The 144,179-nt window shown below is 41.2% G+C and overlaps 1 protein-coding gene across 5 annotated transcripts; it reads right to left on the reverse strand.

The window, feature by feature from the left end:
* Positions 1-4,063: 4,063 nt before the first annotated feature.
* On the reverse strand, positions 4,064-89,694 carry Tnpo1 (transportin 1). Of its 5 annotated transcripts, none has more exons than XM_021653129.2 (25): positions 89,549-89,694; positions 60,528-60,641; positions 58,371-58,446; positions 53,130-53,279; positions 47,464-47,570; positions 44,370-44,503; positions 35,229-35,310; positions 32,442-32,564; positions 30,124-30,242; positions 29,403-29,463; positions 28,630-28,798; positions 25,067-25,219; positions 23,975-24,200; positions 22,373-22,544; positions 21,062-21,148; positions 20,177-20,284; positions 19,874-20,032; positions 19,711-19,798; positions 17,996-18,094; positions 17,696-17,791; positions 14,985-15,060; positions 14,022-14,121; positions 12,440-12,514; positions 11,574-11,716; positions 4,064-9,656 (listed from the first exon to the last, which is right to left on the reverse strand). In XM_021653129.2, the coding sequence occupies exons 1-24, from the start codon at positions 89,561-89,563 to the stop codon at positions 11,609-11,611; spliced, it is 2,697 nt and encodes an 898-aa protein (XP_021508804.1). In that variant the 5' UTR covers positions 89,564-89,694; the 3' UTR covers positions 4,064-9,656; positions 11,574-11,608. The 5 variants fall into 5 exon arrangements, 4 of the variants coding, with proteins under 4 accessions (XP_021508804.1, XP_060241601.1, XP_021508806.1 ...); XM_060385618.1 differs by lacking the exon at positions 89,549-89,694 and adding an exon at positions 83,998-84,684; XM_021653131.2 differs by lacking the exon at positions 89,549-89,694 and adding an exon at positions 60,749-61,043.
* Positions 89,695-144,179: the final 54,485 nt, after the last annotated feature.

Raw genomic sequence — 144,179 nt, forward strand, 5'->3', positions numbered from 1 at the left:
AAAGAAAACATTTCAAGAAAAATAGAGAAACTAGAAAATAATATATCATGAGGTAATCCTGGCTCAGAAAGACAAATACTGCATCATTTCTCTATGTGGACCCCAGCCTCTGATGTCAAGTATGTAGTAATTAGTGGGTGAAACTGGAAAAATGGTCCATGAGATGGAAGAAGGGGCTTTAAGGCAGGTGAGGTGGATACCAGAACAAGAGGTATGTCCTGGGGAAGGGGAATTACTCTAGAAAGGTAGGGTAAGGTCAAGGTGGTCATTGTATCTGAATTCAGCATCTGCTGACACATTTATTCCTCAACACCACCACACACACACAGCATTTACAGTTAATTAGAAGAATCTGGAGTCCTCCTTGGCTAGTCTCTGTCCAGCTGTCTCACTTGGCTTGCTGAGCTTTTCACCTTGAGGAAGATGACTAGCCTCTGTGAAAGCCACTTCTCAGATTCCTCAGGGTTGTCCCAGTGCCACATCATCATTACATTTTAAAGAAACACAGGGGACTGACAAGACAGTTCAGTGGTTAGGAGCACTCACTGGTTGTTCTTTGCAGACGACCAAGGGCTCAGTTCCCAGCACTGCCATGGTGGCTCACAGTCAGCCATAACTCCCATTCCAGGGGATCTGATGCCCCCTTCTAGCCTCAGAGGGCACTTCCCCAACATGGTGTACTTGCATACATACAGGCAAAACTCATAGTATGAAAATACATCTTTAAAGTCTTCTGAGGGTGATATTAAAGTTATCTTGGATTACTTCAACCTGCTTTTCACAAGCTTCTAAAATTTTAAATTTATTTAAAAAAAAAATCAAAGACTTCATATTCCAATTTGACCATGAGAAATAGAAATCCAACTTCTCTAGAAATCACTTGGGAGACAGTTAACATCTTTTTCTACAGTGATTAAAAACCTGCTAAAACTAATGCTTTTCTCATGAGTGTAAACTGTTCTTTAGTGCACTTAGTTCATACATGCATTCTTTTTTTTCCTTTCCAAGACAGGGGTTATGTGTGTAGCCCTGGCTGTCCCGAACTCACTCTGTAGATCATGTATGTAGCCTAAGACTCACAGAGATCCACCTGCCTCTGCCTCCTGAGTGCTGGGATTAAAGGTATGTGCCAACACTGCCTGGCTTGTTTTCTTTATTAAATATTTGTTTATTTGCACATTTGACGTAGGCAGCTTTGTCTACATGTACATCTGCACACCAGAAGCTGGTATAGTACTCTATTACAGACAGTTGTGAGCTGCTATGTGGTTACTGGGAATTGAACCCATGATCCAAGAGCAGCAAGTGCTCTTGATTGTTGAGCCATCTCTCCATTCAACTCTCAGGTTTTCTTTACTCACCTTTGAGCTCCAATGTTGGAATGCTTCAAAAGTCTGGTTCCTGACTTTTCTTTCCTTTTCCTTTGCCACTCTCAGGCACTTTTCATCTTCGGCCAGGCATCCCCCCATTATTAAAATGCCTTCTCTAGTTCTCATGGACACTTCAGACCTGTTCCAGTTGTTAATGCAATTCTATCCTTTCCGGTCCTTGTCATGCCCAAGGTTTGAAGGGCCATTTGTGATACTTTTCCCTCCACAACACATCCAGTACACTGTCAAATCCAGACTACTCCGTAAGACGTATCTGCATATTCCCTCACTTTCCACCTTTCCCCACTACTACCCTGATTCATCACACTCTCCCCTGACCACAACAGCCATCTCCAAAAGCTGCTTCCACTATAGTGCCATACTGCACTTTCAATCATCTGTACACATTTTCACTCTTAGGTCCTATAAGAGCCCTTTCCACTGGTTTTTAGAATGAATCTCTCTTCTTCCTTAAAGTGACAGCCAAACACATAATGGTCCAGGCCACGTATCTTTGTTCCCTCACCTGAAATAATCTCCCCAATAACCAACAGCCTCACTCCTTCAGACTTTTGCTCAAATGACATCATCTCAGGGCTACTTTGATCTTCCATCGTGTTCTCTTCACATCAGCACTCTCTATCATGCAACACACTATTTTACATGCTTTCTGAATATAACAGACTACGAGTAGAAGCAGAAGCAGTGCCTGCAACAGTGGAGTCAGGGAGCTGTTAACCCTGCGAGTCTGCAGGTTAGAACCCCATGCCACTAGACTACAACTTACAGTACACAAGGAGCTCACTGCTTATGAAGCTCCATGGACCATAACTGAAGAGTAACTTGTAAACTCTTTGGCCTAACCACTCCACCAAAAAGATGACTGTGAATGAATGCTGTGTTTCAGCATCCATGCCCCCATCACTATATTTCACTCAGAAGTTCAGGGGTAATACATGAGTGAGCAACAATAGGACAGCTGTAGGAACTGTAAAATAAGTCAAGTATTATGTAGCTATATCTATGTGCATTCAATAATTGACACATCTGAATGTAACACTGCCTACAAACAATGCAGAAACAACACATTACTGATTAAAATTGCTATCTAGACCAGGCTGGCCTTGAACTCACAGAGATCCTCCTGCCTTTGTCTCCTGAGTGCAGTTGTTTATTTCTTACTCATTTAATGAACTTCTTAAAAAACCAATATAAAGACTGACTGGGCACAGTAACCTTTACAGCATGAGTGTTTGGGACAAACTTTTAAGGTGGCAATGTAACACTCTTCATATCACTGCCAGTGGATTAAAAGTCTTATTAAACTTCCAAACTGTCACCTGCAAACTGTAATAAGTAAGAGACATTTCAGGAAGTCATTACAGTTTTATGAAAACAAGACTCAGAGAAAAGGACCACAAGTGACATTCACAGTGTGAGTATCTCCCACTGTCACCTGCACAATAAAGAAAATCCAAGATCTGTATGGTTTCCACTACCACTTTAACTATGACCCTTAAATAATCACATAAAATGTAAAACTGTTTATGTCAGATTATGAACTCATTACAAAAACGTCAGTTTAGAAATGAACAGACCCAGCTGGGTTCAGTGGTGCATGCCTATAATCCCAGCACTGGGAGGCAGAGGCAGACAAATCACTGTGAGTTCCAGGATAGCCTGGTCCAGGATAGCCAAGGTTACACAGAGAAACCCTGTCTCGAAAAGCCAAAAATAAAACCAAACAACAAACAAACAAATGAAAAAAAACAATATGGCTGTTATAAGAACTGAGAAAAAAAAATCATTTGAATAAAACTAGTAAGACTGTAGTTTCACTAAAATACCAATATTTCATTTTCAGGAACAATTACTTTAGGAAGCAAATTAGAATCCTGAACTAATGATCAGGCATATTTAAATAAACTTCCCCTACAACTTAATCCCACACCCTGGAAACTTAAATTCCCTCTCCAAGGTGTTTTAGGGAACATAATATCTCAGTTCCAAATCACTCTCATCAACACAACTGTGTTACCACAAATGTTTTTAACAAAAGCAAAAAAACTCAAGCTTCACTTCTTAAGTTTCTGGGCTACAATGAAAGACCCTTTCTTGTTCTAAAATGCTCTATAGCTTGAGTGAAAAAGACCACTTTACAGCTCTGGATATACACACTCTGGAATGTAGCAATATCTTAATTTTAATGGCAACATGTAATCACATTGGTTGATTACAACCTGAAGAGGAAATGACTCCAAGTGCTAATTTCTAATCTCACAAGCCCTACTTTTCTGAAGGACAAAGCCTCAACAGGACAGTCTCACACACTCAGCCTTGCTCGATCATCAACTCTATGGTCACAGCTTCCCCTTCACTCCTTTCCTCTGGTACAGCAGTTACTCACCCCATCCTACTCAGCTTGAGTTGAAAAGCACTAATAGTAGTTAAGTTAAAATGTAGTCAAAGGTTTCTTTTTACTGTAGTACATAAATAAGAAGAAGAAGAAAAAAAAAAAAAGAGTCGCTTGGATAGCAACAGGACACTTATGTGTAAGCTAAGGGAAACCAAGAGATAGAAACATGACAAAAAACACCCCTGCCCTCCCAAACCCACCAAACCTATTAGGACACAAAATGGAGGAGGACAAAGATAATGTAATTTCTTTCCATTAAAAATCAGAGTGCAACGACTATAGTTAAACAACTTTATTAACATAGTCAAGCAGTGATTAACATTCACATCTATTATGTCACATCATACAAATGTAAATACAAAATTACTACAGTACAATATATATTCTCTGCATGATCCAAAATATTTGGTGGCCCCAAAAAACTCTCTTTAAAATTCAGCAGCTTATCAAAAATTAAAACCGTATTCTATTTAAAATGAAGATCTGTTAGCACAGAGTTAGACTTCAAGAAATATCAATTTAGTACAGTTTGAGAAGTTGCAGGAGGATATGTTTGAAGGACACATTCTAACATAGTGTGGCAGGTACAGGAAACATCAGATTTAAAGCTTTTAAGCATAACTCATACAACCTAAGTTGTCAGCAGAAAGATCCAGTTATTTATAACTAAGCAAGTACTACTAAGTTATTGCACCCAATGTTAACATGAATACTAAGTGTAAAACTTTCATAATATGAAGTGATTTACCACGGTTAAGCATCTCTTAAGATGATAATCTACTGAGTAAAATTAATTACATAGTATTATCTAATTATTATCTCCATAAAAAAATCAATGAAGCTCAGTTTGGTTATATATCCACATAGGAAAGCAGTGACAAAAAGATGAGGAAAATATAGTGGAACCCCTTTCTGAGGTGGACGTTAGGAGGGAAACAACACTGCCTTACAGGCTAACCATGTTATAGCAGGCATTGAACAAGATGACTAGACCTATGAAATAGATAATTCTGCACAATACCAAGCCACAGTAAAAGTGATGGATGGCAAACAAAAACTCTTACTAAAAGGAAAGCTACTGGCTTTGTAATTAGTGATCTACTATTGGCAAATAGATTTGGCTTGGTTTTTAATGTACAGAGGTGGGGAAAAGAAAACCAGTTTTAACTTCCCTCAAAGTCATGCGTACATTCAGCTGCTATGCATCTTTTTATTTCAACACAATATACTCTGGGATACAAACCACAAAAACAGTTGCTGTAATTAAGCTTATACCTTACAACTGTGTAAGTATAACAATTAGGCATACACATAATACCAACAGGGAGAAGATCTGTATCAAGCCTGAAGTTAGTTTCCACCTACCCAGAAAGCATACAGGTAAGAGAAAATAACTTTCACGTGAAAGTTAACTTTAAAGAGGCTTAGAAGCATTGCCATATTTAACACAGTATGAAGTGCACTAGTTGATATACAAGGCTACTGCACTGCACTGATGCTAGGTGACATCGTTACCGACACAGGCCACTACTGCTCACCTTCCCATCTCAGTTATCCCAGGGTGTTAAGCACAGACCCTAGTTCTCTTATAGATTCCAATGCCCACCGTATTAAACAGTACTAGCAGCAACAATTAGTGTCCTCCGCCTTGTAATATTTGCAAAAGTAACACCATAAGCAAAGCCGTGTGTACCTGAAGTACTAACAGAGAAAGGACTTAGGGCTGTAGCTATGCATGACACACTCTTCTCTTGGGAAGAATGTTTTTGCACTGGTATCTGTTAATACATTCAATATGAATATAATTAACTATATGAAGCAAAAAAATTTCTTCACTACAAAGGTGTTAAATTGAGACAAGAGTTTAATACGTAATTTATTTCTGGCACCTCAACTATGCAGAGTTTTATGTAGGATAAAAGGTTCCACTTTCATATTTTGAGGGTTTAGAAAAGGGGAGGACCAAACTCAACTCATTTTCAGTTAAATCTCCATACCAAATGTGAGGAGAGCTTTTTATATCTCTCCAGTCTGATAGAACAAGTGGAGGGGAAAAACATCAGACTAACTGGGAAGATAATCAGTAAAATACATTAAAACAAAACAAAAAATACCTCACAAACCTCCAAAGGCTATTAAGTATGATGATCTTTCTTTATAAACATGTCACCAAAGCAAAATGATACAAGGATATTCACCTGAGATAAAACTTGTATCTGAATATTTCATAACTGAGTAGACAAAGCAGTAAGGAGAAAGTCAGCTGAAATTATTTTAAAATATACATCTGACTCTATTTTACAATATATGCAATTTAAGCAATTCAGATCAATGAAAAAGTCTTAACCAAAAAAATCACAGTGTTTGTCAATGTTAATTACAAACTGTATGCTACTTGTCTTGCTAAGATGTAATGGCTTGGCTGAGTGTTGGGATCTGAAGTCTAAGTTGCATAACAAACTCAAGTAGCAGTACTGTAAAGCATCAGAGCTGGCTCTAAGGATATTTACATGTCGATTATTTTGGAAATAACCAACAAACAATACAAAAGTGATTTTCCTTACACAGTATGAAGTCATTAAGAGATCAGACAATACAAAAAGCAAAACCATTTCCTGAATAAATGAACACCTGTGGCACTAATAAGTTCGCTTGCTAATGGGCTGTAACATGGAACTGCCAAGTACGCATTTAAATTACACTAGACATACTTTCTGTTTCCAACTTAGGTTGATCAGCAGCTTTTGTTCTGTTAGAATCCTTCAGAGAGAGAAGCTCAAACAGGAAAAAGAAGGCATATATAAAACAGTAAACACTGACCTCCTGAGGTTCCTACAACATAAAAATATTCAAGTAGAAAATCTACATCACTCAGCAGCGGCTATCTCTGTAGTTGAGCACACTAACAGCATTTTAGTGTGTAAGGAGCAGATGAAGTAAGCCGTGCTTTAAGCAGAAACACTGGAATGTAACAATGACAAACTTACAACCTCACATTCAGTCAACATTCAAAACTATCAAGACTGCACCACAAGAATTAAGTTGCTTTATATATATATATATATCCCATGATGTGTTATGTTTTATCAAAACAATAAATGCTAACTCAGCGCTTACCTCAAGAAATGTAAATGGCTTCTGCAAATTCCTGTGCTATACTATGTTGTCTGAAATATAACATAAATTAAGAAGAAACAATAGTCTCAAGAGGAAAAACTACATTAGAAAAGAAGATCATCCTAATCTTAGCTCGTCAGTCATATTAATTTTCTATTATAAAGTTATTAAATTAAGAAACAAACTAACTTACTACAAAACCAAATATTGTTTTGTGCTGCATAACTGCCAAATTGGAAATATATTCTTAATCAGACAGGTGACAATACTGCTTTTACTTAGTAGAGAATTATTTACCATAGGCCCAGAGAACTTTACTGAAGGTTTTTATGTATTTGGTTCATTACATTAAGGGATGAATCTGGCTGTTTTGTATTTTTATTTACTACTTATGCAAGACTATTATAATATCTCCTATATTAAGTTTTCCAAAGTATCAGAAGCACTACAGGTTATATACTACAACCTAAGGATAAAATAGCTATTCTGCTCCATCTCAAAAGCAAACTTTGAGCTCCCAGGAAGGTAACTGAACTTTAAAGTGAAATACCACACACTCTAGAATATAGTTCGAAAAGAAAACAGAAAAGATTGGGCACTGTATAGTTTTATTTCAGGCCCCACAGACTGAAATTTGCAAAGCCAAAATAAAAGGTAAAAGAACATGTTAAAACAAACATATACACAACAAAAACCTGTTTGCATGCTACCATGCATGTGAAATGTTTTGAAACTGTACTGCTAAGTCACAGGCACACAGCTCACACTTCAGTGCAATGGCCGTATCAGTCAACACTTTAGAGACCAGAACCATGCAAAGAGGAGCAACTGCTTATAAAAATGGTTATTCGGTATTTATTCTGCAATGCAAAGGTGACAAATTAAAATATAAAAAGGTTGTTATGGCTTAACATTTTGTTGCAGATTAAATATGCAGCATTGAAAAATGGAAAGGTGTGGCTTCATCTCTGACCAGCAGAGCTAAAAAGAAAAATCTCTCCATTTTCCTTTATCATCATGGGATACACACTGCTCAGGCAATCCAAATTAATAAAGATTTGCACTTTCATATGGACATAAGATCAAGTGTACCAGTTAGGGTCTTCACATTCACAGTATATAAGAAAATACACATGGAAGGAAAAGTAAAGGGTTAACTTAACAAGGATTTATTCACAGAAATACATGTGAGTAGAGAAAAAAAACAACAGAAAAGTCAAACAAATGAAATGAAGAGGATCCAAACCAACTCTCACTCTGTAGCTTTGTACATGCCCTATGTGCATATACTTAGGGCACAAAGGGCCACCAACATGCGCCAATACAGTGTAGGAACCCTGCATTACATCCATTAACTTAAACCTATCTTTAAGATCATGCTTCGAACAACAACAAAAAACAAACAAAACAACAACAAAAAAAACAAAGGAAAGGAAAGCTTAGAGGCAATATGTTGAGTGGGAATAAACATTGAAATATAGCAATCATGTTTCAACCTCTACAATTGTGTTTATGTGCCAACTAACATTTATGCAGCCTTTTACAGATCTTTTACCATGTAATTTGAAATTTGATAAAATCACTAGTAGTATATAACCATGCAGAAAGCACACCACACTGACAGCACAGAGGCAAAGATTTTGCACAGGTATATCAGCTTTCCACATTGTGCAGGTTACACACAATACAATATCAACCTTATTCCTAACAGATCCTAAAAAGGTATTTCAAGGCCTAGCTGTAAACTACAGTACTTTATATATCTATATTCTTAATAAAAATAAAACCCACCAATCTTAAAGGAATTTTAAATGCAGGGCTATGTTGAGTTGGTAAACTGCAACCCAAACTGGCGCAACACAGGTAAATGAATACCAACCGCACTCTATGTGATGCCAGCATGCTACGGTCCCACTAATTTACACCACTTTCAATCACTATGAGCCAGAGCGCATGCCTGAACCTTAAACTGCACCTTAAGATAACGTGTTGGCCTAGAAATTAAATCTAAGAAGTACAACCATGAAATTATATCCACTAACGTTTTAATGTAAAATTAGATGTCACCTTTAGTTTGATACCCCGATCCCATTATTCCTCCCTCCCTGCCCAGCCCGCAAAGGTAAAAGGAGTGACTCGTTGGCATCTCACAGGGTGCTTCATTGTTCAAATTTGTTTCGTTTTATTTCCAACTTTTTGGGGGTACCTTAAATTGTAACTTCCAAGAACCTGCTTCTACTAGGGGAGGCAAGCTGATTTTAACTGTTAGTTTTATGTAGTTCTTTATCAGCATGCAAAACAAGGCCCCCGTAATGTGGGAAAATTTATATAAAAACCTTTAATGAAAAAAAGCTTCCTTACTGTTGTAGCTTCCCACTCTTAAGTTTCCTTTGTTGTGGACCACGGGATTTTCCTCCTCCTTATCCCCGCGCATTGTTTATGTGGTTCTTGTTTTGGTACATTTCCCCATGATATTCCAGAAAGTACTGTTGTGTGAGTAGACTGAATAGTCTTTGCTTCTTCACATCCAGTGCAGAGTTGTAATTGGAGACAGATTTCCACCCACAAAGGCTCCAGATGTTAAAACATTTCCCAACATCGACTTAATACAGTGACGGCAACACCTCCCTCCCGCCCCTCCCAGTAGGGTTGGGACTGTACTGTATTCCCTACTGGTTTACCCTTCCCCCCTGTAAAGGGTAACATTTTCCCTGGGTGCAGAGGCTCCCATATAGTCTCCAAGACTGACGAACCTGCAAAACAGAACAAAACAAAACACCAATTTTATCTTCAATATCTGCCTCTCTTTCAGGGCCAATGGAGCAAAACACCAGTCAAAAAAATGTCTCTATTTAGGTATTAAAAAAGTAAGAAATTGGACAAATTGCCTAAGCTTGTGTTCAGCTAGAAAAGTGAGCCCACGCTGGGGACATGCAGTGTAGTGTCTCATATAATGAGGCCTGCACACTGCTACTGAGCTTTACCTCTGTTAGCAGAGTGGGCCACAATGCAAACTGAACACCTCCTCATGTTACTTTACTCTCTTAGTCATTTTCCTTATACAAGATTAAACAGACATCAAATGTTTAAAGAAAAAAACTCTAATTTTACTCTAGAGTCAGAATATTTGGTAATGTCCAAAAATAAAATGTAATAGCTATGTTCTTGATGTTCTTAATTATCCTTCCAACTCTATTTCATTTGGTTATTTCCTATATTTTCAGGTGATTCATGTTGCCGATGTGAACCTTTAATTTATTTTATTCATTTTTATTTTTTGGTTTTTTGAGACAGGGTTTCTCTGTTAGCCTTGGCTGTCCTGGACTTGCTTTGTAAACCAGGCTGGCCTCCATCTCACAGAGATCTGCCTGCCTCTGCCTATCAGAGTGCTGGGATTACAGGTGTGTGAGCCCCTGCGCCTGGCTAATGTGAACTTTTTAAATTGTTAATACAATTTAGTGTTAAGATAGACTTAAGAAATCAAATGAGTTTACTGAGCTAGTTAAAGCAATGTCTGATAGTGGTCCTTTTACAAAAACACTATTAACCACTCACATCAAACTTTGGATGCTTGTAAATGTTCATATGGATTCACAGCAGTTAATTAATCCACCAGTGAAGTACACCAAACCCTTTCTTCCTGCTTCTGCATGGGCACAAAGAAGCAAGAATAAAAGGCTCTGCCTAACTTTTAAATCTAATGAGGAAATCATTATTTCCTACCTCATCCCAGAAGCAGGATCATTAGTTAACTGCTTCTTGGTTATGAAACCAAAAGACAAACTACTTAAGACTACTAGCTCAAAGCTGAATCTTCAGAGTAAAGTCATTTCCCTCTTTTACATTCTTATAATTTAAGAGAGTAAATCAAACACTTTTCAAAATGCTGAAGCTGAGGATTCAAAACTAAAGTGGAAAAATGCATACAGGGCCTACAGCCTCTTGAGGCTATAAATTTATTTTTACTCCCTTCTAGATCAGATCACTTTGATAAGAAAATCTTTCTAGTTCAGATTAAGCAAGCAACTAAAAAGTAAAGGATACTTCAATTTAGTACAGTACACATTTCTACACACTTAGTGTGTCCTATGGCTTCCAGGCATCTGGGTAGGTCTCGCACTGTACTGGTGCAAACAGTGAGGCAGCCTTGTGTGCAAGTTCTGTTACTAAGTACCCCACACAGGTCAATCCTCAGCATAACTCAATGGATTTAAAAAACACAGCTGCTAATCCCAAGTTGAGAACAGAGACTATCAAGACAGAGAAAAACCCAAAGCACTTAGCCATCTACCTCCACAAACCAAGACAGACCCTTCCATGAAAAACTGAGAGAACACTGGGTGCTCAACGATGGGATGTTAAACATCATCTATTTCCGGAATTCAGTTTCAACTCTAAATTTGTTTCCTTACAGGTCACAACATAAAGCCTCCTGTCCTGTCACAGATAAGATTATAAAGTAAGGCTTCCAAACAGAGCCACCTTTGCCCAGTCACTGTGAACACTGCCCTTGTAGGGGAAAAAAAGAAAGGCGAAGGATGAAATAATGTATAGAAATCACAGTAGTGTACCAATCAGGATTTCTATTTACCTAAGATTTGAAGGGGGAACCATTATTTGACTGTAGTAATAGTGTTTTATTCTAAAAATTTCTAAAACTTGTAACTTACCCCTAATTTTGGGACTGCAGCTTCAGTGATCTAAGTTAAACACCATAAAAAGCTGCAAGACGTTCTTTTAAGGGAAGAGGAAACTGGTCAGAGAATCGCCTCCAATTTTCATCCCCAACTTGGTTTTTAAATCCATGAAGGATCTGCAAAAAGTGAAAAAATGTTAACTCATCAATAAAGACAAAAACTCAGATCTATACTGCTTTAGAAATCAAACATTATGGATATTAATTCCAAAGTATTAATTCTCAAACTTTGTTAAGTAAGTTCTCTACAGCCTCTGACTTGACCAAAACTTCCTTCATACTTTAAATTTAAAATCCGGGAAATGTCCTTAGCAACATGATGTACTTGAGAAATGTGGTATCAAACTGAAAAAGCAAAACAGTCAAACCATACAAGCACAAAACATATTTTTTTTTTAAATGTTGGTTATTGCAAGTTAGAAATAAACAAGTTTTGGGATCCTGATGGTAAATATAGTCACTATTTTCAATATGACGTAACTCAAGTAAGTAACAGCATTGCAGTTCTTACTGGTACAGCTGAGTTCAGAAATAACAACTCAGAAGCGAGTACTAACAAAACAGGAACTTAAGTCAATTCTTCAGAAGGGCACCTGTATTTTCCACTGGCATTCCAAATTCAACTTGAGAACTTCAAGCCATTGTTCACAATTGCAACAGTAACAACATGAATTAGCATTATTAATTGGGAAAATACTGCGAAGAGTCAATTCCACCAGGCCAGGTTCTTTGCTAAGAATTTAGGTCACAAAATCACTCAATATCACTCTGAGGAAGCTGAGTTTAAATAAAGAGGAACTCAAGTGTTTCAACTCGGATATAACAATCATAAATGCTTACCTTACAGAACATGTCTCTGAGATCATCTTTTGGGTTAATCCACGATGCAACAGCATCACAAAAAAATATAAAATCCTGTAAGAACAAAGACGCATTTTAGGTTGCTACTATATTTACAACATTCAGTAAAACACAAGCAATCTTCAGAGTCTGTCATAACAAACTTAGCTAAAACAAAAACTTCTAAAATTAACTAGTACCATTAAGGAATTAGAAGTGATTGCTTAGCATTGCTTTAACTCATTATCTTCTAGTAATTTATATGACATCAGAACTTAATGCTCTACTGTATTCCACACTACAAAAAAGACGGAAGAAATGCAAAAATCAAACAAAGTCTGGAAAATATTTAACATTAGAAATGCTCTGAAAGTACCAGATAAAGTCAATAATAACAGAGTTCTGACTGGATTGTAAACAACCTGAAATCACCTGAATTTAAACTACATGTGTCTAGTCTGAAACCAAGGAAGGAGATTAAATATAAAAACCATCTTGAGCTACTTAACAACAACAAAAACTGCCCTCTGTGTGAAGCTCTCTCTTCATGTCATGACGTTAAGACTTTCAATGCAGGGCTAGAGGTGGCCCAGCAGCTGTGAGCACTAGCCACCTTTGCAAAGGACCTCAATCCAGATCTCAGCATCACAGACCACTCCTGGTGAGACCCTCTATCAAAAGAGCCAACCAGAGTCTTGAGAGATGGCTTAGGGTTAAGTAAGAACATAGTTGCTCTTGGAGAGGACCAACTAATTAACTAAAACCCCAACCAATCAACCAAACAAATGAATGTTAAGTATTTAATTTAGGGTTCCATACAGATGTTTTGTATTTTGAGCATGTAGTGTAAAATTCAACGGTTTCTTCTGTGTTTATAGCTGGCAAACTGGCAGTTGGAATGATTGATCAAGCTGCCATATATAAAACCTGGCACTAAATAATTAACTGTCTAGAGAGAGGCTAAAAAGACGGCTCAGCACTTAGGAGAGCACTGGCTGCTCTCCCAGAGGACCTAGGTTTGATTCCAGCCAATGGCAGCTCAGAACCATATGTAACTCTAGTTCCAGAGGAGCTGACGCCCACTTCTGACCTATAAGGATAGCAGGCACAAACAAGGTACACAGCAGGCAAAACATTCACACACATTAAAAATAGTAACTATACTATAATTATAAAAATGTTTAAAGACTATGCATTTAGGAAATAAAATATAGAATGAATAGATAAGCTTTTAAAACAATTCCAAGGAATAACTCAATATTCTATTTTATTTGAGATTTTTAAGTTCAAACTCAGTAAAGTGATATGCATGGATAGAAAACATGCACAAAATAAATAAATGGGGTCTAAATGTACGTGGAAGGCCTGAACCAGCAGAAGACATCAACATAACCTTCCTCTCCCAATCTGCTATTACTGTTTTACTTAATGAAGTAAGACTTGAGAAATGAAGACCTCAGCCAGCCAGCCAGCAGTCCCTAGAAACCCCCTTGTTAGAAGGTGGGAACTATAGGATGTCCCCTGACCTTCCCCATGTGTGTGTACATGGAACACTGAAAACAAAGTCCTGTGAACACCTTACTTGGATTACGCCACTGGGATTCACACTGATCATGGTACAAATCCCACGGAATGCTGAATCTTTTTCTTCATTGTCTCTTATGTTTCTCAGAGAGGTACACCTATTGAATTACAGAACCGAGTTTAGTATTTAAAGTAAAAAGCAGATTCAACACATTGCTAATAGACAGTATTTAATGGAATAGGCACCACAATAGAGATAATGGTTATACTACATTTTTAGAAAGCTTGACTTTGTTTCTCATATTCCTGTAGTCTGACCCATCTCATCTTCAAGTGTTAACAGTGAAATTCACATTGTCTTAATATACTGAATCTATAAAAATAGACAACTGCTCTTTCTTACTTAAACTATTAATTAGCCTGAGCCAGAGTATATTAGCAAATTAATTTTAAAAATTCTTTTCTAACTTGTATTCCATTAAACACTACTAAAAATTATTTCAGTTGAAAGATTATCAATTGAAAGAAGCAGAACACAGGCTATACTGTCACAATATAAACTATTACTGTACACTTATGGTGTAGATGTTTAACTCTGACATTAACAAGCAAATAAGATTTTATACATACAAATTTAAACATGTATTTAATGCAATCCACGTTTCCAAATTAATTCTAAAAAAGAAATGTAATGCAAGAACCTAAATTTATAAAAATGTGCATGCATCTTAATTTTTCTGGTGGATATTTAAGTGCTTTTACGTATAATCAAGCTTTTAAACACAGCAAGCATGTGACAATCTTATCCATGCGTCAGTTAGTCGTTAGCCACAGCATAAAAGAAATGTACATGACGATGCTACTGGAAACCTCACAAACCTGATAGGACAAGATTAGTCACATGGTTGGCAATGATTAAGGACTGTGATTTTTGTAACCAACTGAAAATATATCTAAAGTGAGATAGAGAAAGAAAGAGTGAAGAAAAATGAATTAAAAAAAAAGATTGAATAATACACACCAGGGTCTTATAAACTGCTGTAGCATGGGGGCCACCTCTTGAGGACAAACGTAACCAAGACGACCAATTGTTATTGCTAAGGTAACGCAATCACGGTTATACACCACCAAACGCCAACCAAGACATGAGCAAATGAGGGGGAAGGAGAAAAATAAAGAAAACAACAAATAACTCAGAAACAGAAACCAACAGAATCTGTGTATGATAATAAACATAAGATCTCACCAGTGCTGCTTATTACCACCCCCTCATGGAAGGGGCAGCAACATACATGGCATACTCTTGGAAAAGGAAAACAAAAGGGATTAAAGTAACTAAACATTGAGAGAACACCAAAAACCATCAAGTGCCAAGTACTGGTAAAAGATGTGGGATTAGAGTGAGTGGATTTACAGTATCTTCTTTCACAGCCACTCAAAACGCCAGCAACTGTTTGTGAATAGTTTATTCAACATCAATCTTTGTAGCTGTATTAATTCAAATTTTCAACTTTTTGTAAGTAATTAAAACCTTTAAAAATCACCGAGGGATATTAACTTAAATTTGCTAGTTTTTAAGTTAATTTTTCTCAATCTAGTGGACTTTGTTGCTTGTATCAAAAGATCATTTGTCAGTCAATTAAGCATCACGGTGTCCACTGAAGGCAAAGACTGAAAAACTGCTCCAGTTTATCAAATTCCATTTTGACAAATCTCTGATAACTCAGGTAACAGCACACTAGTTTCTAACAATATATGAGATAAAATTCAAGTAAAGGAAATTTAGATAGTCCACTGTAATGACAGGCGGTATGGACTATGGAAAAAAAAAATCCTTGCCACTAAAAGGCTTAACACAAAATAGTTAAGAGCATAGTACATTATTTGATTAAGAAAAAATTTTGAGGTAGGCAAACATTCTCCATTAAAATTCAGAAATTCCTGAAATGTACAAAGAGCTGAAACAGCTGCAACTCAGAACTGCATCTTGCAATTCAAAGGTGCAAACATATAAATACACTTATACACAACGGGTAAAAATACAGACAGAAAACAAACCATGAGGTGCTTTAATGGTGTTCTCTCAAAAACTTACAGGTTAACCTTTTATAAAAAAAGGGTGGGTTTGGGGGTAAATAAAAATGTTTAAGGATTACTTGAAGCAAACTACACAGATAATACTAAAATTCAGCAGATTCATATGAAGCAAGAGAAAGAAAACCTATGTTCAAAAGACACAAACTATGCAACATTCTCATTAAACAGGCAAGTATGAACAATCCAATGAAACATGCGAGAAAGCAGATGATGGTCCATTGAGAAAGTTCAGTGTAGGATATACTAGTTGGAAAAAAGCAAATACAACACACTAAGGAATTGACCTCAGGAAATAGTGAGGATATGGTAATTAAGTTGCTAAATATGTATGGTGATTTTAATAGTTTAAATCCCATTCTTTTGGGTAAGGAATGAAGAAGTCAATTATTTATGTAGCCACTTGTGGCAAACCCATCAACTTGTACGGCATTATCAACCATTTTATTATTACTGAGGTTTGATTATGCCAGGAGTACAATCTGATAAAGCCAATTTGTTAAACGAAGTATAAGACATCCACCAGCTGATATCCCACAAGAAACTTCAGTATACATTACACTCAACATTTATTTGCAGTTATGCATTCACATTTAAAGATAAATAGAAACTTTTCTTTAGGTTCAACAATATTTTTATAATAGCCAAGTATCTCCATTCTGAATGTCATATATAGGTACTGCATTCTAGGAAGACAAAAATCTGCCAAGATTTCAAAAACATCCTCAACACATACGGTTACACTTTTGAAAAGGAAAGTCTAATTTACTTTGAACTAAACAGTACCCATACAGATAATCAGCCCAAGATGTTTGATAATTACAAGATTTCCTTCCATACCAATAAACATTATAAACTTTAGTTACTTGAGGAAAAACTGTGTAATTTAAAAACACCGAATTAAAATGTCGGAACTTTTATATTTAGAAAACCTCATTTTAATCTTTATCCGGTTCCAATGGTAGAACTCACATTGACTATAAGAAACTACTGGAACTATTACCTCAACATATAAAGAAAGAGATGTGCCTGAACAAAAACGAAACTTAAATATTACTTAGCAACAGCTGGAAAAGGTGGAAGGACAAGGACATAATCACCCTATGTGTGCTATTGTATGGAAGGCATCTTCAGCACCAGCATGCGCTCTGTAAACGCAGAAGAGAAACAAGCCTCTGGATAAAACCCCCACCGGGAACTGCACTTAAGTTCCCGGTTTAAAAAGAATTTAGGATGATATACAAAATACATGACAGTTTTGGCCAATCAATCTATTTTTGGCCTCATATAAATATATATTTGAAGTCATTACTTTTCGCAGTTACTTTCTAAATTTAAAACACAAAATTCGTATGAATTAATTTTATTTGTTATTTCTTATTTTTGTTATATCTTAACAAGAACACATTTTAGAGTACTAAGCTTGAAATTCATAGAAAACTGTTGTTCCAATGTTTCTGTAAACTGGCTATGGCACATAGCTAAACTAAGACACTATAATCAAGAGTTCAAATACACTGTAATAATAAGCAGCTGAATTTTTAAAGCTAGCTTTGCTTTGCTTTCTCTACACATCCTGACTTGAAGTTAAGAAGTAAATCATTTTCCCTTCACCATAACGTTTCAGTCATATGGTACCTGTGTTCTCTAACAGCGTCTTTGGTGTGTTGGGTCTGTTAATGATCTCTACAAGCTGGTGTAACACCATAGGAATATAAGGCTGCATCTCTATACCTAGGTCATACCACAGGAAGAGAGAACAAGAAGAAAACAGTGTCAAAACACTATTACAAAACATTCTGCTTCCCTTATAACTGTGACACAAGTTAGTCTTCCTCCCTCCCTCCCTCCCTCTACTCTCAGAATCTTAAAAAACAGAAAAAGATAAAATAATTGAGGCACATATAAATGCATAGGTTCAAAGGAAAATAATCTTACCCATTTGAATTGATATTTCCCCAATCGCCCAGGTGGCATTGTTGCAGACTGAAATAAATTCTGGATTTAGATTGGTTCCCAATATTGGCATGAAATCAGCTAGGAAATAAAAAAAACAAAAAACAAAAAACAAAGTGATAAAATAAAGCTATGTAGTAAACTTGTCAACAGCAGATTTCTTACTTTTTCATCATAAAACAAGCATTATGGTATCAATTCTGAAACTGACAAAACATGCAAAGAAGTATTTATAAAGGAGCTGACAATACTTTTCTTAAAACTGCAAGAGGTAACTAGCTACTGAATGTTCCCGAGGCCTAAGGTATTAGCTTCCCATTACAGTTATTTTCATCTTATGTGTGTCGGGGTGTTTTATCTGAATGTATGTATGTATCACCTGTGAATAACAGAACACTAACCTATGTTAAACCAAATGTTTCTAGATACTGTAAACATTCCCTAGACAGCAAACCTGATCCAGGCAGAGAACTATTATCTACCTTATAACCATCATGCTTGGTAACATTACCAAAAACAGGAACAACCAGTCTCCAAATATCTTCCGAAATATACAAAACCGGGGCCGCAGAGATAGCTCACAGTAGTTAAAAAGCACTTGCTACTCTCCCAGGGGATTAAGATTCAGCTCCCAGCAGCCAAATGAGGTGCTTACGCTGTTCTTAACTATCGTGCTCTGGCCTCTCTGGATATGTGTACGCATACAGTGCGTACAATGCATGCTGGCATACACACATGAACAGAAATAGAAAAACCTTTAAGAGCTCCACACCTCCACTCTTTAGTCTGGATCAAACTGGGGCTTAGTGTCTAATCTACGAGCTAATTACGGTGAGAACTGAGAAACAGTGTGTGACCACAGACACTCAAAACAGTACACTCAAAACAGCCGTAAACTCACGACAAAACCTTAGATCTTTTGAGCAGCGAAAAACTATTACAAGAAAGAAATTTTGAGAGAAATCCTGAAATTCTGGGTTTAAAAATACCCATTGTCTTTGTGTCTACGGAAGCAACATGGCTTAATGTGTCTTGACAAAAAAAAAAGGTTTGCTACGTATTTGTATGAGTAGATTCTCATACCAAAAACTTAAAGACTTAACATACCATATATAGTTCATATCACTTTAAGTACAAAAATAATAATGATTCAAAAGTATATTCCTACTGGGTGTGGTGGCTTACACCTTCATCCCAGCACTGGAAAGTAGAGGCAGGTCTATCTTTGTAAATTCTACGCCAGTCAGAGATATATAATAAGAAAAAAATGAAAAATAAAAAACCATATTCCTATCAAATAAAATGCTATCTGGATTGTTATAAATTAATATTACATAAATAAAACAATCATGGAGCTGGAAAGATAGCTCAGTGATTAAGAGTACTATCTGCTCTTCTCGGGTTCAATTCCCAGCACCCACACGGCAGCTCACTGTCTATACTGCCAATTCCAAGAGATCTGACACCTTCACATTAATGCATATAAAATAAAATTAAAAAAAAAAAATCACAACCCCCAACATTCTCTAAACTGGCACTATTTAAACATCCCCAGATACAGTGTTCAATGATGTTAAAGGAAATGACACAATTTCCCCAATTCAGCCTGTTTTAGTAAAATGTACACTTTACTTTTAATAAAATAAAGAATTAAGACAGGTATGATACCCAACACCCAAAGCAGAAAACATTCATACCTATACAAGGCTTGACATGCTGAAAACAAGCTTTAGTCAGATCACCTAGTAACGCAAAAGAACTCTGCCGAACTTCAGGCATTTTATCCTACAAGAAATAAGAAATTAACTTCTTGTAACACAAAGAAGCAGGTTCCAAGTCACTCACTCTTATAAGTCTTACCTGCATACATTGATACATTAGTGTTAGGATGTTACTTCGGGCTACAAGCTGTTCGATGTTGCCTCCCAGTCCTTCAGCCAGGCCACTGAGTAAGTCAAGAGCCACAATCATAAAATCTTTATCTGGAGCTTCATATTGTTCTGGTTGAGCATTGTTCAGCTGAAAATAAACACACAGTTTTGTTGTTACATACTGAAGAAGCATGTACACATTACACGTATCACTAAAAAAAGTTTATGATTGTCAGGAAGGAGAAAATATTAAAAAAAAACAAACAAACAAAAAAACAAAAACACAACATACCATTGCTTGTGCTAGAGTCTTCTGTACTAGGTTTACACAACGCTGATACACAGGTTCACAATATGGAAGGAAGCCAGACTGCAAGGCTGTGGCAACAGATGAGAGGCACTAGAAAGAATCAAGGTACACACTAAGTTTTCAGATGACAGTAGAGAACGTAAGCGCTTTAAATTAAGCAAAAAAAGTCTACATCATTTATGCATCTGTTCTGATGCTGCTGTGGAGGGTTTACCTTCTTCAACCTCAGTCACAGTCAATTTGTCAATCAGAACAAAAGTAAACTTACATTGTATCAGGTCGTATACGTCATCTAGATGTGATTTGAATTACACAGAAGATGCACAGGACATTGTAAGCTATACACAAACATGGCATACACTCGAGCGTGAGAACAGATTCTGGTGGGAGGAACTGAGTCTGCCAGCAGACGACTGAGCCTATGGTACAGCAGTGGCATGACTGTCCTGGAGTAACCAACCACTTTGTAATGTAATCAAGGTCTGTTCCACAGGAGAGAGCCCCTGCTTGGCCCTGGAGGCCACAAACTACTGGAGGGAAGCTGTTTTGCTAGGTGGACATGTTGTAAAACTACCGTCTCAATGTTTATGCTTAGAGCAGTGTATTACTGATGCCTCCAACCTTGGTCAGAGAAGCTGGAGGAGGAGTGCCATAAAAACGCTATCTTCTGGATATGACCAGGCCATTTCATTCATGAACTCACAATGGCACAAGATCAAGCGGGTCAATATTCTAAAATGGATGGAGGAGGGGCTCATGAAGGCCACCCATAGTTGACATTTTATCACATACACACATTTTGGTTTAGAACATGTCTGTGATGAAATTACACTGTTGGAATAACCACACATCAACAGCTTAGCATACCTCAAGTAAAGGGAAAAGATCTTTGTCTTCATCCTTTAACATGTTCCATTTCTGGATCAGAGGAGGCATTAGCATCTGAATATATTCCTGTTTACAGTAATGAAAACAAAAGGCTTCACTATCATCTACAAACAAGTACATTTGATTCTCTAAAAACTAAAGCCCATTTGGAACAACTGTGCTAAATTTTTAAGTGTTTTAAGAATCATTCTTCACTTTACAGTTCTCTTTTAAACTTTTAAGTTTTTCTACTTTATCTCTACTTTCTAATTTCTATGACCCTGATCAAAAGTACCTTATTCCATTAAAATCCACTACTTGAGTTTTCTCCCCATCACCCTTTTTCCCCCCTCATTTTTCAGACAGTCTCACTATACAGCCCTGGCAGACCTGAAATTCACTATGTAGTCAAAGCTGGCACAAAGTCAGAGATCCACTTGCCTCTGCTTCCCAAGAGCTGGGATTAAAAGTCTATGTTACTAAACCCAGCATAATCCATAATTTGTTAAATCATGGGTTTTATTCGTAAGTGACTTTGGGAGTGAGAAGGGCTGGCTGTGGCCTATAACATTAATGACTTACAATACATTTACAATAATTAAACAAAACACAGACAATAAATCACTACCTACTCCTCAATTAACCAAACCAGCCAACACCAAAGCAAACCAAAGCTAACTGTCTTGCTCCAATTTTGAGTGTAATTAAAAACAAACAAACAAAGAAACAAAAAAAGTTAAGGGACAGTGACCACATCTTATCAAATTGTTTTCAGCAGAGACATTTAAGTTATGTTAAAATTTTTAAAGAATTATCTTCAAACCCCCACCTCATATGCCACACCACCACAGGCAAGGCACTGCACTGCTCCATCTATCATTCCTACTATCAAGAGAATAATATCACTTATCATTCTCCATCTATCATTCCTACTCTTAACTTTTACACAGTAGACCCAGAATGCCTGGTACACTCTGAAGAGAAAGTGGTGTCAAGATGGAGAAGCTTTGAAGCCAGTGTTAATAAAATGGTGCTTACGTGGAACCAAGTAAATGTGGAAATGCAGAGTACAAAATCTTTTTTTCCCCTTCCCTCCCTGCATTTAAAGTGCATGCACTAGTTTCCACACTAACCATAAGCTTATTTCAACAGCGGACCTTTCATAATTCTCAAAGGCACAAAACCCAACTGTTCACACCTGTCAATCTTTTCACTTTGAAATATACACTATGTATAAGTGTATATTTATACACTATGTACTTATTGCAGCTTGTTCTAATGTCCCCAGAGCAGTCACTCTCAGGTCCTTACTGGCTTGTTTAAATGATGTCCCACTGAATCTGCTAGTGTCCCTATGGCATCGTACAGAATGAGCAGGTTCTTATGCTGGTATTTACTGAAGGCGAAGACGAGGGTATCGAGTATGTAAGCAAGGTACGGGACGAGCTCTGTACAAGCCTCCTCTTCTAAAGTAGCGAAGGCACTAGAATGAAAAGAAACACATAGGACATGAAGTTTCCTGTTCACAGAAGATTAGACTTCACATCATGCATACCTCTCACTGCCTCATTCAATATGCTTACTTTGGTTTTAAACATTTTTCATTTCTCTTAAAAATTATTTATTTTTTGCCTGAGTCTGTGCATGTGGCACCACATGCATGCAGGAGCCCTCAAAGGTTATAACAAACATCTTATTTCCTAAAATGGAGTTGCAGATGATGGTGAGAATTGAACCCAGGCCCTCTACAAAAGTAGTTTAGTGTTGTTCAGCACTGAGCCATCTCTCCAGTGTGCCCTCTCCCTTTTTAAAAACTTGAAGACAGTGTCTCATTATGTAGCACCTGGCTTTTGTTTTATACTCTCTACAAATGGCATCACATCCTGGCCCACTTTTCCTTCTTTCTTTTTGTGTTTTTGTTGTTGTTTAAACAGGATTTTTATGTATAGCCCTGGCTCTCCTGGAACTTGCTCCATAGACCAGGCTGGCCTTGAACTCAAGAGACCCACTTGCAAAAGTGTGTAACCTCCCACCTGGCTCTTCCTTTCTTAATGCGCTACAGTGGTGAGACCTAAAGCTATTAAGGCTCTGGCCCTTGTATTTACTCAACAAGTTTATTTGGTGCTTACTATTTATGTACTCAAAGTGCTGGGAATGCAGCAATCTGAAGTGTAAACTCTAGATCACAGAGTTAAAAACAAAAACCAGACACATTAGTGACGGCTTCTAATTCCACAACTGGGAAGGCATGTGCTAAGCCAGCCTACCTACGAGGGAAGTCCAGGAATACGCAGTCAATGGTGAGCTGGGAGGGCAGCCAGATGGCCGAGCACTTGCCTGGCATGTGTGAGTATCTGGTATTTGATTCCTAAACCACAAACGGGTCAATGGTAAAAGTAATTTAAAGAATTATAAATGTAATGGCAGGCCCCCTTGCTCGAGGAAACACAAAGTAGTAGTAATAAAAGCATGTAATTTTGATGTGAGAAGAGTGCCCCCAAATCCAACAGCCCGGCTACTGGGACACATTCATCAAGCACACAGCACCACAGTGTGTGCATCAAAAGTCAGCAGGACATTCTATCTTTAAGTGATGGCAGTGGAGCAGCAGACTGAAGAAGTATCCACAATTTGGTTATTCTTTTGTAATACTTTAGTTGACAGAACGAGGAGAAAAGCAAAGGCTTATACTTCTGGCTAAAAGTCACATTTTGTCTAACAAAACTATTACATAAACTATTTCCTTGCCAAACTTAAAATATGGTAATGTGAAAACACCCCAGAGCTACAAATCAGTCCTATTATAACTTAACCAATGAAAACTAAATTTCCCATCATAACCACAACATTCCACTATTGGTTCAAAACCAGGCTCTCACTTTCACAACAGACACTGTCATGAACCTGTCCCACCTGCAAGCGGCTTCTTGTACTCTCTTGTTGCTATCCAGGATACGCTTCAGCAATTCTGTCATTAATGGCTTCAGGTATGTATCTGGTGGTTGGCTGACTACCCAGTGTGCATAGCGGCTAAGAGTCCAGCAGGTGATAGAACGCACAAGAGCCTTTTTATCAGAGAGGCACTGAATAAGGTGAGGAATGAGCTCTGGCAGGTATGGAATCATGCCTTGCATGCATCCTAGGAAAGAACAGCAATCTTTCAAAAGGTGTTAAACCCAACCGTGTACAGAACCAACACAAGCATGCATAAAAACATTTAGCATATAAAAAACATTTCCAGTGCTAGGAACAGAAAACTTGATACCAAATTATTTTAAAATAACAAATCCGAGACAGGCTTGGTGGTGCACGCCTTCAATCTCAGCACTCTGGGAGGCAGAGGGAAGATAGCTGTGAGTTCAAGCTCAGCCTAGTCTACAAAGAAAGTACAGGACAGACAAGGCCACACAGAGAAACCCTGTCTTAAAACAAACAAACAAAAAATCAAACAAACCAAAAAATAAAATTGTTAACAAATCAGAACTAATTGTTCTTAGGTATCTTACAGGAGGTTAAAATTACATTCTCTTTTCTGTTATAAAAATTGTTTTAAAAGCACCTACAAAATGTTTTGAGATAGATGTTTACAATGAAGACAGGACAAAACAAAATCCTTTATAGTTTATGATGACACTCTTATCAAGTTCCCAGATTTACTTGAGGAATAAAGCTATTTCTTGAGCAACAGCCCTTAGATTTCTTTCAGTTTCACTTACTGTAACAAAAACACCCATGATCACATGGCTGGCATAGCTGGCTGGGATCAGAAGTAGACCGTGATTGTTTATAAGGAGAGCGTGGTAACTAGCAGAAGCGTCTGAATTCAGTCATCTCTTTGAACTCGTGTGGATCACAGTCTTGTCTACCACATACATACTGGCATTGCAAACAGTTAGGCAGTATATGAATTCAGGGCCAAGTTTCAGCTTCTTTGGTTAACAATTCCTTATAGCACCTAGCCTTGTTAGAATCTATCAAGAGCTTTGTAATTTAAGCTGGCCTTACCTTCTGCAATTGCTCCTAAAACCAAGATGCCTGATTCTTTAACAACCCATTCATGATGGAAAAGCAATTCTTTCAAAAGTGGCAAAATATGTGGCAAGAGCTCATCACGATAAACGTTTGCCAGAACATCGAGAGCAGCAGCGGAACATTTTCCTGAGGAAATAAGTTTTGTGACAGAGTTAACGAATTTATTAAGATACATTATTCTGTACTTGATCACAGAATTCTTTGTGGAAAAATCAAACATGTTCTACTTAACCCTATGCTTCCAGAAGGCCATGATTATTGTTAAAATTCTATGGTCACTATTGTTAAAAATGTGCTCATTTTAAGCAAACAGACAAAAGGTCACACTGAAAACTGAGTTTCACCCGGGGCTAGGCCTGTTACTGGCACATGTTTTTAATCCCAGCACTCGGGGAAGATCTCTCAAACCCAGCCTGCCTGACACTGGGTTCCAGACTAGTGAAGGTTATATGAGACCCTGTCTCAAACAAACAAAACACCTAAACTTGGTTCTACTTAACATTTTTAGTAGTAGGTAATTTAGAATCAAGTATATCATTTCTTATTTGGACATTAAACAAGTAAACTGGAACAAAAGTCATTATCATATAAAATATGCTACAACAATTTTTTACAAGAGAATTAACTATGGTACTAAGATTTCACTAATATAACAAAGATAAGTATACATTTTTTCCAATGTGAAGTAGAGATAGCAAATAGCTGCTTACAAACTTTAGTCAATGGCAAAAATTTTGTACAACTGTTAGAGAATGTTTTTGTACACTGTGTTTTTAAATGCTTATTTCTGTACCCAGAGATCTTATTGCAGTCTGGATTTTGGCCTTATCATAGATTGGTTAATAAAGAGCTGAACAGCCAATAGTTGGGCATGAGAGATAAGCTGGGACTTCCAATCCCAAGCAGGGGGTCTCTGGATGGGAACTAGAGAGAGGAGTCTTTTGTAAGGACACTTGGCTGAAAAGTAGGCCAAGCCAGTATAGGTGGGTTAGAACAGCTCAGTATCTGCCCAGCTATAGTGCCTCAAGCTCTTAATAACATTAATAGGTCTCCATGCCGTTATTCAGGGGCTAAGATGGGCATAGAAAGCCCATATTTTTATAACAGTAAGAGCTGTTACATTGCCTACAAAAACCACTTCATCCATTAGGTCTATAAATACATATGGTAGATCTGTACAACTGACTAGCACACAGATAAGACAACAAAAGAAAATTTCGATGTGCTGAAGATAAACAGAAGAACAGTAGAGTACATAAAATCTGAGGTCAATTTTAAAAATCTGGCTTTATTCCTAAAAGCCTCAATAGGATTTTCCTTGCAAAGAGCTTCTGGCCAGGTTATAAAGATAAATGGAGTACAAGCACTTGTTGAATGAAACTTGCTGTTAGTACCATCTATGCCAACCTTCAGTAATCCCCTTACACACTCAGAGTTGCTGAAATGACTAAATGTAATATGCACATCAAGTTTTTGGCATAGTGCATAGCAAATTAGATATTTTAAATTATAAAAGTTAGATGTAAGAAACTGAACAGGCAGAATAGGAATTATGACACACATCGTAAGATAACCATAAAAGCTGTTAGAAACACCACCGCTTTGGAAAATACTAAGGGCATGAGTCCTTACCAGGGCACTTTTTTTTTTGCAGGGGGATCTAATGTGTATGCTCATTGTCATCACTTGTATATACAATGTCAGCATATTATAATGTGTAGGGCAATCCTCACAAGAATGAAATTATAATATGCTGCAGGGCAATCCTCACAAGAATGAAATTATGTGATCCCAAATTTTTAGTAATGGGAAAGCCTGGATTAGAGCAGCAGGGTTTTAAAATCCAGCTAGCAAGCAAAAACAAAACAGGAGAGCCATTTGCTGAGGTTCTTGTCATGTGGGAACCACACTGCTGCTAAGGGCATCTTTTAAGCAAGGAAATGGCACCCTGGTATCCTAAGCTGAGGTTAGTTGACCCAATTACTTCGTGAAATCAGAACCACTTTTCAGAAGATATGCCCACTGTCTAGTCTATGGCTGGAGAGGAAATGTGATGTCAGCCTCCAGGGTGATTTCCAAGGCTTCAGTCCAAGCCAGGTAAACAAACAAGCTCCTACTCTTCAGTAAGAGTGTGGGCTGCCTGGCTGGAGAGATGGCTCAACAGTAAGAATGCCGCTCCTGCAGATGACTTGGGTTCAATTCCCAGTACTCACACGATAGCTCACAACCATCTGATTGCAGTTTCAGGGGATCTGATGCCTTCTGGTCTCCTCTGGCACCAGTCACTTGGTGTAGAGACATATATACACAGGCAAACCACCCACACCGAGTAACAACAACAAAAAGAGCTGGACAGTGGTGGCTTACACTTTTAATCTCAGCACTCAGGAGGCAAAGGAGAATCACTGAGTTCCAGGACAGTCAAAACTAACTACACACAGAGAAAGCCTGTCTCAAAAACAAACAAACAAACAAAGAAATGTGAGTTTGAACGCCAGTTCCACAAGTCATGAGTTTCCAGGTTTGGGGTTGAGGGTGGGGGGGGGGGGCAAAAGCCAACAGACTTTAAAAATATGTTTTTTAAAGTTTTGAATATACAAAATGAAGAACCTCCCTATTCTTAACACCAATTATATCAAGCATACAAAAACTTGTTGGGAAAAGAGAAAAAGCCTTTTAAAAAATTTAATGATGTGTAGGGTGTAGTAATGGTGCATGCCCACAATATTTACACCAGGAAGCAGAGGTAGATGGATTGACACAATTTTGAGGTCAGCCTGTTCTAGAGAGTGAGATCCAGACCAGAGAGGGCTACTTAGTAGCCTGGGGACGTTGAGTACGGAAGAGAAATCCAACAAATAAGATGAATATGATGATTAGTGTTACAAGAACATGCTTTAAAAGAAATAAAAACTAAACATTCCTACTCATATTCATTACAGTGGCAATAGGACAAGACACATGAACACTTTGATGCTGGTGGTGGGAAAGTACAATAGTGCAGCCACTATGGCAAACGAGCTGGTGGTTACAGTATCACAACCCAGCAACCTTGCTGGATACATTTGCCAACAGCCCAGAAAACATGTCCACACAAAAACCTGAACATCAATTTTCACGGATCATGACTCCCCACACCAAAATGGAAAACACAATGCCAATAACGAATGGGAAAATATACAGGAAAGAACTATGGATACATGCTATAACACGGATGAGCCCTAAAACATCAAAACCTAGTCAGAAAGGATTATTTATAAGCAGCAAATCCTTAGAGAGACATAGAGATTGATAGCTAGTGGGGATGGAAGTAACAAAAATATCCCACATTTATGATTATGGTGACAGCTGGACAGATTTACAAATAAAACTCATTGTATTACTATTTTTTTTTTCTTGACAAAGGGCCTTTGCTACATAGTTCAGGCTGAAATCAAACTTTTGAACCTCCCCTTCAGCTTCCTAAGAACTAGATCACATGCCAACAACAGAATTACTCCAAGTAAGCAACCGTGCTTTACACCCATCTGACTTACTCAGATTCCAGTCAGAAATTGTATCATCATCATCAATTTCATCATCATCATCATCTTCCTCTTCAATTCCATCCTCTTCATGCTGCTGAGCCACTGTCCTGGAGCGATGAAATCGTGGCCTTATATCCTGTTCACTATCAGGAATTGTTTCGTCTTCTTCAACATCCCCCTGTTATTTCAGACAGAAACCTTCAGTGGCTATTCCACTTTAAGCTATTAATACCAACATGAGTAAAGGAACCAGAATATCATATGGGTCATGCACAGGATGCTGGAATGTTTTTTTTTTTTTTTCTGAGTGAGAACTACTCCCCTCTGCAGTAAACAGGTCCCTGAGGAAGGGACAATAGAGCATATGATACTTGCTAGGCTTTTAGGCCCTTTTAGTTGGTGCTGTAAGAGTAACCTAGATCAAACTCAGATCAGTGTATTTAAAATGAACCCCAGAGAGCATAAGATGGACCTAAATAAAACAAATTACAAACTAAAAACTAAAATAATCTCCAAATAGCTTTGGTGGAAGTAAATTAAGGAAAACCCAGTCATTATCAATTAAGGTATTACTTATTGCCATGAAAATCCATTATACTTGTTCTATCTTTGAACATCTGTAACCTATTAAATATAACAGGGTACCTTTATATAGGGGCTATCCTAAAACAAACAAACAAACAAACAAACAAACAAACAAACAAAACATCCTACTGATCAATTTCAAAGCTGTATTATCAATACAGATATTATCTTCCCTAGTCAGAGAACAGTTTCCTTACCTTAAGCAGAATAATATCTATATCTGAGTACTTCATGCCATTCACTAACACAGGAATCAACCTAAGAGAGAATTCATGAAACAAAGATCAACAGTATTTTTTTAAAAGATTTACTATGTATACATAGTATACTATGTATCCTGCATGTAGGCCTGCAGGCCACAAGAGGGCACCAGATCACTTTATAGGTGGCTGGGAATTCATCTCAGGACCTTTGGAAGGGCAGCCACCTCTCCAGCCCAATTTTAAGTCATCTTAACGACCTTACATACACTAACTAACCCAATGATAACAACAGTAACAATATAGTCTTTGAGCATATCCCGGGCTACATCACTGTCCACATTAACTGAGGAATATGTACAGGCTAGTTTTAAGAAACATGGATCAGCTAATAATGTTACAGAATAAAAGACCAATAGTAATTTTTTTTTTTTTGACCAATAGTAATTAAACAATGCAATTATGCCTATCTGTCTGTCTAGGTAGGGCTTCAGGACACGCTGTCCTCTGGCCTCCACACGCCTATTTTGGCACTTGTGCATCTTCACCCAACACATGAACAAACTATTTTCATGTCATTTTAAAAAGGTAATCCTGAAAAACCTATTCATATCAATAACAAAGTGACCCTTTTGGAGGCCCCATCTATGGTGAGAGGAAAAACTTTATGAAGATGAGTGTGCTTAGGACAAGCAGCACACATAATCACAACACTTACTTAGGTAGATGCCTTACAAGTACATCTTTGCATATTGGCTGTTCAGCCAACGTCAGCCAGAATTCACATGCCTCCAAAGCCACGTTCTCATCTTGGTCTTGGGTCCTCTGCAGCATGTACTGTGAAGAGAGTCCATATTGTTCATCAGCTTAACCCTGATAACAAATGGTATTTTAGTCCTAATCTGCCTATACTGCAAGTCATGGTTTCCAATATGTACTTCTCTCCTTTAAAACAGGCTAGAACTGAAGAACTACTGTTTTTTGTTGTTCCCCCCGTCTCCCAAGACAGGGTCTTGGACTCACTTTGCAGACCAGGCTGGCCTTAAACTCAAAGCGATCTACCTGCCTCTGCCTCCCTGAGAGCTAGGATTACAGGCTTGACCCACTATACCCAACTCAAGAACCACTGTGTAAGAATGAAGTTTTTATGTGTATGTATTATTGATCTACTTCTGTTCAGGGGTGTTTAAGAAACTGTTGGAATTTTCTGACATATCAATGTTAATCAGAAAAAACAAAAATAACTTCATACATGTTCCTTAAAATAAAAAAAAATCTTTTTAAATTAACAAAACAAACTGTCTCTTGCAGACAAACCTTTTTTCCATATTAAAAATGATGTTGAATCAATATTTTTTACTTTAGAAAAAAAACCACATTTCCTTCCTTTTCTGTCTTTGACCTCTGGAGTCAGGGTCTCAGTACAGATCCCAGGTTGGCCCGGATCTCACCCTGTAGCTCATCTGGCCTCACACCTAGGCTCCTGAGTGCTGGGACTACAGGTGTGCACCAGACCTAGCTCTCAATATTTCTTAACTACAATCGGTCATTTCAACAAGTTATTTTATCATGACCTCTGAACACACCAAGCTGAATTCACTCATGTGATTTCCCAGTATACTTGGGATGGAAGTCAAAGTCAGTCCAAACATTTCTAGGGCACCGTTTCTTCTCGACGGAAACATGCCACACATGGTACCTGTCACAGGCCTGTTCTACTGCTCGTCACCTATTATGCTTCAGAGCAGCACGACATCAAGTGCTACATAATATTATAAAGTCAGGCTCCCTAGGTGTGACCTACACCAAGTGATACAATGCTTAACTTTATGATTATCTTCAAACTCAATTTTTCAACCTATTAGAGTTGACTTCATAGACAAAACAGACTCAAAGATACCATTTCTATACTTCTGACAACAGAAGATGCTGCACAAAGTGGATGCCAGTATTTTTTCTAATACACGAAAGACTTTATTTAATATTAATATATATTTTGTGTGCCTGCTCATCTGTGTGTGCACCTTGTATACAAAGTGCCCACTGAAGCCAGAAGAGGGAGTGGATCTCTTTGAATTGGAATTACAAGCAGCTGTGAGCCTCCATGAGCGCTAGGGATAGACCTCCAACTTCTTCAAGAGTATTAAGCACTCTCACCCACTGAGACATCTCTACAGAGTCTAACACACTGTAACTCCATTTCTAAGAGGTCTTATCTCACCACACAATACAAAACTGGAAACACAAGTAAGGCTCTAGAAAACATACAGCTTCAGGTACTTTGGAAGCCATATAAACAAACAGGATTACATTCAGAAATGTAAAATAAAAGCGTGACTCTACTGGCACTGAATACAGCCTAAACCTTTCATCTATCTTATATAGTCCTTCACTTAAACAGTGCAACTGATGAAGTTTTCTAGTACATTTACTTTAACCACACATCTGAAAGAGGACCTTTTAAAATCTACATGGTTTGTACATGAAACTAAGGGTCAATCTCTTCCTCCTCCTTTTCCTGGTTTTTCCACCCAGGGTTTCTCTGTGTAGCCCTGGCTATCACAGAACTCGCTCTGCATACCAGGCTGGCCTGCCTCTGCCTCCCCAGTGCTGGGATTAAAGGCAACTGTTCCACCACCGCCCAGTCAATGGCTTTCTTGCTTAGAAAAGTCACACTTTCTGTAAGTGACAAAATCAGTACAATTTTATTGATAATGGGAAGAAAGCAAACTCAATTTTTAATTCTATTTCTAACAACCCCAGAATGTCACCTAATATCCCCAAAATACCCATAACATGGTATACCATGTTTAATGAGAATTTCCTAGTTACAATGATTAAAACCTTGTATGTTTAAGTAACGCCTCCAATAATATCTTAAATTTCACAAAAGAAAAAAAAAAAAACAAAAAACCAAGAGGATTTACAATTTAAAAACAAACATATTTATGTCCCTCCACTCAAAGGTATTATAGAAAAATCAGGAAACCGTATCTTTACATTATACATTTTGTTCAAATATGCTGCTTCAGTTACCTCAACTATGTTATGCATATGAGGAAGCAGGCGATCCATCCGGACTTCAAGCAGCATCACAAGCGCCCGGCACACGTTTTTCCGCACCTCTGCTTCCTCATCACCAGCCAGTGCAAACAGATTCTGTTGTAGAAGAAACACATTTCCCCCGTCCCAGTTTAAAATTCCCAATGTATTAAAAAGGTTTATACTTAATAGAAATGCTAAGATAACTGAACTGGAAGTTTGACACGCAGCAGCATTTCACAGGTAAAGGCAGAAGGCCTTAACGTTCAAGACCAGAAGACTTTGTTTCAAAAAACTCAAACCAAACAAAGAAATATTGCCCCAACCCCAGAATCACCTTACAGCTAATGATAAAGCAAACAGCTAAGTAACTGTGGAGCCACAACTGCCAAAGACCATGACTATAACATAAAAAGTCACTCTATTTTTCTTTTTTTTTTTTTTTCCCTTTTTGATTTTTCCCCCTTTTGATTTTTTTTAAAGGTCTCTGTGTATTACTGGCTGGCTTGGAACTCAGAGATCCATCTGCCTCTGTGCCCAAGTGCTGGGATTGAAAGTATGCACCATGACAACATATTTTTAAAAACATTTCTTTAAGTACGTGCACGTGCAGGGGTTGTGTATACACACAATGCCTTGGAGCTGCAGTTACAGGTGGTTGTGAGTCATCTGATGTGGGTATTGGGAATTGAATTCAGGTCCTCTAGATGAGTGGCACATGCTCTTAACCACTGAGCCATCTCTCAGTGGCCTAAAATACCATTCTTAATGTTAAGTGGTGTTTTTTGTGTGCAGTGTATATTCGTATGAGTGGTGTAGGTAAACATATATGTGCATTGCAGGCCAGAGGTGTCCCACAGCTGGTCTCTACATTATTATTACGTTTTAGGTAAGATCACTCATTGAACCCAAAGCCTCACCAACTCATTCTTCTAGATATGGAACCTGAGGGATCTCCCTGTCTCTAAGCCACTCCAGTGCTGGGGTTACAGACAAGCAATGCCATGGTTGGCTTTTATGTTGAATGCTAGGATCTGAACTCAAGTCACTTTACAGACTGAACCATCTTCTCAGCTGCTCACTTGTACTTTAAGGTCTTTTTTTTTTTTTTTTTAAAGTTTGTTAAGAATCGATTGTTGGGTGTGCAATCCTAGCACTCTGAAAACTGAGGCAGAAATGCTAGGCTAGCTATGGTTACATAGTGAGTTCCAAGCCAGCCCAAACTGAATCAGACCCTGTTTAAAGAACAACCAACAAATGAATGGAATAAACAACTAATGGAACTGTATCATTGGGCCTTGGCCTTCAACCCCCTCCAAGAGCAGCAGAGGGAGCAGGTTAACAACCTTCACCAAGTCAGCTACAACTAGTAGAGAGGAAAGGGAACAGCAATCAAGGGTTCTAACAAATTCTTCTGAAGGTTAAGGGAGTGGGAGTGTGAGACAACATACTAACATATCCACTCACCATGCCCAAGATACTATTATTCATTTCCCAGATACGTAATTAGTGAATAGGGGCTAAAAATGTGCCAGCCAGTGAAGAGATTTGAAGCTGGCTTGCATGATACTGATTTTATCAACAAGTTTTCACTAAGAGTAAGCCAACCTTATGATGGCCACAGAAACTAGAGTCCTCTAGGGCCTGTAACCCATCACTTGAGATGAAGGTAGGATGATCAGGAGTTCAAGTCATATTAGGCTCCATACACAGTGAACTAGAATTAAGAATACATCTTGAAAAACATCAACTCCGTGAGTAAAAATGCTTGCTTGTGTGAGCAAGTCTACCCACATGAACTTTCTCCCCAGAACTCATATTTTGTTGTTTTTGTTTTTTTTTTTAAAGAAAAAAGAAAAAGAGCCTGGAGTAGTGGTACCCCAGCACTCCTACAGTGAGCTGGGAAGTAGAGACAGGAGAATGGCCAGGAAGCCTGGAATGTGTAGCACAGTAGGGTGGGAGAGAACGGAAAGGCCTGTGATTGAGCATGGGCTGCTTCTTACAAAGTCTTATAGACAGCTGGGAGTGGTGGCCAGAGGCAGGCGGATGCCCTGAGTTCAAGGCCAGCCTGATCTACAGAATTTGGAAAGAAGCTGTTAAGACAAATAAAATGACCCTCCCACCCCCACCTATAATTTCGGCTTTTATAGCTACTGTAATAGGGCAAGCGTTTCTGAAAAGGAATTGTACTGTTTATTCTTTTGCATTTACGCCACAAACATGGAACTTAGTATTTAAGAGCTAGTTAAGTTTTCTTTATACCATTACATTTACTATGAAAGTCAACGGAAAAACAGAAAGCCCAGCCTAAATGGTGTGGCCTATATATGGAGGCCACCTAAGATTTTATGTGCATTGCCACTTTATGCAATGCACAGTGGACAGTAAGGGCTACTGTGAAGAAGTTGTCCTTTCAGGATGTATCTGTGGATTGTTATGAGTCAATGTCATCCAAGTCTATTAAATGTTTTGTGATTGCTTGCTTCACTTTGATTTTCCTATTCATGAGCTAGGAAAATCAATTTTCATGTTAAAATGGAATCGTTTGTAGTCAAGCCAGTAGGCAGAACTATATATATTCACTCTATAGCCAGTATCTGCATCACATCTCCAATGTTCTATCACATAAAGAATGCTTTAATTTTTGGCCAGGAAAAACTAGCCATATCACATCTGATTTTAATACCATCAGCAGTAGTAACTATTTCTACATTGTAAATTACTAGCTATAAACTGAAACCTCAGCACAGGGTGGTCCTCATGGGCAGTGCTGAATCTTACCTCAATGAAAGAATCAATGTGCAGCATAAGTGCTTGAGTCCGACTGATGATGAACTGATTGACACATGCAACAGCATGAGACCTAGAAACCAAATGTACACATTAATATACGCTCACAGCACAAGAACTTCAATGTGCATCTCTACAAATGTTATATGTATCCATTAAAAGTGTAAGTCAAAATCTGTGTATTAACAGAGAATGTTAGTGACACAGTAATCAGAAACTAAAGCTGAAGCAACACCAGCATGATATATATATAACAGAATACTCGTGGCACATAGCCATATACTTTAATTATTTCTGAGTAAGATCTGCTTGATATTATATAAACGGCACCCACCCAAATATATATATATATTTTACAATGCAGTTTCTTTCCCATAAAACCAAATACTTTTAAGCTGAAGGAAAAATAAAAGTGCTTGCTTTAGAAGCATCTGAGTATTAGTAAGAAAACTTAAGCAAAGCAAAATACATTTCAATTCCAATTTCCATTTTGTAATGCCTGTAGATTTTAGGCCAAATAATATTAGTCTATCTTCAATCCATACTTTAACTAGCTAGAACTTTTCAGTTACCACATTCACAAGCTGGGCATCTGGCCTTGCTGCGAACACTCTATTCTCATCAGGATATTCTCTCAGCTGCTACACTATCACAACTTCCTTTTGCACTGGTATCTACCAGAAAATAACTTTTATAGGTTAAAGTCAGCATTCCTAAAACCTTCCATTGTCTAACTCTTTCCTTATTGTGTAGCTCCCAATAATCTTTTATGAGCTATATTTTAAATGACTGCAATTTGCTAAAAACCTCAGAAGTTCAAAATCTTGTTCAAAGAACACACTAGAACCCAGTATGACCCTGTGGTCATTAAATAAGGACCCAGAAGAAACTACATGTACAATGGACAAGTGAGTTTTTTAAACCAAAGTGGGAACTTCATTATTTTCTTTTTTAAAGACATGGTCTTACTATGTAGCCCCAGTTAGCCTTAAACTTGGAGATCTACTTGACTCTTCCTCCCAAGAGCTGGGCTCAAAGGTGTGTGCCATCATGCCTGGCAGGAGAACACATTATTTTAATGAATGTGCTAATGTAGTGGTTTGAATGAGAATTCAACATCGTTGAATGCCTAGTAACCAGGGAGTGGAAATGTTTGAAAAAGTACTGAGTGTGGCCTTGATGGAGAACATTGTGCGATGGGCTCTGAGGTTTCACAAGTCCCAGGTCAACCCAGTTTCTCTCTTTCTGCCTGTGCATCAAGATGTCATTCTCCAAAGTGAATAAATTTTAATAAGAAAATTTTTTAAAGACTTAAAAAATAAAAGGAAAAAAACCTGTAATTCTCTCAGCTGCTGCTCCAGCACCTCCCAGCATGCTGCCATGCTTCTCACTGTGATGAGAAGAACTAACCCTCTGAAACTGTAAGCAAGCCCCCAACTGAATGCTTCTTTTTATGAGAGTTAACTTGATCATGGTGTCTCTTCACGTCAATAGAGCAGTAACTAAGATAGTCAGGGAAAAATATGCTATTCAAAGGAAACCCTGACTTCCACAGCAGCATTTTTCAATCTATGGGTCACAACCCCTTTGGGGGATGAACAACCCTTTCACAGGAATTGCGTATCAGATATTTACATCACGATTCATAACAGCAGCAAAGCTACAGTTATGAAGCAGCAATGAAATGTTATGGCGGGGTCACCGCAGCATGAGGACCTGTATCAAAGGGTCACAGCATTACAAAGGTTTAGTGCCTGTACTAGAGCCACGTGGTGGTTTGCACCCAGAAATCCAGGTTCACAAGAAGGCTGAGATATAGCATGAGCCCAGGAGCTAAAAGACCATACTGAGCACCATCATAAACTAATCTTAAAAAGAGCCAGAAGGAAATAAAGAAATCCTTAAATACCCGCAGATCAAAAAGAAAAAAAGCTCTAATAAAAACATGAACAAAAGTGTAAAGGGCAATGCTTATAATAATACAAAGTCAAGAGCCTTAATGATAAAAAGCACACAATCAATACAGTAACAAAACACTGTATCTACCTGATTAGCAACATTTAAAATGTGATACAAACAGAAGAACAAACCTAAAATTCACATGCAACCACACAAAAAAACCAAAAAACCAAAAAAAAAAAAAAAAAAAAAACCAAAAACAAAAAACCCAGCCAAAACAATCCACAATCCTGAGCAAAAAGAATGCTAGAGCAATCACCATTCCGTATCTTAGAGAACCAGAGTAATAAAGACAACATGAGCTGTATGTAGTGAACACATTAAAGCCCAATGCTTGGGAAGCAGAGGCAGGCAGATCTCTGTGAATTTCAGGCCAGCCTGGCCTAAACAGTGAGTTCCAAAACAGCCAGGGCTACATAGACTGTCTAAAAAAACAAACAAACAAATAAACAACAACAAAAAAAAAAAAGAAAGAAAAAGAGAGAAAACCCAATGTTACTGGTAGAAGATACATGTAGACCATTGGAAAAATAATCAAAGACCCAAATGAGTATGTGTAACTTCAGCTATTTTCGTTGACAAATAGCCTCAAAACAGGCTAAAGAAAGCATCTTCAACAAACGGTGCTGGGAAAACTGGATGTCCACATATAGAAGTTAGAAGCGTTCTATCACCCTGCACAAAAACTAACTCATAAAGCCTGAAACACTGAATCCGCTAAAAGATGACATAGGTAATCCCCCTTAAATTATTTAGCTGTAGGAAAAGACTTCCTGAATAGGATTCTACTTGCCCCCAAATTAAGGATAACAATTACTGGCAGGTAGAACTTAGAAAATAAAAAGCTTCTACCCCACTAAAGAAACAATCATCAATCAGATAAAGAGGCCCACAGAACAGAAGAGAATTTTTGTCAGCTAGACATCTGACAAGAGGGCGAATACCCGGGGGGGTGGAGGGGAGAACACCCAAACCGACAAATAAACCCACCACCAAATAACCCATTCACAAAATGGGTCTAGGACCCAAACAGTTAAGGATTTAAAAAATCTAAACTACGTCCATTGCTTCTAGCAATTAGAAAATGGAAATCAAAACAACTTTGAGATTTCATCTTACCCAGTCAGAATGGCAAAGATCAACAAAAATCCCTACAACAAATGATGGGGGAGTGAGAACCTCATTTACTCTTGATGGGATTGCAAACTGGAATGATCAAAAAAGCTAAAAGTGGGTCTACCATATTACCCAGCTAAAGTACTCCTTGGCATATGGCCAAGGAACTCAACATCCTACTCCAGACACTTGTTCAGTCATGTCCATTGCTGCTCTATTCCCAATAGCTAGGGAATAAAAATAAACTAGATGGACAATGAAAATGTGGTATATTTACAGTATGGAATACTATTTGGCTATAAAGAAAAATAAAATCATAAATTTTGCATGCAAATGGAAGGAACTACAAAGGTTCATTTTGTGTGAGGTAACCCAGATCCAGAAAGATGAACAATGAAAGTTCTCTCTCATCAGGGCTCCTAGCCTCAAGTCTTCAGACAGTACACATCCCTGAGTTACTGCAGAAACCAGGACAGTCGGAAAAAAGACTTTAGACGGAGGAACAAGAGAGGGGGAATAGCAGGAATCTGGGAAAGGGAGGGAGGGAGATAAACGGAGACTAAAGGTAAGGGAAAATAACACACTACAGTCTATTGCTCTTGCCCTTGGTTGTACTCAGAAGTGGAAAGTTAAGTCCCTACTGCTGAAGACACCATGTACTTCAGGTACAGGGCTCATAGACCCCTGAGCTGAACTGACCTGAATGCCCTCTCCCTAAGGAAAGGCACCATGCAAGCTTTCAAAGGAGAGAAGCAATGATAGTATCTAGCTGATAGTATCTAGTTGATAGTATCTAGCTAGGATACTATCAACAACCAGCACGATAACCCTAAGGGTGCAGTAGTGGCACACATACCTTGGCAGTAACCAACAGCTCTCTAATTAGACTTAAGATCTGTTCAACAAGATGGGAATCATGCCTAGTACTAGAAATACAGACAAGTACCCAGAGCTAGAGAAGTCATGGATCTTACAGAAGAACCAACATCCATCACTTTACTAAGTCAGAGGATTGGGGAGTTTGTGAAGCAATACCTATAATGTCTTACCAATGTGACTGTAACAACCACGCAAAGGCCATGAACTCTTAAAAGACAGGAGGGAGTATATAGGAGGGTTTGGAGGTAGAAATAATGTGATTATACTATAATCTCAAATAACAAAAGTAATTTAAAAAAAAAGTGCGATAAAGCCAAATAAATGATGCCTATGCCAGGACAAGCCTCTCTCAAACCTCAAATCCTTGTTGAGACCATGCCCTTTACACCAGGAGAGAAAAGCAGCAGAAAACAAGTCTCCAATGGCTCAGGGGGCTGTGGCCCAGTGGCATGCTAAGAGGGACACTACTATTTAAAACTGAGCTACCCAAGGGACCTAAGAACAGAAAACGAAGTCCGGGGACCTGACTTAACCTGCCCAAATTCAACCTGCCAGAGACCCAGAACGAGGGACAATCCTGGAAGACAGTAAGAGAAAACAAAGGTCAGATGCTGACAGCAAATGTGACGGGGCCTCTGTGCAGGCAGAAGTGCACAAGAGGCAAACTCATCATCTGAGAAAAACTCAGCCTGAGGTCAGACCACTTGATGTCAGCAGAAGACTCAACTCTGGAGCTGGCTATCTGTCAGCAACTCAGAACTCCAACGCTCCAGAAGATGACCTGACACCCATAGCTCCACCTGCCAGCAGGGTGAATAATACTCAGGATTTAAAGTAGCTAAGGAGTTCCAGATACACAGATCTCAGCACTGGGATTGTCTCCACATTTGCAAAGTGTGGCCAGCAGGGAATGCTGGTGTCCAACAAAGCACAAGTGTTTTGACTAGAATGAACTATAAGCAAAGAGATCCCAAGTACAACTGACCTTCCCACAGCCTGCACAACCCTGGCGGGCTCCAGTAAGACTCCCCACCGGTGTCTACTATTGTCTTTCTTTTTTCTACTTAGCAATTTTACTTTTTTATATTTTTACTATCTTTCATGTATTAGTTTATTTATTTCCATCAGCCAGTTTTGTTTTTTTTTAATGCCCTCCAATTCTTCTTACTTCTAGTATTAAAACTTCTGGTAGAATTCTGTATTTTTAAAGATTTAAAATTTTATTTCTGTATTTGGTATATGGGTATTTTGCCTGCATCTATTTCTGAACAATGTGTGTGCAAGCCTGCAGATCAGAAAAGGGCACCAGAGCCTCTGAATACGGAGGAACCAAACATGGGTCTTCTAAGAGAGCAATGTGCACGCAGTCACTTAGCTATCTCCCCACCCCCGGTTATTTTAAAATCATGTATCTGTGTCTGCGTGTGGCAAGGGCCCTCAGAGCTGACATTTTTTTCTTTAGGGAGGAGGGGGAAGTGTTTCAAGACTCAGTGTCTTTGTGTAGCCCCTGGCTGTCCTAGAACTAGCTCTGTAGACCAGGCTAGCCTCAAACAAAGATCTGCCTGTCTCTGCCTCTCAAGCACTGGGATTATAGGCGTGCCCTACAGCTGCCTGGGTTGTCACAACTTAAGAGGTCATTGTACAGGTCCTAGGAACTTGGCTCTGGTCCTCTGTACATGCTGAGCCACATCTCTATCACCAATAAATAGACCTTCAGAAATAACTTTTATTTATTTGCTGTGATAAGGATTCTCTATGTAGCCCTGGTTGTCCTGGAACTTACTATGTACACCAGCTGGCCTCAAACTCAGAGATCCGCCTCCTCTGCCTCTTTTAATATTAGAACTAAAGGTGAATGCTGCCACACACAGCTTCTTTTAATTTTGAAAAAGCCTATGTTATTTTTTATTCCCCTTCTTACTTTCATCTTCTTTTATTCACATATTTTTTTGTTACTGTAGAATCTTTTTTACTTTTTAACTGCCTGTTTTCTTTCCCCTTCATAACTGTCCCTTCCATCTACTTAACCTTGTGTTCCGGAGTCCCTGCTCATTCCTTTATCTGACCTGTTTACTATTTCCACATTTACTCTAAATTTTTAATTTCATATTATACTCATTACATTGTTTTCTATTCTTTGCTAACGAATAGCATACCCACTAATTTTCTATGTGCCTCTCATGCACTATTTGCTGCTATAACTATTTATTTGTTCCTCACTAAGTGGAACTGGGAATTAACAGAGCCCACCAAAGTAGGCTACTAACAAGATCCCCAAATAAAGGTGGAAGAGTGAGGTATCCAAACCAAGAGTAGCACAAACTGCAACATAGAGAGCAAAAAAATCTGAAAGGGAAAGGCAACAAGACTCCCTTAAAGATCACAAGTCCTCTAATGAATTCAGGTTGGATGTGTGGAATGCCAGATGACCTCTCCAAGTTTAATAGAAAATGATCAATGTCTTCAAAAAGGATGTAAACATATAGATGACTTAGGGAGGAAAGCAAGACAGCACCTGGAGGAAAGACAGTAGCACAGAGGAGAAAGTAGGCAAAGTGGCCGAAAACCTTAGTCATATAGCTAAAAAATGCAAAATAAAAGAGAACTCCAGTGAGCCAATAGAGATTGAGAAAAAAGAAACAGAAATGTTAGATATGAAAAATTCATATAAGCTAAATTAAAAAGCAAAGTAGGATATATCACCAAGACAATCAACAAAGCAGATAAAAGAAATATCAGAGATATAAGGCAAGGTATCAAAGCGAAGCTGGAGGCAGCTCAGTGGTTAAAAGCGCTGCTTACTCTTCCAGAGGATCCAGGTTCTTCCCAGTACCACAGGACAGCTCACAATTCCAGTTCTAGAGAGCCAAGACATACTTCTGGCCTCCATGGCGCCTCATGCTTATGGTATTGACAAACATGCTTGCAAAACACCCAGACACATAAAATCTTTTTAAAATGTCATTGATTCTTATTTCACATGCATATATGTCTCCCTGAGGGTGTCAGATGCCCTGGAACTGGGATTACAGACAGCTGTAAACTGCCATGTGGGTGCTGGGAATGAATTCACGTCACTGAAACAGTAAGTGCTCTTAAGTGCTGAGCCAACTCTCCAGTCCAGAAAACTGGTCAAGGAAACACTGCATTCAAACAGACATACAAATAAAAAAGCCATTTAAAATGCCCAAATTACTAACAATTCACACTCCTCTGGAATCACAAGACAATGGACAGTCACACAACTCTAAACACTGAACGGTGCTTACAGCAGCATATAGTCCCTGAGCTCAGATTCCATCCACTAGAGTCATAGTAACATAAGACCGTACCACACACACACAGAAACACCCACAAAACAAAACACAGGGCTGGAAGGCCTCATCTGTATCTACCCAATCCCTGAAAAGGTCTCCAACACTGAGAAACAGCCTCTTCTATACACGTTCCTAGGGGAACCTGGTACCTGAACATTAACAACCAGCTAGTTCCATACTTAATACTTCGCACACAAAAACAACAACAAAACCAATTCAAAACGGATCAAAGCCTTTAATGTTAAGACCTGAGGAAAGCAGACAGAAAATAGGAGAAAACTTTGATACCTACATATCAAAGATCAATATGCAATCATGAAGAACTCAAAAAACTAAATAATCACTAAATGGGATAATGAACTGAAGAATCTCAAAGAAATACAAAATGATCAATAAATACCTGAAAGTGTTCCACATCTTTAGGCACTAGTGAAATGTAAATTAAAACTGCACTGAGATTTCATCTTACTCCTACTGGAATGGCTATAATTTAAAGACTTACAACAAATGCTGGCAAGGATACCGAGAAGAGGAACCACTTTTGCTAAAGATGGGAACAGCAACCATGTAAATCAGAACAGCTTCTTCAAAACACTAAATACAGACTAGCATACAGTCCAGCTGTGCCATGCCTAGGGACACACACACAGAAGATCCTAAAGCCCAGAAGCTTCTAGATCTAAGTTCCCCGACACACCAATCACTAAACCAAGGAATACAGCCAGCCTAGACGTCCATTAGCGATGAATGGATAAAGAAAACATGGCACATTACAAGGTGGAATTTTATTCACAGAGCTGTGAAGAATGAGCTCATGACATCTGCAGAAATGGACAGAGCAGGAGATGTGTGAGTGAAGTGAGCCTTATCCAGAAAGGCGGCATCACACTTTCTCTCAGATGCAGAATACATACACACATGCTGTAACACAGGACAGCACCAAAAGAACTAGAAAAGGGGAGATTAGCTATCAAAGGAGGGACAACAGCTGTACACGAACAACATGTAAATGGATAATTTAATCAAGAAATAAAGTCAGGTCAGCTCTCTGCTCACACAGTAAAAACACATCCATGGGATAAAATACTGAGGCCCAGCTAAGAGCTACAGTCTGCACTCAAGGTCACTCACCATTGAGTGATTGATTACTTCTAGCCAATGATTCCTATTTATAAGCCAATACATCTGTTTATTGTATGGAGATATATGAAACACTGACAACAAAACTATCAAAGAAACTGACAATAGAAACAACCTTCTTTTCCTTAATAACAAGTTAGGAGAGTCAACCATCCATATACCAAAACAAAAGTCAGAAAGTTCAATAGCTCAAGGAGACACTACAGAGTTCCATACTTCCATTAACACTGTAATTATGACTTGCAATGGAAGCTGATGGCAACAGGCTTATTCTGGTCACTCGGGCAGGCAGCACTGGAGAGACTGTGATTGCTAAGGTGAAGAAAGGACACCAATCTACACTAGCGTGAGGAGCTTCCACAGAAGCCTGCCGGGTCATTTCAGGGATCTAAAAGGACCTGGGGCCCATGTGTTTAAATCAGATGTAAAACCTTTAGAGTAACAATAGTTAATAACTCAACGAAAACATGTTTTCATTATCATTCATTCATGAATTTTTCTTTACAGGACGAAGAAAAGCAAAAAAAGATGACAGAACTGGATCTGGAAATAGAGGTAGGTAGGAAAGAACTTATCTTGTTTAAAAGTTCAAAGAACATCAGATAATCTCGTTCACCTGAATGGACAATGTTGCCCTAAAAGAATTTTAGTTATTTAAGCATTTGGATATGACAAGGCAGGTAACAATTTTAATGGTCGACCAACATTGCTATATACACACCTTATTTTGGGACTACTGTGCTTGAAAAACTGTAAAAATTTGGGAATCATGATGTTGAGAGGGCGATCTAAAACATCACTATCTAAAATCTCTGCAGAATCTTCACATATCTTCTGAAGGGCACCGAATGCTCCCTATAAGAGACAGATTTATAATATTAGAACTCACTGAAAACAACTACAAATGCTCAGGTGAGAGAACACAGGATCTGTAATCCCAGCACTTGGGAATTCATGAGACATGAAGATCACTAGTTTGAGACCAGTCTGGACAACATAATAAGACCATATCTCAAAGAAACAGACTAAAACAAAGCTAAACAATGCAAAAACCCAAAATGCACGCCATGCTAATTAATTTAGATGCCGTGACATCATCTGCCCAAATGCATATATATATATATATATATATATATGAATGAGAGACAGTGTCTCTGTGTAGCCCTGGATGGCTTGTACTCGCTTTGTAAACCAGGCTGACCTTGAGCTCACAGAAATCCACCAGCCTCTGCCTCCCTGAGTGCTGGGATTACAGGCATGTGCCACTACGCCTGGCTGCTTTATAAAACTTAAAGTTAATTCAGAGCATGAAAACACCATCCTAATGATACATTTGAAGTTTTAGCATTAAGTAAGTTAAAACTGGAAAACATTTTTGTTAATTATAATAAATATCTAATCCCAAGATCTAATTCCACTGAAATGTTATCAATTAAGTCCATATTAAAATTGTCTTATTAAATGCTAAAATGAATATAAAGCTACCTAACCACTGTTAACATGCATTCATTTTGAAATACATAACCTACAACTTTTAAAACAATCATATACAAGCCATACATTAGGAAGCTGACAACAAAACACAGTAAGAGGAGAGGAGACCCCACTTGACAACTTCTTCCCCTAATCACTTTTCTTGACAAGAGGGTAACCTGGAGTTCTTGCATACAGCATCACCTACTGAGTAGGTCAATTGCTTACTTCACGCTTTCTGCATCCATCACTGACAACTTAATACATAACTGCAGACAGTTAGTTTATAACAGTGCTAGCAAAAGCAGTGTGACTATTCTACAATTCTTTATAATACTTGAAAAATTAAATTTTGAATTTTAAACTTAAAACTTTATCAAAAATATAAAGTCAGTCTTAGATTTAACATGCATTACCTAGAATAGGTTTTAGCTATATTAAAATAGCTATATTTGAATACTAAGGTTTTTGCAAACAAGTTGTATTTCTAAAAGCCAATGACTAAAGTCAAATGTTCACTTGTTTCCTGTTGTGGCAATAAAAATTCAACTAAGTGGCTACCAAAATAATAATAAAGAAGCACACGCGCACACACACTTGCAAGACAAGATTTCTCTGAGTAGCCCTGGGTGACCTAAAACTCACTCTGTAGATCAGGCTGGTTTGGAACACAGAGATCCACCTGCCTCTGCCTCCTGAGTGTCAGGATTAAAGGCGTGTGTCACCACTGCCTGACAGAGGAATGAAATTTTTAAGACAAAGAAAAACAAAAAGCAAAATAAACAACCTCCCCATCATATTTCCACTAAAAACACCCATTTAGGAATTATTCTGTGCCAGCACTAAGGAAGCCTATATCTTCAGCACAGCACCTTACAATTTTACAATTAGTATAGTTTATACTTCTGTTCTAGGGAACTGCTTTGTTATATTTCATTTTTTATATTTATCATCATTTCCCAGGGACTCCAGCACACATCCGAGAATTACATTTTAAAGAGTGACTGAAGAGATTACTTTGCCAAAATCCTTCTCTTCTCTCCCAAGTCACTGCTCCTTTAGACAAGCCAGACTAGCCATAAACTTGATGCCACTTGTTTATCTCTACCTCCATGATACCCTGCTTAAGAGTCAAAGCAGCTAAATGTTTGCACACTGCTTTTATTCTATCTCTCAGAAACAAAGATAGTCAGATCTCTAGGAATTCTAGGCAACCCAGAACTACACTGTGAGACCCTGTCTCCAAGAAAAAAGGAAGGAAGGAAGGAAGGAAGGAAGGAAGGAAGGAAGGAAGGAGGGAGGGAGGGAGGGAGGGAGGGAGAAGGAAGGGAGGGAGGGAGGGAGGGAAGAAGAAAGGAAGGGAGGGAGGGAGGGAAGAAGAAAGGAAGGAAGGAGGGAGGGAGGGAGGGAGGGAGAAAGGAAGAGGGAAAGAAAAAAAAAGATCGCCTGCTAGTAAATCAAATATATCAGTGCTCAGCAACATTAAGAAACTGTAAGAAAGGAATTCTATTTGGGCATGGTGGCTCATATCTGTAATCCCAGCATTTGGGAGGAGGTAGGTCAGGAGGACCAGAAGAGACTGTCTTAAAAAAATTCAAACCAAATCCCCAAAAAACAAAAAACAGAAACATAAAAGCCACAAAACATTTTCTTCATTGCCTTAAACATAAGTGACAATAAAAAACTCACTCACCAAAACCAAACCAAAACAAAAAATCCAAAACAAAGAAGCAAATAAAAGTCTCAAAAACTAAAACAAAATCAAGAGATCAGAATAAAAATTCATGTATGATTAAAAATGTTTGTGCCTTTTATTGTATGTCATTAATTTAGATAAACAAAAAACAATTCATGGTCTGTTGTCTTGGTAAATTTCAGTTTACTTTTAAATATGTGAGACATCAATAAAGGACTGGAGAGATGGCTCTCTGGTAAGGTAAGAGTGCTTGTTACTCTTGCAGAAGACTCAAGGTTCGGTTCCCAGCATGTATGTGTGCATATGCACACGCATGCAGTACAGGTATATAAATGTAGCATACACACAGATGCAGGCAAAATACTCTCACCCATAAAATTAAAAAAAATGAATTAAATATAGTAGAATCAGCTCTTAATCACATGTATGTAACATTTAAGAATAACCTTAGAAAGATAAAGTATTTCTTTATAGAAAACACAGTGAAGAGATTTGTCATATTATTCCCAGAAAACAGTAAAAGGTAACATATAAATTACAAAGGCAGCTTTAGGCTTCTGGTTTTGAAGCTGTTTCCTTCAGAAACATTTTCCCAAAGGCTACCATATGGCATGAAGAGACAAAGATCAGAAGCAAACAGTGTTACCTCACAAGTGTTGTAGTCCTCAGAATCCAGCAGACTACAGAGTTTTGGTAAGAGATCAGGCCAATTCTGCAGCTCTCCCTTGGAGGCAATGGTTGTAATTAAAATACCTAGAAGAACAACACACTGGAGCTTATTGCACTGTGTGAGGTGCATGCACAACATTTCAAAATATATACACCAAGAGATCCAAACTGCAATCTCAGCCATCATTTCCCTAGCATTGTATGGGGGGAGGGGCATACCACAGTGTAAATCAGATGTTTTTCATCTTGTTGCCCAATATTTCCTCCAATTTTTAAAACTTCACCACACAAAACTCTGTATAAAACTCCTACAATCTGCTTTTCAACACCAAGGATACTTCCACTAATTAAAATTAACCAAAATTTCATGAAGACAACCAACAAGTAAACAGAAAAAAATATAGTAAAATGCTCTCAATAGTTCTATAATAATCAATAGTTCAAATTAAAGATCCTTCAAGAAGCTAAGAAGCCAGGTGGTGGTGCACACCTTTAATCCCAGCACTCAAGAGGTTCTGAAGCAGATCAATCTCTGTGGGTTCAAGGCCAATCTGGTCAGCCGAGAACAGCCAGGGCTACACAGAGAAACCCTGTCTCTAAAAGCAAAACAAGCAAGAGAAGCTAACAATACCCTTCCAACTTCGATGGAATCACAGCTGGGACTACAGCAGGGACGCAAGCAGGGGGTCACAACTGCAGAGCAATCCAGTATGTTCACATGCTGTACAAGGACCCCATTCCAAGTAGATAGTTATGTAACCCACTAACAGCCCACACTGGTGGCACTTGCTCACAGGCCATCTACTTCTGACTGTGTGCTGTATGTATAATACACAAAAATCTAATGAGTTTTGTGTTAAAATTTCCCTCCAAGTTAATACATTATTGGTTGCATAATATTTGTTGGCTATGGATCTTTTCATACCATGAAGGTATAAATTTTGATGTAGGTAAATTACGTATAAACTTCTTCATAGGGTTAGTCTGAAAATTCGGAAAAATTCACACAAAAATACCTGGCATCTAACTGATACTGAATTATTACTGAACTTTAATATTCCATCTTTAGTTTTTAAAAAGACTGTTTCCAGCAATAAGCAAAACTGCTGGATGCCTTTAATCCCAGCACTCAAGGAAGCAAAGGAAGATCTCTGTGAGCTAGAGGCCACCTGGCCTACATAGTGAGTTCCAGGTCAAACATAGTGAGAACCTCCCTTTCTCAAACAAACAAACAAACAAAAAACAAACAAAAAACAAACAAAAAAACCCAATAAATTTACTTTTCAAAAAAAGGGAAACCCAGTAGAAAAAGAAAATGTACTGAAAGCCTCTTAAAGATACCAATCACTTACTAGCCTTTAGGCAAGAATCAATTAGGCATCAGTATCTTGTTCTTCTTGTCAATTATTCTTTTCTAAAGTGAAAATATAAAAGAACACAGGACTCTGTGGCTACTGAAACTGTAATCCCAGATTTGGAAAGTGGAAGCAGGAAGATCAAGAGCTCAAAGCCAGGCCAGACTCAGTGGTGTACACCTTTAGCTCCAGGACTTGGGACAGAGGTAGGTACAACTAGGAGTCTGACGCCAGCCTGGTCTTTAAGAGATCTTCCAGGATTACACAGCGAAACTGTGTGCAGACAAACAAACCACCACCAACCAACAAAACTTCAGAGACACCAACTGTACAAAACAGACACAGTCTACAACTTGAATGACATTACTTTTGCTAGGGAAGCATTAAAGAATGTTGACAGATTAACCAACTCCAAATTATGTAACCCCATAACACCATCTACTCCTGGGGGGAAAAATCCTAATAACCAAGAAGAGTTGAAAAAATAAAAAGTGACAGGGAATTTTCAGTGTCTGGAGCTATGAGAGCTGGATGTAGTACTGAATGCCTGGAACTCCAAAACTCAAGAGACGATGGCAAGAGGATCAGGCAGGTCATCAGCCTGGACTACTGAGACCTTATCTCACAAAACCAAAAAGAGCAAATATGAGAACCATAACTGTGTTTGATAATACTCATTAAAATCTCAAGAACTTAAAATAATACTCTGGCCCCAATAAGGCTAGTTATGTTCTATGACTTAATCTTACGCAAACTTTTCCGTAAGTGTCCAATTGGAATACTAAAATTACAAACAAGCCATGAATTATTCTATAAAACAAGCAATTTATCCAATGATTTAGCACACAATCATTATTAAAATGAAGTACCTTCCAAATAAATTTTCTTGACAAGATTTACAACATACAACAGGAAGAGGAAGAAGCAATTAAAACTTGGGTGCAGTAGGCACATTCCTGTAGCTAAAGCCCAGGAAAATGAATAGAAAGCAAGATCCCATCTCAAAATAAAATCTTAAATTTTTAAAACCTAAAGTTGCAAGATTATTTTTACAATCAGAAATTTACTAAGTTCTTAATATGTAAGTACTGTATTGGGTGATAAGTCATTGGCAATGTGGCACGCTTGATTGGCACAGAACAAGTGTTGCAGCTATGGCATCCTAAGGAAACCTGGAGAGGCAACATCCCACAGTTCACAAAAGAGCCAACCACAAAATAAACAAACAAATAAATGAATAAATAGATAAACAAATAAAAAATAAACAATCTAACCTAAAATGCCAAGAGTTGAGGTTGTGACATGCGGGTCGGGTAGAAACCCTGTACACTAATAATGTGGTGCACCATTACCGAGTCTCAAGAACTTTCTGTCAAGGCTGACGGGTGAAGATCTGTCTCCAATTCTTAGAAATGCCTTTCAGATAACTACTACAAAACATGTTCCCAAAAGTGTTTTAAATCTGTTCTCACATGAACTACGATTAACTAACTTAAGAAATAAGAATAAAATAAAAAACTCCCAGATTTCTAGGATACCATCAATGTTTTACAATATGCTTGTGTTTATTTCCCTGAAGCAAAAACAACCAAAGACCTGAGTTAAAACAAACAAAACCCCCACAATTCTAGGTGATCCTTCATGTGATTCTACAGGGTGGTTTGCAACTTTAAATTGTAACACTGTGTCCCACCCAGTAGTTTCTCCTCTTCAACCTGTTCTACCATCTTCATTCAGCATCAAAACAGAAGAACGAGGGAAAATGACAAAGTCAATAAGGTTTTATTTTTAGTTTTTTTTTTTATATTAGTTGTCCTTTGACAGTCTCACACAGCCGAGTTACTCACCCTCTTATTCTCAACACCCTCCTTCTTCCTACAACCCCTTTTCCATATTCATGTCTTTCATTTGTGAGCTACCCTTTGAAACCATGGGCCAGAGCTTCATGGGCTCACAAGGACTACACCTCTCCCGGAATATTTTAAAAGCCAATAGTTCAGCAGGTAGTGGGACCCCAGGAACTCCTCCAATGGAGGAGGATTACACCTCTCCCAGAATCTTTCTGAAGCCACAGTTCAGTCAGACCTTCCCCCACATATGACAGACTTTACAGGAGCAGTCTGGTGACGTCCCAGGGCACGTGAATTCAAAAACCATCACATGTTCAAAAACAGTATTTTGAAGCCCCTTCACTACACTCTTCCTATCTGCTCTTCTGTGATGTCTCCTGAACTTTTAGAGTGGTAGAGGTGTCTGCCTGGGCTCAGCACCTCACTACCTCTCATTTTCAGACATGAGCAAAGCAAATCTGCATGGTTTTGTTGCCTTTGAGTGTCACTGGCCTTTTACTTTTAACTAACACAAAGCAAATAATTTAACTGGACAATCTGTTTAACTATTTCAAGTGGTAGCTTTATGAAGTTAGTATTTCAGAGTTTTAAATTATCAGCCAGAAATTATTAGCCAGGGGTATTGGTTCATGCCTTAATTAATCCCAGCGCTCAGTGGGCAGAAGCAAGGAGTTATCATTGAGTTCCATGCCAGCTTGTTTTACATAGTGAGTTCCAGGCCACCCGGAGATACAACAGTGAGATTGTCTAGGAACATTCAGATTTTATAGCAATGTGAATTCTGGTAAAGGCTGTTCAACTGGCAAAACAAAAGTAAACATCCCAGAACCCCAAGGGATATTTAATTTGTATGTAGAAGTGAAGAAATATAATGAACTAAATTAAGTGCACTCACCAGCCACAGTCTCTAACATGTCAGTCATTGTTTTAGCTATTCTATCCATTTCCACCATTGAACTTGTAATTATTGTTTATAATATTCCAGACATTGCCAGAAATATACACTGCACTTACATCTGAAGCTAGATAAAAACTGCTGGTTATACTAAAAAACGTCAGTGGACTCTCACAATCGGAATACCAGAGCACATAATAAAAATAAAACCTAAAACTCAAGAACCATAAAGACTTTATGAAACACAATTTCTAGAACCATAGGGTGCATAATCCTAAAATAGACCCAGATTCCAAATACTTTCAAAGACTGTTGGTGAAGGAAATCCAGTCTTCACTCACTGAAAAGGAACATCAATTCTTTTCTCCCAGTACTTCCAGCCTTCCACAGTTAAGATACAAAGTACTTTAGTTTAGACTAAATAGGAGAGGCAGGTTTAGAGAGCCAACAATCTCATTTCATTTCTGTATCTCACTAACTCCTTTCCTTTCAACTGAACTTTTTCCTTAAGGAAACTTTTTTTAATCCCATTTTACTGCATCTATTTTTTTTCCTCTTGGTTTTAAATAGAATACTGCTAGCACTCCATTCTTTTCACCACTACCAAGAGCTGGTGATCCTTAATAGAGGATACGTAAGTATAAGAAAATAATCTATAGTCTGAGTTTGCACCCCCAAACTACAAATGTACCACAGTCCCCAAACCTGAAGTCAGAATAACGGCATTCTTTAATATGGAGATGCCTGAGGAAACTCAGAGCCTCATAGACACAAACAGTACTTCTCAAACTTGAAAGAAAATGTATAAAATGAAGGCTCCTCCTCCCCAAACAAGGAACATTTAATAAAACACCAACTTATTTCAGCCTTTCATTTAAACAACCTGCTAGCTATGGCCATGGTGGAAGGTAGGCTCTTAGACCTGTGGCATGCTGTCAGTGGCAGCTTCTCTGACGACAGCTGTCTGTGGTGAGACGCTGGCATGTACTTACCAAGTGGCCAGTTGGGTTGCTCCCTGAGTAGGCCAGTTACTATCTTACTTCACTAGTACATAAACAATTCAATCGCCGAAAACAAGCTCTACACTGAAAAGACTTAAACAAAGACACCAAACCCTGCTGTCAGGCAGATATAACGAAGGCTGGTACTGGAAAGCGTAAATAGTAAAAATTTATACTCCTATACTTAAGATTGATGCTACAGAACAAGACTTTCTGTACCTGTTAGAGTGACCCCAAAAATGACCCAAGGCATTACAGACAATACAGAATCCTGATGTACGAGTCCTCACAGAAAAGGCAGAGGTCCTAATGTCAACCTTCGATGCCCCATTAATAATGATTAATTAGCAACTATTGTCCTTGGTTTCACTTGGTTCCAAAGCCTTTACTGCAAAGGTGAATGAGATACATAAGGATTTAAAAGGCAGTGCTGTCCATCACAACTTCAAATGGAAAAACTAAAACTGCTACAAAAATAACATCCTATTTCTAAAATAATCAGGTAGAAAAAGTACATGCACAGTTTCTGTAACAGAACTTACCAACAGTGGCTCTGATCAGAGGAGAGGAGTCACCAATGTTATTTAGACATTCACTTTTGATAAAGTCTGTCACACCATTTGGGAAGTTCTGAAAATGAGCTTTCACATTATTCTTCAAGATCAGACCACTCAATGACCTTGTGGGCTCATCTGGAAAAAAGCAGGAACAGTACTGAGTAATCCTACTTCAAAATGTACCAACAACAGTCACTTTTGGTTGTTTGCTTTTTTTGAGACAGGGTTTCTCTGTGTCGCCCTGGCTGTCCTTGAACTTAGAGATCCTGTCTCTGAGTTACAACCTGGCTCTCACAACAGTTATTTAGAAACCATTTATATTAAAGAATTGATTCCAATATTCCAATTTTTTTTTTTTTTTGCTACAGTTGACTATAAAAAAAAATCACAAATTATCAAAAGTCAGCTCTATTAGTCACAGATACCAGTGGCACCCATTCAGACCATGGCAATCTAAAATATCTTTAGATGTCAAATGTTTCCCTAAGAGAAAACTGCTGGGGGGGAGGGGAATTCTTCCAGGTTGGAACAACAAAAACCAAGCAAATATATAGGAACGCTTTCTTACAACATGACTGCTATGATTTTCACTGGGGGTATAGGAGTGGGCAGTGAAGCAAAAATCTCCCAAAGCATTAAAAATACATTGACTTTAAAGTTGTTCAAGGCAGAGCCAGAGAGAGACAACTCGGCTGTTCAAGGCTCATACCTGTGTTCTAGAAGACACTTACTTAATTGTGCTGACAAATGACAGTAGAATGGATGACAGCTTATATAAATGCTTGTTATGCCCTAACACTCCAACAAATATTATTGTATTTAATCCTCACACCCTGTCAAGACAGCTAACAACTCAATACACAAGCTAAGAAATTAGAACCTGAGTCAAAAAATCATAACACAGGCCAAGCACTATAACATTTCCCTTTATTTCCCGTCGATGGCGTTGTTTTATCTGAAAGTGTCAGCCAGGTGTGGTGGCACACACCTTTATGTGTGCAGGTCTGCTTGGTCTGTCTCAAAGCAAAGGCAACAAGCATGACCACTAACCGAAAAAGCCATCGAGCTCTGAATGCAGACTCTGCACCATTCTAGTTCAACCCTGTTCCCAACAGGTAGCAGAAACCACCACGGGGCTGGAAAAGATCAGTGGCTAAGAGCACTTGCTACTATTAGAAGACAGAGACCCAAACTTGGTTCCCAGAACCCACACTGGTGGCTCACTACCACTTGTAACTCCATGGGACCTACTGAGGGCACCCCCCAACACACACACTGACAGGCAAGACAGAAAACACACAAATAAAAGTGCAAAAGCCGATGTATTGAATGGTACTGTGCTATAACCGCTTGATCCACCTAACCAACAGGTAAACACCCTAGACTTGTTCTAGTTATTCTGTAATTCTCACTGGCATAATCTCCAAGAGGGAAAAGAACAGTTCCTCAGCACGGATGCCCTATCACAGCTACGCAGGCTAAGAGCACTCAAGGCAACATCTACAGACACCTATCCATCTCCTATTAGGATGCGTTTCAAATGAAAACAGACAAAAAACAGAAAAGACTTCATGGAAGGTCATCTACAGATCTATACAGTCAAATCCTGTCTCAAAACAGAAACAAAAATGTTGCTATGAAATAAATATCTAACTTTCAAGTAAAACACCATTAGCTAAATAACTTAGTGATAATTATTTTAAGTGGCATGCATTTATTCACAGAAAATATGCTGGTTTTTTACAATGAATGTTACAAGATGAAGTTTTAATAAACCTCACAATAAACACAAGGTAAATAAACACAAGGTAAAACAATTTAAAGTACATCTCCTGTGTCCAAACTCCATTAAGAAGCGACCAATGAATTGCTTTCCACCCATTAAAGTAAGACTTTATAGCACGAGACCTTGACTGCTCATCTGTAAAGGAAAAGAACAGCTCAGTCTGCAGCTTCTTCTTAAACCTTAAGATCTTACTCAGGTCAGGGTAAAACATGTCTGTAATGTCAACACCTGGGAGACAGAGGCTTCTCTTCTGAGTTCAAGGCCAGCCTGACCTACACAGTGAGTTCCAGGCCAGCCAGGGCTATGCGGTGAGACCCAGCCAGATGGATGGATGGATGGATGGATGGACAGACAGACAAGATAGATGACACAACATTTAGGAGCACTTGCTGCTCTTTTAAGAGGACCTGGCTGACTTCCCAGCACCCACAGGTGTCTCACGCTCTATGAAATTCCAGTTTCAGGAGACTGATGTCCTCTTCTGGTCGCCACAGGCACTGCATGCATGTGGTATACATAGACATTCAGGCAAAACAATCAGACATAAAATAAAAATAAATTAAAAAAAAAGCATTTTCATTAAAGGACAAAGTCATGCTCCTTCTCCACTATGACGGCCATAATGATAGCTACAGACAACGGCGTGCGCTCTCTCTCCTTTAAAAAACTAGGTATGACAATCTTCTGGGCTGAAGGGAAATAAATTTATCACTGGCATAAGAAGAAGTAGACAAAATAAACTTTAGGTCAAGAATATGTGAATACTTCCCGGCTTTATAATTTAACAGGTCTATGTGTGTGTGTGGGGGGGGGGGGGGTTAGTGGTCTCTTAAAATATCTTAAAGATATTTTTAAGTATCTTTACATGCCAAGAATGTCTTAGCAAATAAACAGTATAATACTTTAACAGCTTATTTGGTATCAGGGTAAAAAAAAAAAAAAAAAAGAGAGAGCACACTGGTTAATATTTTAAAATAAAACAATTACACATCAGAATCTCATTTATAAATATTTGAGTACTTTTAAAAAATGTGTTTTAGCTAAGTGTCATGGCACATGCCTTTAATTCCCAGCCCTCGGGAGGCAGAGGCAGGCAGATTTCTGAGTTGAACAACAAACAAAAAAACAAACAAAAAAAGTATTTTACAGGAGGGATAAGATAGTGGGGGGGGGAGCTAGATTTGGGGGGAAAACCCAGTGCAATGGAAACTCTGTAAGAGTGACCCTAGCAAAGACTGCTACTAAAAGGGGATGTGGGAAACAGGTGCAGTAGCGCATGCCTATGATCCCAGCACTCAGGGAAGCAGAGGCAGGTGGATCTCTGTGAGTCTGAGGCCAGCCTAGTCTACAAATCAAGCCCAGGATAGCCAAGGCTACACAGAGAAACTCTATCTCAAAAAACAACAACAAAACACCCAAATGACAAAAAACACTACCACAACAAAACAAAACAGCTGCGGGGAGGACCACGGGGCCCAATATTGCCATATTCTGTAACTAGACAAGGCCTCAAGTAGAGGGACTGGGACCACCAACCCAGACACAAAACCATCAACCTATAGATTGTCCTGTCCTAGAGCCTAGCAGAATCATCATCAAAGAGACCAGAGAGACTTTACCAAGCCAACTGAGAGCAGAGGCAGAGTCCCACAGGCAAACATTACATGGAGCTCAGAGAACTTGGGGAGTCCTTCAGAGGATGGGAAAGGAGGAACCAGAGAAGTGAGAGCTGCCCTCGACTCTTCTGTCTACTTGTGGAACCCTTTTTCTCCTACTGGATTGTCTTGTCTGGCCTTGATGTGATGATATGTGCCTAGTCTTACTGTAGTTTGTTATGCCAAGTTTGATGTCCCTGGGAGGCCTACTCTTCTCTGAAAAGAGGAAGGTGGTGGAAGTGGGAGAGAGGGGAGGTGGCTGGGGGTGTCTGAGGGGAGGGGAGGGAGGGAAACTGTGGTCTGGATATAATACACGAGGAAAGATTTTTTTTTTTTTTTAAGTCTTTTAGCCAGGCCTGGTGGCGCACACCTTTAGTCCCAGTCCTCAGGAGGGAGAAGTAGACAGATCTGAGTGTGAGGCCAGCCTGGTCTACAGAATGAGTTCCAGGACAGCCAGGGCTACAGAGAGACTGTCTTGAACCCCTCCACATGCCAAAAGAAAAAAAAAGTGTGTGTGTATGTGTGTGTTGGGGGTTGCAGTGCTAAGGGCTTCTCATGCTGCTCTAAAAATGAGCTACACTTCCAGTCAAGTGATTGCTAGTGTGTGAGGTTTTTCTATACTATGAAAAACAGTATAATCCTAAGCATTCACCAAAGCAGACTAATAACCACCAATTTTAAAGATATACTAAAAGAATTTCTAAATTTAGTTTTAAAATTTACTACATCTCTCATCACAAAACCCACACAATTCACTAGGAAATCACCTGAGAACAAATCAAAGGAACCACTACAGTGTGTGTCTGTTAGCAGATCTTTACTTCCATAATGTGCTAGAGGATGGAGCTGGGATCTTACAGCATCTGAGTGTCTAGCAGGCATTTTCCAGTGGAAAGAAGCAAGACAGGTTAGATGCCTTAGTGCCAGAATCCAAACAGAGCTGACTTCACAACTTCAAGCTGCGTTTTAACTATGGCTTCTAAAACACACATTGCCAAACAAGGGCTAGCAGAAAACTGTCCTAAAACTTATTTAAGTATCTGCAGTGCTCCATAGACACTCAACGCTCAAATGCTATGAAGAACAATCTTCACTATTCTGTCAGCTCAGAGAGGGCAATGAGCATTATTTGTTATATTCACATTTATTTCCCATGACCTGCAAATTGTCTGACAAAGAAACGATGCTAGCAAATAAATAATCTGTGAAATAAAGTCCAGAAGGACATATGACATGTATTAGAACAATCAAAGGCCATGTCATTTTAAAAGCAGACGAGCTGGCTTTAAAGTACTGTAGGAGTAATTTAAAATGAAAACTATAATAGTTAATGACTCCATCATTTGTTAATAACTTTGAACAGTCAGAATAAAGTTCAGAGACAACAATTACCTGATGGTGGTAAGTGTTTTCATGTTGACTATACGGTTTTTCATGTTTTCTCTACAATGAACATGCACACCCAGGTGATTATTAACCCTTGCATTCAATTTGCATACTATTAAAAAAGTCAATCTTTATTATACTCATGTATAAACACTGAAGCTAAACACCAGACTGTGCAGCACATTTTTCATTTGCAAATACCCATGGGGACTTGTATCAGTACCCAGTCATCAAGAGACTGCTTCTTAGCCACCTAAGTGGCAGTAACTCCCAGTGGCCCATCTGACATCCATCAATCCGGGGCGAAATGAAACCCTTTTGAAATTAGGCTGTCACAGTATAAGGAGCTTAATAGTGCTAAAGATGTTTTAGCTAAATATCTACACAAGCTCTACTTACCTTCAGATTTTAGTTTTGTAAGAACAAAAATCAAGTAGTTGTTGAAATCTGGGTATTGATTAAGCTGTTCCAGTTTCTAGAACAAACAGTAGTTAAGGAAACTTCTCTCTATAATCTAAGAATAATATTTGCTTATTAAATCAAACTTGATGTTATTTACAACACACTAGGTTAGTACTTGTTCGAGTTCTTTCTGGCTGAAATACTGCATCAAGTACAGTCAATAAGACATAAGTGAAGGCAAAAATCTTCATGCTCAATAAAGCAAATGGATTTTTAAAAAAGAGCTGACAACTTTAAAACAAGCTAACCTAAAAAGTACTTAAGTATAAATGATAAAAAAATAAAAGCATCCTAAAAATAAAAACAAACTTTTCGAACTCAAGAGCTTGTGAAGAAATGAGCAAGATGGCCCCCTTTGACTCATTTTTTTCTTTAGAATTTAAAAGGGACAAGATGCCAGTGATGGCCATGCCTCCACACCAACTCCTTTCCAGATATAGTGTCAGTCAAATCAACCTGTCACCCCAAGACATGGCCCAAAGTGAGGACACAGTGGCAGGAACAGGAACACTAAGCTCTAAGCCTTTCAGGACTCTCCATCTGTAATATGCTTGCCAAGGGTATTTTACCTGCACAGAGATTAAAGTGATTTTACTAAGGAAACCTAAATTCATTATTTAATATACTAGGTACACTAAGTAAGCTTTTTACATACTGGAAATGTCCTCAAAATACCTACAGTTAGGATGTAAATCCTAGCAAAATATACTTTACTTTCTCCAAGAAAAGCCCAAACAAGTATTATTAGTTTTAGCATGCTGATGTTAATAAACGTTTGTTATTTTGTGATAAAGCAAACAACTTAAAAGACACACATGCATACACGTATGCATGCATGCATACATACATACACATCTGTGTAACTAACAGTCTTTCAAAAAACAAAGTGCTCAAGCCTATACAGAACAAATTTGCTCTACGCTAAGGAGACAGAAAAGACAGGCCATCACTAACTCTAAAATCCCTTCCAGCCACAAGTGCTGACTAAAGGGGTGGCACAACCTTGCTTGATTAATTTTTTCTTTCTCAGAGAATATGCTCTCAATACCCAGAGCAAACTAGACCCCGACTACTGGACTGGCCTAAACACCATACTTAGTACACAAAAGATACTTAAAACAAGAAATTAAAATATTTAGTGCTATAGGAATTACAATGCAACTCTGGGCTTGGCTAATTTTAAAACTAATTATTTGTAAAATAATACCTACACTTTTCAACTCCTACCACCCACGGAACTACTACAACACAAATTAAGACTGCTCTACAGCATAAAAGCCACTACTACATCCCAAACGACGACTTTCCCTATTATCAAAGGTATCTGAACAAAATGGCTTTTTAAATAATCCAAGTAGATCCCATCCATTTTTAAACGGGCAGCGTCATATTCAATCATCTATTGGAGGGCTGAGGTTACAGCAATGCAGTACTTCTCTGAAACCCTAATAACTTCACTGTTTTAAATAAGCTCAACACCAGGTGCTTATTCAATTCCCTATTAGCTGATTTTGCTGCTCACTGGAAACAATAACAAGAGAATCTGCTGGGAACACAGCGGACCAGAGTTCCTTAAGAAGGAACGTGCTGGGACCCAGAGGGTAGCCGGCTGCGTGTCGGCTCTCCCCCGCGGCGACCCTAGGGCCGCTCCAGCGGTCTGGGCGCACAGTAAGCCCCCGGGTAGGCCAAAGCTCCAACAGGCCAACCTCCCGGCAGCGCCGGGGAGCCCGCAACAGGTGTGAGCGCGGGCACGGCGCGTCCCGGCCTCCCCGGCGCGGCCAAAGCCCCGGGCCCTCCCGGCCGTTCAAACCCCGCGCCGGCTCCACCCCCGGCCGCGCCGCCCGGCCCGCGCCGCCCGGCCGCAGGCCCCCGCCCCGCCGAGCCCCGCGGGCCCCGGCGCTCCCGCTCGGCGGCGAGGACGTGGCGGCGCGGCACGTGTGGCCTCCGCCCGGCCCGGAAGCGGCGGCCGAGCCCCCACGCGGCGGCGGCGACGGCGGGCCTGGCGGGCTGCGGCCGCGTGCGCGAGGCCGGGCGGGGGCCGCGGCCGGGCCGGGCGGCGGCGGCGCGAGGCCGGGCCCCGCACGGCAAGGATACTTGTTGCACGGTCCTCTGGATGGTGGTGTCTGGGGACTGGGACTCCTTGAGCAGCTGCAGGATCTGCTGAAGCCCTTGCTCGTCAGGTTTCCACTCATACTCCATCTTGGTTTGCTGCAAATAAAGCCAGACACAGGAAGAGACGAGCAGATGTTAGTCCCGCGCACAGGCCCGCCGCGCGCCCGCGCGCCCGCCCGCCGCCGCCCGGCCCCGGCCCCCACCCGGCTCGGACCCGAAGCCCGGCCGGCCCGCTCCGCAGCTCCGCGCCAACGTCCGCCGTGCCTGTGCCGCCGCGGCCGCCTCGAGCGCCAGGAGCCGACCAGACTGAGTCACCGCGAATTTGCAATCTGGCCCCAAGATCCGCTCACGGGAGCCCCCTGGGTCCTAGTGCCACGGAGCGCTCCCAGACCAACCCGACTCCTGCAGCCAGGCCGCCGCCGCTCCAGGCTGCTCCAAAGCAAGCCCTGCCCAAGCCCCGGCAGGAACCCGATTCGGGTCATTATCTTAAATACGCGCGGTGGAAAAACGACAGCGAGACTTTCGAAACGGGGAAAACACTGGTAACTCCCCTGACAGCAAAATAAATGAAAATATAAACGCTTGCACTTTAATTTAATATACAATGCTATTAGTCGTTCGAATAAAATACTAAGGGCGCGTTGCAATCCTATCCACACCTCAAAAACATTAAATGCAACCTTTGTAGAACTTGAATGGAAAAAATTCACCCTTTCATAAACTTCAACTTATGAAGTCAGCAAGTGAAATAAATTCCACCACGAAATAACTCCCTTCCACAAAGGGCTGTGGAATGAAAGAAAAACAAGAAAAATCATGCAATTTCCAGTGGGGCGGTGTTTAATTCTGTGAAAGTACTCTCGTTCTTCCGCTCGTTCGATTCTAAAACCTGGTGAGGTGTATTATTTGCCCTCACTAAAGCGGAACACAGCGCTGAACACAATTACTGCAAAGGGTAGACCAGTGGGGACACAGAATTAAAGTGAATTGCATCTGCTAAACTAAAGTGAGGCCACTATATTAATGACACAGTTTCATTAAAACTAAATTCGTGAACAAAACTAATAAAGCTGAAGCATTAACTGAATTCTTTTCAATAACCAAACCTATGAGAGCCTTGGCGAAGGAGGGGATTTTTAAACGACTCTACCACTATATAATGGTTTAACAGCTTTAGTTAGTAAAAGCCTTTCCTAGCAGGTTTTTTCCCCCTGTGATCTTATTAAAATCCTCTAATCGACCTTGCCCCCTCTTTCACTTAAAACAAAAAAAAAAATGTCTTCACCTCCTCTCCTTCACTGTTTGTACCTATCTGTAACGTGACTTTGCTTAACATATTCTATTGTCTCCCTAAACAGGGCAAACACAATCAACTGTGCTTACAAAACGAACACCAAAAATAAGCACCCAACCAACTACACCAAACCCACAACTCTCAACTGGCCACAGAGACACCCTCTCAGTAGATCTAATTTGAGCAGATAATGCTAGTAAGTGCTATTATTACAGCAAATACTGCTATCGTAATGTTTTTATTCTAGTTTTCCTGATAGCCATTGATACTGTTATGTACAGTGCATTTTTAACATTATGTAATAGTGGGAATTATAATTTCTTCCCTGGCTTTACATAGTTTAAAAAGACATTTTAAAACCTAGTATTCCATTATATTGTTGTGCTATATTTTTTAAACTTTTAATTGACAGTCACAGAACTATACAAATTATAAGCACATAAACAGATGGACTTTTACAAGTGAACACACCCAGTTCAAGATGGAGGTCTCTTGTGCTCAGTACCACAATAAGCCCTAGTAGAATTTCTATCATTATAAATTGAATTCTTTTCTTGTTTTAATTTCAAAAGCTTTCTAAAATGGCAAGAACTGCATTATAGTAAAACAACATGGCTATACAAGTAAAGCTGATTCAATCTTACCACCAAGCTTATCTCTCTGAGATATTAAATTTGATATATTTTTACAGTGCTCTTTAATCACAATTATATACACTGTTATGGTTAGAATATAAAATGTCCTGCATGGGTTCATGTGTTTGAACCCTTGATTTTTAGATGGTGACTCTGTTGAGGGAAGTGGTGACCTTAGGAGGTAGCACCTCCCTGAAGGAAATAGACTACTGAGGGTGGCCCTTGAGATTTTATATCCCTCTAGATTTGTGTCTGGTCTCTGCTTCCTGTTGCTTTGAGATGTGAGGAAGAGACAAGTTCCAGCCACACATCTGTAGGACCATGGAGCCTCAAGAAGCTATGCTTGCCCACCATAATGGGCAGCCTTTCCGCCATCATAGACTGTATGCCCCGATGAACTGTGACCCAATCAACTTTGCTCTTTTGTGTTGCTTCTTTCCAAAACTGTATCACAGCAAGGAAGAAAATGGCTAATACATATAGTCTTTGTTAGATCACATTGGCCACTACACTGATATTAACTCTACAACCTTTCATATAAAATACAGCATGACCATCGTCCAGGCCAATGCATGCCATCAACACGGGCTGAAATAACCCACTTATGCCCTCACGGCCTGTTGAATGAGAAACTAAAGCCAGGGCTAGCTAACAGTTCCCCAGTAAGAAAAAGCATAGTCATCACACTCATTCTAAAAGTGGTTGTCAAAAGACGCAATATATTATCAGAATATTACCACACTTCCTTCTTTAGCCCTGAATCCAAATAAACAGCATCTATCTATCTATCTATCTATCCTATCTATCTATCTACCTATCTATCTTTCTATCTTCCAAGGCAGGGTCTGACTGTGACCATACTGCTGTCCTCAGATTCAAAGATGGCCTGAGGGATGAGATCAAAGCTACGCTGCACTATGCCCCACTCTATTTTTTCCTTCAATTTAGTGTTAAAAATTTTTAATTTGAATCAGCACATACCTTTGATGGCAGCCCTTAGGGAGGCAGAGGCAGGTAGATCTCTGTGAGTTCAAGGCCAGCCTAGTCTACAGAGTGAGTTCCAGGACAGCCAGGGCTACACAGAGAAACCCTCTCACTAGATCTAATTTGAGCAGATAATGCTAGTAAGTGCTCCCAGTATCTTGTAAAAGTTATCTGTAACATAAAGTTCTCAAAAATATTTGATTGTTAATTGTCACTTTGAACTAATGAATAACACTTTCTTAAAAACTGCGGCAAAGCAAGGCATGGTGGTGAATTAGTCAAGAGGATCAAATTCATAGCCAGCCTTGGCTACATAACTACAACCTGCCATTAAATAAGAAATCATAATACTCCAAAAATAAATACATAAAATTTAACACTTTAACCACTTTTTTTTTTTGAGACAGGGTTTCTCTGTGTAACCTCAGCTATCCTGATCCTGTAGGCCAGACTGTCCTTAAACTCATAGACATTTCCCTGCCTCTACCTCCCTAAGGGCTGGGATTACAGGCGTGCACCACCCCGCCCAGAAACTTTAACCACTCTTGATGCACACTTTGGCAGCACTGAGTGCATCCTCATTATTGTGCAACCATTACCATGGTCATCTCCAGTGCCTATCACAGTTTAATAGCAATTCAAATTAGGAAAAACCTGATCTCAAAGTAGACAGAACCATTTTAGAGTCAATTAGACAAGATAACAAAGCATGCCAGCTTTATGTGTGTGGTAGAAACCATTTATTTAAAGAACACTTGTGTTAATTAAACAGAATATAAAAAAACAATAAAGATTTTCTTCTGACATTTAAATAATTACTGGCTGACATACTTTTTTTCATATTTGAAGACACAGACCTAAATATCTCAAAAAAAAAAAAAAAAAAAGAAAAGAAAAAAAGAACACCTAATGGTAAATAAAAACCCAAAAGAGCTCTTAGAGATTCTAGAGGGGCTGGGAGATGGTTCAGTATTTTAGAACAGTTGCTGCTGTTACAGAGGTCCAGTTCTCAACACTCACATCGCAGCTCACAACCATCTTAAATGCAAATCCTACACCCTTTTCTGGCTTTTCTGGGCTCCTGGCAGACACAGATGCAGGCAAAACACTCATACATGTAAAATAAAAATAAATAACTAGTCGAACATTTATGTTTCATTTATGAACATAAAAATGGCACTGGAATTGAAAGCAACTTGTAAGGTTTAAGTTGTTGTGATACTTCCTTTAGAAGACAAAAACCAGTAAACCCCAATTCTTTTTTTTTTTAAGATTTATTTATTTTATGTATATGAGTGTTCTATCTGCAATTACACCTGCAAGAAGAGGGAATCAGTTCACATTATAGATGGTTATGAGCCACCATGTGGTTGCTGGGAATTGAACTCATGACCTTTGGAAGAGCAGACAGTGCTCTTAACCACTGAGCCATCTCTCCAGCCCCATAAACCCCAATTCTTAAATTCACATGTAACTTTCCAGTGATTGAAAACAGGGTGAACTATGCTGCTTCTTACCCATGGAAGAGCTGTAAACTAGTTTAAAAAGCAGATGGGAGGACCAGCAAGATTGCTCAGGAGTGTAAAGGTACTTGCTGCACAAGCCTGAATTTTATCCCTGCTAACTTCACAAACTTATGGTCTGACCTCCACAGGTGTACCATGTCATGCCACACACACACATACATACATACATATATATATATATACATACATACATACACACACACACACATACCACCCTAGCAGTTGTGAAAATCTACGAAAGCAAATTAATTTCCTCTGAACCTGAATTTTCCAACTACTAAATAGGACTATACGAACTCCAAATTATATTATGATACCTACCACAGCATGTGAATGGCCTGGGAAAAAATGCAGTTCTATGAATTAACCAAGGAGCCGGGCATGGTGGAACATTCCTTTAGTCCCAGCACTCAGGCGGCAGAGGCAAGCAGATCTCAGTGAGTTTGAGGCCAGCCTGGTCTACAGATTGAGTTCCAGGACAGCCAAGGCTACACACAGAGACTCTTGTGTCTGTATCGAAGTATCACCTGCCAATAAAAAAGCAGAAAGTAGGAGTGCTGGAGTGGGGGTGGGGGATAGAGGCTGGAGATTTGCTGGGGGATTCTGAAGATGAAGGTATGAAACAGCAGAGGTAACCAGCCACGTGGCAGAACTAAGAATAGAATAAATGGGATATTAGTTATAAGCGAGTCAGGAACATGCCTAGCTATACTGGCTTAGGCTTTTGTAAATATTAAATATATTAATATTTAATAATATTAAATAGCCTCAGAAGCATTATTTTGGGAGCTGGGTGCAGGAGGAAAACATGCATTTACAAGCTCTTCTTCGAAGAATCCAGGTTCCATTCCCAGCACCCACAGCTCACGGCAATCTGCTGCATAGTGAGTTTTAGGACAGCTGGAGCTACACAGGGAAACTTGTCACCAAAAAAAAAAAAAGTTAACAAATAATGCTGGAGAGATGGCTTTATGAGCACCAGCTGCTCTTCTAGAGGACCTAGACTGGAATCCATGGCAGTTCACAATTATCTGTAAATCCAGTGCCATGGGATCCAATGCCCTCTTCTGGCTTCTGCAGACACCAAACACACATGTGGGACATGGTGTCTGATTTAACAAACAGTTCTTAAATACTATTGTTTTGATGTCAATTTGATAGAATAAATATGAAGTTGAGCAATTATCACGTGAGGGTAAGCACTGGAAATTCAAAGGTAAATAAAATACAGCCCTCACTTGGTGGAAGGGATGATGCCCTGTCAACCAAGGAGTGATAGGAAAGGGCAAACATTCTGCTAGGAAAGAGAGAAAAACTCCCCTCATCTACTTCCCAGCTCTCCCCCTAGTCACTTACACGCAATAACTATTAGCCAAAAGACTTCCCACTAACATGTTGTATCAACGTGAAGTGACTGATGTTGCCATCAGGGACAGGACTGCCCCAAAGGTCAGTAAGGCGTGGTAGAGTGCCAAAGGAAACAAAACACCATCATCCTTTAGTAACACTGCAGTTTTACTCTAGCAGAGTGTGTGAGTGAGCTTGTGTGTGTACACACAAACACATACCACATATAACTTAAACTGAGGACCTCTCAATCATCAATTCGTTCCTAGTTGGCAGCATTGCCTCAGTGCAGGAAGGCTACATACAGCAAGGTAAGACTAAAAGACAAGACAACAGAACAGTATTCCAATTAGGAAGTCTAGAGGGAACCTCCTTGAAGAACTGACTTTCACCTGAGATCAAACAGATCAAAAGCAAATGTGAGGAAGGTGGAGACTTGGGCCAGGGGTGCCTCTAAGACACAGTAGCTAGTGGACACGTTGTGAAGGGGAATGAAAGGCATCATCACTCAAAACTGAAAGGCAAACCCTCCCTACCAAGGAGAACTGAGTACAGGCTGTGTCCCTCCTCTGCTCTAGACCTCAGTGCTGTTAGGCTAATTTTTACAGTGATTTTGAAAACCCCTCAGGCCACAATGACAGCAGGAGGAGCCACAGGAAACATAACTGTCAAATGTCACCTAAAGTAGAGTTCCAGTGTCAAGAGAAGAGTAGTCATGCTTCCCAGAAGGCAAAGATCCTACTACAAGTGTTGGTCCTTACATTTTAAAAGACTTAAACACTACTCCATATGCTGGGCATGGTGGCGCTTGTCCTTATTCCCAACACTAAGGAGGCAGAGAGGCAGAGCCTGGTCTACGTAGTGAATTCAAAGCCAGCCAAGGCTGCATAGTAAGACTATCTAAAACAATAAAACAAAACAAAACAAAAAACAATGTACTATTATATCAACAATCATGGCCACTAATATTGTTTCAGAGCCAAGCAGTGTTCTAGAGCACTTACACATGATAACTAATTTAATTTCTCAAGTTTGTGACATGGTATTGACAGTGACCACATGCAATGGGCAAGAACACTGAGTCATAGGGAAGTTACTTGCTCATGGTTACTCAGTAAGTCTATGACACGACTATGACTCACCAAACTAACCTGGCTCTGGAGTACACTCTTGCCAGATGAGTGTGAGGGAGATCAAGTTCAAGATCTGTCTCAAACCACCAAAACTACAACAAACCAAAGACCACCCACCAGACTTGCTCTGGTATCAAATCAGGGTCCAAGCCCCTGGATATGTTGCCTTTCCAAAAGAAATATCAATCTGTAGCCTGGGAAACTAATTGTAAGACACACATACAAGAAAGAAAATCAGTATACAGCCTGAAAATATGAATGCTACTCTGACAACACTGAGCTAAAAACCTTCTAAATTGTCACTAAGCCGCCCTGTCGGACACACGCACCATGTATTTCTTTCCTCTAACAAGCAGAGCTTGAAAATTGTGCTGAATCATTTAGAAATTGGAGACACAGACTTTCACAGTAAACGTCTTTTTAGTTTTTCACTGGAAAAAAAAATTATCTACAATGAGCAAAGAAGAGAGAAAAACAGATATCCATGGGTTAAGAAAAGAACCACCATTGGGTGAAGGGAGGTGCTCTATGAAGGAAAACTAACACTTGAACCTAACCTAGTTCAGGAACCAAGCTCAATTAGACTGGAAGGCAACAAAGACAGCAGTACTGGGAGGGGGAAGGCTGAACCTAGGGCTGCATACATCTTAGCAAGTACTGTACCGCTGGGCTAGAGACACGTGAGTTTTAAAACACTCTTGACTGGTTGACTGCTTAGGGTAAACCAGTTCAATTACGTATTTGGAAAATATGTTCATTTCCTAGCATTATAAACTTATTGCTGCTAAAGGCCTGGAAGATAGACAGAACAGAAAGAAAACCAAGGGAATTTTAAATACATGCAATTCTCAGCATGCAGGAAGACTTTTGGCAAATATGCTACTGAAATGCAAAAGTTATATATATATTAAGAGGTATGGTATCTTCGTGACTGAATGATGAGGGAAAAAGGCTTGATCCCAAAATTCACCTCATCTATAATCAGGCACTTCTAAGACTTCGGTTTATTCAACATTCACAACAGTGCGATAAGATAGATATTAATCCACTACAAATTGCAGAAGTTGGGAGAAGTTATGCAGTTTATGGGTTCAGCTTACAAGTGGCAGAGGGACCATTAAACACCAACGTATGATCCCCAAATCTGTACAGAGCTGAATAATAACAGGTTTTATGTTGCTGTTTACATGCACATCCTCATTTAATTCTATACATATATACTATTATCTCTACTTTCCAAGGAGGAGTGGGCCTAAGAGAATGAAAGCAATGTGTTCATAGTCTTAGACAGTATAAACAAAAAGCCAGGATTCCAACCCAGATTTGCCTGACTAGGGCCAACACCCTATCACCCTACCCTAATCCCTGTCACTCCACACATGTGACTAGCTATTCACAGAACTTAGCAGTGGGTAAACAAGGAATACTCTTGGGTACACTTCTTTTTCCCTATAATATGTATCACCAAGAACTTGGCAGCTCTCTTGTTCCTTGGGGAACTTGTGTGTGTAAAGGACAGAGGCCAAACTCAGGTGTCATTCCTCAGGTATCGTCCAGTTTATGAGGCAGGGTGTCTCACTGGCCTAGAACTCACTATTAGATTGGGCTGGCTGGACTCCCTCGGCCTCCCCGGTACTGGGATTGTAGGCATGGACCATCATGCTTGGCTTTTTGTTTTTTTAATGTAGGCTTTTGTTTTTTAATGTAGGTGCTGGAGATCTAACATGTCTTTATGCTGACAGAGCAAACTCTCCTAGGGCTATCTCAATGGCCCCATTTTTTAGTTTAACCTTTTCACCTTTAATCAGAACGTAAGGCTGACAGGATTGATATCTCTTTAGGTTTAACTTTTGGTAATACTTGTCACTTGAAAAACAGCAACTCCCTGTTGAGTTCTGTAACAAGTTAATCATCACAGTGGGTCTCCGTCTCCACGTATCTTTAAGCAGCTTAAGCCAGCGATTTCTAAACTGCAACCACATATTGTAATCACTAGAGCCTGACAACTCGGAGGAGAAGCAGCCTACCAACTCACCATGCCTGCTCCTGGAAATGTTCACTGCACCTCACTCTAGGCAGCAACTTCTGAAATAAAAAAGGACAAACACAAAAACAAAAAACAGAAGAAAGGAACAGAATGCAGACTTAAGGTTAGCTGACAGAAGTCTGATGAAAACCAAAACCTAAGAACATACAGTTCAAAGTTACTTAATCATCTGTCCAGAGCTGGAAAGCGGGCACTGCTTAACAGCAGACACTGCTCCTGCGGCCACGGGCGGCTCAGGACCACCTGTAACTCCAGCTTCTGGGGGATCCTATGCCTCTGGCCTCCCAGGCACCCATACATGTACACACAGATACACAGAGAGAGCAAGAAAGAGAGAATAAATGTCAAGGAATAATTTGTATTTCACAGCAAGGACATGCCAGGCCTTGCCACTTAACAGCGGCAGAGATTTGCACTGAAGCCTAAAAGCAGGAAAGAAAACCTAGACAAGTTCAATCTGGGTGGAAGAACAAAAGTACTTATCTCCAATAAATTTTAAGTAGAACGAACAAAAGTAAAATTATGGCCCTTGGTTGACAATTGACCCTGTGAATGACAGAGATCTTTAGGCCATCCGTAACACCAGCAGTAAAGCAGTGAGTTCCTGGACTCAGCACAGCACACCCACAACTGCGCCACGGGGCTACTTGTCTAAACCGAGTTAGTGTCAGTCCTTACTGCAGGCTTTTTGTTTCTGGACATGGACTTAAGGGAAAAGCCCGTTTAAAGTCTCCTCCACTACAACATAATTATACATTTTTATTTCAGCACATTTGTGATTATTGCCAAGAGGCTTTAACATAGTACTTAACAATTTAAAAATACTTTTTGTATTTTATTTTTCAAAATTCCCACTTGAATGAAAGAACTGGCTTTAGTGATGTTAACTAACTCACTAAAAGTCACTTAGCTACTCAGGGTTAAGTGAGCTAGGAGACTAGAGAGATTCAGCAGTTAAAGAGTACTTGCTGCTCTTGCAGAAGATCAGGGTTTGGTGGCCAGAAGCCACCTAGAAACTCACAACTGTTACCTCCAGGGCCTCCAGCACCCTCTTCTGGGCTTTAAGAGTACTAGGCACACATAATGCGCATGCACACATACATAAGTATATGCAGTCAAAACACTCATGCACGTAAGTAAAAATAAACATTAACAAAGAATTGAGCCAGAATGTCTTCCTATTTTGGGTTCAATGTTTTACAACTCTAAACTGCTTTGGCTTACTGCTTAATTATGTAATCACAATCAATAAGAACTGTTGTTTGATTTTGAACCCACTGGTTCAAATGTTGGCATGCAGGACTGATGGGGACGGATCTATACTCATTGCACAAGACTCACTGCTATCGCCTACCTAGAAACATGCCAGCACCAGGCAAGCTGCTGCTCTCACGGAATGTGAGGAACTGGGAAAACAGGAGGAGGATGAAAACAGCCAAATATTCTTCCTGCAAAACAGCTGAAATTGCTACCTCAGTAAAAGGAATGGTCCAGCACTTCAGGCTCTACATATTTATAAAGTGAGCCATGCTATTGCAGGCAATAGGAAACCAAGCTGATTTCTAAGAAAACACAAGAGGATAAGGACTACATACCATTTTGTTACAAGCATGCTGTTCCACTGTCAGATTGTTCTAAGTTCTAACTGAAACAGCCCTGTTATTTCTCACTTAGATCCCAAACTATCCTCAAGTTCAATGTATTGATTTGATATCTTAATGTTTCAAGAAAAGGAGCACAGTGCATTCATTCTCAAAAAACTAAATTAGAAAATGGCCAGAGCAGTTTCTAGAGTAAAGTAAAATGGTTTTAAAGAACAGTAAGCAGCTAGAAATGCAATTTGCAGTGGTGGTTGCCTAGCCTGCCACTTGCTCGCTGAAAGCCTACTCACACCTTAATGGGGCATCTCAATAACCGTTCAGTGTCTGCAGGGCGGACACCACAGAAAAACACAGCAAAGGAAGTTATCTCAAAAAGGTTTCTTATACTTCTTAATTGTTTGTGTATAGTGTTTTTATCTGCATGTGTGTGCATATACCACATGAGTGCCTGGTGCCCAGGGAGATGAGAAGAGGGTATCAAATGCCCTGAAACTGGAGATAGAGTCCTGAGGCCCATGTGGGTCTGGGAACTGAACCCAGGTCCTCCGTAAGAACAGCAAGTGCTGATAAACTGCTGAGCCATCTCCTGGGCCAGGAAATCAACTTTTACAGTTTTAGGTTGCAGGCTGAACACTATGCTGTATCCCGTACTGCTGTCAAGTATAATCCCAGTTATCTGAAAAAAGATTTCACTTTTTCAGTAAACTTTCTGAGCAACAGTTCAGTTATCTGTAAAATGAAGCCAATGAAAAGATGAGACGAGGACACAGAATGCGACAATAGTGTTCATTCCCTCATAAACTCGTCATTAAATTGTCACTAAAACCTAAGATTTACTTATGGCAACCTCACCAGCAGACTACAGGAAAATAAAGAATATATACATTAGTCATGTGTTATCAAAGTATATTTACAAAAATGGGCTGTCATTAAATGGGGGATGTTGCTGGGGTTTGAATGTCACACGGAAACATACTTTCCAGGACAGTAAGTGGGGTCTCTGCAGGGTGAAAACATGTCCCTAGGAAAGGGGTGAGGTAGAAGGTTGCCCTTCCTTCCATCCTTTTGTTAGACAGGGTTTCTCTGCATAGCCTGCCTCTGCCTTCCTTCCACTCTTACTTGGCCACATGCTATACCCACATGAAGAGACAGCAAAAGGGCACCATGTACAGACCGGGAAGTACTCCACCCAGTCTCATGTATTTTATTACAGTGGCATGAACAGACTCAGGACCAGAAAACCTGAAAAAAAAATCAGAGGAATATGAGATACACACAGAAGATAGGAAAATCAAGTGGTGAGTATTAAATCAGATATGAATTTAATAAGCCTGCAAAAATTATGTTGGAAAAAAGTTATTTGGCTGATTGCAATCTTCATAGTCCTCAGGGACAGATAAAATATCACAAGAAAATTTTCCCAACAGTCAAACTGACAAAATGTGCAGAAAATGTCAAATGAAAGATGCTACCACATAACTATAAGTTTTAATACAAAAAGCAATACTACATAGTATTATATAATATAAATTATATCTATATAAAAAGCAATACTATATAGTCTATGAATGTTCGGGTGGTTTTAAAAAAATATTTTATATTCAACACCCTAACATTATTAGTTTGACAGAGTAAAATGTACATGCTTCCTTCACTATAATACAGTGGTCCACATACCCCCTTCTTACGATGTGCCAACACTTTGCATCTATATATAAATATATGCTTTGAAAACAAAAATACAAGGTCTTGGTTTTCTTTCTCATTTCCTCTCTTGTCTTCCATTCTCTGAAGACATTTTCTCCTAACTGTTGTCAGACTAACTTGCAGCATACCCGAATAGTGTGGAGGACAGCAGAAAATCAAACAAGATTTACCGTAGCTAAGGAATGACTACGAAGTCCAACTTTGGCTAATGTCATTGAGAACAACTTGGAACCGTGAGCAGAGATACTCTGCTTTCCTTTTAATGTAATAATAATGAAGCTTAGTGAAAAATATAAAATTAATAAACCTACTGAAGTTTCTTTCCCAAGCTGCGAGGTTGTTTTTAACAACCAGGGACCCTCTCACGCCCACCCCTCATCCCGTAACACTGGAACTCCTCAATCAAAATTTAACTGAAGGTAGAGAATGACAACAGCATTTAACCTAGAGACTATAAAAAGTACTAGACAGCAGTTAGCCAGCTTTTTTATTTGAAAATAAGACTCAGAAATCAGAATTACAAAAAGAGAAAGAATTTTATTTCTGATTTTAAAAACAGCATCCAGTTTAGTAAGCCCTTCCTACCTCCATGTTTGCATGGTACACTGACATCTGATAAAACATCTCAGGAGAACCACCCACCCTTCCCTAAGTAATGAGTAGCTCACAGGATGAAAGTTCACAAACACAAAGGATGAAAGTTCACTGTGGTAAGTCCTAGCATGAAAAGATGAGCTCAATCTATTGAATTTCCTGTCCTGGGAAGACAAGCAGAAGTGCTGAGAGTTACCATTTGCCAGTTCTAAAAGCTCAAGCTAAAAGGTCACCACTGGTAAGCAGGTAGCCACACCCACAACATTACATAGATCAGAAATTCTAAGCAGAGGATTGTGAAGTACTGAGCAAAATCACGTGGACTGCCCGCTTCCTGACTGTTTCATAATTCTAATCCAGGAATGATTTAAATGGACCTCACCCTTTTCTTTGAGAAAACTTTAGCTAGAGCTGGGCCTGGTGGCACACGTCTTTAATCCCGGCACAATGAAGGCAGAGGCGGGTGGATCTCTGTGAGTTTGAAGACAGCCTGATCTATATAGCAAGCTGCAGGACAGATAGGACTACATAGGGACCCTGTCTCAAAAACAATAAAAAATAAAAAAAAGGAGCTTAGCTAGAAAGAAATATCAAACAAATATTTAAACATCTACCACATAATTATATATATATTATGACTATATAACATTATGAGCAAAAAACTTGGCCAAATATTCCTGCTTCCCATGAATACGTAGTTTTCTGGGAAGCACTGAATTGGTACAATGGCGGATCATGACGACCTTGGGAATGCAGCTCCTTAGCTTGCACACCAGCTTGAGTCTGCAAGCGAACATCAAAGTCTCTGAGAGATATTGGGTATAGTGAATAAATCTGGAGGACAGAAAGGAAACTGAGGGTAGAATAATGTGAGTAACCAATAACAGACACTTTCCTCAATTAATTCTTGTTTTCCACCTCCCTTCCTTCCTTTCTTTTGTGCGTGTGTGAGTGGGTGTGGATATGTGGGCATGCGTGTCTGTGCAATGCGTGTCCGTGTAATGCATGTCTGTGTAATGCATGTCTGCAGGCATATACGAAGGCCAAGGACAATGAACATTCCTCATGAACCATTCACCTTTATTGTGTATTTTTAAAAAACAGACTCTCAGTGACCTAGAGCTTGAACTCAGATAGGGATCCTCCTGTCCTTGCCTCCACAGGGCTGGCACAATGCATGCCATCACGCCTAAGGTTATCTCCTCAGTTCCCATCTTCTATTTCCATTTTGAGGAAAGGCAACAGCCTCATCACCACGCTCACTTTCTAACACTTTAGTCATGTGGGACAGTGGTACTTCTCCCCACATGATGCCAGTTTTAGGGCACGACTTGTTTGCCAAGATCCTTCATGTCTTCTGAATTTCCTGGGCTAGCATTTTGTGTAAGTTGGTACACAGACACATACTTTATTTGGATAATTGAGAAAGGGACACATAAATAACTATTTTTATGCAGCAATGAATTAACTTTTTAGTATAGTTTGGCAGTAATGTCCTATGGAGCCAAGGGTGTGATAAATCTATGTTAACCATGGTAGAATAAACTAACACAATCTGCCAGAAGTAAATTCAATGTGTATGAGCCTTAGACATTCTTACACTCTCTCCCCTCGTGGTTACCATTCTGAGCTTGTATTCTGGGAGCATTAAATACAGAAAAGGGTTAGCAGGTTCATTTCATTCCAGGATTGTTTCTGATCTCTGTTTATCTATGGGGAAGTAGCATAACGTTTAACTGATGAGCTACAACACACCCATCAAAAAGTGGTAGTTTCTGTGATGACATGAAAAGTGTTTGTGCCTAAGTAAAAAGAAAACAGAAGTTGCATCCAGAGTCTAATCACAAATATACATTAAAATAATTATATGAACTGAGATGTTCTCATAACAGTAATACATTAAAAACTTTATCTGGAAAACTAATTTAGAACCAAAGAAAATACATAAAAAAAAAGTCACAAGAAAAACTTGAGCATCACACACACACACACACACACACACACACACACACACACACATGCGCGCGCGCGCACACACACACAAAGGGGTCTGGGGTATTATTAAATGATAAAGGCTGGATAGGAATGAGAAAAAGTTACATTATCAAAGTGTTGGTGTCATAAGCTATTTCTCCTTTAAAAGTTTTCATACTGTAGATCTGCAATGCTTGTAATGAAAAAAAAAAAAAAGAAATCAATCTTTCCCCAGTGTAGTTGTTGGAAGTCATATACAGCAAGGACACAGAGACCATCCCCCCCACCCCCATCTCCACCCTGAGAAAGTTGTAGGGCATGATACAGTATTGCCATTCAAAGCCATGACTTCCATCTCAGAGCTTAAGTTACATTCTGAAAACATTTAAGCAGGGCTGGGTGCCTAGCAGTTGAACAATGGCTGCTCTCAGAAGACCCAGGTGCAATTCCCAGCACCACATGGTAGCTCACAACTGCCTAGAACTCTAGCTCCAAGAGATTCAACTCCCTCACACAGAAAGACATACATGCAAGGAAACACCACTTTAAAGAAATCTTTTAGAAAATGAAGTGGAGCCACTGACAACAAGGACAAGCGTTTGACTTCTAGCACTCACACAGGCCTGTGTGTGTAACTCCAGCTCCAGAAATCCAACACCCTCTTCTGGCCTCCACCCTCACCAGGCACACACATGGTACACAGGCAGAACACTCAGACACAGAAAAATATAAAAATAGAATGAAATTTTAAAGTGATTTTTAAAAAGACAACATAAAACTTTCTTAAAGGCACAAAAACATGAAATGTAGTCTAAGTACAGGAAAAACGTTGAAGGTTACACTTGGCAAGTTTTGGGGACTAGTGAGATGGCTCCTCTGCTGGAGTATCATTGCCCTTGCAGAGGACCAGGGTTAGATACCTAGCACCCACACAGAGCTTCAAGCATCCTAACTGCTGTTCTAGGGAATCTGGTGCCTTCTACTGACATCAATAGACATCACACACACATGCATGCAAAACATTCATACACATAAAATAGGAATGAATAAACAAAAAACAAAACAAGCCACTGATTCAGCTTTTGCAAACCGCTAGTATCATATCAGAAAAGTTGTTTATAGTTCCAGAGTCCTGGCCAGATAGGGGCTGACCTGAATATCAGAGGACAGAAATTTTATTTTTCCTTAGAGAACAAAATAAATCAGAAGCTCACTGTGATAAGCATTCCAACTCTGAATGGAGGCCATTTTAACAGTAATCCCAGGAAGAGATTACTGTTCAGACTGACTTAACACAAAACACAAAGTGAAGTCACAGAGAAGAGTATCACTGATTAAAATTTAACACAAGAACCAATGCCACCATCTTACTGAATTTCAAAAGAAATAACATGGTACACATCTTTCAGTTAGTTCCCTACGTTTTCAAGACACTGCTGCATAACTGTGAAAATGCCACACAGAAAAAACACCAACAAATAACTCAAACAACATGGACCAGAACTATGACAAATCCCCTAAAATGTGAAAGCCAAAAACAAAACAAACAAAAACTACCCCAAAAGAAAGTCTGCAATTTTGTTTTTGAGGCTGTAATAGTAAATACAACAGATTTTCAAAAAATCACAAGTCCAGATAGCCGAAGACAGCTTACAAGAAACTAAATGGGCACATCTTCAAATAACAAATTGTCAGTGTATGCTACACTGAGAGGGCTAATGTCGGACTTGCTAAGAACAAAGTTCACAGAAAATTGAAAGAACTTTTTTAAAACTTTAGAAAATAGCAAATGAAGTTGTTTACAATTTATTTAGAAAGTGGCACTGAGGATTCTGCTCAAGGAAGCCAGTTGGGTAAGAGGGGATGGAGGGAAATGCATGCTTATCCCAGTTTAGAATTCAAGGCATAGTTCTGGTGTCTATGAGACTATATACACTTAACAAGCCACAAAAGAAGCAACACTGTAAGTATCTTCCAATAATTTCCATAAGTTTTCAAGACACTGATGCCTAATTGTAAAAATGCCATGCAGGAATACACCAACAGACAGACACACAGAGTCTGTTGAGATGACTCGAAATCACACCAAACTGATTGTTAAAGTCCGGACTGAACTTCTTACAAATTAAATTCCTAAACCTTTCCTTAGAGAAGGGTAGAGGCATGAACAATGAGTATCTATTTAAATCATTGTGAAGTGATCCTTCAGTTTAAAAAGTAAGTGCAGGCAGTGACCAATCCATATAACTTACAGGTAACAAAATGCATAAATCTATCTTTTTAACCTCTGTTGTTTGAGTTATTTGTTGAGTTATACTGTTTGTTTTGTTGTTGTTGTTGTTGTTTTTGTTTTTTTTTAGATATGGTCTTGCTATCTCACCATGTTGCCTAGGCTGGCCTTGAACTCAAAGGCTCATTATCTTCTTGTGTAACTTCCTGGAGCAGCTGGCACAAGCAGCAAACTGTATTTGCCTTGGCTTACACACGTTTCTGAGAACCCTATTAAGTAAGTTAGAATTCTCTTGAGCACTCTCCCTTTTATGCTTCCTCCTTTTATCCCCTTCTGTTAAACTCTGACATGGAAGTACTATGTCCCTTGATGCTGTCCTGTCTAGGATAAAACAAGATTCCAGAACAATTTGCTATCTTTACGGGAACTGCACTATTTCATATCCTTTATTTATTTGAGCAAAGGATTTGGGCCAAAGGAATGGTATTTGGCACAGTGATCCAAACTCTGAGCTACAGCCTGCCTGGAGTTTTAACACAAACTGCCTCCCTCCAATAGTCTATAAGTCTTTTGTGCCATGAAGAGCTTAAAAAAATAAATGAAAAAAGGAACAGGCATTAGGAGTTTCAGGCTCCACTCTCAATTCTCTGCTGGGCAATGCTACACAAGTTATTTAACTGCTTTGGCTTATTTCTTCACCTAAGAAGAAAGTAAAGACCATATTCCTTTCAGCTTCTAGAAGTGAAACATTCTGCTGACTTTAATAATGAACATGGTTATAATATTCTCCATTTCTCCAAGTCCCTCCTCGTTCTACCCAATCGAGCAAGCAATGCTCCGGAAGACTGAGCTACTCAGAGCTACCCGTCACTTGGTTCCACTTAAAACTGTGTGGGCTCCTGTGGAAGGCACAGGGCTGTGCTTGCCTTGGGTCATTTCTTAAGACAACTCTCATTCAGCAGAAAGAATAATGCTGAGCTCGGCATGCTGGCTCGTGGTTTTAATCCCAAACTCAGGAAGCAGAAGAAGGAAGACCTCTGTGAGTTCCAGGCCACAGTAGTGTCTACACAGTGAATGTTTACAGGACAACCAGGACTACACAATGAGACCCTGTCTCAAAGACAAAAAGGAAAAAGTACTTTTTGAGCTGAAACAAACTGCAAGGGATCAAGCAGCTTTTCTTTATTGGTTTGGTTTTTGTTTGTCTGTTTTCTTCTGAAGACAGGTTCTCTCTCTGTAGCCCTGGCTGGCTGGAACATACAAAGATCTCCCTGTCTCTGGCTCCTGAGTGCTGGGATTAAAGGCCCACACTAGTAGGCCTGTTTCAAATCCAGTTTTAGTTTTGTTCAGATACTACCAACTGACCTTAGCACAAGAGGATTAATCTAAGTTCTTTACTTACAAAATTTTCTAAACAATTGGTATCAACAACTGGAAAGTATTATGCTAGAGTCTGGCATTTTGGCATATGAATTTTAAATACCTTCACTTTCCTTGCTCTTGTGTCCCAACACTAATCAGCAACACCTATCAGTCTTCCGTTGGAAGCGCTATAGTGGAGCAACGGATCAGGGGTTAAGAGTACCTGTTGCTCTTGCAGAGGACCCCTCCATAACCCCTCCAGATCAGACAGCCTCTTCTGACCTCTGGCACCAGACACATACCGTGTACATACATACATGCATGCAGGCAAAACACTCAGACACTTAAAGAAAATAGTAAATCTAAAAATTGGTTAGATTGTCCCCTTAGTTGTGGCACCACATCTCCACGGTTTCTTCCTTTTCCCTTTCTGGCTGCTCTGTTAGTCTCCTCTGGTGCCTCATCACCCCTAAACATTTTAGGGGCTCTTCTTTTTCCATATCCATAATTTCTAAAGAGCAACCTGAATTCTAGACTCAAATATCCAATGTAAGACATATCCATTTGTCGGCTAGACAGCCATCTCATGCTCAGCTGGGTGAAATAGGGGTCTCTTATCTGCCTTTGGACAGTCCTGTAGCTCCGATGGCTTAGAACTTGCAATTTGCTTACAAGACCCAAACTAGCACTGAAAAAGAACTCGATTCCCCTCCCTCTCCAAGCCACTCAAATCCATTCCCGTCCACTGCCTGTTATCACTTAATGCCACTAGTTTTTAACCAGTTGTTCAGATCAAAATCTTAAAAGGTCCTCCTTGGTTTTCTGTTTGTGTCCACATCTAAAATACCCACAGTGCTTGCTGTCCAAATATGCCTTCAAATGTGCTCTGCATCAGACCCGAATTCAGGAAAACACAGACACCATGCTTTCTAAGAACATGACCTGCTACAATTTCCAGGCCTCTCATTTGTTCCCTTATAAGCTGCTTGAGATAAAGAAGCAAAGACAACCTGGTGAAGCCTGTAATTAACCACAGACAGAGCTCACGGTCCTATCACAGCCTTCAAAGTGTTACCTAATCTGGGCCTGTACTTCTCCAAGTGTTTTATTGCCTACCTTGTTCACCGTGTTTCAGTCACATCTGTTTTCTTGTGGTCCCTTGCTATGCTCAACTCGTTTCCATGCACTGGCCTTTACTTTTGCAATCGCTCTTCCCAAATTTTCACATGGCTCCTCCTTTCCTTGATTTCTGACCACTCTGACATTTTAAAAAGGAAAGGTCCAATGTCCTTCTCTCTCCATCTGCACCCTATTGATCTATTCTTTCCCACTATTTCATTTTTTTAAAGTTTCTATTTCATTATTCCTTTTACTTCATTAAGGAATCCTTGAATGAAAAATTAATGACTCTTTTCATTGTAAGAAAGAAAACAAACAGTATGAATTTCAAGCTCCCTGAAACCATCTCTCATAATTCTGGTTCCCTTCCCAGAAGTGCTCTGGGATGTACTTCTGTTATTATCTGTGTAGAGTTCTTTTCTGTGCATCTAAATATATAGAAACAATAAAACATTTCATTTCTGCTCTCTAACAAACCATTCAAAATGTGCCTTTGCTTCCCTAGTCATTGTATATAGAGTGACAGTATAGGTCATTGGCTGAATGACCTACAGTACAGTTCATAGATGAACACTTAACCTATTAAGAGTTTTGAACTATTGCAAACTGTTTACTTAGCTATTTTACTGGTTTCCCACACATTTTAGGGATCCTAGAGTTATGGACTGAAAAGGGACAGAGCAATTAGAAGGCCTGGGACTATGCCATGGAGCTTACCAACCCAGTGTAAGACCTTGGGTTCATTCTCCAACACACTAAAAGAAAACAAAATTTAACACTACTGGAGGTGGAGAAATGGCTCAATGGATAAGAATACTGTCTGCCCTTCCAGAGGTCCTCAGTTCAATTCCCAGCACCAACATGGTAGCTCATGTCATCTGTACTGGAATCTGATACCCTCTTCTGACAAGCAGGTATACATACAGACAGAGCATTCATATCCATGAAATAAATATATGAAAAACAAAACAAAAAACTTAACCTACCACCAATACCAAAGACAAAGAAACTTTAGGCTGCACAGTCCACAGCTGCCTTGTATGCTCTTTGTTTTTCAACCCTTTAGAAAGTAAGATCTGAACAGACTTGGAGGAGAAGTCACGGAGCCAAGCAGCTATTTGAGAAGTTGCAGACACTGCAGATGGTGTAGACAGAGGAAGGTAAGAGGGGGGCAAAGTGGCTCTAAGAACTGAGGGCCAAAGGTCTAAGGAAATGGAAAAAGAACTGGCTGAACAGATCAGGCAGAATTTCCCAGGTCAGTGTAGGGCTGAGCTTTTCTCTGAGCATCAGCTAGGAATGTTTCAGTATGTACAAGATGCTATAACAAAATATCATGGATTAGCTAACTTAAAAACAGTAGCCGTCTCTCACCATCTGAGGGTTGGGAAGTCCTCAATCAAAGAATCGAAGTATCATTGGAATCTGGTCAGGACCTTCTTTCTGGTTCATAGACAGCTCCTTTCCGCTGTCAAAGGGAGAAGAGGCATCCCTTTGTCAGGTCTCTTTTATGAAGGGCACTACCCCTCTTCATGAAGACCTGACCAGCAGAGACTTGGGGGCCCTTCATGAGTTTTGGGGAGGATGTGTGTTTTGAGACCACAGCAGAACCTTCCATAGATGGAATAGAAAAGTAGTGGTCTTGCTTTGGCTAACAATCTGAAAAAAAACAGACGGAGAGGCCAGGTAGAATGGACAGAGCACACAGTATACTGCAGTAACAACAGCACTGGCCAGGACCACAGCGAAATGGTAGGAAGTGTGGATAGATCTCCAATGTATTCTGAAGATACAGACCTAACAGACTGGATTTGAAGAATAAAAGAAAAAAGTGAGGTCCAGAATAAGACCAAAATTTCAGAAGATGCATTTACTGTTCCTGAAAAAAGGATGTCTGTGGAGAGCACAAAATTTAGGAGTTGAGCTTAACAGCCATATTAGACATGATGAACAGGCAGCTATATAAATAAGACTGGACTAGAAAAGCTAAGATATATATTTGGGCATTGCTGATATTTAGAAGAAATTTCAAATCAAAGAATTTAAGCTGAGTGAACTCCATGTAAAACAGACTGAAAACAAGACAGCAAGAGGCAGGGAGACAGGCAGGTGCTGGATACTCCACTGGGGCCAGCAGCTGGCAGGGCAAGAGGGCGTGGGAGTAAGCTACAAAACCAGGTTAGAGCAACATGGAACATAACCACACAAGTGCAAATGATTGGTGGATTTTATGTAAAAAATTATTCTAGGAGAGATGTCAGGGTATTAAAACAAGCCATTACACGTTTGTTGACTTCAATATATAAAGAACAGGTGGTGCTAGAAACAAACAGGTATGTAGGCCTTTATGCTATAACCCAAGGCTGAGAACCTGGGGGAAGAATAGTCCAAACAAAGAAAGACTTCAAGATGCTGTCCCCACTTCTAGAAAATATTATGGAAAATTATGCAAAAAAAAAAAAAGCAACCACTAACTCAGACACAACTGTACAATAAAAAGGCAGGTTCCCAGTAAGACAAGAAAGGTAACCAGGCATGGTGGCACATGGAAGGCAGGACGTAGAATTTTGAGTTTGCGAGCAGCCTAAGGTACACAGGGAACCCCTAAACAATGAGGAGAAAGTAGATGGATGGTAGGAGGGGATGCCAGTGGGGAAAGAAAAGAAGGGAATGTTTATGAGTATCCTGAGGGGCTGAAGAATTCTCACAGCATTTAAGAGCATTGTTCTTGTAGAGGACTCAGGTTCAATTCCCAGCAGCCACACGGCACTTACAACCTTCTGTTATTCTAGTCCCAGAGGATCCAAAGCCCTTCCTGACCTTCCCTGTCACCAGGCATGCATGTGGTGCACATACATACACACAGGCAAAACACTCATATACATAAAATAAAATAAATAAACCTAAGAAAATATTTACAAACAGCATGCTGAAGGGGAGCTGGGGGATGGCTCAGGGGTTAAGAGCACTTGATGTTCTTGCTGAGGACGCAGTTTCAGCACCACATGGTCACTCGCAATGATTCCTAACTGCTGTTCCAGGGCTCTGATGTCCTCTTCTGACTTCCCCGGGGAACCAGCATGCAACAGTGCACATTCACACTTGCAAGCAAAACACTCAGACATATAAAGTAAAAACCCTTTAAAAAGTTAATTTTTTTTTTGGTAGATGGACAGTAAGTCTCAGAGGGCACAATACAAGGGTGAGAAGGGTTAAGATGGGGAGATGTGTGGGGAACGAGATTGTAAACATATGTTACAAATCTTATGAATGAAATGCAGGAGATAAAGGCTCCGCAGTTGGGGACAGGACATCCAACAGCTGATTTACCCATCCTGTTAAGAAATGGAAGCTACAATAGTCAAAATGACTCGACTTTAAAATACTGAGGTTGAGCTGGGCATGGTGGAGCACACCTTTAACCCCAGTGCTTGGGAGGCAGAGGCCAGAGGGTCTCTGTGCTTTCCAGGCCAGCCTGGTCTATGTATAGACCTAGGCCTGCTGAACTACACAGAGAACTCGTTACAAAAAAATAAAATAAAATAAAACAATAAAAAATAAAATAATTGAATTGAAAACCTTTTTAGCTATTTTATAATTTTAAAAAACCCATTCTGTTCATGATGATTTATGTAAGTAATGATCATTTTATTTCAAAATTTCAGTGGTTCATTCCAGTGCAATTCAAGACCCAGCAGTTGTTCAATTATAACACTTGAGGCAAATCTGGTCACACCAGTTAATATCCTCACTGTCTGAAACAGCTCTGCACGCCAACGGCAAGGCTGGGCCAGAGGAGAAAACACCTATAATCCACCAAGGATAGAAAAGGTTTGGATCTGACGCTATGCCACTGAGGTCCCTGACCTGGTCAGCGGTCCAGGAACATAGCAGGCACTCACCTCTTCATACTCAGTGAGACGGGCTCCCACTTCCCGAATGCTCCAGCCTTCTCCACTCTCTTCATGACTCAACTCCTAGTCCTCCCTGGAGTCAACAGGGGCTCACGTCATAAACCCTGTGCTTACAGCTCTCCACTGCGGATGCCGCTCTCTCCACGACGATGACAGCCAGTCTACGGAGCAGCGGCACACAGCCTTTTCCAGTTGAGGAAGCCTACTTCTAAGCGCTTGTTGTGCTAACTCACTGACTTCTCAAACTTGCTCTAGCCAACACAGCTTATTAAATATTTTTCCTTCTTTTTGAACATTGGGGTGACCCTTGTTTGCTGGCCCTCCCTCTGCCTTGTTCCTGCTCAGTACATTAGGCTAGCTAGCCTCCTGGCCCTGCCTTGCGTGTCTCTGTAGGTGATTACAGAGCTCCTTGTGTTCTGGGCTCAGGTTCTCACACTTTTGCGGCAGGCCCCTGACCCACACTGAACCTTGGCTCAGTTATTTTTCAAAAATGTTAACTCCTAATGAAAGCATAAGGATAGTGGCTCTGTAACCTTATGGTCAATTTTAAAGATTTGATTGGCACCATCTATTGCTAAGCATCTGTTTGCATAAACGCTACATAAATGTAGAGTACTCAATTATTTCTCTTTTACAATTTCTTTTTAGTAAAGACAATACAGATAGAAAGAACCTATGTTCTCTCTAGGGTAAGTACTTCCAGCGAGAGTGATTTGTGTACCTAGAATAAAGGGATGCAATGTCACTATCTTACTAATGTTTTAGTCAGCTGTAAAAATCCCACTCAACTGCCTGTGTGTGGGGGGTTTCTTTCCTTTCATTTTCAGCATAAAATCTTCTACTGTTTTTCTGTTAAACAGCTCTAGTCTTTTTGGCTTATTTTTCCATTAAGACTTTCATTTATTTCACCAGTAATGGGCTTCATCAAGTATATTTTTCAATTCAATTACTTAATGGGCCTTTAAACTTCTCTTAGTCACCAAATTTAATTGAATTTGTAATTTCTCCTTTCCCATTTGTTTGAGAACATTACTAAGAATGCTGAGCCCAAATGTTTGCCATCTTTATTTTAGAATCCATATATATATATATGTATGAAATATATGGAAATATATCCATAATGAAATATTATATGGTAAAATATAGCTCATACAGGTTAAAATATATAGATATTCCATCCAGGTAAAGATTTTTTTTTCCTAAAATGTGTAATGTTAAGCTCTGTTTAATTTAACTTTGTAACTTAAACCCATTTATTACTTCCAACTCAGCTAACTATTTTAACAGTACAGTCTATGGTCCCTAAGTAGTTACATACTAACATTTTGAAAATATGTATTACATAGAAATGTACAAGTAATATCATCTTTTATTTAGACAGACTTAAAATCAGAGTCAGTTTTGCATACCTTGCCCTCGTGCTAAATGCATACCCATCTTTTCCCAGCAATTAAAGGGAAAAAATTTCCATGGATAGCACAGGACTATGCTGATGAAAATTATATAAAATATACCAGACGTCTACATACTCCTGACATACTACAATGGAAAAAGTGTTTTCCCGCTAACTCACAGCGGTAACTGCATTAACCTCGTGTTGCTTCTACTTATTTCAGGAACATTACTCAACTCCCTCAAGCAAACCTAGCCTAGTAGTGAACATACATTGTCTCAGCACTGGGATGGTGGCGGCAGGACAGAATCTGAGGCTAGCCCTGAGCAAGGAGATGGTCCTAAAACAAATCAACAAGCCAGCAGGCCTAACAGTAGAGGCTTGTAAGCTTATGCTATGGGAAGTGGATTAAAGTTTGAGGGGTGCCTGGACTAGCGTTAGCTCAAGGCCAGCCTTCATAACTTGCTGAGTCTCTTCTCAACATGTAGCCTGCACGAGGTCATGAGTTTGATCTTCAGCACTACTCACAAAATTAGCAACAGCAATAACACCAAACACCACCCAAAGCAGGGAGGGCATAGTGGCCCCCACCATTAATCCCAGCACACAGAAGATAGAGGCAGGCCAGATCTCTGAGTTCGAAGCCAGCCTGATCTATATAGCATTCTGGTGTAGCCAGGGCTACATAGGGATCTTCTCTCAAAACACCGCCATGAGAAAAACTTGCCTTAAGCAATAGCAGCCTGGCAATATGAATCCAGAACCAGGAATGATAACCAGCACCATAATGAAACATCTAAAATGCAATTGTTCTATGCAAAGATGTTTGTTGCAGTGTTTCTTATATAACTACAAAAAGTTAAAAACTTTAATTAGGAGAAATTCACACAAACATTACAGTCATAAAAAGGCAGACAATATAACTAGGTAGCTTAAGAAAATGCTTATTTTAAATGCTTTTTTTAAAAAGCAGGAAATTACTTATGTAATAAAATCTGAACTGATGGATATGAATACATACAATAACACCAAAGGGCTTACAGAAATGACTACACAGTCCTGAAATTGGCGATTTTATTTCTTACACTGATGAGAACAGTGGCAATTTGTAGAGCACTCACTAGATGCCTGGTTCTGAGAGCTCATTGAGCCAACTCATTTAGTTCTCAGAATATAATCAGACAAAAATCTGATACACTGTAACTTGCTTCAAGTTACACTGGCAATTACAAATGGCCTGATTCAGATCATGCACCCCTAGCATGGCTCTACCTTGTGTTATAAAGGAAAGGAAGTCATTAGAATGGCACCTATGGGTGGCGCACCCCTCTAATCCCAGCACTCAGGGAGGCAGAGGCAGGTAGACCTCTGTGAGTTAGAGGCCAGCAAGGTCTACGAAGAAAGTTCAGGACAGCCATGGCTACACAGAGAAACCCTGTCTTGAAAAACAAAAACAAACAAAGAACTGGCATTTATGATTCAACTATACAGTCTTCACAGCAAGGGCAACCAGTGTGTTTCTGATCCTGATCTCACGGAGTTCCACCATCACTGCCTGCCTTTTGGAAATAAGGTGTGGTGGTGCATGCTTTTAATCCCAGCACAGGGTGGGGTGGGGGCAGGGAGCTGTGGATCTCTATGAGTCTGGGACTAGCCTGGTCCACAAAGTGAATTCCAGGCCAGCCAAGGCTACATACACAGTGGGCCCTTGTCTCAAAGAAAAAAAAAAATCAAAATTCCAGGACAAATCTTCCACCTCGGTTTTAGTATTTATTTCACCATGGAGATGCTTGAAACCTAATATTCTTACTTATTATGCCAACTGACAGTACTTCCAAAGGCTACCTAGTTCAGACGTCTCAAAACCACCCAAACTTTCTGAACCTTCTTAACCACAAACCACCCACGGTCACAAACATCTGTCCAACAGTGAATTCACTCTCTCTACCTGCTAGATCCTCACTAACACTAGCCAAGTAGGAACTTATCCTCTGACAAATTTCACTCCAACCCTTTCTTTTTTCAAGGGGCATTGTCCTCCACTCTAGTTCAGCTTTCTCAACCTTTGCAGCTAAGACAGTTTGGGAAGCTGGGGTGGCGGTGAGGTGGGGGAGGGGGTGTGCTCTCAGGAAAGGCAAGTCTTTCTGGCACCACATTTTTCTTTCTCTATTCTTTTTTTGTTTGTTTTTTGGAAATTGGGTTTCTCTATGTAGCCCTGGCTGCCCTGGAACCCCCTCTGTAGATCAGGCTGGCCTTGAACTCAGAGATCAGCCTGCCTCTGCCTACCAAGGCATTAAAGGTGTGTTCCATCACAGTCCAATTGTTACATTCTTTATACACTGCAAAGAAAAGCAATCCCCACACACTACTGCTTCATTCCTTTCTTCCATTTATACTGTTTTGTTGTTGCTGTTTTGGGTTTTGTTTTTTTTCGAGGCAGGGTTTCTCTGTATTGCCTTGGCTGTCCTGGGATTAAAGGCATGGTGCTATACTGGTTAAACCTGCTCCATGTGTAACTTGATTTGGCTTTATGATTTCTTTTCATAAAAACAAACAAACAAACAAACAAACAAAAAACCCTGCCAATATGGTTAACAAATATAAGAAATTTCTCTAAATATAGCATGCTCACATTTCAATGCAATTCATTCCATTTTTAACAAAACTGAATGCACACAATCACTTTAACATTATATAAGTAAGGAAAATCAGTCAAGAAAACAATGACTATAACAAATACTGATACTGGAAATAGTCACAGCTGGGATAATACAGTTTTCAGCCAAAAATCTATTGTTCATGTTTTATAATGACAAAAAGGCTTTCAGGAATGGAGGTAGAAGTACAAAAAAATATTTTTATAGGTCTTTCAGTGGGCGGAATTCAGTAATTCCTAACCAGAGTGACGATGGATGCACACAAGGAAGGCTAAGGATGGTGGAGGCCCCTTTTCAGAAAAGGAAAACAAAAAACACTCATACTTCAAGAGGCTTACACGGGCTTAAGCAAAATTGCCAAACCATTGTTCACCCACACACTGAAAGTGCTAGGGATCTTAAAGAAACCTGTCACCTCTAAACCAGTATTTTTCCTTTGCTGTTGCAAGTTTTCAGCTAGGACAGCCATTCCCTGGAACAACTGAGATGCAGGGTGAGGGGGCAGTAGAAACCATTACCTGTCCCAGAACACCAAACCCTGCACTACACTTCATTAAGGTCACTTTTTTTTTTTTTCCAAACCACTCTTAAGTGAACGTTTCTCAGCAGGTACTTTCGGTATCCTAGAGATGAACACATCTGAAGAGGCATACTGCAGACAAGTCAGTTTCAAATCCTGATTTCACTCGACAGCTTGCATTTAAGAAGCGTCTTTTCTTCAGGGGGAAAGGCCCTGCTTACGTACTCACTGAAGCCATCACTGTTTTAGAGCAGGGCACGCTAAGCTTCTTAGCACAATCTCCCCAATTAGCGGACAGCCTCCAACTACGTTTCTACAGTTACAGCAGCTCGTTTGCGACCGGCCTAACAAAGTGAAACTGTAAACAATCCCTGCAAACCCCACGTGATTTAAAAAAAAAAAAAATTAAAACACCGCGAGATCGTCTCAACGAGGAAGAAAGCCTCTCTAGGGCCGGTTTGATCGCGGCGGCGGGTCTGTTCCTGGGTAGCCGTTCTCCCGCGGCGGACGGCAGCACCCAGAGGCAGGACGCGCCAGACTTAAGCAAGACCCGAGGTGACGAGCAGTGAAAAGAGGTGGACGCGTCGCGAGGCCGGCGAGGCCCCCGGGGGAGCCGGACCGGCTCACACACCGAGCTGGGCGAGGCTCCCGGACAAAGACCGGCGACCGCGGGCCCTCGACCGTGCGGCCTGAGCGGCCCCGCACCGGCTCGCCCCGCCGCCTCCCTCCCGCGCCGGGCCCGGCCTCCCACCCCCGGGGCGCCGCCCACCCCTCGGCGGCTCCCGCAGGGCGCCCGGACGGCAGCTGTTGGCCTTAGAACCGCGCCGTCGCCGGCGGGCTCCAAACGGCCGGGGCCGGGGCCGGGAGGACGGGCAGCCGAGCGCGGCGGCCCCCGGCGCGGCGGCGGGTCGGGGCTCGCCCGGCCGCTTCCGCCCCTCCGCCCCGGCCACGCACCCTCACGCCACCTACCCGGTCCCACACCATCCCAGAGGCCTCCGGCGCTCGGGCCTCCTGCCTAAGCGGCGCTGCCTCCCGTCCGGGGCCTGAAATGGCTGCGGAACAAAGAGAATCTGGGCTCGGGCGAGCGCCGGTCCGATTGGCCGGGGGGCGGAGCCCGGCGCGGGAATCTTCGGCGGCGGTCGCCTAGGCAACGGCGGCGGGGCTGGGAGGCGGCGGCCCGCGGCCCGAGGGCCTGCGCGCGGCGGCGCGCGCCAGCGGTTTCCCCGAGCGCCGGTGGTCCCGCGGGCTCCCGGGCCCTCGGCCGCGGCCCTGCGCCAGCCTCGTACGCCCTGGCGCCCGCCCAGCTCTCCACCCAGCCCGGGGCTCGGCCGCTACCGTGGCCCGGGGCCGCCCGGGAGCGGGAATGGCTGGGCGCAGGCCCTTCCTGGAGGTGACGGGCCGCGGTGACCCCCACTGCAGCCCCCGAGCGGCCGCCTTGCCACACCGCTTATCCCACAGTCCCACGGTTGCAGCCTCCCCAGAACAAGACGGGTGTGGGCAGACCACTGTCCTCTTGGTACCCGCCAGGCCTAGGTGAGACGTGCTGAGGTCGCACCAAGCTACCCTAGAAACCAAGTGAAATTATTTAGGGAATTAAGTTTACTTCTCTGGGTATGTTTCTAATATAAAACCAGTTTCTTGAGGTGGACGACAATGAACTCTTCTCCCTTTATGCAGCCACCATGAGACAAGTCCTGTACTTTCAAGCTGGCCATGTTCTATAATGGGAGAGGTAGACATTTAAACCCAGTTGTAATGATGGTAACGAATAGAACTGAATCGTCCTCCTTCCCCGCCCGATTATTTTCCACACAGATTTACTCTATCAATGTTTTAAACGTGCATAGGAAAGTGGTCCTATTTCCTAAGGTGAGTTGCCAGTGAGAATTGTCCTCACATAACCATTGTATATAAAAATACCAGCATTTTCAACTGCCTTATTGTTACTTTTTGTTTAAGCAGTTACTGCCCTTCGTCATTTTATAGATACAATTATAATACCTAATTCTAGAAAATGCTAAATATTTGCCCCTTATTTGTTAAGAAACTTAAGAATCTTCACCTGTAATACTAGTATTACAATTAGTTTAACTCAAAGTTTGAGACGAAAATGATTTTTATCGTCATAAACTTGAAAATTAAAAGGGAAAATATTTAAAATAAATAAAATAGACTGGGCATAGTGACACACACCTTTAGTCCCAGCTCTTGGGAGGCAGAGGCAGGCACATTGCTGAGTTCTAGGCCAGCCTGGACTACAGAGTTCCAGGACAGCCAAGACTATGCAGAAATCTTGTCTCAATAAAATATGAAGTAAAATAACAAAAATATACATATCAACATTTTATAATGTTAATAAAAGATGGATAGAGTAGTGTTCTTGGAAAGGAGTTTTCTAAGAAGAAATACGTTTCTAAGAAAAATGATTTACTGTAAACCTTCCTCTGTAATACTTTGGTGGGTCTGCAAGGAAATTCACTGCAAGGAAAATGCAAACAAATTTTATTTTTAAATTATTATATTTCATTTACGTTGGTATTCTGCCTTTATGAATACCTGTGTGGGGTGTCAGCTCCCCTGGTACTGGAATTACAGTTGTGAATTGCCATGCGAGTGCTGGGATTTGAACCTGGCTCTTTTGGAAGAGCAACTAGTGCTCTTAATCACTGAGACATCTCTCCAGCCCACAAATCTTATTTTTGTACTTAAAAGGTTGCATTGTAGAGTAAGGACTTGTATAAATCAGGGGATTATGGTAACTGAATTTTACATTGCTAGATATTAAAAAAATAAAATATTGTTAAAATCTAGAAGGGGCTGGAGAGATGTTTGGTTCAGTGAGTAAGAACTTGTGTTTTTGTAGTGGGCCTGTATTCCATGGTAGGTCATACCTGTTCCAGCTCCAGGGACTCCAGTGACCTCTTCTGATCTCCTCAGACACCAGTCACACACATGGTATACAGACATATATGTCAGCAAAACACTCAATACATAAGTAAATCTAAAACGAATCTGAAAGATTAGCAACTAATGATAGTTATAAGACCTACCAAGCCAGCCGGTAGTGGCACACATCTTTAATCCCATCACTGGGAAGACAAAGGCCAGCTTGGTCTACAGAGTGAGCTCCTGGACAAGGCTACACAGAGAAACCCTGTCTGGAAAAACAAAAATAACAATCAAAAAGACCTACTAAGCAATTTATATGAATTCACCTAAATAATACTCTAGGAATAAGTGGAGTTAATTGGAAAAAGGAAAGATTGAATATTAACTAGTATATGTAAGAGGATTTATTCCCTCAAATTTTTAATGAAAAAAATTATTGGTTATCAGCTATTATAAAATCGAGATGCGGTAAACCAAGAATCTAGTCTTTCATAATACTGAAGTGAGAATGTTACTATCAAGTGGTTCTAGGTAGAGATGCTTTTACAGGTGGCCTTTGTCTTCATCTTTTGTATTTAATTTGAAATATATCTTAAATAGTAACTCTTTTTCACCTTAAGGCTTATTAACATGGCTTATTTAATTTTTCTTTCCTGTTTTATTTTACCCTTAGTGCATATGATAATGGCTATTCAGTGGTATTTTCTCTTTACATTTCATGTGGTAAAACTCTGCAGAGTTGTTGGCATTTTTCAATGACATATTTTGAAATTTAAGATAGTAAATAAACTTTGCTTTTAACCTCACAACCTTTATATTCTTTAATTCCTTTTTTTTTTCCCCTCTTGGGTGAAAAAGTTGGCAAAGACAAGAACATTAACATTACAAAACAGGGCCACAGTGAGAAAATAGACACTTTGGAAAGAAGAGTTGGTTGTTCTGTCCGATGTAGCAAGCGTCACTGAAACCAGTGTGAGCCTCTGGGTTCCAGAACCCGCTTCCAGATGCTGGCTTTCCCACTCCTGCATCCTTTTTCTTCTGTCCTCTGAGCTTCACTTTCTCTTTCTTAGACAGGACAGATGAAGCATATAAGGAGTTCAATAGCAGAAGCTAGGCATGACAGTACAGTAGATAAAAGTATTGCTAGACATTAATAAATGTAAAAGAACATTTTTGCCTGTGGGGGGGAATGATTTTGAAAATATCAGATCTGGATGTTCAAAACTTACAAATATCATTAATAGGCAATCTTTATTGATACTTTTTATTATTTTAGTAATAACTTATTGATAATTGTTTTTCTTAATTATTAGTAATAATTACTAATGCTATATAGATAGCTGAAGTTGTATCATTTCTGGTAGGCAAGTTTTCAAGTAGGATACTTCTGAGAACCGTTTTTCCTGTTGTAGTTTTGGCAAAGACACAGTGGTCTTACCCTTACCCACTCCTCTCCTTAATTCTTTCTATTTAATACTAGACAGTTTAAGAAATTGTCATCTTTGAAGCATCTCCAGGTTAACATTAAGGAAAATCTTTTTTAAGTAATAATTTATTAGAATTTAATTTAAGCGTTGAAAGGGGACAGATATAGTACATTCAGAAATATGAAAATAATCTATAGGGCATTTCTTAAACCCTTATAAAAGGCCTTAACTTATAAAATAATAAATTAAAGAATTATTATTAACTGAGAAAGGATTAAGTTCTGAGTTCCTTGAGCTATTAATAACTCCTAGTAATTAAAATGTAATTCTATTTATAAAAAGGGCCTACTTATACTCCTGCTTCTGGGAAGATGAAGCAGACACACTGTTCACGTTCTTCCCAGCATAGCTAAACATCCCAGACAGTACATAGAAAACAAACAGAAGAGGCTTCTGCTAGGAAGCAAACAGACTAAGCAGGGACCTTGAAATTGAAGGAATGGCATAATGAGGAATTCTCTGGGTTTTCTTTGTCCTTATATATCCCACACTTCAAACTGAAGACTCAACAAACTGGAAATACCAATGGCCCAGAACAAAACAACAAAAATGTTCCATCAAAACACTGTTCTCTTTAGCTGAAGGGGCAACATAGAATACAGAAAACTTTCAGGCAAGCACTGGTTAAATCAGCAAAAAAATCAAAGGAAATTATGTTATATTCCACCCTATTGCAACATAGAATACAGAAAACTTTCAGGCAAGCACTGGTTAAATCAGCAAAAAAAATCAAAGGAAATTATGTTATATTCCACCCTATTGTCATGCCAACAAAGACCTAAGTAGGAGCCTAGGCTTCTACTCTTCGTTAGAGTAAGGTCTGTCATCCCTTCTTCCCTAGGATAATGCTTCAACTTTATCGCCTCTGACACCTTCTCTCTTCAGTGTCAAAGGAAAACACCAGGGGCTTGTACTTCTCTACCAAACTGGCAGTGGTAGTGTGTCTGCCCTCCTCCACTCATCTTGCCAGCATGCTTTCAGAAAAAGTCTTCCAAAAGAGAGGGCCTAAAGTATCCTAAATCTTGTAGCACAATACCCCAAATATCATGGATACAGCAGAAAAGTATTCAAAAACTAAAGAAGCATGTAGGTGGTACACATACATACATGCAGGCAAAACACATGAAACAAAATAAATAGATCTATCTTAAAGAAGGAGGAGGAGGAAGAAAAATACAGTGATAATAGAATTATCTGACAAAGAGCCAGGCAGGCTGGCCCACAACACTTAATCCCAGCACTCAGGAGACAGGCAGGCGGATCTCTGTGAGTTCCAGGTCAACCAAGGATATAATAGTCAGATGCTGTCTCCAAAAACCAGAAAGAAAGAGCCTTAATGAAGAAATAGAAAAATGTAAAGAAAATCAAAGCAAAAATTGTAGAGCCAAAAAATACTAAAATATAAAATATAGGGACAAATTTAACAACAGAATAAAGGATACAGAGAGGGGGGAACCACAAAGACCTTGGTAAAGAAATTCTTTAGTCATAACACAGGGAGAACAGCCTGTAAAACAGAATCATAGAACAGTATCATAGAACTGGGTGATCATAGTAAATGGCCCAGTAGTGGAACCATCAGTCTTCAGGAAGGAATAAAGAAACGATAAGGATTAAAATATATATATATTTTAAAAAGTAATAGCAGAAAGCATCTGAGATCTGTCAAAAGATATTAGCCTTAAGAAGCTTGAGTACATTTGGTCAAAGGTCTCAACATAGTTAAATGGAGGCACTATAGCTCTTTTAAAGACTGAGTAAATATGCCAGAGAGTCAAGTTGATTCCATACATCATTCTGTATCTAAAAAGTAACCCCAAAGTAATCATAGAGCTATTGCAAATGCTGGAAGTTGAGCATTCTTTCCTCCTCCTGCCCCTCCTGCTTCTTCTCCTTTTCTTCCTTTTCCTCCTCCTCTTCTTTTTCTGTTTTGGTTTTTCTGAGACAGGGTTTCCCATGTAGCCCTGCTGTCCTGGAACTAGCTTTGTAGAACACTCTGGCCTTGAACTCATAGAGATGTTCCTGCCTCTCCCTCCGCCAGCACCCAGCTTGAGCATTTTTAGAAGAAAGAATGGAAGTAAATGTTGACCTTAAGAAGAGAAGACTTCTTAGGCATGGTCCCCCCTCCAAAGAAAAAAAAAACATAAGAAACAAAACAAAATAAAATAAATGGACTTTGTCACCATTAAAATCATGGGTTCAGGGCTACAAGTGGTGGTATATGCCTTTAATCGTAAAATTTGGAAGGCAGAGACAGGCAGACTTCAGTGATTTTTTAGGCCAGCTTAATCTAGACAGTGAATTCCAGTCCTGTAGGATTATATATAAGACCCTGTCTCAAAACAAACAAACGAACAAACAAAGTTGGGCTTCAAAGGACACCATAAAGAAAGTAAATGTGTGTGGTGGTGGTGCACACCGTTAATCCCAGCACTTTGGAGGCAGAGGCAGGCAGGTCTCTGTGAGTTCAAGGCCAGCCAGGTTTACAGAGTATGTTCCAGGATAGCCAAGGCTACACAGAGAATCCCTGTCGGAAGGGAGGGAGGAGAGGGAGGGAAGGAGGGGAGGGAGGGAGAAGAGGGAGGGAGGGAGAAAGGAGAGAAAGGGAGGGAGAGGAAGGGAAGGAAGGAAGGGAATGAGAAGTATGGTTGTTGATACCTTTAATCACAGTACTCAAAGGAAACAGAGAGAGAAGGAGAGAGAGAGAAGGAAAGGGAGGGAGGGAGAGAAGAAACAAATCACAGAGTGGGAAAAGTATTTGCAAATCACATCTCTGGAAACAATACAAAAAGAACACTCCTATTCCAACCATGACACAATGACCGAATCAAAAAGTGGCCACTGTACAGGTGTTTCTCCAAAGAGGGTTTACTGCTCCTTCAGAAGATCTGGGCTCATTCCCAGCACACACATGAGTGCTTATAACGCCAACTCAGGGGACGTGTCTTGCTAGTAGGGTTATAAAACACTATGGTTGCTTTTCCTCAAACAATTAAATCCATAGTCTCCCTGACATTCCACAGCTCTCTTAGCCAAAATTAGAATAGGTGTGACTGGGAGAAGATGAGGGAGGGAGCTACAATAGAGATATAAAGTGAATAAATTATAAAAAATTTTACATTGAAAACAAACGAATGCAATCATCAAAAAGAAGTATCTATCAGCTGACTGGTGAGCAAACAATAGATTACAACAGACTATAATTAGACCCTCCCCAGAAGAATACAGTATTTTTATTACCTTTAAGTATGAATGAGAGCTGAAAAAATGCTGGGTAAAGGAAGGTAGTTTTTGAAAGCTCACATGCTGAATGACCGTATTCATATGACATGTCTGACACGGGCAACTGCATTAGTGGTTGCTGAAGGAGTAGGTAGGCTGGGTAAGGTGAAGTGAGAGCAGCAATTCTTTCTGAGCTGGTAAAAGGCTTCTAAAGTTAGATAAAGGGTTCCCAACGCTGCAACTATAGCAAAAGCTATAGAACTGTACATCGTAACAGGCCAAATCTTATGGTATACAAATCTTCTCTCAAGAAAGCTGTTATTTAAAGTAAAGCCCCTGCAGCCTCAGCAGTACAAATGCAAAGAAAGCTCTGCCACGGCCCTTTGTCATTCAGCTTCTAAGAATTAAAAGCAAAGAAACTAATATGGAGAGCAGAAGGAAGCTGTGCCTTCCCTACAGGGGAGAACAATCCCAGCGACAGCGGATTTCAGAAACCCTAGAGGGTCCAAAGAAGGCATGCCTCATTTTCCAAGTGCAGAAAGAAAAACAAAACAAAACAAAACAAACAAAAAACAAAAAAAAAATCTTACTCTAAGGTAAAAACAAAACAAAACAAAAACAACAACAAAAAACACTCAAATTCCAAACCCAGCAACAGAGCTCTTAGAGGGATGAATAAGGCAAAACTGTTATTGTTGGGCTGAAGGAGGAGGAGGAAGAGGAGAAAGCTAATGGGGAAATGATAGAAGCATTATAGGAACCATGGGCTCCAAGAAAGACATTAAGCAAAACATGGGTAAATGCAATCATACACTATAAATGACCAGAGCTCACCCAACAGAAAGTAGATGTCTTGAAGAGCCCTGAAATGCTTTTAGGAAATTGCAGTCACAATTTAAATTCTTGAAAAGAAATCTCAGAGCTCAGGTGGCTTCACTGGAAATTCCTGCAAGAGTTGAGAATTAACATGATAATAATCACACAGCCTTCTCCTAGAAAGCTGGAGAGGAGGGACACAACCCACTTCAGAGAGCTACTCTTCTGATGCAGAAATCAAAATATGAAGACTGTAGATCAACCATATCATAAGAAAATTAGCTCAGGAGTCAGACATGGTGGTGCAAGCCTTTAATCCCAGCACTTAGGGAGACAGAGAGAGTCAGATCTCTGTGAGTGTGAGGCCAACCTGGTCAACAAAGCAAGTGCAGGACAGCCAAGGCTACACTGAGGAACCATCTTGAAAAACCAAAAAATAAAAATAAAAAAAATAATAATAAAAAGAATAACAGACTTCAACAAGAATGCAAAAGAGTTATACACAACAATTAAGGCTGATTTATCTGAGGTTTTCATGGCCTGTTCAATAATGAGACCCATCTGGCATCATGAACCGTTACTTGAATGCAAATGAAATAAAAATGGCTTAAAAGTGGCTAGGATTAAACATATAACTACCAGGGGAGAAATCGCCATGATTTATATGTGTACACAAGTACAGAAGCCCATGACAGCCAGGACAAAAAGAGGGTGTTGTCCCTTGAGTTACAGACCGTTGTGAGCTGTGCTCGTGCCTGTTTTTGTATCCTGGTTGATCATTCCTAATCATGGAGAAATACCTGTAATATGTTGCCTTCTCGGAGACGCCGATCAACCTTGGAAAACCTTGGTTTCCTCACCTGTACTATGAGAACAGTAGTGATTCACCTGGGTGGTGGGGACTCAGTGAGGCAATGCTTGGAAAGTGACTGTCACTTGGTAAATGCCTACAGTCGTTCTTATGCTTGTAACTAGTGCTGACTCACCAGCTCGAGATGACGCTCTTCTAACCTTACTAGCAGTAGACGTGGAGGGATGTGGCTTCTTCAGCGTTCATCGTCAGCAGGAGTCTTTCTCCAGTTTTCTTCTTCTTTTTTCTCATCTATAGACTTGCACTCTTTCGAAGAATGCCCATTTCTACCATTTCCGGAAGACAGAAAACATGCCTAGCAGGCTAAATCAGAATTTTTGACATCAAGAAGAGAGACGACAACTCAGCGGTCAGGGGGACCTTGGTGATGACGCAGTGCTCAAGCTTCCTCCTCCTGGGCTTTCTTCCCGGGGTGTTTGTGCTGCCTCCAGAGCCGCGGAGTCCTGGGTCACGTGGCTGTGGACATCCCTCAGCCTTGCTGGCTGTCAAGGCGTTAGCTTTGGCTTCAGCTTTGGGAGGGCGGGAGCTTCTCCTTTGCCTTCGGGGCCATCTTGACCCATCATTTCATTTCCAGTTTGACTAAGACATAAGCAAGTAGTGAGGTGTGCGCAACTGAACCAAAATTGTCTGATGCATCCATTTGGTGTGCTTCTGTGTGTGTCAGTGCTCTCGAGAGGATGACTTGCGGGGAACTGTCCCAAACTCTGCTTCCGCACGTGGGGCCAGGTTTGGCAGCAAGCACCTCTGCCAGACGGGCCCTCTCGCTGGGCTTAGAGCTGAGTTAGAAAAACGAACCAACAGACACACCTTCAGTTAAGTCTATCGTATCTTATGCGTACGTGTCTGTGCACCATGCGTGTACCTTGTGTGCCTGGTGCCGGAGGAGGCCAGAAGAGGGCTTCAGCCCCTTCCGACCTGGAGTTGCAGGTGGTTGTGAGCCTCCGTGTGGGTTCTAGACGCCAAGCCTGGGTCCTCTGCAAGATCACTCAGTGCTCCTAACTGCTGCGAAGTCATCTCTCCAGCTCCTGGAATCGATGTGTTGTTTTCCAGACAGGGTCTCTTTAGTTTTTATTTTATGTGTATGCGCGTTTGCCTGAAATACGTTATCTGTGCAGTACCTGCATGAAGTGCCTGTGGAGGCCAGAGGAGGACGTCAGGTCCCCTGGGACTCCAGTTACAGTTGTGAGCTACCATCTAGGTGCTGAGAACTGAACCCAGGACCTCGGGAAGCCAGTGTGCTCATCCAGTGAGCTGTCTCTCCAGGCCCTCAAGTTTTGTTTTGGTAATTCTGCACAAAATTAATTATAAATGAAACTGAAGGCTTCACAAAAGTGGAGTGTTTGTGTGTGTGGTATGTATGTGCATGTGTGTGTGGTGTATATGTGTGCATTTATGTGTGTGCATGTATGCATGTGTGTGCATGTGACTGTGTGTGTACATCTGTGGGGGGATGTGTGTATGTGCATGTAGTGTGTGTGTGTGTGTGTGTGTGTGTGTGTGTGAATGTGAGTGTGTGTTTCTAGAAACAGAGCCTCCCTTTGTGGCCTTGAACTCACTGAGCTCTGTCTGCCACTTCCTCCCAGTGCTAGGAGGTTTATATTTTTAAGTGAGCATAGAATGGCAAAATTTACAGATTAGAAACAAATAAACAAAAACCAGAAAGCAAAGCTACCTACAGGCGGGGTAGTTATGACAAGCCAGAGTTCGGGAAGAGAGCGAGCACAGATCGCAGGAAAATGTGTCCAAGACTCCGAGCTTTCCTTCAGGAATCCAGCCAGATAACCAAGCACCCCACATTCCGCAGAGCCTTGGGGCCTTGCTGCTGTAAACATATGTGTCCAAGACTTTTTCAAGGATTAAAGGTTTCCTTGTGAAACGTTCCCTCGGGAGGTTGAAGCTGTGTATAAACTGGGTTCTCTCATGCTGTGTGTGTGTGTGGGAGGGGGCAGAATTCACAGTGATCCCCTTGCCCTGCCTCCTGGCTGCTGGGCCCGAAGCTGTGTGCCCGCACTCCCAGCCTCCCCCTGCATTTTTAGCTTGGTTTCCCACGTGTCTCAGCGGTCACTCTTGTCTTGCGCCTAGTGTTCACTGTTGCCCTTCCTTTAGCACAGTCCAGACTGGCAGTTGGCTAATTTGTGATGTGTGCGTGCTGTGCTTTTCTGGGCGCTTCTCTCAGCGAAGGATTCTCTTCTGCAGCTGGCCCTAAGCTGAAGCATGCGTCCGGATTGGCTTTGCTCACACCAGTGGTCATTGCCCAGGGAGAGAAGTGAAAACCCTGCCCCATTTCACAGGCCTTGGGTTTGCCTAGAGGCAAGGTGGCTCATGTTTTCTCAGGACTACACAGAAGGAAAGCTTTCATTCTTGCTCAGATAATTTGTGTTCTTTCTCAGAAGCCTGTTCTGATACTTGGTGTCTTTAATTACATTGGCATATACAGACATGACACTAGAATTCAGGCTGAGGAAACAGAATCTCATATCACTTTGCTCTATTAAGGGTTTACCCATAATTCTTTTTAGTTTGCTTTCCCCCACCCCTCGAGACACAGTTTCTCTGTGTAGCTTAGGCTCTCTTGGACTCCCTTTGTAGACCAGGCTATCCTCGAACTCACAGATACACGTGCCTCTGCCTCCCTGAGTGCTGGGATTACAAGGGTGTGCCACCACACCCAGCCCATAATTAGGCAGGGTTTCTCTGTGTAGTCATGGCTGTACTGAGTACTGGGATTAAAGTCATATGCCACCCCAACCACCCATCACAGGCCTGTTTTCTTTTTATAGTAGAAAGCCATCAAATCATCTTTGGAGAAGAATTTCTTCATTTTGTGAAAATCACCAGAATGGACCTTTTAAATTACATAGGTGTTCAGTAAATAACTCCTTGTTGCTTTTGGAGAAAATTGAAGTCTCTGGTAAACAGACAACTTTTGCTTAGAAGTGTAAGCTGGCTTTATTGCTCGTTGTTTTTGCTTTGTTGTTATTGTTTTCCAGATCAGAGCAGAAAAGTATATGTATATATACTTTTTTTTTCTGTATATATACAGAAAAGTATATGTATATCTGGAATATGGATTTAGGACCAACCTTTTCTTCCAAAGTCATTGATTTAAGGACAAAAAAGAAATAAGGGAGGGAAGGAGGGCAAGAGGTGGCAGGGAGGAAAGGAGAAGGAGAAGGAAGGAGGAAGGGAAGGAGAGAGGCTGAAATATGGCAATTAGGTTACATAGCTCTTATCCTTGTCTGGAGATGAAGTATGTAAAAGGGACTCAGCGGGAGCCGGGCTGTTGGAGCACTGGGTGAGAAGGCTGGTATCTTTCCCACGGTTTTAAGACTTAGCAGCTCAGACCTGGGAAATATATCGCTAATGCATTATCATTGACTTGTCTAAATAGAGATGGGAATCTCCACAGCCAATTTCATCATTGTAATGGCTTTCTGTCTCTCTCTTCTGTCTGTCTGTCAGTCTGATTCCTCTCTTATCACAACCCTTAGGTTTTTGGTTGAGAGTGTAGAGATGTCTGGAGAGTTCTGCTGTTGGGGGGGTTGTGAACTGGTCACTGCATATTGGGTATTCCAATAGTTGCTAGCATCCATATTATATTTGGTTTTTTTTCATACCCAAATCTCTAGGCATGGTGACAGTGAATGCCTTCAATCCCAGCACTTTGGAGACAGAGGCAAGTGGATTTTTGTGAGTTGGAGGCAAGTTTGGTCTACATAGTAAGTTCCAGGACAGCCAGAGCTACACAGTGAGACACTGTCTCAAAAACAAAAACAAACAACAATAACAAAAATCTGCAGCACATTTCTGTCAATTGATCAATCAATCAATCAATCAATCATTTTTTTGTGGTTCTGAGGCTCAAACCCAATCCCTTATACATGTTACACAAGTATTGTATTGTTGAACTATATAGTTCAAGCCCTTAACTGCCTTATTCTAGCAATAGCTGCACCTTGAAGACTTAAGAGAAAGCTCAGAGTCCATTCTTGTGAGAGACACTAATAGGTCATAACGACATTCTGGAGAAGCAGTTTCCAGATGACAGGAGTGACCCTCTGGACCCAGTGAGAGCAAAAGATCATAAGGACTGAATCAGTGGAACAAGTAAGGCCACATGGGAGGCCAATCCCATGGAAAAGCAGGCTCCTGAGAGGTTGTGGCCTGCAGGTGTGTGGTGTCCCTTATTGGCTGTTCAAGGGATGTGGCCTTATTGTGAGCTTCTGTAGCCTGTGAGCCACTGTCTGTTCCTTCCTTTGTTACTCACTCCACAACAATTTATCCAACAATTTATTGGCTCTTGATCCCATGCTGGAGGAAGGCTAGCTGCAAAGGTACAGTGATGATTAACAGTCTGCCCTCAAGGACAAAACTACAGGGAGTTAAATATTAACAGATCTAGTGGTTAAAAAAAAAAAAAGAAGAGAGAGAAGAAGCAGCAGTAAAAAAAAAAATAGATGGAAACACGTGCTTCCTTAAACATTTTAAACGCCTCTAAAATGAAAAACAATAAAAGAGGAAAAGAAAGAAAACAAGAGATGAGAGAATTTCCTTGAAGGGAGTTTGACAAGTGAAGCAATGGCATTTTGAATTTGTCAGTCTTCAGACAAAGCAGAAGCTAACAGCGATTGCTAGGGAACAAAAGGGCATCAAGAGCATGCAGAGAAGGAAACAGTCACCTACAAGGGCTCCGGTAGTAATTACATAAACTCGCACAGAAAGCAACAACAAAGCCATGTCTTACATTTAATACGCCTAAGGATATGTCATAAAGTTAGGAAGAAGCCATGGAAAAACACTGAGCATGAGCACTGCCAAAACAGATCAGTGCAATATAGTAATCAAGACCATGACAATATAAGTGCCCTGTTCCAACTAAGAGAAAGTCAGATTTCAGGCTCAGTACTATAGCAGCTACCATCTAGGGTGCTCTGCTTGCACCAGGTACTTTTCCTTTGGGGAGGTTTAAGCACTGGTCCAGGGGCTTGGGCTCATGGTCTTTTTTTTCTTTTTTTTTTTTTTAATAATTTATTTTATTTTGTGTGCATTAGTGTGAAGGTGTCAGATCCCTTGGAATTGGTGGTATAGACAGTTGTTAGCTGCCATATGGGTGCTGAGAATTGAACCCGGGTCCTTTGGAAGAGCAGACAGTGCTCTTAACCACTGAGCCATCTCTCCAGCCCCTGGGCTCATGGTCTTAATCAGCCAAGCTAGTCACCACCTCCCCAGCCCTCTTATGTTTTTGAGACAGTTTCACTGAGGCAGACCTTGAACTCGTGATCTTCTTGCCTCAGCCTTCTGAGCATGATAGGTCTACACCATTAGACCAGGATTATATTTTCTGTACATGAACATATGTGTGTATGATATGATTTCTTCTTCACAGCAGATGTTAAGCAGAACTTTCATTATCCCCAGTTTACACCGGAGGAAACTGAAGTCCATGAAGGTTGAATAATTATTTTAAATCACATGGCCAGTCAAGGAGAGAGCTAGAATTTGAAGCTTCTGGATTTATTACTGCTGTACTGACTTACTTCTGTAGAAGAAAAGACTATAAAAATTCTGGTAGCATCAGCACTTGTATTTTTAAAGAAACAATTTATTTAACTTTTATTTTATGTCAGAAGGTGTCAGTTCCCTTGGAATTGGCGTTACAGACAGTTGCAGGCTGCCATCAGGTGCTGGGAATTGAACCCGGATCCTTTGGAAGAACAGACAGTGCTCTTAACCCCTAAGCCATCTCTTCAGCCCCTGCATCAGCATTTACATTGTAAAAAAAGAAAGCATGTGAGGACCACGTGTATTTTATAGTACAAATGATTAAATGGGTCATGATTTATTCGTTCCGTAAGTAAAAGTGGTTCAGCCACAGTTAAGTTAATCTTTCTTTCTCCTGGCTGCTAGAATATGGACCATACATTTCTCAAAATCGTTACCTGTCCTTTTGGCTCTTCTCTAGGTTTCTATGTATTTGAGTAGTTTTGAGTGTTGGGAGGTCCTGCCCCAAGTGGACAGGTCACTTGTTCTGCTACAGTTGTCTGTGACTTTGTATAGTACGTCATCGCTGAAGGGGGCTGGAATGAAAGGTCTTTAGAAGGATAAGGTACTTTCTTCCCGAGATACTTACACATGCTTTTTTGACCTCATATTTCCACTCTTATCTGTTACCAAGCATATTTCTTGCAAAGGCCTGTGGAGATTTAAGTAGATTTCTTGCTGTATCTAAGATCTTGTATATCTAAGAATTTGTGTATCTAAGAATTTGTATTCTAAGCATTAAGACTGAAGTATCAAAAACTACAAGTAATTTTTATGTAGGAGCAAAATTGAAACAAGGGAAGAAACCCATGTAAGTGTGTAGGTTAGCATACCATCTTCCTATATCTTTTCCTATGAAGTATATCCCAATTATTAGATGTCTACCATGTGCCAAGAACTATGGCAAACTTGCTAGGTAATTTATTGCTTTTATACTGTATACAGCCCTGTAAAGTCTGTATTATTTATTATTGTCATTTCATAGGTGAGAACACAGAAGCTTGAGAAGTTGAGCAATTTGCCTCAGAACTTAACCCAGATCTGTCTGAGTCTAAAGGTCAGCTGTCAATCATAAGCACACTGCTTCCTTCCTCTCCTTTCCCCTGAAAAAAGGCTGAGGTATTTCTCTAATGTTTAGTTCTACGACAGTTCTAGCTTTGTGACTACAAATAGCATTATTGCTAGTTGCCTTGGAAATGAATTTTATTATAATTAAAGCTAGGCATGGCTTACAGTATTGAACATTTAGTTCCTTAAAGAGAAAACTGCCACACTGATACAATAAGGAAGAAAACCAGTAAGAGAGGAAGAAAGCAGAAAATAGAACAGTAAGAGAGGAAGAAAGCAGAAAATAGAACACCCCCTCAAAAAATTCACATTATTTTTTCACAAATATCTTTCTGGAAAAGGAATGCTGTATACAAGAAAGAATGTGGGTTTTGTTTGTTTGTTTGGTTGGTTGGTTGGCTTTTGTTTTGTTTTTGAGACAGAGCTTCTCTGTGTAGCCTTCCTTGGCTGTCCTGTATCTCTGTAGACCGGGCTGGCCTCAGACTCAAAGAGATCCTCCTGCCTCTGCCTCCCAGAGCGCTGGGTACAGGAAAGAATGAATGCCAATAGGAATGAATCTTTGAAATTACCTAACTACCTTCTTCATTCAACTGCAAATCTTCTACAAGTATCCCACTTTTCCCTTTTTCCATTGGTTTAATCATGTAAAATACAACCGTACCTGTAAGTCTATCTAAACACTTAACTCAAGACAGACTCTGGGTCCCCAGTGGTAAGTCCTGCCATTTGTCACCAAGCTCTGTCACGAGTAGCTTCCCAGCTTTCACTTCTCTGCCCCTCCTCTTTTCTTTTGAGACAGGGTCTTACTATGAAGCTGAGAACAACCTCAAACTTGGGGTCCTCCTGCCTGGGCCTACAGAGTGCTGGGCTCACAGATGTGTGCTCCCACATGCAGCTCTCTCCTTGAACTTGAGAATTACAGAGAATGCTTACAAATACATCGGACTGTTGAAGCCATGGTAACAAATAGCCACCACAATTGGTTTGAGTCCTGTTCAACCGAACGACAACTCCCACACAGTTTCACGAGGCAACCTCACTGTGGATCCGTCACTTCTGAAAGGCAGCCAGAGAGGAACAGATACTCCCCAGTAAGTGTGCCTGTGGGTGTTACACAATCAACAGTGGTTTCACCTGAGCAGCCACACTTCAAGAGATGACGCCAACCTACTTACAATTACGAGAGGCGACTGATTCCCAAACCCCAGGCTTCCTCAGAATGCAAATGTGCTCAGCCATTTGTTCTGCTTGGATGGACTGTGCCCAACTCACATCTCTCACTGTGACAAGCAACAGCTGCCTTTTCCTTTAAGACATTGCATAATGGTCTCTTTATCTTTTGACAGTTATGGAGATTCTCTTTCCGAGATCGTTTTGAATACTCTTTAGTTGCTGGCATTGCAGATAACCATTAGGTCAGCAGCTGCTCTTGCTGGGCAGCCTGTGCCCAAATTCTGCTTACCCTTGAGGTGTGCTGGCAAGTGATCTAGGCTCAATTGCAATCTAATCTCAGCTGTTTCGGTGAGTTCTTGCTGCCGAACTCATTTTGTTATTCTAGGATTTGTAGACAAACAGGCCTTTGTTTAGGTTTGGGTTTTGTATAAAGCCATCAGACTGTTTTGGGTTAATGGTGCACCATTCGGTCAATAATTAGACCAAGGTCTTTGTGGAAGGCAAGCAGAGCTTTCATTTTGGAGGTGAGCCGCTTGGTGACTTTTAGATGATTAACCTACTTCCTGCTTGCTGTCTCACCTTGGCTCCTGTCTGTCTCTCCACACACTCTGCACGAGTTTTCTATGAGGAACATGTGGAAGGATGGGCCTGATAACTCTCCAAGCCAAACAAGCAAGCCTTGGGGGCTAGTGATGAAAGTCATTAGACCAGTGATCAATTGCTAAGAAAGGGGAGGGGTCTTGGTCTGGGGCCAACCATTACCCCTTCAATGAAGGCTTCCTTTTATCTGGTAATTTAGGAAGAAAGCTCCAAGCTCCCTTTCCTTTACACATCCCAGGAGTCAAGGGTCATCAGGTTGGCATCTGTATGGTGTTGGGAACAAGCAAAAGAAAGTTATTCTAGGTACTACCATCTCATTTACAGACTCCATTTAATCATAGGGAAAAATCAAAATCAAGATCCCAGGCCCTAGGGGAACTGGAAACTTCCCAATAGCTGAACAGCTTCTATTGTAAGGAAACAGTTATCTGAGTCCAGATACTTCAGGGACAGCTTGTAAGGAGACAGTTGTCTGAGTCCATCCATCTCTAGGACAACTTCTCCATCTTGCTGTCAGGGTCAACCAAGTTCATGTTCTTAGGCCCAGAGACCTACTACTACCCTGATTGATGGAAACTCCCTTGGTCAACTCCTTATGTCAAAATATGATTGGACAATGCTACATCCCACCCTGCTCCCCTCTGCTCTATGGTTTTCACCCTTTAAACATGCCATACAGCTTCCCTTTGGGACATGGTTCAGATCCTGAATTGGCCACCTCCTTGAGCTCAGAAAATAAAGCTTGTATTGTAAGCTTCTATATCTGAAGTGAATTTTCTCTGCTTTCACCCCAAACCCAACATGTGATACCTTTATGTCTCTGTCTCAGCAGTTCTCAACCAGTGGGTTGCAACCCCATCAAATGACCCTTTCATGGGTGTCACAGATCAGATAGCATGAATACCAGATATTTACATTATGTTCCATGACAATAGCAACATTACAGTTATGAAGTATCAATAAAAATAATATTATGGTTGTGAGTCATCAGGAACCGTATTAAAGGGCCACAGCTCTAGCTGGTTAAGGCTCCTCCTCATTCATCTAAACCTCATGCTGTAAACTGACCATAGTGCCTTCTTTTCCTCATGGGTTATAGGTTTGTTCATGCCAGCATGTCTCCTATTTCCTGAAGGAGCCTCTGTTTCCCTTACAATGGACCCTAGTTCAAGGGCTAGAGCTTAGTCCAGTGCTAAGGCATTTGTCTTGAAGATATTATGACTTACATTCAAGTTGTATTATTACTTGAAGAAAAGATGTACTATAATTGTACATGGCGAAAGAAAATTTGATTTCGAATAATAATACATTTGATATATATGTATATATTTAAGTTGATATCTTTAAGGGGAAGAAATGAACAAAAACAGGAGGAAAAACACCAGTCAGTGATCCTCTTCGAAGGATGGTACTGTCCTTTGAAGAGCAACAGTTTTTCTCTTGTTCTACTCAGCTGTTTCTGACCTTCTAAATCAGTCATGCTTTTTCTGGATAATAACAATTATATTGTCTTTTTTTTAGGTCACAGGCTAAATTTAAAAATTTCATCCAGAACTGCATAATGGCTATAATTAAGAATTTTCCTAAATGAGGAGCTGGAGAGAAGGCTCAGTAGCTAAGAGCACCTGCTACTCTTTCAGAGGACTCAGGTATGGGTCCCAGGACCCACACTAAGTGACTTACTATGGACTGTAACTAAACTTACAGGAACTCTGATGCCTTCTCTGGCCTCTGCAGGCATAAGCACACACATGGTACACATACAAACAAACAGGCACACACATACACATGTACACACACAGATAAAAACATAAAAAAAAAGACTTTTCCTAAGTGTTCAGAATTCAAGAAGAAAATTGTTACATAATATGTATTTTCTTATCTATTTGTTTTTTTATCTTTAAAAAATGTATTTATGTGAACATAGGAGATGGGATTTCTATTCTCTCGAAACTGGGGGCCTGTGAACATAGATATTTGTCCCTGTTGCATATACAAGGGTAGTAGAAGGATAGGTCTGTTCTCCACTAGTGAAGCAACAGAAGGATAGTTGTGTAAAATCTGCAGCCGCTGAAGCTGCTGAGGGAGATGTTAGACCCTTGGAGGTCCCTTTCTTCCTCTGAACTCGCAGAGAACCAAGGCAGTGTGTTTTTCCTCAAACAGCAGCTGTATCTACCACCAATCTCTCTACTATGGAACATCATATTCCACAGGATAAAAGTTTAAAGTTCTTTGGAGAACAACTAATAACTAAAAACAAAAAAAAAGAAAAAATATCTTAAAAATGACTGACTATACCAGAAGCAAAAAGAAAAGAAAAAACAAAAACCCTTAAAAACGATTTTATCTACAATGATATAGTTAATAATATGCCTGTACTATGTAAGAGTCAAGATTCCAGGGACACAGGATGCTTCACTAAAGCAAAGCTTACAAATCGTTGTGAGAGCTGTTGAGAAGGTGCTTGCCCCCCACCCCCCTCGTGCCCTGAGCTGGAGCCCTGTGATCGTGTGGTGGAGGGAGCGAACCAGCCCTGCATGCTGTCCTCTGATCTCCACACCCCCATCAGGACATGTGTGTACCCCGATATGTACACACATAATTAATTTTAAATTTTAAATTTCCAGTCTTTTAACTTCTCTGTGTGTAGCCCTGACTGGCCTGGAGCTTGCTCGGTAGACCACACTGACCTTGAACTCACAGAGATCTGCCTTGCCTCTGCCTCCCAAGTGCTGGGATTAAAGTCATGTGCCACCATGTGCCCGTCTGTAACTCCCTTTTCTAACTTCCGTGGGCAACAGGCGAGCTCGGTGCACAAACACAGTGGACAAAGCATTCCTACGCATAATAAATAAACACAAAAATATACTTGGGGTTCATAATGTGGCTCTGAGAGTATAAGCACTTGTTACCATGTTGGATGACCGGAATTCAAGTCCCACGACAGGCTTGGTGGAGGGAGAGAACTGACTTCTTCAAGTTGTCCTCTGATCTCCACACAGGCACAGCACGGCATACATAAACTCTCACAAACACACAATACAAGTAAATAAATGTCATAAATTGAAAAAAAATTCTTTCCCATGTTGATCAAATTAGACAAGTGGCTTAACTGTGATCTTCTTTGGGGTATTCAAGTTAGAAAAGATATAGGGTTAAATATGTATGCAAATGGCAGATATTCCCTTAAAACAACTTCATTATTTAAGCTGTGATAGGAAAAGAGATTTTAAAAAGCTTAGGTATTAATGCTGGGTGTGGTGGCAATGCTCATTAATCCCAGCACTTAGGAAGCAGAGACAGTCAAGGCTGTGTGTATTCCCGGCCAGCCTTATTTATATGGAGAGTTTATTTTCTTGTTTCAAGAAAATAAAATAAGAGCCAGGCAGTGGTGGCACATGCCTTTAGTCTTAGCACCTTTAATCCCAGCACTTGGGAAACATAGACAGCTGACCTCTGTTAGTTCGAGGCCAGCCTAGTCTACAAAGTGAGTTCCAGGACAGCCAAGGCTACACAGAGAAGCCCTGTCTCCAAAAACAACAACAAAATAAAATCAGGTTCTGTTTAAAAAATACATAGGCACATTAATTACTTGATGTCTTGAGTGTGCCTAAAAATAACTGCTATACTAAAGGCCGCAGCAGAAAAAGGGATTCCAGATGTTAGCATATAACACTGTAGGTAACAAATACTTCAAAAATGCTTTTGACATATTTTAGGGGCTGGGTGACATGGCATATACCTTTTCTCTCAGGGCTTAGGAGGCATAGACAGGTGGATCTTTGGGAGTTCAGGGTCAACTGGTCTATGTAACAAGTTCTAGGACAGCCAGGGGTACATAGAGGTCTTGTCTCAAAAAAAAAAAAAAAAAAAAAGAAAAGAATAGAAGAAATACTTTGAAAGCGTAATGCACATTAACTAGATTGTCTAAACTCCTTAGATAAGAACTTCATATAAACACTAACATAATAATAAAAAATCCACAATGGAACTTTATCAATTCCATAACAAGGACACAAAATGTGCATGCTCATATTCTTTTTAAAAAATCTTACTTATTTAGTGTTTTAATTTTGGGGAATGGATCTCACTATGTAGCCTTGGCTGGCTTGGAACTCGCTATGTAGGTGAGGCTGGCCTCGAACTCACAAAAACCTGCCTGCCTCTGCCTCTCAGGCTTATATCTTTACAGATCACTTTTAATTATATGTAGGGGTGTGTGTGAGAGAGAATGTGGGTATGTACACTCGAGTGCTGGTGCCCAAGAAGGACAGAGGCGCTGGATCCCTTGGAGCCGGGGTTGCAGATGGTTGTGAGACGCTTGCCATGGGTGCTGGGAAATGAATTTAGGTCCTTCAGAAGAGCAGCAGGTACCACCTCTCCATCCTCGGTGCTCACATTCTTTTTTTGAGACAGGGGTTCTCTGTGTAGCCTTGGCTGTCCTGGAACTCACTCTGGTTGTCCTGGACTTGATTTGTAGAACAGGCTGACCTCGAACTCACAGAGATCTGCCTGCCTCTACCTCCTTCAGTGCTGGAATTAAAGGCACTGTGCCACCATGACCAGCTCAGTGCTCACATTCTTAAAAAGAAATACCGAGGATCATTCGGTTGTCTGATGTACAGAGATGGGATCTGTCAGAATTGAACATTATGGCTCCGCATGAACCTTCAAATCAATACCCCCCTAGCTTTCTCACGGGGCATCCCACAGGAGTAAGGACATGCTGCCAGAGTACTAAACAGCATCTAGGAAACTTTTGTGTGCTAGGGGCCGTGGCACGTGCAAGCTTTAAATGAAGCCAAAAATACTGCAAATGTCAGAGATGGGTCCTTCCAGCTTTCGCAAATGGATTTATACAGCTCTGACCCCCAGTGGTTTATGAATGTGTGCTGTTACAACATTTATTTTCTGAAGAGGTTGAATCGTTTCTGTGCCCCAAATCCTCAGTACACACAGGGGCGACACAGAAGCACAATTAGATTGTGTGTTATTCGGCATATTCCACTTTCCTGTCTATTGATACAGAAGCACATTTAACCAGAATTCTTACTTGTAATGAAAGTTTTGCTTTCTTTGTAAACTCAGTTATGTCATGTAAACGTGTTTTTGTTTTAATCCCAAGTGTGGGGTTTTAGTTGGGCTGTAGTTTGCTTAGAGCTGTTATTTGTCTCGTGTGGGGCATGGCCTTTGACAGCTGTGAAAGGCCTTCCATCTTCAGCATGGAGACAGGCATGGTCTAGGGCCCAGAAAGAGAAAGTGTGGCGTTCGGTGATGGCGTGTGGCAAGCAGCAGTTTGGAGAGACCATGTGGTGGTTTGGAGCAGACAGACAGACAGACAGACAGACAGATTCTTGGGAGTGCAGCAGCTTGGAGGAGACTGCTGGCTGAGTTTGCTGTTGACAGAGATTGGTAAAGCCCTAAAAGAATCCATCCACCCTAAACAGCCGGGAGAAGTAATGGGGTCTGCGCCCCTCTCCCACCAACCTTCTCTCTCCTGTGTACGGTTGTGAGGTTGGAAGGGAAAATAAGGGCCTAAATACCCCAAATAAAATAGAGTTTAAAAAACAAGCTCAGCACTTACTCATAAATTAAAACCGAAATCTTTCTCCCATCACTCACAAACATCACGTCTTTACCCTCAGTTTTTCTTAAAAAAAAAAAAAAAAAAAAAAGGAAGGCCCTGAAGCCAACTGAAAAGTTATTCTGGTCAGATGTGAGAAATGGAGAGAGAGCCTCCGAAGAGGCTGCTGCTAACTCAAGCCCATTCAGGGAACATTCCCGTATCTTTCGGTCACACTTTTCTGCTGCACTGCTTTAGGTTTCTTCTGCCCTAGCCTTCCACATTCTGCTGGCGGCAGTGAGCTGTGTGAGGCTGGAACAGAGCTTGGTCTGATGACAAATTTGGCTGCCATTCATTGATAAATGAAGTGTTTTACGCAACGCACCCACAGCCCTTAAAAGAAAACAACAACAACAACAAAAAACCAACTGAGTACATTGTCTGTGACTGCTGTTGTATACAGCAGCAGGGTTGAGAAAGAACATACAACCAGAACACCAAAAGTGTTAGTGTCTTGTTCTGTATAGAGATGATAATTATCATCATAGCGCTATAATTCTGCTTTTCCAACATATTTAAATGTTTCTATTTTGTATTATTTGTTGTGTCTGCTTTATATTGCACTGTGTTGTGTGTGTGTGTGTGTGTGTGTGTAAGCATATATGGCGAGCACATGGAAGTCAGAGGACAGCTTGCAGGAGCCAGTTCTCTCCTTCTACCTTGTGGGTGATGGAGACTAAACTCAAGTGGTCAGTCTTGGCAGCAAGCACCTTTACTCACCAAGCCATCCCACCGGCCCTTCTTTCAACCTATTTTTAGTTCATTCGTTTTAATAGATGGTGTAAAGTTATGTGCTACTTCAACTTAATAAATAATAGGAGTGTGTGTGTGTGTGTGTGTGTGTTACAACAACTAAATAAATAGAAACCATGAATTTAAGAGAAAGCTCGGGTGGTGAGTGTGAAGAATTGGGAGAAAGAAAGGGGAGAGGGAAAATAATGTAACTATCTTTTCAAAAATATCTTTAAAATTAAACTTTTTTTAAACAATGCATAAATGAAAAAAGTTCTTGCATCAAGAAAATTAAAGTGCCAGCAATAACCATTTGCCATACCATAGTCCCAAACTACTATATCTGCAGCTCTACCCGAGTTAAATGATGTCTTAGACAGCTTTTTCTTCTTTTTCCTGTGAAGACACAGGCTTCGTCACTGACAAGGCAGCACCTAGGCTAATTGCTCTGCTGAGCTATTAGGCCATTCCTAGGGAATGATTTAGTGGCAGTCTATCTCCAACTGGTCCCTGTGTTGGCTAGTTTCATGCTGACTTGCCTAAGCTTGAGTCACTGGACAGGAGGTAGACTCAGTTGAAAAAAATGTCTCTATAAGTTTGGGCTGTAGAAGAAAATATTCAACGTATCCGGGTGTGGTGGCACGTGCCTTTAATCCCAGCCCTCAGGAGGCAAAGGCAGGCAGAGCTATGTGAGCCCAAGGCCAACCTAGTCTGCAGCGGGAATTCCAGGACAGCTAAGGCTACACAAAGAAACCCTGTCTCCAAAATCAAACAAACAAACAAAACAAAAAACAAAACAAAACAAACCAACCAAACAAAAAAAACCAAAACAGAAAAGATTGGTCTGTAAGCAATCCTGTAGGACCTCGTTTAAATTAGTGATTGATGGAGGAGGCCTTTAGGCCCTGCCCGTTGTGGGTGGTGCTGTGCTCTCCTTGAGAACAGATAGTCCCAGATTTTACAAGAAAGCCAGCAAGCAGCACCCCCTCCATGGCCTCTACATGACCAGCCTCCAGGTTCCTGCCTTGTTTAAGTTCCTGTCCTGATCCTGACTTCCAAACTGTGATGTGGAAGGAACAGCCAAATAAATCCTTTCCTCCCCAAATAAATCCTTTCCTCACCGTATTTCACCAGGGCAATGGTAACCCTGACTAAGACAGTTCCTAACGACACTTGCCATTTGCCTTTCTTGTCCCCGATTCATCTACCACATCCTACCTCGTACCACAGTTAGCCTGAGTGACCAATAGAATCTGGTAATACTGATGGCACGTCACTCCCGAGGTTGTAGAAGAGTATGCGCTCTGCCTGCCTCTCTGAGACTTTCATGCTACAGGAAGTGAGCTGTCGCAGTGTGGGCAGCCTTAGGAAGAGGCTCATGGAGCTGTGAGCAGGGAGCTCACAGCCAGCAGGAACTGAGCTTCCAGTGAACAACCAGCTGAGTGAGCCTTCTCAGAAGCAGGCTCTGTCCCCATATTTAAGAGAACTGCAGCCTCAGCTGTAACCTCCTGAAAGACAGGACTCAAAGCCTTTCAAGGAAGCCACTCCCAGATTCATGACTCTCAGGAACTTTGAGATGACATTCTGGTTTTCAAACTGCTTGGTTTGGAATAGTTTGTTACAAAGCTGTAGATAACTAATACAATTCCCCAACATTCCAAATGGACTATATCTCTTTTTAAAGACAACTAAAATATAAGTTTTTTTAATTAATTAATTAATTATTTTTTCACCCTGCCCCAGCCTCCATATAAATTTTGTCATGAGAAAATAATTTTGAAAAGAACAATCGAAGGGGCGGGCTAGGTTGAGAATGGTAGAGATGGTTCTGGCAGCCTTGCCCTTCTGCTTTTCCTCTGCCCTGATAAAAACCATTAGATTACATTCCTACAGCTAGCCAACAAGGTCTGTTTCCTTATTTGGCCACTTCCTCCTCCTGAGGCTGACCATCAAAGTCGAAGCATTGAAGTCCAGCAATCAAAAGGCCCCTCTGGCTCACCTAATTCACATGCCCAATTAAAATTAAACACCCCATCCTAACATGGGGTTTTCCCATTTATCTTTATAAACCATCTTTTTCCTGTGGTCTATGTCTTTTCTCTATCCTTTGTCCTCCTGGACAAATACCCCTTTGCCTGCTCCCTTGCTCCCTTTCCCTTCTCCCTCATTCTCTATTTTCTATCTTTGTCTCTTATTCCCTGTGGTTCGTCCTCCTGGGCCAAATAAATCTCCTTTGTGCTGAGAACTTTTCTTGGCATATCCTGGGCCAATACTTTTTCTTTCAATGATCACAGTCTACATAAATGAAACCTCAGAGGCTTATTTTAAAACCTCATTCTAATTGACATAGTAAATAATACAGCCCAACCCTTGAGATTAAATTCCTTAACCAGCCTTGCAGTTACAGGTAATACAATAGCCTTAGAATTGTTTGGGCCAAAAGAAGGAACGTTCTCTTTTAACCATTGCTAACAATGACTATCCAACTCAAGCTTTACACAGGCACTGGAACAATCTATATCCAGTACAGTCTGACTACCTGAAGTGCACTAAGGGTACACACTCCTGGAACTCACTCTGTAGACCAGGCTGGACCACACACAAAGACTGTCTGAGCTTCCTGAGTTCTGGGACTGAAGTCACCATCATACCCAGTGACTGGAATATCTTTGAGATTGTTTCTTTGATCAGGTCTGGGATTTTGGGGTCATGGATCTGGTGTGTCTCAGGTCCTCAGTTACACTCACACACCTCACTGCTGTTCAATGTCTGCTGAGCACGGTCTTACATGTTCTCTGCTGTGCTAACAGATGATTGGAAAGTGATTCAAAGACAAAAGCCAGAGCGAAATCAACCAATAGACAAGTAAACTGAGAGTCAGACTTTCACTAATTGTCTTGGTTACAGTTGCTATGCTGTGATGGGGAACACTCTGACCAAAACAAACTTGGGGACGAAAGGGTTTATTTGGCTTATTCCACATCACTGTTCATTATTGAAGGAAATCAGAACAGAAACTTAAACAGGGCAGGAACCTGGAGGCTGATGCAGAGGCCATGGAGGGGTGCTGCTTACTGGCTTGCTCCTCATGGCTTGCTCCCCATGGCTTGCTCTCCCTGCTTTCTTTCTTTCTTTCTTTTTTTTTTTAAATATTTATTTATGTAATTTATTCATATGAGTCCTCTATTTGCATGTATGGCTGCATGACAGAAGAGGGCATCAAATTCCATTGTAGATGGTTATGAGCCACCATCTGTACTGAGCCACCAGCCCTGGAATGGCACTATCCACGATGGCCTAGGCCCTCTCACATCAGTCACTAGAAAACTGCCCTACGTGCTTGCCTATAGATGGCTCTTAGAGAGGCATTTTCTCAGTTGGGGCTCCTTCCTCTCAAATGACTTTAGCTTGTGTCAAGTTAACATAAAGTTAGCTAGCACACTAATTAAATATTACCTCTAATCGAAATCAGCAATGATGGTAAAGATTTACAACTCTTGATGTTCATGAGGGTGGCTTTGACTGAAGGTCAACAGGAAGACCTGAAATGAGGAAAGTTTTCATGTAGCTTGAGAAAATATTAGTAGTTTTTTTTTTTACCCAAAATAGTGGGGGAAACAAGTAGCCACAAGGCAGTTTTAAAGACATTCAGTTGCTGGGTGGTGGTGGCACACACCTTTAATCCCAGCACTTGGGAGGCAGAAGCAGGCAGATGTCTGAGAAGTCCAGGACAGCCTAGTCTACAGAGTGAGTCCAGGACAGCCAAGGCTACACAGAGAAACCCTGTCTCAAAAACAAAACAAAACAACAAAAAGGGACATTCAGTTGATAAAGAGTAATTTAACTTCGTAAGCCCCATGCTGTTGACAGCTCATGGGTGACTCCAACAAGCACATACCTGAGGGCAAAGTTACCAATGACACTTGTCACTGCGGAGCCATGCTCTTCAGACGATATCGATTCTTTCGTCTGCCTAGTCCCAGCTCAACACATTTCTCCAGTGGACCAATAGCGTGGTCTGTTTGGAGACACCGGGCTTCACAAGGGCAGAGGCAATAAATGCACATTTGTCTTTTTGTTTCAGATATTGAATATTGTTATTCACCACCCTCTCTTAAACTCCCCTGATTGTTTTTTCCTTTTAAAGAAGAAATTCGTTACATTTTTATTCTGCCTGTATGTATGTATGCATGTATGTATGAATGTGTATGTATGCATGCACGTAGGCACTGGTGTAATTGCATGTGGCAGTCAAGGACAGCTTGCAGAAGCTGGTGTCTCCTACCTTGTTGGTCAGGGATCAAACTTAGGTCCTCAGGCTTGGTGGCAAATGTATCTACCTACGGAGCCATCTCACCGGTTTCCTTCTTTTCTGCTTTTAAATTTTCCTTCCTTTGACTATCAATAATATTAATGATGATGGTGATGATTTCTTAACCTCCATTTAATGTGGTGTGTTGGTTAATTTGTCAGTTTGATACAAGCAAGAGTTATCTGGGAGAGGGAACCTCAACTGAGAAATTGCGTCCAGGAGATTGGCCTTGGGTTAATGATTGATGTTACCAGCCCAAAGCAGGTGAGCAATGGCGAGCCACGGTGAGCAATCCAGTAAGCAGCACCCTTCTGTGGCCTCAGTTACTGTCTCCAGGTCCCTGTCTTGAGTTCCAGATCTGGCTTCTCTCAGTGATAGACTGTGACCTGGGACCAGTAAATCAAATTAACTCTTTTCTCTCCAAGTTGCTGATGGTCACAGTGTTTAGCCCAGGGACAGGAAACAGAGCAGAACAAATGGACAGAGCTTTAAATACATTAGCTTGATAATTGAAGGCGTCCAGTAACATGTGGCTACTGGAACTTCTCAGGTGTCTGGGCAACTCTCAGATCTAACAAGGAGTTGTTAGCCTTGGCTCCTTTACTCTGCTCATTCGATTATTTGCCTTTGGATATGTTTCTTCCTCTTTCCCTGTTCTGCTCAACCTCACAATGGGCTGTTTCCCAGGAATAATGTCCTTGGCTTTTCTCCCAGATGTCTTCAGCTTCAGCTCAGCTCTGTCGGTTGCAATCTGTGGTAAAAGATGGAAGGCCCCATATTGCCTTTTTACATCTGGGGGTGGCAAGAGTGTTTTTCACATCACATGCCTTTTGTCTTTCCAGTAGATGTGTGTACATGTGGATATAAGAAGACTGTCTTACAATCTTGCTTTGATTCTCAGCTTTTGCTGTACTTATATATACCTATATTACTTATAATATCAGCTAATTTCAGATTTCCTGGACTGCAAAAATGAGAGCTTGTCCTGGGTAAAACTGAAGGACTTAAGGTGGTTGTCTGTGTTAGACAGGGCTCTCTAGAGGACCAGAGCCACCACAACATATATGTATGCATACAGATTCTGAAAGGGGGTGCATTCGACTGTTTGCATGACAAAGGCTGAGCGATCTGACAATGGCCTCTGCACACTGGAAGGCTGAGCACCTGCTTGCCTGTCAGTCCAAAAAACTGGAGGCCTCAGCGCTCTCAATCTTGCACTGAAGGCCAGCAAGACTGCTGGAGAGTTCCTGGTCTGTGGTCCACACTGAAGGCTAAGAGGGACACAGTCCGATAAATCAGTAAAGGACGTAGCAGTGACATCAGCAATGACAAAACAGTCACCATCAAGGAATGGAGGCAATGACAAAGACAGGAAGGCAAAGACAGGAAGAGAAATTGCTTTTGACTTGGGTATCTCTGGATCTGGGTCTCGCACTGGAAGGTCTCATCAGCTCTGAGTAGAAGGTCTTCTCTTGGTTAATTTTTCCTAGACATATCCTCACAGATCCCATTAAGTTGACAACATTATTAGGCATCACTAAAAAGAACAACAACAACAAAACAGCAGTAGGCTGGAGAGATGGCTCAGTGATTAAGAGCACTGGCTTCTGTTCTAGAGGACCCAGGTTCAATTCCCAGCATCCACGTGGCAGCTCACCACCATCTGTACCTTCAGGTCCTGATGCCCTCCTCCAGCTTCTGTGGGCACCAGGTTTCTGTGGTCACCAAACATGTTTTTCAGGCCAAACAATACACACAGAATAACAAAACAAATCTAAAAACAAAATAAAATAATTTTAAAAATTAAAGCAAAATAAAATAACAACAAAAAATTAACATTCACTGGTGATATATGCCTATAACAAAGGAGGAAAAGGAGTAGGGAGAGGAGGAGAGAGAGGCAAGGGAAGGAGGAGGAAGAGGAGGAGGAGGAGGAGGAGGAGGAGGAAGAGGAGGAGGAGTCAGAGTCTGTTTCTAAATCACCCATAACCCCCCAAACAAGCAGAGCTTAATGACTCAGTTTTGCCGAGTAGTAAATGAAATTATTGATCTCAGGGATCACTCTCACCTTGCTCAATTAGAACCCACCATAATCCTGGCCCTGTGAAAATCATTCAGCATTTTTTAGAATTATGATTTCTTTCCTTCTCTCATGTAAGAATTTAAAATGACTTTAAAATGAAAGTTTAAAATTCTTGGTTTAAAAACAGAAGGAACAAAGTATCAACACAGGTTTTCTTTTGATATGTTTGAATTCTTACAAAGTACAAGCAAGGAAATAATGATAAATCAGTAGCAACATAATTTCCAAAAACATGGTGTTATATATTTGTATAATATAATAAATAGGAATACATTTTCTTTTTGTTTTTTTGTTTTGTTTTGTTTTGTTTTGTTTTGAGACAGGGTTTCTCTGTGTAGCTTTGGCTGTCCTGGACTCTCTTTGCAGACCAGGCTGGCCTCGAACTCACAGAGATCTACCTGCCTCTGCCTCTCCAGTGCTGGGATCACAGGTGTGTGTGCCATCATGCCTGGCAGGAATACATTTTTAGTATAGCATCTTGGGTAATTATGAGACTTAACAGGCTTTTCTTTCCATGGTTCATTTAATAGGGCATCTTAACTTAAACTTTTTGCCATTTTGTTTTCAATTGATATAATGAAAACTAACATTAGTTGATCTTGGAAAATGATAAATTGCAAATAGCGTTTGAATGTTTTAGTTTTGACAAGGCCTTTCTGCTAGTGCAGTTATTATTGTAGTGATTGTCACAGTATTTATAACCAAATTTAGAGTAAATTTCTGATAAATTATTTTGAAACACATTTTGGCCCATGTAGAGCTGATAGCTCTCATGGAACATTTTTTTTCTAAAAATATTTAATCTTTTATATAAATAAATTTTGTATAAAACTAAATTTAATTTTAAATGTAAATTTATACAATAGAATTTTAATGTTTCCTTTGACATTTGCTGAAACTTGTAGAGATTGTACCAGAAACTAAATATGGCTTCCTGACTTGTGCAAAATTAAAAAAACATGGCTTATGCATTCTACCAATGTGTCTTTAATTACATAGAAATATTAATGTTTAAATCATGGTCCTTGCTAACCCGTCCTTCTGAAGCTTGCTGAGGAAGTGGTATGCTTTACCAGTCAGTGCCCAGACACTGATAGGTACTGTCTCAAAGCTGTGGCTATATGCTTTGCAATCTTGAAATGGAGAATCTAAGCTCTTTCAACGATGCCTCAGATTTTCTCACACTGGTGTGTGTGCCCTTGAATTTCACATCCTTTACTGATAGTCGGCTGCTTGCATTTCAGTTGTTCCTGTCCTGGCAGACTTGGTGTTTGTGTGGGTGCCACAGGGTCAGGCTCTTGGGACTAAGGCTCAGGCCAACTTCTCACCATATCTGCAAGCAGGCTCTCCTTCTTCTACTGCCATGCCTGCTCTGGCACTGCTTCTGTGCTGCTTTTATCTCCGCTCCCTGTTGCAAATCTGGGCCCAGGTCCAAGTCTGGTAGTTTTGGTCAGTAAATACAATCTTCCTATGTTCCTAAGACCTTGGAAGATGAACAGAATACTGCAGAAGAGGAACCAGGGATGTTTGTTTCCTTTTAAAAGCATAATAAAATGTGCAACCTCTAATGGAAGGAGCTGAGGCTTGCTGACTTCTGGAAGTCACTACTCAGCGGCCTCAGCAACCCCTTAGCAGTGTCAGGAGACCCTTAGCAATGGGGACAGTTGTTTTGCAGGATGTCCAAGGATGTAGAAAACGTTCTGGCTCACCGAGAATCTTCCGATAATGGTGTTATGTGAAGATTTGTGTGAAGAGGTATCCAAAAAATCCATCTCTTTCTGTTTAGAAATGGTCTCATTGTGTAATTCAGGCTGGCCCTAAACTAGCAACTCGCCTGCCTCAGCTTCCTGCCTACGGCGATGTACAGGCAGGCACCCTCACACCAGACTCCAAGATGTATTTTTGCATAAGCTTGTGCTGACCTAAATGAGTATCTCCTCCAAGCAATGGTGCCCTCTCTCTTGAACCTTCTAACCACACTGAGGAAACTCAAGACCCAAACTTCAGCATGTCTTCAAGGTTCTAAATGTGGGTGTGCAATATATTATGTCACTTTTAAGTGGTATTATTTTGAACATTCTTTGTTATGGAAATTTCAAACATATACAAAAAATAGAAAAGAAAGACAAGAAAACTACGAGGATACAAAAGTGAAAGGAACCCCTCGTTTCGGAGTCTGGTTGAAGCTTCTTACCAGATGAGAAGCAAGACCTTAGCACAGTTAACAATATTTACTAGAAAGGCTGTCAGAGCACAAGTAATGTATGTATTAGGTTTCAAACCCAGGACAAGCAGCTGATATTTGACATATCAGAGCTCTACCCTGAACTGTCCAGCCCTGGGCTGGGCTGCCCTTCCCCCAGAGGTTCTTCCCTACGTAATCCGGACATTTTGGTTACCACTATTTTTTGTACCTTTTGTAGCTTTGGCCTCCTGGCTCTCCCTTCCCATCCCCTTCTCCCCACACAGTTCAAACTCACAACCGTTCTGGACTCTCCCAGATATGTCTGCTTCTGGCTATGATAAACCTTCTCCTCCACCATACTTAGGAGCAGTCCTGTCCTTTTATTTTTATTTTTTTTATTTATATTTTTCTTTCATATACAGACATTTTATGTCAAAATACGAATGATCCAGTCTTAAGACCTGAATGTATATGGCCCTGGGTGGGGTCTCATTCCTTTCTTTGATATTGCCTGAGTATCTCAAACAAAATTTTATAGTAAAGATATCCCCCCCCCTTTCCTGTCCCTGTGGGCTAGATTTTTACATCAATGACTGTAATCCTCCCGTGTGTCCCTTGGGAACCATTTAATATTAAGATAGTAACTTCAAACCCTTTCATAATCCTTTACTGAAATCCTGTTATCAAGTCCTGTTGTAAAGGTGGTGAGGTGCCCTGCCTTTACCAATGCCTTCATGCATTACCTTTTTCTGAGCATCTGTTTTCTCCCAGGCCTCCTGCTTAAGCCTACATTAAGACATCTTTTGACATTGCCATTGCCCAGGTTTTGTATAGGCAGTCGTTCTTAGGAGACACAGTTTAGCAGCAGACTTCCTGGTCTTCTGGCTCTTACAGTCTTTCTGGCCCCTCCTGCTTGTTCCTGGAGACTTAGGTGGAGTTATGTGCACTAACATTTCTCTTCTAAGCTCCACAGCCTCCCTTCTAGGGAGTAAAGAGATGGCTCGGCTGTTAAGAAGACTGGCTGCTCTGCTAGAGGTCCCAGGTTTGATTCCACATGGTGGCTTGCAACCTCTGTGAATCCAGTTCCAGGGGGCTTGGCAATCTTTTCTGGCCTCTGCAGGTATCAGACACGTATGCTATGCAAACACCCACACATAGTATGATTAAAATAAATACTTTTTTGAAATCTTTACTATAACCTCTAACTTTGCCTCAAAAACTGGCTAGTTCTCAAATTCTTTTCAGTGTTGAAGCCATAAATCCTGATTTGGCCTTTGTTGAGGTCCCTGAAACTCTAGGTGAACTCCTGAGGGTGATGGTGGGGAGCTGTGCTTCCATTAGCTGTACTCCAAAATGAGACATAATGAACCTGCTTGTATGTTTTAACTCATCTTCAACCATTTCATGGGTAAAAATTGTACCTTCCTTCCATTTCTTTCCTCCTTCCTTCCTTCCTTCCTTCCTTCCTCCCTCCCCCCCTCTTTCTTTCTGTCTTTCTTTCTGTCTGTCTTTCTTTCTTTCTTTCTTTCTTTCTTTCTTTCTTTCTTTCTGTCTTTCTGTCTTTCTGTCTTTCTGTCTTTCTGTCTTTCTCTTTCTTTCTGTCTGTCTGTCTGTCTGTCTGTCTGTCTGTCTTTCTTTCTTTCTCTTTCTTTCTTTCTTTCTTTCTTTCTTTTTTTCTTTCTTTCTTTCCTTTTTTCTTTCTAGATAGGGTCTTCCTCTGTAGCCCTAGCTGGCCTTGGCTCACAGAGGTCTGTCCTCCCCTGCCTCTTGAGTGCTGGGATTAAAGGTTGTACCACCACATCCAGCATTGTGAATATATTTTATTTCCCTTTATCCACTTCCCACCGCCAGGAACACAGTCTTTCTCATTTGTGTGCAGTTACTTCTCAGATGTCTTTAAAAGATCAGGTAGCTGCCGGGAGTGGTGGCACACTCCTTTAGTCCCAGCACTTGGGAAGTAGAGGCAGGCAGATCTCTGAGTCTGAGGTCAGCTTGGACTAAAGAGTGAGTTCCTGGATAGCCAGGGCTACACAGAGAAAACCTGTCTCAAAAAACCAAAAACAACAACCAAAAATTAGATAGCATTATTTCACCTGAAACTCAAATAGTTGTTATTAATTCCTATAAGTCTTTTTATGTGTATGTGTATGCAAGTTTGTGTGCTTATGCTCATGTTCATGCACACACATGTGTGTGCACACATTGATCAGAGGTCAGCCTCAGTGTCACACCTCAGCAATATTGTCCACCTTGTTTTCTGAGACAGGATCTCTCAGTGATTCAGAACTCACCAGTTAGGCTACACTGGCCAGCCAGGAGGACCTGAGGTCTGACAGTTTTCCCATTGCTGAGATCTTAACACCTTTCATCACGCTTAGTTAATTTGTTTGTTTTCTTTTTCTTTTTCTTTTCTTTTCTTTTCTTTTTTGAGACAGGTTTTCTCTGTGTAGTCTTTGCTGTCCTGGACTCCCTTTGTGAACCAGGCTGGTAGTTAATTCTTTTTAAACATGGGTTCTGGGGATCAAATTCAGATCTCCTGCTTGCAAAGATAGGTACTTTACAGACTGAACTATCTTCCCAGGTCCTCCCCTCCCCCCCCAATTTTTGTTGGTAATTCTTACTTACTTTCTCCAATTATCACTTAAAAAAAAAAAAGACAAAGTCTTACTCTATGGACCAGGCTTGCCTTCAACTCCATAGGTAGTGGAGGCTGGCCATGAAGATGCCTGAGGAGCCACCACACCCAGGCTTATCACAGTTTATGTTTGATTCACAATCCTATCCAGGCCTACATACTGCAATTAGCCAGTGTGACTCTTTCAACATATAACTGTTCCACACACACTCTCTCTCTTTTTCTTTGCAATTTATTTGTTGAAGAAACAGGACCATTTGTCCTACACAGTTATACATGATCCCGAGTGTTCATGTCTTGAATCTAGTTGTGGTCTGAGTGTTGTATCCTTCCCCAAGTTAATACGTTGAAACGTTGCAGTTTGTTTATCTGTTTGTCACCTTGGGGCTCAAACTCAGAGCATGTGCATTCTGGACAAGCTCTTTCCCAAGGGCTGCACACACCCCTAGCCTCCCTTAAATGACAGAACTTGCAAATGGGGCCTTGAGACGTGTTTAGATCATAGAGGCAGAGCCCTCCATAAATAGGATTGGCTCCTTATAAAAGGGACCCCTGAGACACCCCATCTCCTTCCCCATCTGAGGGAACCGGCCAGCAGGCCTTTTCCAGGCAGGGTACATGGACTGCTGTCTTAACCTTAGACTTCTAAGCCTCTAAAATGGAGAAATACTTTCCTCTGTACTTTACTAGATTTTGGTGAGAAGTCTGCATGGCTAAGGCCCCTTGGATAGAGTTATCAGCATGCGCCTGCTCCTTGTGTGTCTGTAACTTGTCCCTTTATTTCTGCAGGACTGGACCTTCATCTTTGATTATTCGGCACGTGGTAACTTCCAGTGTGGTATGGTGACCCTTCAATCTCAACACGATAATGTCTCAGGGTTCATAAGATGCTTATATTTAGAATTATTGATTAGCTGGATGGTTCCTGAAAAGATAAACTTTCCTGCACAAAATACAGCAGTATGTAAGATAATTTGGATAAAAACATTAAGAGCTTCATAATTCTTTCTCTTTATTTCCCAGTCTTTAAAATAATGAATTATTTTTTTCCCAGTATCTTGTGAATGTGGATTATTTAGTTAGGTTTTTAAAACTTAAAATTTTAAAGCCAGGTGTTGCTATACAGTCCTGGCTGGCCTTGAACTTGCTGTGATCCTCCTGCCTCTGCTTCCCCAAGATCTGGGATTGCAAATGTGTACCACCATATCCACAGATGAGGAGGTTTTCAAAGTCTAATTGGGAATTCATGGATTTGAACTTATTTGGTATATTTTGATCCTTATTAACACTCAAATTGCCACATCTCCAGCCAATTGAAACATCACCAAGTGGTTTTCCTTGATCATTTTAATAGGACTTACTGGCACATTTTCTGTCCCAGATCTGGAATCCACTGATTCTCTAAGGTGATGTGTGTGTATGTGTGTGTGTGTGTGTGTGTGTGTGTGTGTATGGTGAGTGTGTGTGTTGTGTGTATATATGGTGTGTGTGTGTGTGTGTATGTGTGTGTGGTATGTGTATGGTGTGTGTATGTATGGTGTGTGTGTATGGTGTGTGCTGTGGTATGTGTGTGTGTTATATGTGTATGGTGTGTGCTGTGGTGTGTGTGTATATGTGTATATTATATGTGTGTGGTGTGTATGTGTACGTGTGTGTGTGTGTGTGTGTGTGTGTGTGGTCTGTAGAGGAACGTTAATTCAGAACATGGCTGCTCTGTTGAGAGATCACATCCAAAGACCTTCTAGGTCTGTGTGATCTGGCTGGAATACAAACACACCTTTAACCCAGGAGATAGAAGCAAGCAGATCTGAGTTCAAGGTCAGCCTGGTCTAGAGCAAGTGTCAGGTAAAGGAAAGCTTAGATCCAGGCATGAGGGATACAACTTTACTCCCAAACAATGAAGGTGAAGACAGTTTGTAGAAGGAAGTGCCTGTGTTTGAAAGTGATGTCTAACTGAGTGGCTGAAACAGTGAAAGACTTGACAGAATAGGATGTGCCCAACACTCACAAGAAGAGAGAGGAAAGGGAAGCTATAAGAGGCAACGAGAGAGAGAGGAGGCAGTTTGCCTGGGAGAGTTTTCCAAAAGAAGGCAGTTTACCAGGAGAGATATACAGAAACAGGCAGAAGAGAAGACAAGCTAGACACAGGAGAAGACAGAATGAGCCAGAGGATGAGAAGGAGCCTGAAGATTAGAAGAGATTGTTGGACTTGGTTTGAGGCCAAGTAGAGCAATTCAGAGGCCAAGAGAAAAGCCAGAGTGAATAAGTCAGTTGGGAGAGGAGTTTGAACTAGAACAGCTGAGTTGAACCAGCCAGTCGAGAGCTCAGAAAGAACAAGAAAGGGTGAGCTTACTCAGCAGTAAGTCTCCGAGGCTGAAAACATTGTAGACGGTACGGAGGTTAGAAGCTTCCAGGACTAGGCCTCCCTTAGCAGGAGGGGCAATAATCCTCCCAGACAACAACTGAAACAGGCGAATAAAAGTTCCTTTTACAGTGATGTGCGTGTGTGGTGTGGTGTGTGTTTGTGGTACATGCTATGCTGTGTGTGGTGTGGTTAAGTATGTGTGTGTGTGCTGTGTGGTATGGTGTGTGTTTGTGAGTGTGTGTGTGTGTGTGTGTGTGTGTGTGTGAATGATGTCTTGAAACCATAATCAAGTTTCCAGGCTTTTTCAGTGGACAGTTAGGGATTAAAAACCAGCAAGCAAATAGTGAATTCAGACTAGTCCTTTTAATTAAAACTCAAGATGACCCAGTTTTCATTTAATAACTCCAGTCTTCCATCATCTGCATCTCTTTTCTGCATGCCAAAATTGGTTTGTCTCCAAGGATACCAACAGAATAATCAGTTGATTTATTCTACGAAACGTACCCCCAAATTGCAGCGTGATCATTATACCAACAGTGCTTTTCCTAGAAGTAAGGTCCTGTTTATGCTGTCTCCTTTGTCCTTAGCAGATTTCCTGCAAGAAGTTTATCAAATGATTGTGCTGCAGACTTAACTTAAAATAATTTGTGAGTCGTTTTTTAAATGTGGTTGTTGTTTTATGATAATTCATTTTTCAAAGTTTCATTTTGTTGCATAGTCGCTTAAAATACTTAAACACCTCCCAGGCAAAAAAGACACAGAATACATTTGGAGCAGTGTAACTCCTGCTGTGTTTCTGCTCTGTTCTTTCCCTGGACCGGAAGTTTAGGTTTACTATTGAACTATCTTACTTTTAGGTATGGTAGCACATGTTTGCAGTCCCAGAGTTTGTAAAGTCAAGGTAGGAGAATCGTGAGTTGGAGGCTAGCATGAGCTACAGAGGCAAACCATCTCAATTTTTAAAATTTAGTGTTCCATTTTTCCCTTGTTTTTATGATATGCTAAGAGTCACATGGTTTACATCTGGCCAGGGTCAGCAGCAGATAGAGTATGTAACTGTAACAATCTGAGTGGGCAGAGTCTGGGGTGAGACAGGAAGTGGCATGGAGACGCATGCTCGTATCAGGGATTGTGACAGTTGTAATGCAAGTTTTGGTTTCTTTGTATGTCATGTAAATATGTTTTTGTTTTGATTCCAAGTGTGGGATTTTAGTTTGTTCACGCCTGTTAATTGCGGGGTGTGATCTTTGCTAGCTGGTAACAGCCTTTCTCAAGCCAAGGAGAGGGGCGTGGTCTAGGACTCTGAGAGAACAAATATGAGGCTGAGCAAGAGACTGGTGTTCGGAGGTGTTTGGTGAAGTTTGGCGTGTGGCATGGAGCAGAGACAGTGTGGCCATTTGGAGCAGACAGACAGGTAGAAATGCTTTGGGGCGCAGTGCTGTGGAGGAGCCAGCTAGCTGCGTCTGTGGTTGATGGAGATTGGTATAGAGCCCTAAGAGAACCCCTTGACCCTAACTAGGGAGAAGTGAAGGGGTCTGGGCCCCGTCTCCCACTAACCTTTTCTCTCTCCTACTTAAGGTTGGGGGGTTAATGGAAGGGAGGTAAAGGCCTAAACACCCCAAATAAAGGAGAGTTTTTAAAAAGACCTCTACAGGTGGCTTTCCGCTACAGTCATAGCAACCATGGTGGAGACAGCCTACTGTTTTCTTGCTTGAAAAAACAGGAGACAATACAGGTGATTGGGAGGATATCAGGAAGGCTAATGACTGTGAGAGGGTTGGCAGAGTGAAGATTCCTTCATACAATAATTTTTGTAGACCTGCTAAATTCTGGAAATGGTGACGAAGGCAAGACTAACCAAGTTTTAAGGAAGCTGTAGTTTTATATTCAGGAATGTAAATATGTGTTTAATAACCAGGGTACATGTTTTGTAATTGGAGTTCATGTTTAATAATCAGGGTATGTGTTTTATGTTAGGGTACGTGTTCATTACAATACGTTGGTCCTTCGGCGTGACACAGAGAGCGAGCACTCCAACACAGGCCCACTTCATTGCATTGCACCTTAGACCCATCTCAGTTAAGGACCTTTCAGCTGAACTATGACACACTGTGAGGTGTTGTAAAGATACAGATGACAGACAGATGTGGTTCTACCCCATCAAATGCATGGTTGTGACTTTTGTAGCCGATCAGAAGGGATGCAGAAGGAGTTTCCCTTAAAACATGATTGTGGCCAATAAGCACAAGAACACATCATGAAAACAAAGCAGAGAAGTCGATCTGGGTCAGGGCTACCAGGAAGTGTATCAGTCTTGTTGCAAAGTGGTTTACTGTTTTGTTTCAGTATGTGGCTCTTGAGTAGGAATTCATGGAGAGATACAGGTTACCTACAGTCAGTGTAGGCAGCTCAGAGGGACTCATTCACTCAAGACTGTTCCCATATGAATCAGTTTTACAAGCAAGATTAAAACTAAAAGACATCAATCTGGCGCTTTCTCAGACAATCAGGATAGTGCTACCTCAAGATCCAGCTATGCCACTCCTAGGCATATATCCAAAAGATGCTCAAGTACACAACAAGGACATTTGCTCAACCATGTTTGTAGCAGTTTTGTTTGTAATAGCCAGAACCTGGAAACAACCCAGATGTCCATCAACGGAGAAATGGATACAGAAATTGTGGTACATTTACACAATGGAATACTACTCAGCAATTAAAAACAAGGAAATCATAAATTTTGCAGGCAAATGGTGGAAACTAGAAAATATCATCCTGAGTGAGGTATCCCAGAAGCTGAAAGACACACACAGTATATACTCACTTATAAATGGGTACTAGACCTATAAGATAGGATAAACATACTAAAATCTGTACACCTAAAGAAGATAAACAAGAAAAAGGACCCTGGGTAAGATGATCAATCCTCACCTAGAAAGACAAAGCAGATCGACATAGGAGAAAACAAGTAACAGGACAGGAGCCTACAGCAGGGGGCCTCTGAAAGACTCTATCTAGCAGCGTATCAAAGCAGATAATGAGACTCATAACCAAATCTTGGGCAGAGTGCAGGGAATCATATGAAAGAAGGGGGCGTTAGTATGACCTACAGGGGACAGGAGCTCCACAAGGACCAAACGTATCAGGGTCTTATATGAGACTGTTTCTCCAACCAAGGACCATGCATGGATATAGCCTAAAACCCCTGCTTGGATGTAGCCCATGGTAGCTCAGTATCCAAGTGGGTTCCCTAGTAAGGGGGACAAGGATTATTTCTGACATGAACTCAATGACTGGCTCACTGAGCTTCCCCCCTCCCCCGAGGGAAGAACAGCCTTGCCAGGCCACAGATAAGGACATTACAGCCAGTCCTGAAGAGACCTGATAAGCTAGGATCAGATGGAAGGGGAGGAGGACCTCCCCTATCAGTGGACTTGGAAGGGGGCATGGGAGGAGATGAAGGAGGGAGGGTGGGATTGGAAGGGAAAGATAGAGGGGGCTACGGCTGGGATACAAGCGATTGACCTGTGATTAAAATAAAATTAAAAAAAATATATATATACCAATAAAAAAAAACACTAAAAAACAATTCAATCTGCTTGGTTTATATTTGGGTATGTGGGTCTAAGTTGAACATTTTAAAATAGGGGAGAAGGCATTTCCTCTCACAGAGTTACGTTATTTAGAATGTTGTGGGTAAGGCTGTGTCAACTGAACGCCACAGGAAATGCCCAGGTGAAACTTGATCCAAAGGAGGGAAGGAGGACTTGGCTCCTTTTTTCTTCATATCTGCGTGTGTGACTCAAGACACCTCACATCTTCTTGGGCCTCAGACTAAGAATATGCCACTGGCTCCCCCAGGTTTCAGGTCTTCAGAGTTGGCCTGGGATTTCTCCATTGTGTCTAGAGTACAGCCCGCATGACACTGGCTGGGGGACCTTTTAGCCTCTACAATGGTGCCAACTGGAACTGGAAGCTGGTGGCACACACCTTTAATCCCAGCACTCAGGGGGCAGAGGCAGGTGGATCTCTGTGAGTTCAAGGCCAGCGAGGTCTACACAGTGAGCTCCAGGACAGCCAGGGCTACACAGAGAAACACAGGTCTGCCTGCTTGTAGAACTTACTCTTCTGTTGTTTTGTTTTTCAAGAGAGACAACTGTGTGGCCTTGGCTGTCCTGGACTCACTTTGTAGAGCAGGCTGGCCTCAAACTCACAGCGATCTGCCTCCCTGAGTGCTGGGATTAAAGACATGCCCCACTACACCCAGATCAGTAATTAATTCTTACAAACACCTGTGGTGGGTATTCCTGACCCTGTTTCATGGATGAGGAGCACAAGACACAGGAAAGCAAGACATACTGGTCACTGACCTGGTAATTGGAGCAAGCTTCTCAGCTTCTCAGTGCCTCACCATCTTTTCTCTTTGGAAACAACATCCACCCGTCACCTGCAGCTGTGATGGTTAGGAGTTTGGAGAATCTAGTCCCCATGCTCTTACGTGGCAGGCTGTGCCTGCCTAACCCGTAAGCTTGCCTGAGGTTGGAGAATTCAATTTGAGGGCGGCTCGCTCACATGTCTGCCAAGCTGGTGCTGGCTGTAGGCAGTGTTCTTAATTTTTGGCCTTTCTGTGGGGCTGCCTGGCTGTCCCAGCACTCAGTGCTTGGATTCCTCAGTGATCCAAGAGACAGATGGAATGTGCCAAGCCACTTACGGTCTATCTTTGAAGGACACACTCCCGCTGGAGGAGCGTCTGTCCATACCTGAGACTCCTAGTCAGGCTGTGTCTGGACAAATTGTGACACTTCTGAGCCTCTGCAGCAGATGACCTCTCCAACATGGGCAAACCCTCAAAGTTTACCCACGATGAGGCAAAGCCCGATCTGATCTGACTCAGGAGGGCTGGTCTTGAGGGCCACCCATGGCAGTTACTGGAAAGAAGCTGTGTCTGCAGAGACTGAACTTAGAACTGCAGTGAGGAGAGGAGCTTGGAATGTTGCAGGTGTGGGGGTAATCACCTTATCTTGGGCTAGCTTTCCTTGTTCACCGCTGTGTCAAAGCTGATGCCCGTGACTAATAGATAAAACCTTTAGAAATTCATTAATTTAGCAGGCCACTAGCTTCCACCAGCCAAAAACCCAAGAACACTATCAGATAACTTCTGAGGCCTATAGAAAAGCTCCCCACATCTTACCACCTCCATGATGTACTCATCAGTGCATTTTAAACCTGCCTTGATTTCTTTGCTCTCTAAAACTATACAACTTCATAAAACTGCTTCCATTTTGGAACATGGAATTTGGGTTAATCCTAATCTGTGTTCCCAGGCTATGGTCACTCTGAATGGCTCCAGAATAAACTATCTCTCATTCTCTTTACAGTGAGGCCTGTGTCTTTTGTATTGACATTGGCATGGTCACTTTTCATATACAGCAAACCCTCACGGGGTGTCCACCTCGAAGCCTGCTGGGCTCTTAACTCAGCGGGGTTTGGCTTTGATGGCCACTGAGTATTTACTCCCTGTGGAGGGGTTAAAGGACAGGCTGGGCTGACCTGGATCAGGAAGGCCAAGCATTTGAACAATATACAGGCCAAAGCAAAGACCCAGGACAGACACAGCCAGGAACCTTTGCCAGAGGGATTCCCCAGGGGTTTCCCGAGGGAGGCAGTATTTTTTTTTAAAGACTTATTATTATATATTTTTTATGTATACAATGTTCTGTCTACATGCACACCTGCATGCCAGAAGAAGGCATCAGATCTCATTACAGGTGGTTGTGAGCCACCATGTGGTTGCTGGAAATTGAACTCAGGACCTCTGGAAGAGCAGCCAGTGCTCTTAACCTCTGAGCCACCTCTCCAGGCAGTACTGAAATAGGACAAAGGGACATCTATGTGTCCGAGATGGTTTGTCCGTTTCTTTCTTAGAATCCATGGGGCTGGCTCTGCCACCCAGGGAAGTTAGCAGGCTGCTGCTGAGGAAAGCTTTCTAATCCCAGCAGGGAAACAGGTGCTAGGAAAGCCAGCCCGTAGCTGTTTTGCCTGACCAGAATGGTAGAAGCAGGAAGGAGCTGAGCTTTGTGGGGTTGAGGCCCAGGGCTTGAAAAGGGGTCCATCAGACCTCAGGCAATTGCATGGGCCATCCTCTGTCTGCTGGAGGTGGAACCTGATCCTCTCAGGTCATCTTGATCTGAAGCTAACCGGAAGGCTGGAGAAGGAGGCCTTGAACCTTAACAGAAGGAGCCAGGGAGGAGCTCCAGGAGGAGCCAGCACTTGACAACCTTGTCCTCCCTGGTTTTGTTTTTGTTTTTTTGTTTGCCTATGCTTTCTGAGCTCTCCCTTCTGAATTTATAGTCTATAAAGCCTTTGTTAGTTTTGTACCACAGGATACACAATGTAATCGCTGCTCTCCTCCGTTTCCCTTACAGGCACATCCAACACTTTGACATTGTGACATGAGAGCGTCATCTGCAAAGTTCGCGGTATAGAACTGCGTGGTTAAGTTACGCAAAAGAAATTGTAAGCAGTCCCATCAAGTTTTAGGTGGGCCTGTGATTCGGTGCTGGGCCACATTCATATCTGTCCCAGGACACATGCCACCTGTGAGTGGCTGAGTGTGTGTGCAGTCTGCCGGTAAAATCGAACGTTGGCTTTATAGATTAGGTGTGACAGTTAAGACTAAGTGACTACAGAGTTGTACTCAGTGCAAACTGATTCCTTTTCCTTCTTGCCCTCCTAGGCTGGGGACTGAAGAGCATTTTAACAACCGAAGTGTGTCTGCTCTTTTCCCACCTTACAGTAATAATGTAAGTGTGGTCTCTTATTTTCTAACAATCTGTTGAAATAGATGCGGATGTTACTTTCAATTACTATTAATATTCGATAACACTGAATGTTAATAAAAGATGTATCCCAGAAATCCTCATTGCAGAAAGGCAAGGAGAAACAGTGTATTGACAAGGAAGCCTATTTTTCTTTTTTAAACTTGGCTGTTTTCAGGGAAAGTCATGGAAATGTTTGCAGGCAGGCTGACTTGTGCCTGGGACTACATTGCCTCGGGGTCTTCAGTTAATAAGAATCTTACACATTTATTATTAAGTGATGACTGACTACCTAGAAAGCGGTTTTCCTTACTTTCCTGAGAGGCGCCTCACACCTCTGCAGAAGGTTTTTGTTTTTGGTGTGTGTGTGTCTGGGTGTCTGTGTCGTGTTGAGACAAGGACTGGCTATGTAGGTTGGGCTGACTTTGAGCTCTGTCTTCACCTCATTCTTCTGAGTCAGTGTTCCTCAACTTGTGGGTTGCAATCCCAATGGCAAACTTCTCTCTCCAAAAATATTTACATTACACTTCATAACAGTAGCGAAGTTGTGGTTATTTAGTAGCAACGAAAATAATTTTAGTGTAGGGGGAGGGTTCAGCACACCACGAGGACCTGGCTACAGGGCGGCAACATTAGGAAGGTTGAGACCTCCGTGTGCATGTTAGAGTTGTGTCATGTCGTGTCTGGCTCAAAAAGATCTTTTAGAATTTGTTTTTAGAATTTAGAAGTTGTTTGTTTGTTTGTTTCCAAGACAGTCTCACTGCAGAGCACTGGCTGTGTACCAGGGTCAGGCTCACAGAAATCCACCTGCCTCCGATTCCCAGGTGCTGGGGTTAAAGGCAGGTGCCCCAACACCTGAAAAATGTTTTGTTGCTCTTACTATGCCCTAGCGATGCTATTTCGCTCTAGACTAGTAGGACACAAGCATGTGGAGGAAGAATGTATGTTCTGTTGTGGCCAAGGACGGGGAAGCGCCTCAGCCAGAAAAAGCAGTCTCTGCTGGGCCCAAGGAAAGCCTAATGACTTGATCGCCAGGACCCACAGGGTGGAAGGAGAGAACTGACTCCTTCAAGTTGTCCTTTGACTCTACACATGCATGGTGGCACGTGCCCCCAAACCTAAATAAATAAATAAATGTAAAAAGCATTTTAAAAAAGCATCGTAAGGGAGGAAGGTTTGTCTTGGCTCCCAGTTCAGGGGACACAATTCGCTTTATGTGGGGAAGCATGGATACAGGCTCGGCTTCTCTCTGTGGTGTGGGCACCTGCTTGTCTACATCTTGGTAGAATGGGGAGTAGAGAAGGGAGAATGCTGATCTTCTTGGCTTTCTTCCTTCCCTTTTTAATGCCCTCAGTTACTTCTCTTTGGCAGTACCCCCACAGACACGGCCAGAGGTGTACTTCATCATGCCTTGGGTGTTTCTTAGTCTAATGAAATTGCAATAACAGTTAAGCACACATATACCTAACACTAAGTCTAGGTGAGAGCAGAACTCTGACTGGTGAACACCGCTGTCTCAGAGGAAACTTCCCTTGCTTTTGGAATGGTCCATTAGTAAAGTATAAGCATATTCCTCAGGGAAGCCCAGAGCGGAGGGCACCAACGCCAAATGCAAACACATCAAAGTAAGATATTAAGATGTCCGTTTAAAAATGCAAAGGCAGAATATTAGCAAATTAACGAAGAGACTCCATCTCTATCTAGATCTAGGCTGTCTTTTGTGTGAAAGTGAATGCTGCTCACATTTTGGTTCAAATAAATGTCTAAGATGGCACACTAGTGCAGGAAGGACCAGAGGGCCGTCCTTCCCCAGCCAGCCTGGCAGAGGGATGTCAGTGGAAGGATAGGGAGAGTCTTGGGGCAGCTCAGAAGGACTGAACTCCAGCATGTGACATGCCAGTTACTCAGATAGAAAAAGTCCGAGGACGTTGGAGGGTGTCACAGGATTGTCTCGGGTGTGTCCTTGAGAAGCAGAAGGCTTGGGTGTCATCCTGAGGAGGGACAGAGAAGGTTTCTGTCTTGCTTCTTCTTCATTTGAGGGATGAAGAGGAAACTGAAGCTGAGCTCTGCAATGTGGAGGTATGTGAAGATTCCTGTCCAGCCGGATCCATGGGAGGGAGGAGGAGGAGGAGGAGGAGAGTCCCGTTGTGTTTAGACCCAGTCTCTGAGAAGTCATAGTCATAGTGAAGGTGGAAAGACTTCTAGCTGACCTCCTTAGCTGGTTATCCTTAGTAGAAGGGACTGCCCCTCGCAGAAGTGGCTTGGGGCATCCGTGGAGGGTGTGTGTCTGTGCCACTGTGAAGCTGGGAGACCGGAAAGAGAATCCTGGGACTAGTGGTGAGGGGTGAATGGAGACGCAGTGTGGAGACTAGACCTGTAATGCAGAGGGAGCCTTCTGGACCTGGAACCTGGAGATGTTTGTCATTTCTCATGCCAGCACTCCACAGTGACCGGTAAGAGCTCCTGCTTTTAGGAGGATGTGGGTGAGTTATTTACATTTGGGCACCAGAAAGAAGGTTGCACTTAGAAAGCTGGAGCTTGTGGGGGAATAGCCAGTTTGCATATTTCTCTTTCTTCTCCTCTTCCTTCTTGTTGAGACAGGGTTGCATGTAGCCCAGGCTGGCCTCGAGTTCACTATGTAGTCAAGGATTATCTTGACTTTTTGAGCCTCTTGCCCTCATCTCCCAAGTGGCAGGATTCCAGGAGTGTACCCCCACATCCTGTTTCTGCCGCGCTGGAATCGGACACAGGGCTTCCTGCATCTCAGCTGAGCAGCCTGCCAAGGATGTGGGGAGCAGATGAAGTCCTGATTGAACGAGCGTGTTGACATGAGTGTGGCCATGTAAAGGACCCCAATGCCTCATGGGAGGAGCAAGGCCTTCCCCTGTGCAGACTGTGCATATTGACTGTGTGTACAGAAAGTAGCAATCACAGCTTGTTCCTCTCTGGTGACAGCGGCCCCAGGCTGCTCCCCTTCAGAGACACCCTGAAGTCGGTGCACTAGCCCACTCCTAGGTTGCTTAGCAACCTGATGTCATCACACTGCCTCCACCAGGTGTGTACACACCAGATATAAAGGGGGAGCTCATCACTACATGTTCTCTCTCGCTCGGTTTCTCTTGCCCTGTCTGTGCCTCCCTCCCCGTCTCTCTCTCTCTCTCTCCCTCTGTCTCTCTCATTCTGTCTTTCTCCCTCCCCACTCTGTATTCTCCTCTCTCTTCTAAGCTTTCCCACTGTCTCTGTCTTCCCTTTCCTGTAGTAAACTTCCCTGTACCACAACCTGTTGCACAGCATGTAATTTCTGTTATTACACCCCTACTGAGATCTGCAAATCTGCCTCTTCCTTCAGCTCTATGTAACGAACCTGCTGGGTTTCTGGACTGCTGGTGCCTCTCCCTCGGAGTGGGTGACCCACTCCACCCCAGCTTGTTTGTTTGTCTACCTGTCATTTCTTACTTCCCTATCACCCCAGTCAGGTCAGGTCCAAAGCCAGGCACACTTGACCTTGCTTCTTGCTGAAGTCTACTCAGCCTTAGGTCAGCCCGTTGGTCCTGTTGCTTCTAGAAGCTATAGTAACAGCCGACAGTGTGTGGGGTGCTGACGTCACGCCAAACAGTAAGTCAAGAGCCTTTCGCAGATTAGGTCTTGAGAACTTTTGTTTATTTTCCAGTCAGAGACCCTGAATCTTTAGAAGGACCATGTAATTTGCTTCAATTTCCCACAGCAAGATATTCGTAGAGTCAGAGCTGAACTGAGGTCTGGCTCAGAGCCTCACTTGCAAGAGTTAGGATGTCATTTTATTTTATTTTATTTTATTTTATTTTATTTTATTTTATTTTATTTTATTTTATTTTATTTTCTTGAGACAGCGTTTTTCTGTGTAGCCCTGGCTGTCCTAGACTCGATTTGTAGACTAGGCTGGCCTCTAACTCATAGAGATCCACCTGCCTCTACCTCCGTGAGTGATGGGATTACAGGTATGTGTTGCCACACCCAGCGGATGACCTGTTTTTTAAAATATTTTTATTCTAATTTTCATTAATTGTACTTTATTCACTTTGTATCCCCCCTCCCCATAAGTTCTCTCCCTCTTCCCCTCCCAATCTCACTCTCCCTTCTCCTTCTCCACACATGCCCCTTCCCAAGTCCACTGATAGGGGAGGTCTGCCTCTCCTTCCTTCTGACCCTAGTCTATCAGGTCTCATCAGCAGTGGGTGCATTATTTCCCTCTGTGCCTGGTAAGGCTGCTGCCCCCTCAGGGGGAGGTGATCAAAGAGCCAGCCCCTGAGTTCATGTCAGAGACAGTCCCTGTTCCCATTACTATTGAACCCACTTGGACACTGAACTGCCATGGGCTACATCTGAGCAGGGGTTCTAGGTTATCTCTATGCGTGGTCCTTGGTTGGAGTATCAGTCTCAGAAAAGACCCCTGTGCCCAGATTTTTTGGTTCTGTTGTTCTCCTTGTGGAGCTCCTGTCCTCTCCAGGGGATGACCTGTTTTTTGGTTTGTTTGTTTGTTTGTTTTTTGTTTTTTTCCACTTTCAAAGCTTTAAGCTTTGTTTGGTCACATCTGTCTTTTCTCTCTGTGTCCCCTATACATTAGTGTAGTGCTTGGCCCTTAGTTCTTGGCAAGCGTTCATGGCACAGCTGCTAAGAGACACGGGCTAAGGAGAATATTTCAGACGAGAGAACTTATCTCAAAGGTCTGAACGAGTAGAAAAGACACACAACTCTGCTCCTGACATGTAGTAATTGCTCAATAAATTCTAGATATTAAAATTATTACTGAGGGCTGACAAGATGGCTAAGTGGGTAAGGGTGATTGCCTCTGAGCCTGACAACTTGAACTTGGTCCCTGGCACCCACATGGAGGATGGAGAGGATTGATTGACTCTTGCAAGCTGCCCACTGATCTGCTCATGCATGCTGCAACGCATGCTTAAAGAAATAATTCAACCATTTCAAAGTCACGGTTGAGGGGCTGAGGTGAAGGCTCAGTTAGTAGTGTGTTTACCTAGCATGCGTGGAGCCTGCATCATGTCAAGTGGACATGGTGGTACCTACCTATAACTCCAGCATTTCGGAAAGGGAGACAGGAGGATCAGATCAAGGCCATCCTTGACTTCCACAGTGAATGCAAAACCACTGGGAAGTCCTGTCCCCCAAATAAAACGAACAAACAAACAACAAACTTCAAAAGTTAATGTTGAAAATAAAAATACATTCATTTATAAGAACAAGTCATCCTAAGGATGCATCAAATACCTTTTTTTTTTTTTTTTTGCAGTGTGTCACATATTTTTGTGGTTTTAAAAGGTCAGCGAGCATTTCAAGGTTTCTGTGTGTTATGCTGTTATGTGGAAGTGAACCAGCATTTTTGATAGCATTTTCCTCTGAAATTTGAGCTGGGCTGACTTGGAATGCGTATATAAGTAGAAGAGCAGGGCACGGCACGTTGAGTTTAAGCAGGCTGTACCATGACAATGAGGGTTCCAATGACCTGAATGTGAAGGGGCTCCTTATCAGATGTCGCCAGGCACTGCAGCCTAAGGACAAAAGCCAACTGCAGGACAAGAGGAACAGTGTGCTTTTAGTATAATGTGAAACTTGATTTTCTCATTTTTTTCTTCACCAGCCAAACTACTTCCATTTTCCTTATTATAAAAGTATCTAGATTGAGTTCACATTTAAATGCTTTCTAGATTGAAAATGTGCCCCAGGGCCCCTTTATGGTGCTGGGATATCCTGCCTTGCGTGTCTCTGAGCAAGCAGATCAAGTAAATTGTCATTATTATTGTTAGCGACCCTCTGCGCACTGAGCAAGCATCTGCAGCGCGCATGTCCTGATACCTCTCCCTAGGGCATTTTATGGGGACTGTACGGCCTCCCTGGCAGCTAAGCTCAGGTGGGATTGTGACAAGATCCTCCTAAAAAAAGACTAAGGTGGAAGTGTTGTGAGTTATTTGTGGAAATACGAAAGGGAGGGAGTTGACCTTCTTTCTTTTCCTTCTTCCTGTGACTTTAGATGTTTGTAATCTCAAGGAGCTTCTTGGGACAGTGAAGTAACTGGCCCCAGAGGCCATGAAGAGCAAATGATGTAGCGGGATCCTAAATTTCTAAGACCTTGGAGCCTTTCAGTTCCCCATTCCTAGCATTTGCCTATTCCCAGCTCCCCTCAAATGTAAGGCAGTTTGGGCCAAGGTTCCGTCTGAGCACACCCTTACTCGTGTGTCACTCTAGCAAACAGTTAAAGTTTCTGAGCCTTAGTTTTATTCGTTAACAAATTTAAAATTCCTTTTCAATTTATGTGTGCCTCAGGGTTTCTGTGGATGAGTTAGAACACCGTGACTAAAGCAACCTGGGAAGGAAAGGGTTTACTTCATTCCTTATCAAAGTCACTTAGCTTCCTGCCTGAGTTTCTGCCGTGATTTCCCTCGATGGTGGTCCACAACTGGACATAAACCCTTTCCTGTCCAGGTCGCTTTTGGTCCCGGTCTTTACCGATGTAAGCCTAAGACCCTGCACCGTGCTGAGAGGCCGAGCCACACACACACACACACACACACACACACACGAACCCGGAGTCTGAAGCTGAACCTCTCAGAGCACCGGGAACTCCGACCACATGCACAGACTGAAACGGCCTGCCAGAGCCTGCAAACTTCCTGATCTGGAGAACCGCAGGTTGTTGGCTTTGGTGCGGTTGTGGGTGACACCCAGTTGCCTTCTTGAGTCCGTGTACTCACGTGGGCCCCCCTCATTTTTCTCTTACCTGAGACTAACTCTCTTCAGGTTCTAGCCCCCTCCCTCCCCCCCCCCCCAGGGCATAGGTGTTCCAGGAGCGAACTCCGAACTCCTCCTAGGCCAGATTTCAATCAGGAGGCGGTTAATCCAGCAGCAACTTGATCAGAACAAAAATGCCCGGGTGTGTCTGCGAGGGTGCTTTCGGAGAACTGAGGAGAGAAGGCCGTCCCTGGCTGTGGGTGGAGCAGATCCCTGCGCTGGGGGCGGTCCCGCACTGAAGGAAAAGGACAAAACAGGCTAACAGGTGTGATTGCCCCTTCTCTGCAGAGGTGTGAACCAGCTGCCCTCTGCTCCGGCCTCCACAGCCTTGGGTCGCCCCTGTCACATGCCCTCTCCACCTCGACGGAACATAGCCTTAACCGAGGAGGGAAAGTAAGCCTCCCTCCCATAAGGTGCTTCTTGTTAGGTATTTGCTGGTGGCAACAAGAAAAATGATTGGTGCAGCGGGAAATGGGGTAAGGACGGCGCTAGCGGGTTGCTGCTCCAGCTGTGCCTAGCTCAGCGGGGTTTCGCGTGTCTCCACGTCGTCACGGAGAAACATGGCCCATCCTCTGCTCCCCCTGGTTTCCCCTTGATTCTTTCTGCCTTAGGATTGATTGTGCCCTCTCCCAAGTCCCGCCTTGTGAACTTTTGTCACGCCTGAGCTGTAGCTATGGGCGCCAGAGTTGAGTTTCTGCTCCCTAGTGGCTGGCAGCTTATGGTTAGAGACACACACATGATGAGTGAAGTCAAGTCCCGAACCTGTGACAGACAACTCACTGCCTCATCTCAGAACCCCCAACACCTGGAAAGTTGCCTCTAGTTCTGGTGATTTCTTCTTGCCCTGTCGTCCCAAATCATTTCGGTTCGTTTGTAACTCTGCAGCTAGCTCTCTGAGATTATTATTTTTTAAAGTACTCACTTTAGGTGGAGGCTAGCATTTCCCCTGGGATTTCAATTGCGTGTTTTCAGCATATTTCTGTTCCTGTAGGAGTTTTGCTTTAGAAAATGCACCATTCAATGTTTCCTTAATAATCACAGCAGAGCATCATGCTCTTTTCCTAAGACCAGACCAAATTACTATCATTTTTTTCTGAGTGAGGTGATTGTAATGACGTCGTTTTACCCACAGATACTGTCTAGGCCAATTATTTGCCTGATTATTTTGGAAATAATTTAGCTGTGCAAACAGCCTAGCTAGCTACCTATGTGTCACATTGGTGGGATTTTGTGACTGAGATATTAATATTTCTGAAAATTATTTTTTTAGGTGGGACCAACAATGTGACTACAATTTAAAATTGTCCAAAATTTACTTTAGCTGCCTGGCAGAGGAAGCAAGCCTTCTGCAGGTCAATCTCTCTCTATTTTTATGGAAGGATTGCTTTGTTTTCCTCGAGTGGACTTAAGCTGAGTAAATGATCTAAGCACTGTAGCCCAACAACTCCACCCCAAACTTAACAAGAACATGATTTAGGCCAGGGAGGTGACTCTGTGGGTAACTGCACTTGCTGCCAACCCTAGGGCCAAAGAGAACTGGCTCTACACACACACGCACACACACACACACACACACACACGCACGCACAGAGTAAGTACAAAAGTCATGATTATTTATTTATTTATTTATTTTTGAGATAGGTTTCTCTGTGTAGCCCTCGATGTCCTGGAACTCACTCTATAGACCAGGCTGGCCTCAAACTCAGAGATCTGCCTGCCTCTGCCTCCCGAGTCCTGGGATTAAAGGTGTGTGCCACCACCGCCTAGCTTTTTATTTTTATTTTTTAAAGAGAGGACTAATTGATTTTATGAGGTCTCTGGGGGTCATCACTTCAGGAGCATCTTAGCTTCTGAGTTTATAGGTAAGGTGTTGGCCAGGGCGAAGGTCCTTCGAAGCCTTGACTGAGGTGGGAAGATTCACTCCTCAAAGTGGCTCCCTCACTGACTCACAAGTCGGTGCTGGTTGTTGGAGGGGTGTCAGTTCTTTACCGTCTGGAATTTCCACGGGACTGCTTCGCTATTCTCATGATCACGGTAGGTGGTTTCCTCAGAGGGATTCAGGAAAACAAGGAATCAGTGGGGGTGTTTGTTGAGGATATCACCATGAAAGTCACTTTGTCATTCCTGATGTTTTCAGTATGGTACTCAGACCAACCCTGACATACCACAGCAGTGGACTGTGTCAGTGAGGACTTGTAGGCTAAGAGATGAGACATTATGGATCCATTTGCTGGCTGGCTATCCTGTTAAATAGTACTGGTTGTTTTTCTTACAAGCCCTTTAACCGTGGAGTGGTCCAAATGCACCTGCATCCGGCTGGGACAAAATGCTATTCTATTTAATGATGTTCTCAAGTTGAGTTTTGGGGTCAACATGTATCTGTAGAGATGATGTCAAGTGGCTTTTCTGTGTCCTCTGCCAGAGGGAACTTTAGAGGAAGCGATTACAGGTAAGGCCGAGAGAGGCCCATTGGGAGGCTTATGGGGATGGGTGAGACCTGTTCGTTTCACATAAAACTTAGGAACTCAGCTTTCTGGCACGGTTTCAACAGACATTTCCATAATTCCACAAAAGGGTGTAGGCTCACAATCCAACCCATTAGGAGCAACCACATCGTAGCACTTCCCTGAAGCCCCTCTTCTGGACCAGAGTCACCTAGCTGGGTCCACAGCCTCTGCTCTCTCCATGCTTGTTGTGTCCATCATGAGAACCCCACAGTCTTCACTAGAAGCTTCAACAGGAGCCAGAGAAGGTGGGCCAGGACAGCTCTCTTGCATACAGGCCACTGGTCCTTTCAGTAGCTCCGTGTTCTTCATTGCTAAGATCCTGAGCAGCACCCATGCTTAGCCCGGCAGAGACTTTCCTGTGCACATCCCCTTTCCAGTTTTGCACAGCTGCCCACCCGAGATCCCCATGCAGAAGCAGGCTGTTTGGGGTACACTTCAGTCTAACGCCATAATCCCAGGAAAAATACACCTTCAAAGGAGATACACAGAAGTTCCTTAAGAAATGGACTTTCCCCTCTGTCTTCTAGAGGAGAGCTTATAAAACAAGGTTAAATACTGTTTTGGTTACTTTTAAATTGCTGTCGTGAAGCACATGAACAAAGCAACTTATAAAAGGAAGCATTTAGTTGGGCTATGGTTTCAGAGGGTTAGAGTCTGACTACAGGGCACAGGCACAGTGGAAGGAAAGGCTGAGAGCTCCCATCTTGATCTGTAAGTGGGAGGCAGAAAGAGCACACTGGGTGGCAGGCAGAAACAGCATACTGGGAATGGCAAGTGTTTTAGAACCTCAAAGCACCCCCCCCCCCCCAGTGACACACTTCTTCCAACAAGGCCACACCTCCTAATCCTTCCCAAACAGTGTCACCAACTGGGGACTAAGCGTTCAAACATAGGAGCCTTTGCAGGCCATTCTGATTCAAACCACCACAAATCAGAACAAAAACTCCCTATCACCAAACAAAAATAAAACACTCACTAACACCACAAACAACAAAAATTCAAACCAGATACAGAAACAAAAAGTCTTCAAAGCTGGATGTAGTAGTTCAGTCTTCCAGAAGATCAGGGGGGAAAACTGAAGTTTAAGGCCAGCTTGGGCTATGATGTAGCAAGATGCTATGTTTGAGAAGTATGAAGTCGGTTTAAAATATTTGATAGATCACCTCTAGTTACCTTCTTTCCCCTCCCTTTCTCTCTCTGTCATCTCTCTGTTTTCTTTCTTCCCTCCCCCTTTCTTCCAATAGACTTTATTTTTATTCAAAATAATTTTTTAATATAGTATTGTTGGTATAATGTTCTTTTAAAATGTATACGCCTTACCCTTGTTAATTCAAATGCTGATTTCCCCACCCCCAACTCTCTGGTTTCAATCTGGATATTGCATTTTGATACTCACTATAAGCATCCTGTCTCAACTCTTGTGTAAACAGGACACAAATAAAGCAACTAGATACAATGTTGTGCAATGGGAGGAGCCAGAGGACAGGAAAGAGGGGTGGAGCTAGAGAACAGGAAGGGGCGAGAAGGAGGAGGAGCTCAAGGAGAGGGGTGCACAGAGGAGAGCTGAGCGGGAGGAGAGCTTGGAGGACTTGGAGCATGAACCTGACCTAAGATTTCACAAAAAGCAAGTATAATGTGGGAAATCTAAATATTAGAAAACTGAGGGCATGAAGGTTTAGGAGGGAATAAATATTGCCCAGCATTGTGTTCTAGGTTAACTAAAAACCCAGTCTCTGTGTGGTGATTTGGTTTTACAGCTGCTGAGGATTAACAGCAGCAATACCAGAACATAAACCCATAGTAAATATTAATAACATTTTACAACATAGTATATTCTGATCATGGTTTCTCCTCTCTCATCTCCTCTCAGATTCTCTCCACCTTCTCATC

The sequence above is a fragment of the Meriones unguiculatus genome, chromosome 6 (genome assembly GCF_030254825.1).
Source record: "Meriones unguiculatus strain TT.TT164.6M chromosome 6, Bangor_MerUng_6.1, whole genome shotgun sequence".
In the NCBI taxonomy this organism is placed as follows: domain Eukaryota; kingdom Metazoa; phylum Chordata; class Mammalia; order Rodentia; family Muridae; genus Meriones; species Meriones unguiculatus.

Excerpts from the sequence above, each read along its gene's own strand:
- Tnpo1 (XM_021653129.2), bottom strand. Across the intron at positions 47,571-53,129 it reads TCTGATCAGAGCCACTGTTG|GTATTTTAATTACAACCATT; the intron begins GTAAGTTCTGTT and ends TTGTTCTTCTAG. Across the intron at positions 44,504-47,463 it reads AGGACTACAACACTTGTGAG|GGAGCATTCGGTGCCCTTCA; the intron begins GTAACACTGTTT and ends TGTCTCTTATAG.